This window comes from Melospiza georgiana, chromosome 3 (assembly GCF_028018845.1).
Source record: "Melospiza georgiana isolate bMelGeo1 chromosome 3, bMelGeo1.pri, whole genome shotgun sequence".
In the NCBI taxonomy this organism is placed as follows: Eukaryota; Metazoa; Chordata; class Aves; order Passeriformes; family Passerellidae; genus Melospiza; species Melospiza georgiana.
This window is the reverse complement of record NC_080432.1, coordinates 86595802-86739980: the sequence shown is the minus strand read 5'-3', so window position 1 is coordinate 86739980 and position 144179 is coordinate 86595802. Positions and strand designations below refer to the sequence as shown.

General features: G+C 42.2%; 2 protein-coding genes across 10 annotated transcripts; both read right to left on the bottom strand.

Moving 5' to 3' along the window:
* Window positions 1-33722: 33722 nt before the first annotated feature.
* SDC1 (syndecan 1) lies at window positions 33723-59700 on the bottom strand. The gene is made up of 5 exons (XM_058020492.1): window positions 59534-59700; window positions 38402-38483; window positions 36862-37355; window positions 36554-36683; window positions 33723-36028 (listed from the first exon to the last, which is right to left on the bottom strand). Exons 1-5 carry the CDS (start codon window positions 59588-59590, stop codon window positions 35862-35864), a joined length of 930 nt encoding a protein of 309 aa, XP_057876475.1. The 5' UTR covers window positions 59591-59700; the 3' UTR covers window positions 33723-35861.
* A 10649-nt stretch (window positions 59701-70349) lies between these two features.
* PUM2 (pumilio RNA binding family member 2) lies at window positions 70350-139174 on the bottom strand. Of its 9 annotated transcripts, none has more exons than XM_058019486.1 (21): window positions 139119-139174; window positions 116708-116776; window positions 110964-111069; window positions 110496-110683; window positions 109702-109874; window positions 106421-106691; window positions 106030-106123; window positions 104058-104183; window positions 102722-102861; window positions 100900-101038; window positions 93860-94003; window positions 92560-92841; window positions 87636-87872; window positions 81133-81400; window positions 80454-80583; window positions 78759-78893; window positions 78359-78496; window positions 76565-76690; window positions 75903-76024; window positions 74001-74193; window positions 70350-73271 (listed from the first exon to the last, which is right to left on the bottom strand). In XM_058019486.1, the coding sequence occupies exons 2-21, from the start codon at window positions 116756-116758 to the stop codon at window positions 73140-73142; spliced, it is 3195 nt and encodes a 1064-aa protein (XP_057875469.1). In that variant the 5' UTR covers window positions 116759-116776; window positions 139119-139174; the 3' UTR covers window positions 70350-73139. The 9 variants fall into 9 exon arrangements, with proteins under 9 accessions (XP_057875469.1, XP_057875473.1, XP_057875471.1 ...); XM_058019490.1 differs by having other exon boundaries at window positions 78765-78893; XM_058019488.1 differs by having other exon boundaries at window positions 104058-104180.
* Between the last annotated feature and the right edge of the window lie 5005 nt (window positions 139175-144179).

Here is a 144179-nt window from a genome sequence, read left to right as displayed (position 1 = left end):
GGTGATGTGCTCCAGGACATGCCTGTTCCCCTGGCAGCCAGGAAAAGCTTTACCTGGACTATGAATATGGTTCCCTGCACGGGTCCTTTCTCATCATCAAACACTTCTCACACTTCTCCTGGTTTCCCTCCTCTTGCCCTCCTATCAAGCCACACTCTCCTTAAGGGGGTGGTCATTGTCCTGCCCCTCCAAAAATGCCAGGGAGGTCCAGAAAGCCACAGGGGCTTCCTCAACACCTGAGTGCATGCAGAAACACCACAGCTTTGGGAGCATCCCCAGCAAAGGGTAACCAGTCCAGGTCTGGCCTTGTCCTCACCATGGCAGGTGGAAACTCATGTCCTTCCCTTGCCAGGACCATTTTGTGTCATTGCAGCATTAGGCAAAACATAAAGTTGGACCAAGAGAGGGGAGGGTTGAGCCCCAGTCTTTTGGCTTGTTGCAGCCAAGGAAAACTCCTCTCAGTCCTGTTTCACCAGCACCTACATTCTAAACAGCATTATCCCTGTTCTGTTACTCATCCCTGCCCAGGGAATTGCCCTCCTCTGAAACCTGGATGCACAAAGGTTTTGAAGGCCAAATCTCAATATCTTCCACTATCCCAACTCTATGTTGGTTTGGGATAGGGCTAAAGAAGTCTGAATTATGCAGTTTTGAGCTCCCCGAAAACAATCTTGATCTCTTCCAGCACCTGCAGGTGTTTGACTCTCACTGCCAAATCAATTTGACTGTGACACTGCTGCCATACCCTGCTGGACTGGCACAGGATATAATGAATGCTTACCAAAAGTACAAAGAGGATTTGATGGAGGGCATTTGTGAAGTATAAAGTGATATGTAACCTGCAAAACAAGTTTAATGAAATATTTTTAATTGCTGCAAGTTATGTAACCACATTAAAACAGTGGCATCAACACCAAAACATGAAGATAAGCTATGATTTTTCAAGCTGGGAGAGTCAAAAAGTGCTAAAAATTTGACTTACATTACTGCATATGCAGACAACAAATCAATTGCTGATTTTTAGGGTAAAACAGTCACTACAGTTTGATAATTACTCTGTGTGTTGTTATTTAGAACATAATTCTCCACTTTTTCTGCATTACAGAGAGGAAGAGGATGGAATAAAATACTGTTCCTTGTTCCACCAAGCTGCCTGAGCCAGAGCTCTCCCTCTTGCCATAAATGAGGGACTGCATGACCCCCTATTGTATTGACTCTAAACACCCATGCCAGATGACCTGCACTTCCCCCTTTTAAGGAATCCTCACATCTAGACAAGTCTTTTTGCAATCTGTTCATCTCAGTGGTAAAATTTTTCCATATTTGGGTTAGATTGATTTGCATTGATGAGATATGAGATGATGAGGGGTTTAAAATTTCTTTTGGGGAAGTAACTTTTTCACATAGACCAAATTTTGGTCTCATTGTCTAAATCCACATTCTTTAGTCTGTTCAAAGCTTAACACTCTTAGTTATGTGAAATCTTCTAACAAAGGCTGCTGATCTTCATTATTCCTACCAAGAGGTAATGGCCACATGAAATCACTTTGACTTTGCCATCCAGTGAGGTCTGGAAGGAGTCCTCATGTGCTGAAGCTGTGGTTAGAGATGAGCCCTCTCTGCCCTGTGACAGACTAATTTAAGAGCAGGAAATTCCTCAGAATAACCAGCTCCTAGTCCCAGCTGAGGGCTGGCTGATAAAAGCCCTGTGAAATGTTTAACTGTGCATAGTAGCAGAAGATTAGGAACAGATGTGATCTAGAAAATCAGCTACACCTACAGCAAACACAAACCCCTGCCCAGCATCCCTGGCACACTGTGCCTGGCTGGCAAGGGCTCTGCCTGGCACCTCTGCACCTTGTCCTGCTGCTGCCCTCTCCCTGCTGGCACTTGGCAAGAGCTGATTTTTCCCCTTTTCTCAGGAAGAGGGAGAGCGCTGGCTCAGGCAGGGCTCAGCTGCCTTTCTATTTGAATCACATACCCATAGAATGTTTTGCGTTGGAAGGGACCTGAGAGGTCCTGCATGGGCAGGGACAGCTTCCACTGTCCTGGATCTGCCTGGGATAAAACCACCCCCAGCCAAATCCTGGTGCCTGAGCTCCCAGAGGTCACAGTGCTGCTGTCCTCACCCAGGGACACAGGGAGAGCTCGTGTTGCAGGGAGTGGTAATGCATGTTCTTAGGCACTGAGAGGGCTGGAAAAAGCAGACAGACAGTGCAGTCCCAGACCCCCATTGCTACACATCTCAAGGACCTTCTGAGACCAAAATTTGCCTTCCTTCATCAGGAGTTGGACTCAATCACCCTTCCAACTCAGCATATTATGTGGTTCTATTATTAAAGGGCGTTATATGAAAGGCAGTGAGCACAGAGTGGCTCAGCTGACAGGTACAGTGTGGCATTTGCAAAGTGGCCAGGGCATGTTTGGGCTCCAGACTTTGCTTGGGTATTTGCTGCCCACAGCTGAGCACTTGGATTACCCTTCTCTCCCTGTGACCTACAGCACTGTGAAGCAAAGGAGTTTTTATTGGGCCCATTTTGGTGCTAACTGGAGCTGTTGGGAGACTTGCAGGAATGTATTTGAGGTGTGCAGTGGTGACCTGGGCTGCTGCATCCCAGGATGGCTCTGAGCCGTGGGGGTGAGCTGGGGTAGGGGACAGCCAGCCCTCTGGGCCAGACCATGGCTGGCTGCAGGACATGGGTGTCTGATCCACTGCACACCAGCCTTGGTTGGATGTCAATATGAGCTGCCTCAAAACAGGGAAGTGTTTGGAATTGAAACATCATTTTAGGATTGTTACAGGAGCAGGGCAGAGTGTGGATGCAGAAACTCACATTTCAGTTTCTCAAAAGACATGACTCTACTTCCCAAGAGGCCAATTATCAGAGTTTTCCAGGTACTGACAACTCAGAGCTTTCAGTGACTCCATTTGCAACATTTCTGACAGTATAATTTACTTTTTTTCTGGATGCCTTGTAAAGGGGTTCAGGAATGTGAATTTTGGTCCAGGGCTTTGAAGCTTCATCCAGTCACAATAATTCTCTGCTCCCTGGCTCTAATTCCATGGCCCTGTGCTTTGGATTTACATTACTTACCTTCTTTACATTTCATTATCTTTTTGGTCTTACCCAGCAGATATTTTCATTAGAATTTATTTACTTGTAACTGTTTTCACAATAAATTCAAGGGGAAAGAGTGAGAGTAATTCCTTTGCACAGAGACTACAGTCACTCAGGCAATTCTTTCCCTCCTTAGGACCAGGGGAGTGGGAATGGGATGTTTTTGGTTGCCATCCAGAGGTGGCTGGCTGGCTCTGACTCACTGCATGCAGCTTTATCTGCAGCCACTGAAACACTGAGTCACCAGGAGAGGCAGGGCAGCTGACAGTGAGAGGCAATCACACAAAGGATATTACAGCCATGGAGGCACTTCAGGCACTGCTCCTGGTGGACAGCAGCAGCGGGCCACAAATACATCTAGGCAGTTCTTAATTAACTACAAAAAGTGCCTGGGTCCCTTTTCCCCCCTCTCTCTCTTATTTCCCAGACCATAAACCAAATCTTCAGCAGGTATAAACTGGCACAGGCTTTCTGACTTCAAAGGAGCTGCGTCGGTTTGAACCAACAAAGATTCTGGTGCCATATGGCCCTAATTATGTTAGTGTGAGGCCCAAAGGATGCAGTGCAATAATAAAAAGGAAATACTGCGTGATCCATCATCACTTTGGCACTCAAGGCAGGACTTTCAAAGGTAGTTAGGCACCAAAAGAAGCAGACAGGTGCGTAGAAGATTTTCTGTGTTCCATTTCCCCACGATAAAAATTTATTTCCTTTCTATCCCAAACCAGGCTTGAGAGCCCCCGAAAAGAGGGTAGAAACATTTTATTTTTATCACCATGGAAATAAGAGGGGTCTCTCCAAAGTGGACCTCTAACTGCTTTGTTTCTAGACCTCTCTGAGTGCTTGGCAGGTCCCGGTGCTGGCAGGGCCCCCAGACACCCCAAGGGTCCAGGTGAGGCGGCTGCCGGGCGTCGCTGGAGCAGAACTTTGGCACCAGGTGAGGATGTCCCCAAGAGGAACAATTCCAGCCAGGCTCACTCGCCCCCAGGGAGTGGCCAAGCCACACTGCCCCATCAGCACAGCTCCTTGCAGTATTATCCCAGCATATGGAGAGGACAAGTGTCTGTCCTCAGCAGATGGAAGCCTGCTGCACCCTGAGCTCCCATCGGTGTGGAAACCCTCAACAGCACAGAAACCGCCTTTGATTTAAATCCAAACAACTAACCACTGTTATTCTTGGACAGTTATATTACATTTTCCTCATATTTTCCATCTCATGGATGATTAAAAACAAATTACTGCATTAAGGTGTTTGAAGTTAGGATGCTTCGTGCAGCATTTGTTTGTTTCTAAGTCCTTGACAAGAATTTCCTGTTGATCTGGTTTTACGTTGCCTTTACCTAAAACAAATCTTCTCCAGGGACTGAGCTAGTCCCTAAATAGTTTTTAAAGGGTTCTTCCATCTCAGGCTCTTTTCTAACAGCCTTGTAATCTTTCTCCTGCCAGGGAATGAAGCAAGATTGCTGAAAGCATATTCAGGTTGCCCTAAAGGAGTGGGAAACAGATTGCTTAATAAGGCAAGAGCTACATCCCACATAATAATTGTCACAGTCATCTTTCATTGTTCCAATGCCTTTATCCTGGTGCTGTCTGCAGTGTGCTTGGGAGTGATGCAATGCTGATGCTGTAATAACCTGGTAAGCAGTTGCATAGATTTCCTTTAGAAAACAAAAGGTCACCATTTCACACAGTTCCCAGCATGAAAATGTGTTTATTGATGACTTGCATTTTGTATAATTTTGTTCTTCAGCTACTTTACTGTTCAGTTTACTCAGTCCCAGGGCACAGGGACTGAGTGATGCTGCTGCCTTCTAAAGAGCTGGCAGAAGTCGATGCTTTGGCTGTAATTCCCAGCATTGGCTGTAATTCCCAGCATGTACTAATGTGTCAGGAGTGCACATCACCCTCGGGACTGGCCAGGAAATGCAGAAAGTGAAGAGTAAGGTAAACCAAACACTAGGCTGCCTGTGTGTGCGAGCAAGGTTTGTCTCTACTCTGCCCAAGCCAAACCAATTAATAGATATAAGGCTCCTGAAAGCTCCTTGATGCTTCTCTGCTCTGTTAGTCTGCAATGGGCCTCTCTAAATTTAATGAGAATTTTTTATTTTCCTTTTTTTTACTCTTAAAAGCAACTCTCAAAGTGGGTTTGATCAAATGCAACATATTTCTGAAAAAAAACTCTGGATTTTGCATTTTGACATTTCCTGGTGAAAAGACTTTTGCTGCTGAGATCCCAGATGAGTTCTGGGCAGCTGCAGTGGAACTCGAGGGACACTGAGTCAGGAGGGTGATCCCAAACTCCTGCATGTAGAAGGTACAAACAGTCCTGTCACCTGGTTGGAATAGAGCCACTCCAAGAATAAACCAATAAATGATGGATGACGTCCTACGAGATAAAATATTTAAAAAAAAATGTCAAAAATCTATGCTGCCTAAAATAACATGGCCTTTTATGATTTTAATTTCAGCAAATGAAGGTTTACAAGATGAAACCCCAGTCCTGCACAATTTTGTGATTGTAACTAATGTCACACATGTAAGCAATGTTTCCCCTTTAACTCAAGTTATTTATTGGCATAAATATTTGTGAGATCAGAACATTAACACCTAACTAACATGTTTTAGCATAAAATAGCAACAACTCGTGCAAGTCTTGATAGTTTCTGTATTTTTCTATAAATACCTGGAGTTCGTGTATACTGTGCAGCAGGGAGCAACACAAATCTGCCTTTAAAAGTTTACAGGACTTCTTGATTCATACGCAACTGAGAAAAAATGGGGAAAAAATATTTATTGCAAATTCCTCAAATATTTACCAGGTGAAACATCTATAGCAAGACCTTAAATAGACTCTTAATTCCACAGTGAGGTGTTAAAACAGTGTTCTGAATTTCAAACATGCTGGGAAACAGCACTGCTTATTGACACCTTTTCTGAAGGCCAAAGAACAGACTTTCCCTTGCTATAGAAGAAAAACCTGGATTTAGGCATTCATCTGCAACATTTTCATTGCTACTGCTCTTATGTGACATTTCATCCTTGTGGTTGGGTAAAGGATGTTCATCTAATCAGTACAAATGCTTTGCAGCACCCAGGTATTGTGTTCTCATTAACTCACAAGCCTTCTTGTGTTTATAAAATGCTCTGAATGTTTACTGGGGACCAGGACAATGCTGGTTCATTGTTACAGAGCATAAGAGTATGCAAAAGCCTCTTTCTTGTTTCCCATATTTTGCAACCATTTTCTTTTCCTCTTCTTAAGTCATAAGCTCTGCAGAGAGCTCTGTGATGAAATCCCGAGTACAATTAGGCTAAAGGATTTATTATGATTCATCCAGAACAGGGGTAACTGTGTGAACTTCAGCTAAAACATGAAAGCTTTTCCCCAGCATATACTTTTGTCTAAAATCTGATGCCGCTTTTTCACTTTCCTCAGAGCTCCTGAGATTTTTAAACCATGTGGGCCAAATTCCAGGTATCTCTAATATCAGATCCAGGTATATCTAATATCAAACCCAGTAAGAAACTGGGTTTGAATCCAGACAAAACACTGGAGTTTCACTTTTGGCCCTGCTCCTGGAAAAACAAGGGATTTGATCTTTAATTTGATATAATATGTATCAGACCTTCAAAGCAGACACTTGGAAATGGCTGTGACTGAAGTGAGAAGGAAAAGGCTGGAAGGAGTCTAAAAGGTGAGGAGGCTCCACTGTAGCCACCACATTATGCAATTTCCCTTACAAATATATTTATTGTCATGTAAAATCAGCTGAAATTTTTGTCCCTGCAGCCTTACTGCTCACTACAAGAGAGCACAGGGATGGCTGTACACAACCAGGTGGGATCAGACATCTACCCAGCCCAGGGTCCCATCCCTGTCCCTGTCCCTGTCCCATCTGGTGCAGGCAGACCATGGGAATGGGGCAAACATGTCCAGCCTACCCACAGTGGTGTCCCAGCCTCTCTCAGCCAAAGCACAGGGACTTCTGCACCAGAGGGAGGGACTTTGCATTTCATACCCACATGGGCTTTTGTCTGGTATGAATTTGTTCAGCTGCTTGTTTGAAATCATGTGAAGGCTTAACATTCATAGAGTCACATGGAAATGGTGGGGCCTTTTTGGCTTAAAGGCACCTTGTTCAAATACCTGCTGAGTGGTCCCTTCCACTTCTACAGCATTCTTGGAAAAAAATGGCAAAGTTCCTCTTTGTAGATACCAAACGTGACCTTTTAAAGCATCAAGACGTGATTTTCACATTTACAAGCCCAAAGGAAAAAGTAAAAATAACCCAAACAGTATTGAAGGGATGCTTCAGAGCCCTGTGAGGAGCCCACTGGATGCCATCACATGGAACTGCCAGGAGCCCATGGAAGGTCAGGCACTGCTTGGGTCACTGTTTGGCCAGACTTTGGGTCAGTGTTTGGGTCACTGTTTGGCCAGACTTTGGGTCACTCTTTCTCCAGGTGATCTGGCATGGGCAGAGGTGCAGCCCCAGCCCAAATAGCTGCACAGAGGGAGGTGAGACCTGCTGGGGGGACAGCAGCAGCAAAGCTCTTCCAACAGAGCAAATCAAAGGCCTGGAGAAGTCAGGAGGAGTTATTTATGTGGAGGGGTAGTGGTAGGGCTGCTCCTAAAGCCCTGCTTTCAGGCTGACCTCTCCTGGCTCATCTGGAGCTCTCTGCTGCTTCATTAGTTACTGTCAGGATTTGTAGCCTGCAGCCACGGGCCAAGGCAGCGTGGGGGAGAAATAAAACACGGCAAGAGGCAGGGATGGGAGGGCTCTGCTGGGAGAGTCTGCTGCAGCCAGGCCTCTGCCGAGCCATGGCTCATCCCTGTGCAGAGCAGCGCCACTGCAGCCTGAGTGTGGCTGTGCACAGAGCTGAGGTGGAGGGGTTAAGGTGATGCAGGCTCACCAAGTGTAAACTGAGGTGGTGGAGGTAGTTTAGGAGAGTAAATGGCAGTTTTGGAGAGCTCAGAGGACTCAGAGCTGTGGGAGGAGCAGCTGGGACCTTTCTGTGGTTGTTTCTTCTGCGGCAGAGGTTTGGCCCTGGTACCCTGCTGGGGCCATCTCGGGACCAGTTGTCTGTGTCTGCCCCGAGGTGTGTGAGATGGTTCTGAGCAGCCCGAGCTTTGAAGGATGAGACTGAACTCTTCAGTTTGCAATCTTCAGGTTGTTTATTATTTCTTATCTACAAAGTTTTTCTTTGCACCAGACTCTCCCATATCCACCCCCAAAGGTCTCCACCATGAAACACACAGTGATGTGTGATGGAAACCCAGCCTTGCCCCAATGTCCTTGGACAGGCTGTGGTGGTAAGGACGGGGTGACACCTCCATAATGGCAGCAAAGGAGGTGCAAAAGCAGCGGTGCTCCAGTGGTGTCAAGTGCTAGATGGACACAGAAAACCCCTGTGATCAATGAAAGGTGATAAGAATGTCTCAGCATGCTCCTTCATTGCCAGCTGGAGAGGGAATTGGATTTGCCTCTGGATGGGAGAGAGAAATGTAGTGAAATCCCCAAGGAGAACTCTCTTCCCATTATTTCTGCAAGTCACCTAAAAAACCCAGAGTGTCTTTAATGCAAACTGCAAGCAATGCCATTATAAATACAGTGGCACTAGTTCTGCACTGTATTGCTTCTGCATGCAACTTAGATGCTCTTTAACACTTTCCCAAAGTGTTTCCCGTATCTCTTAAGCAAAACAGACTCTCCAATTTCCAAATGCATCTGCCTACAGCTAAAGCAGTTGCAGTTTAATTGGGGCATGTAAGCATGTGTGTGCTTCTGTGCATGTATATATGACCCTCTAATATTTATTTTTAAATCTTCTTATATAAAAAAATATTTTGTGCCTGGATAAGGGGGAAAAAAAGAAGAATTTATTTACTGAACTTGTAAAGCTGCAGTTCCCAGGGACAGGAACACAGAGTCTTCAGAAGCTTCCCAAATCAAATTGTTAAGCTTTTTAAATTTTTTATGCCTGCTAATTGCTCTGTGCAGCTGGTTTTATTTAAGAGGTTAGTATTTTGAAGTTGAAATGAGGACATATTGCAAACTTCACCCCACAGTTCACTGTGCTATGTACCCTGCACAGCAGCTCAGACTGTTAATCATAGGTGAGGGTTAACAAAGCCACACTGATGCAACTGCAGGGAGAAGTGGGATACAGGCAGACAGAGCAGCTCAGAGCCATAAACAAAGACACTGTCCCAGTGAAGGACGTGCCTGTTGCAAAATATGTTAGTTCAGGGCATCCCTTGGCACTGCAGTGTGAGGAACACGTGCACAGGTCCTGTGGCAGGAAAGGAACCCTCCAGTGCCCCCAGGACCACGAGCCTGACTGATCTGCTCTGTCTGGGGCAGATCTGGGCAGGCTCTTCAGGCAGGGCCAGGGGGTCTCCACTCAGGGCTCTGCTGTGGTGCTGCAGGGGTGTGAGCAGGGCAGACACTGAGCACACAGCCCTCGACCTTCTCCCTTCTGGAGGCTGTTCCCAGGCACTGATGCTGCCCCCAGGCCATGCCCTGCACCTGCAGGTGCTGCCTGCACCTCAGAGGGGTCTGAACTGGTTGGTGTCAGTGAGAGCTGGTCTGTGCTTCCCAGGTGAGATATATGTATCATATTATCCAAATGTCAAATACAAGTTGAATACATACACCCCTGTGACAGAAAACTAGGGAAGCACCTTCCCAGCTTCACCTTATGCATCACATGGCACCAAATGTCAGATATTTTGGCTTTTGATTTCATCTGACTCCTGTAATTTCTGGTGTGAGAAATAGCTACTCACATTTCATAGTTTAGGAAGGTTTATTAAACTTTATCCAAAATACAACAGAAGACTGAATAAAGAAAAAAGGAGCAAAAGATTTTCCCCGCCATGTGCTCAGCCCCCTCACAATGGAATTTTTTCCCTTTTTAACCCTTTAACTCTTCCCAAAGTTCTGTTCATCAACCTCTTCTTCACTGTCCAGTGGTGGAAATCTCTTCCTCAAATCCTGATTGGAGGTCAGATGTTGCCATAGTGACAAGCCAGCCCTCCCAGGTGTCCCAACTCCCGCTGTCCCTTGATAACCATGAGAGGGGGTAAAACATAACTATAAATCTATAAACTTTTCTTAACCTATATACATGATATTTGTCCATTAATTGTGAGAGTCAATCATTGCATAACTCGTCTATCACACTGGTAAATAGATTCAACAAACAACTCAGTCAGCAGCAGCAAAGTTCAGACACAGCTTTCCCTTCATACATTCCCTCCTTCCCACCCACTGCTTGAAATTGTGCAAATACTTAAACCAATTACAGGGTTAAAACAAAAATAAACCATTTGTCCTTCATCAAGACAGTTCATATTGCACATGACCTAGGTGTGGCATAATGAGGCTGCTGCAAGGCAACCAAAACCCAAAACCATTTCAGCAGCCCAGCCAGTTGTGCTTGCTCAGGTTGAAGGTGGCAGTGCCACTTCCAACAGGCTGCTTCCCCTTGGGAAAATGTCAGACTGGGAGGACCAAGGGTGTAGAGCAGCATTCCCAGCTCTGTTTAGCATTGTCCAAGGAATGGGTAATGTAAAAGGAATGAAAGGAATTGTGTCTTCTGGTAGAATTAATCCCTTGAGGATTTGCAGTCTGTCAGCAAGGTCTGGCTGGGCCATATAGAAGGCATTTGCCAAAAGAAAGCATTTCGCTGGGAGAACTGAAACTTTTCATTAAAAAAGGAAATAATGAAGACATTCTTTTTTTTCATTCTGTTTTCTTGCAAACAGGAGAAAATCAAAGAAGAAAAAACTAACCCCAAAACCAAAGGTTACTTTGGAAATTTAGAAGAGGAAACAGCTATCAATTAAAGTATGCCATTTTTTCCAAGCCTCAAAGGATTGAAAGACTAAGTATTTTCAGTATCTAGACTCCTTTCACTAAATACATTTCCTACTGTTTTCAGGGCAAATGCAATGTAATCAAATTCTGTGTTTAAAAAAACAACCCAAGAATAATTGAGTTGAAAATCCAAATGTCTACCTGAGGGAAGTGTTTTCAAGGGTAGTTTGCTGCTATTGAACTTGCTAGTAAATTACATTGCCCGTTGTCAAAAAAGGTTGTTAGCACCCACTGGGTAGGTGGGTTACATATCTTTAGTATCTGGCATGTAAAATATTTTGTTATCAAAAAAGCTGATATTTTCCTCTCCTGCCCAAAGCTGCAGGGAGAGAGGAGCTCATGGTTGCTGTTCCCCACAGCAGGGATGTGGAAAAAGGGACCTGGAAAGGCTCTTGCTGCCCTCTCAGCAGGGAGATGAGCTTCTCAATTCTGAGGCAGGTTAAGGGACAGCCAAGGAAGAGCTGCTGCCTCTTAACCTTTTCTTGTATTGGAAATATATTTTTGACTTAACACCGTTATCATCTTCCACTGGTGGCCACTTGACACATGCTTTTGGAGAAAAAGGTGGCTTCTGCTAACAGCTTCTGCCCTGTGGAGAGAATCAGAACATGATTGAACCTTGCATCCAGACCTTCTTCAATTTTCCCATTGTGCTTCCTGCCTTGCTGACCCCAACAATCCCAGCAGAGACAATCCTGTGCCACCTGTTGGGATGGCAGTGCCAGCCCACCTTCACAAGGTGATGGTGTGAGAAAAAACTCTGGTTTTTGTTTGTCCCAGTGTGACAGAGGTGATGTCTGAGAGGCTGGAGGGAGCTGGCAGAGAGAGCTGGGGCAATGCTATTACTAATTCCCCCTGGGCCATGTGCAGAACTTGGAGGGGATTTCTGCTCCACCCTTCACTTACTTTCCTTGAACACTCACTAATCTCTCATTAGCCTGCCTCTGTACACTGGCTTGCTATGGGGATTTTCCCCCTCTGGATATCCATAAAGACCATTAATAAAGTGTCATATCTGGGTGGCTTGCTCCAGACTGCAGTACACTGGCTCAATGTGATTTATGCTCATGACCAGTGAAAGGGAAAAAAAGCCATCATAGGCATTACATTTTTTTTTCAATAACATATTTGGGAGGGTAAGAAGTGTTAGATCAGCAGCAGGATTGTTCTCTTCCTCCAGTGAAAACTCTTCTAGTAAAACATTAATTTGAGAAATCAAAAGAGAGGGTTCAAACAGAGCCTGCTTCCTGGTTCAAAGCCTGGTTCAGACCTTGATCTATAAACCTAAATTTCAGACCTAAATTTCTCAGTTATGCCTGGATGTTGCAGTAAAGAAAATGTTAGTGGAACATTTTAAATAAATATTGAGCATTTCCAGGAAGTTAAAGTGTTTGTTGCTAAAATGCAATGTATCTCTCTAACATACACCAGAAAATTTTCTAATCAAAATACAACCTTGAGCAAGTAAAATACTGCTTCTTTCTAATATATAATTTATCTTGGTGAAGATTAAAAAAACCGAACAGATCTGCTATAGAATATGACTGGCAAGGGTTAAATTCTCCTCTCAGATATATCAGTGCAAATCTGATTATAATACCACTGCTAGTAACATTACTCCAAATTTGGACTGATGTCTTGAAGTAAACATGTCCCTGTGATTTCAAATACCCTTTACTACTCACTGAGGTATGCAAACTACCATCAGCAGAACACTGACATGCTTCTTTGGAATGAGAAAAGGCCTATTACATGCAAATAATAAAAGCAAGATATAGTGAAAAGCAATTTAGTTGGAGGGCAGGTATAAGTTCTTAGTGTTCCCCCCAATCAGCAGATATAAATGTCTTCCTGTACCTCAGACTTCATATACTCCAAGCTTTCTTCTGAGAAGCAAGGAGAGTTTTCTGTCGTTATACCCATTAGCAGCTGTCTCAAAAACAGCTTCCATCTTTTTTTAGATGAAAAACATAAGCCATGAGTTGTAATATGCAATTTCTATCATTCAATCTCCATTAATAGCCTGTCTAATCAAGTACTTGGTTATTTAGTAAACAAGTGCTTTGAATGGTGATGACTTTATGGTTTATACAGATGCTTAGCAGAAAAAGGCGTGAATACTATAAATATTAATATAATACAATATAATTAATATAATGTAATATAATATAATATAATATAATATAATATAATGTAATATAATATAATATAATATAATATAATATAATATAATATAATATAATATAATATAATATAATATAATATAATATAATATAATATAATATAATATAATATAATATAATATAATATAATATAATATAATTAATATAGAAAATGCACAAGAGAAAGGTCTGTCCACACCTTGGTGTCAGTAATGGAAATGAAGGGGTTCTGCAGAAGGGTCAGTGTTTCTGGGGTTTATGGGAAGAAGGCATTTTAAGCTGGCTGTAAAAGGGGATGATGCGTCAGATAAATAAACTAACTGATTAGCTTTTTGAAAAAAAAACTAAGCAGAAAGAGCAAAGTCTCTGCCCTTACCCTGGTGTAAGATGCAAACTTGGCCAGTCGGTACTTTAGAGCAACAGTGGAGTTCTTTGTCTGGCCTAGCTGAGTCACACAATTATCTCAATAACAGTAAGTACCTAGCAACAGCCTCAATAAACACCCATTTATTTGATTAATCAGCCACTTTGAAACAGGTTTGGTAAACATTACCCTTTCACTTTTGGCTTACATTATTAAAAAGCTGCCCACTGAAGCTGCATCCCACGCTATGAATAACCACGCACAACCACCGCTGTCCTGCCCAGCTCAGGCAGGTGGGCTGAGCTTAACCTGACACTTCTTGCCCATGTCAAAACACAGAAGGGATCAGTGTAGGATTTATCACAGGATTTCTAGCCATGGGCTCAAAATAAAACTGCTGATGTTAATGAGCGCTAGCTAAAACCGCACAAGAATTCGGTCATTGCGAGACCAAGATAGGAAGAAAGAAAAAGCAGAAACTTGAGTTTCCATAAATGTAAACATTTGCATATTTGAGGATAACTTGCAGTGGTTGGAATGTACTTTAAGCACCAAAATGTACTTTAAGTACCAAAAAGGCTTGGAGTACTCAGAGATTGTGAGAAGTGTTTGCAGCGGATTGGCATCTGGGAACAAATGGAATTTTTTGTTATCATGGAAGATATCAAGATTATTTCCAACCCTTAGTGGACTCCTCTGAAAGGGAGACTGTGAAGTCTGGTTACAGAGCATACAAATATGTATGCAAATAGATATTTCTATTTATATATATATATGTATGTATATATGGATTAGAGGTGCACTCTTCATGGGAATGCTGAGGTGGCAGCACTTTACTGTTTTTCCCAAGATCTCCAAAGAGTGCTGTGCCTGCCTCTTGTGCAGTGATGAGGGAAGTTTTCCTCTTCAAGGAACAGGGGAACTTATTTCATAGGCTTTGTTCAGCTGCACCCCTATTCTCTTCCCCTCAGGTGAATGCACCATCAGCCTGTTTGGCTGGAATGACCTTCCCTTAACCTTTCTGGCTGAAACTATTCTCTTGACCATGGAATAATTAAGTGTAGATATCTGCTTGCATTGCTACGATAAATAATTATAAATCTGCATTCCCATCCAGCTTTCCTTTTCTTAATGCTGCCATAATGTCATTTACTTTTGGATTGTTTTTCACTAATATACCAGTATTATCCCCAGTATTAAATTATCATCTAGCAGCAGAGGTTATTCCCTTTCCTGCTGATTTTTAACACACAAAGAAATTAACCCTTTTTATAATTGTGCTGAGAACCCAGTGTCATTAAAGCCATACAGAGCCTGCACTTAGGTAAGATCTAAATCTAACCTTGCTCAGCAGAGAGGAAAGGAAGAAGAAACAGAGATCTCTCCTGCAAATCATCACCCATCTGCTGGGTGGGGGTGAAGTTCACAGGTGCCCCTGTTCTCCCAGCTTATCTCAACCACACATCACACCTCTTCTTGTTTTTTCATGCATTTACCTTTATGAGCACCAACAGATTGTAATTCAACACATTTCTGTTAAAAAATAGACATTATGGCAGAGATAATGTGCAGTACACATGGGAGTTAATTAATTACATATTTTTCCAAATATCACTCTGGGGTAATCTCAGGATTTTTTTGTTTTCAGAACTTAAAGCCTGGGTAATGTGAAGGTTCTGTGGAGCCTGTATCCTTAGAGACTTTTGAAAATCTGTCTGGAAAAATCCTGTAGGCAATCTTGTCTAGCTCTGAAGCTGGCCCTGCTCTTTGCAGGGTTCAGGCTGAAATCTCCAGTGCTTGTTACCAAGTGCTTTTTGCAATAATTCTCTGGAACTCTGATTCAAAAATTGACATCTGAAGACAAAAGTCATGCCTCCATATAAAGTATGCTCTGTTATATCACAAAGACCCTGGAATACCTTTGATTGGTTTATTTCCCCAAAAAGGGGAGGAAAGACCCTTGGAATGTGAATTGTGGCCTTTGCATCTGTATTCTTGTAAAGCCCATTATAACACATGAGGAAGGACAAACAGTAGCATTTTACCAGATGTGATTACACAGACAACTTTATTATTTGCAGTTAACTGTACAGGAAGGTTAAATGTAATTATTCATCCATTAGGAGGTTTCTTTTGCTTTTTATATTTTCTTGCACATAATGACTGGCAAGTTGTAAGTAGCACCAATTTTCCAACCTCTTCCATGCTTCCAAGTTAAGATTCTTCACCCCGGCATTCACAGAGGGTTCAAGTCACTCAAGACTGACTTCAACAGAAAGGGAGAATAACTGCAGCAGCTTTCACAGGTGCACACAGATAATCCAAGTGTCATTTTCCCCTGAAGAGTCAAAACTTTTCCCTGGGAAGGGTGTTTCTGTGGATGACATATCACTCCCTGAATAAACACACAGAGCATCACAGAACATGCAGGAAAATAAATGTGGTGGATTTACTCTGGATGGGAGAAACCTCTGACCAAAAGTGACCATGGTGCAGGAATCAACTGGTTTCTTTTGTTCCCTCCCTACAGAAGATGTTTGTTATCAGGCAGTCTGGGGATGTATGGAAATAAAATGACAGGGAATGGGTATGTGAGCTGTTTTCCTAAAAGCAGCCAAAGTAATTTATTATATGAAATTTAAAGATAAAAAAAGACAGTCAGAAGAAGCCAGAGTTTTTTAAACAGCAATTGAAAATCTTTTCTTTCGTTCCCCACATGTCTCAGTAGAGAACAGAGCACATTTTAACAGCTCCCTCATTAAGAATGGTTGTTCAATGCAGAGGGAAGGTTATACAAGTCAGGGCAGATGTGAAGCGCCGTGCAGCTCTGAGAAGGAATACTTTGGAGCTACACTTTCATTGTGTGATTTCTTCATGAAAAAAACCCAAAAGCAAAACTTCAGAACACTGAAATAAAACATCTGATCTTGTTCTACCTGAAGAATAGAGGGTCAAAATTTAAATTAAATAATCCCAGGGAACTTGGAAATAAAGCATCAAAATTGCAAGGTGAAAAGTTTCTAAGCCACAGGAGCTAGCCAGAACTTGTTGCGTTCCTGAGTGATAAACACAAAGTTCAGCTGATCTTTCATGGAAAAAATATAGTAAATTTCCCTTCTGGGGGTTATATTTACCCAGCCTTTTCAGGCTGCATTATCACCCACTGTAATCTATTTAACTTCCATTCATGAGTCACTCTGACATTACACTGCTTTGCAGCTCTGTAAACAATACAAAAACTGAGCTCCTAGCTACAAATAAGGAAGGAATTTTGAACATAATGTTTTTTATCAATGAAACATATTGACACATGACTATACTGTTGTCAGTCATACTTCCATTTAAGTTAAAAGGAATAAGAGCAAACCAATATTTGATAATTATTTCACAAATGTACTGCATAATCTCTGAAGACTAAGTCCTAACAGATATTAAACAAAGTGATTCTACATAGTGATTCTATGATTTGCAGCACCTTTAATAATTTGCCACGATAAAACTTCCAATGAAAAAATGTGTATACTAACATAATAAAACTTCCAATGAAAAAGATTTATACTAACATAATAAAACACACTTTAAAGGTAAGCATAGTGTATATAGTATATGAGAATGTAATATATACTTTATTAAAATTTTTTTGCCATTACTTAAAGTTAGAAATAAAAGAGTCATGTAACATCCATTCATGTTACAGATTCAGTATTATTATAAGCAATAAATATATTATTAAAGTTAAGGCAACAAGGAAGAACAACACTCTAAACTGAGAATTAAATGGAGGCACATTTATGTACTATAAAGTTGGAATGTGCATTTGAGAGTGGCAAGCTCCCATCATTGAGCTCCTACCCCTGTAGGCAGTGAAGTCTTTTGAAAAGATGTAGTCCAGATCCCCAGTCCTGGGGTGTGAGACTTCCCACGTGGCTCCTTCCACACCTGGGCTCTGCACTGCTCTTCTTGGTGCACAAGTCCTGGGAAAATACCTGCTTGATTTCAGCAAAACTTACCCAAGTAACCCTGGCTTTGCAGAATGCTCAGGCATATTTGGCTGGTAATGGTTTTTCTGTGTCAGTAACAAAGTGACAAATCATTACAGTGCATTGTTTTGCCAAAGGGAAATGTTTAGGAAAAAAACATGAAAATTTTGCCCAGGTGCTGTGTCTATAGGAGCACCCAAGGCTATTTTTTGCACCAAGAGAATGCATTTGAACTTCCTTCCTAGTGCCCAGATGGGTCCTTGCACGCAACCTGCTGGGTTCCTCCTGCAGTTCTAGGTAGGCAAGTTATTTATTACTTCCTCTCCTGAACTGCTGGGAGCCTGATTATACACTGCTGATGTTTGCTTTCTCAGTTCAGCACTTGGCTGCACTTCCAAAAGAGGTCCTGTTTGTTAATGGTCAAAATGATCTCTGTGTCAGTCTCTATTCACAGCTAGAAACAATGCAGCAGTGGGGTAGAGATCTCTTGATGTGAAATGTGACAGTGACCTTGGAAGTCCTGCCTCAATCCCGCCTTCACATGTACCATAAAATGCAGTATCCTTCATGTCTTTACACAATATATAAAATAAAGCAGTCTAGACACTGTCAGAGCACTATTAATGATACACCTTGCACCTTTACTCTCTGCAAACCTGTGCTGACTGAATGTCACTGACCAAGCCCATCAGCAGCTGATTATCCCACTAACCCAGACAAACAGCAGATTAGCAATAAATAACAGACTGTTATTTGCAGATGTCATTTCTAGAGCAGCTCACCCCTCACCATGCTCAGTGTGTTAGATGAAAGGAGGAAGAGGAGAAGGACAAAGAGCTCCCAGCTCTGCTTCCAGTGCTGAGGCAAGGAGACCTCCTGGGAACTGTGAGGCTTCTCCAGGCTGCAGGAAGGTCTGGACCATATCATAACAGCTCATAGGCCATGAAATTTTACACAGAGGGTGTGTGTGATTCACTCCTGGGTATTGCCATACCCTCAGTGCAATCTCACCAGAGACTGCAAAAGGAGAAGGCTCAGGGATGGAGATGAGAACTTCATAAAATCCCATGGGTGACAACACTCATGGATCAGTTCCAGAAGGCTTTGAAGGAAGCACTTGGGCTGCCTGGAGCCTGGTACTTGCCTGTCTTCCCAGGCAGGTTTTGCAACTTCATGGGAGCCAAGTTCTGCCAAGGCTGGATTGTTCCTGACATCCACTCTGGGAGCCCTTTGGGCTGTGTTTTTGCAAACTGGCCTGGCTGCAGCACAGGCACCCCAGGGGCCTGAACCCCACTGGGATTAGACAAAGATTCATGATTTGGCACAGGAAATAGCATAAAATGTGATCTCAGGTTTGCCATCTCCCTCCTTTCTTCTGCATGGTGGATTGGAAGCCCAGGCTGGAGCCATCTCCTGTGTATTTATCCCCTTCTGTCCCAAATCCCACAGCTGCTCATGCAGAGCCCACAGGGCCCCTTGCCTGCCCAAACCTTCCTGTTGCTCACTCCTTGCATCACAGAAACTCTGCTGGGGAACCAGCTCCTGCCCTGGGGCACCACCCATCCTCATGGCTGAGATCCCAGCATGAGCAGGGGTGGAGCAGTGGTCCCAGAAAACTCTGCCTCACTGGGATGTGCCTCAAGCTGGTGCTGCAGAGATGGAATTAGACTCATAGAATAATCTGAGCTGATAAGGAGCCACAAGGATTATCTAGTCCACCTCCTGGCCCTGCACAGGGCCAACACAAGAGTCACACCATGGCCTGAGAGAGTTGTCCAAACTCTTATTGAACTCTGGAAGTTCAAATCCCTCTGAGTTGTTGGAAGGATGGAAGTACATGAAAAAATAAATTTATTTCCTCTTTGCTGCCTTACTAAAAGTGTCTGGGCAAACATTTCACCCCTCAGGCTTGTTGTCACTCTTTTCTGAGCCTTCCCACCTGCTGAACACTCATCTATCTGCTGGCACACCACAAATTGAAGGCACATCTTTTTCTGCTTGCACATATTGAGGGGGAAAATTCCATTTGTTGAAAGATGCTTATTGAAAGATGTTTAACTGAGTTTTGTGAAAGAAAAACCTCTTCCAAATAATGCTGCTGGAAAGGTGAGCCTTGCATTTATTACGGAAGATACGAGAGCAGATAAGCAAGCCCAGCATGTGTTTAGCAATCTGGCTGCTAAAGCAAAGTACAAATAAAAAGTCCCTCAACAGCCACCACAGAAGCCAGTGGGCTGCCTTTTTTAAAAAAGAAAATCTATCTTTGCTTTAAAAATTCCCTCAATGCTTCCTTGATCACTCTGGCTTCAGGTGGCTGGCAACGCTCCTGAGCTCCTGGGCCAGGATGGATGTGTCCTGGCTCCCAGGGGAAGGAGGGGCAGAGGGGACTCCAGGGCAGCCTGTGCCACCCCCCAGCTGCTGCCCCACCATCACAGCAAGGGACAGGGCACTGCAGTGCTCCCTGACCTGCTCTAGCACGGACTCAGCTTTCATGAATCCAGGCACTGAATGAAAGGATGGCTCGGGGGTTTTATGTTCTCAGCATTTATCCCTGGTGTGCTGGTCCTCTGCCAAGGCATGGAACAAGTGTGCTCACCCCAGTTTCTTCATCATGTCTGTAGGCTGGAAATAATTTACACTTAATATTTTTTAAAATCCTCAGTTTCACACTGTCCTAGTTTTGGCCAAGCCATGAGGAGGGTGGAGCCTGGAGCTGTGTGGGCACCTCTGGGTTGTTATTCTGCACCACTCCCATCACTGAAGGGGGTAGAACTATGGAATTCTCACTTGGAATTCCCACTTCCAACGAGAAGGGGGGATGGCTTGCAGTCAGGAAGGAAAAGGTACAGGCAGAGGGTCTGGGGGACAATTTTTTTCTTGTCTCAGGAGTTATTTGGCACAGGCTTGGGTCAGTGAGTCAGTGAGAATATTTTCTGTATGCAAATTTCTCTCTTTTTGTATACTTTTGTTATTAATATTGTTGTTGCTGCTGTCACTGTTTGTTTTCTTATCCCATTGCTGTTTCTAGTGAATTGTCCTCAGCTCAGCTCAGAATTTCTACCTTTTGTCTGTCTCTGTCTCGGGATGGGGGAAGGGAGCAGCTCCATGGGACTCAATTTCCAGCTTAAACCATGATGCACATTTACAAGTTACTTCAATTTTAAAATCACTTAACAGAGTGTACCCAGGTTTTGCCTCTCTCTTCAATCTCCATTAATAAATAAAATCAGCCAGGGACCATTTGCTTGCTTTGGGGCAGAGCAGCCCAGTGCAGCTCCCATGCACATGGCTGAGCTCTGTTCCTGTCCCCTCCACTCTGGCTGAGGCAGAACCAACAACAGGGGAAAATCATCGTCCTGTGGTGTTCCCTGGCTGGCTCAGGGTGCTGTTGGAACAGTGCTAGGCAGTACAAGCCAGCAGTGATGGGCTCCATGCTAACAGCTGGACATGCTTGTCATGTGTGCCTGTGGCTGAACCCCCACTCCAGCCTCATTTTATGGACCAGTATAGATGTACCTGGGGAGAATTCATTCATTCATCCCAGTTTTGTTCTCTAAATCCTGATGCCTTCTGTAGCATATGCTCCTAAATAGCATGGATGGGAAAAAAGAGTTGACAATTTAATTTAATTTATGTTATGATTTATCTCATTAATTTTCAACTCTTGGAACTTCATGGCTGTGGCCAAGCAGGGTGTCAAGCTGTGCAAACGTGGCCTGTAAAAGCTTAAGAACTGCATCTGCAAAGATGAGAAAGGCAGAAGAAATACACAGGCAGATGGCTCCGGGGACAGAGCACACTCAGAGTACAAGGTTGAGGAAAACCTGACAAAAGAAAAATAATCCTGAAATGTAACAACCACACAGCCACTCATGCTTTCACCATAGAGAATCTTAGACAATTTTTTTTTTAATTTTCCTAAGTGATCCTGTCAACATCCTGGAGAATGAGAAAGTTAATCTACATCCTCCCATGGTCAAGGACCACAGGGGTTTCTTCAACAGGACTAGATAAACGTGATACATTTTCAGGAAGAAATAAAGCCTCCAAAGACCATCACTTTGCTATTTATTCTTCACTAAACACCTTCATGTCTTGGGTAGCTTCAGCCACGGTGTGAATGGGAGTGTGGGTTTTCCAGGCAACCCCTGCACAGCCAAAGCCCAAGGGCAGGTTCCTATGGTGATTGAGCACTGTAAAGCTTTTTGCCTGGCTCTTAGGAAGTGCTTTGCAAAGGAGGAATGAAACACTACTCTGCTTAAAACCTTTTCCACAGGATTTATTCACCTGTGGCCTGGAAAGCGATTAACCAGCTGCATTGCTCCTGGGGCAAGTGATAGGCACTTGCAGCCTTGAGTGTGTCTCTATCAGTTCTTAGGTGTAACCATTTTTACGACTCAGGAATTGCTAGAGCTGAAACCTTGGAGATGTCTTGTCTGTCATTATCTGCATAATTCTTTTCCACAAAAAAGATGGCCTTATTGAACTTACACAGTGATATTATGGATGACATCTCTCATGGCAAATACATTGTACACTGGTGGCAAAGCAGGTATTAATGTAGTTTATTTAATTTTCTAGCAAAAACAATGAAGAGTCAGGTTACACTTCACATAATTCACAATGTATGCCATTGAATTCTGAGCTCTATGAAAAAAATTACCATTTCTAACCTGGTCATACTAGTTTGAACTGCAGGATGTCAGTATTTTAGCCTCAGAATTCAACATTAAACTTTTCATTTATCAGCTAAAATGAGGGTTACCACATCTGCCAGAGGAGGTGAGAGATGAGTTTCCCCTGTGGGTTCCCCAGGAATCGCACTCCCTGTCAAACTCCTGCTTTCCAGGAGGATGCTCAGGAGCCATCTGGAGACTGCAGGAGCCCCGTGTGCTGCCGTAAGCTGCCACAAGCACATCACTCCTGGTCACTGCTGTCACAGGCCGTGTCACCTCCGGGTGCCAAACACTGCAGGACCCACCTGGGGCCGGCACTGCCCCTCTGCCCGCAGCTGCTGCTGCTGCTGCTGCTGCACACAAACGTGCCCGCAGGTTCTCGCTGACCTTTGCAAATCGCTCCTGTCACTCCCTGTTAGGAGTCTTCTGAGCACTGGCAGGAAAAACAAGTCACCCTGTGAGCAGCGGGACTAATTGGTCGTTTCCTGTGCTCGGAGCGTTCCTCACAAAGCTCTTTCTCTCTTCGTTCAGTTCCCTAACACGGGCTGAACTCGGCAGCCTCTCCCTCAGTCAGGCACTAATGGACTCTGCCTTCTTTTCCTATTTCTGTGAAACCCGTGGAAAATAAAGACCTTTGCAACAGCTTCCTCCTGAGCTAACAGTCCTGTGAATGAAGGGTTTGTGTAGGTGTTGTACCTGACTCAGCTTATCAACAGCGGCTTATCACAAATGTCAGGGTCTCTTCCCTAGGAAGGGAATATTGCTTAATCATGTTCATTTGATCCATTTTACCATTCTTCTGATCTTGGTCAGTGTAGGAGGACCTCTCAAAGGGCTCCTGTACCTAACAAGCACACACAGTATTCTTCTGATGTCAGCAGCCAGGAGTGCATGGAAGAGCTGCTAAATGTACTAGAATCCTTAAATGGTTACAGATGTCCTGCAAATTATTGCTGCTGAAATTTGATTGTGTGTAAATCTATTTTGCACACAGAATCACAGAATGGTTTGTGTTGGAAGGGGCTTTAAAGATGTCTAGTTACATACAGATACTCTCCTGTCATGGGCAGGGACACCTTCCACTATCTTCCACTACCCCAGGTTGCTCAAAGCCCCATCCAGCCTGGCCTTGAATGCTGCTATGGATGGGGCATCCACAGCTTCTCTGCACAACACGTTCCAGTGTTTCACCATCCTCACAGGAAAGAATTTCTTCTTAACACCTAACCTAAACCTACTCTCTCTCAGTGTAAAGCTATTCCCCCTTGTCCAATCACTCCACACCCTTGTAAAAGGTCCCTCTTCAGCTCTCTTGAAGCCCTTTTTGGCACTGGAAGGTGCTCTAAGATCTCCCCAGGGCCTTCTCCTTGCTGATTATTTTGACATGCTTACAGTCCAGCTGGCTCTTCCCCCTGGACTAACTTTCCATCAGGAAGGCAGGAACACATGAAGCTCCATCAGCCAGCTTTTGCCTCCTGAGTTCTGTTCTCTGGGAAGCAAAGAAAAGCCCAGGCTTCAGCAATTCAGACATTCAGAGCTGGTGTTGAATTTCACCGTGATTCTTGCTCCTGAAGGATTTTGGGCAGCCCTTTGGCCTCCCTCCCTGGCATAAGCAGGACCATGCAAGAACAACAGGAACGTGAGAACCTGCACAGGACAGGCTCCTTCAGCCTGAGCTCTGCGGACTTCAAAAGCCACACGGTGACATTGACCACAGGACAGACAGACAGACAGGAAATTCCACCAACCACAGTGGCTGCTGGCATGAGGTCCTGCTCCTGCCCCCTCAGCAGATTCCTTCCTGCCTGTTGCTGATTCACCACCAGCTGCTCACATCTTCATGCACTCTCCTGCCTGGTGGCCCTGGGAAGCTGCTCCAGAGGAGGAGCTCCATCCTGAACTTCAGTTATTGTTTTTTCTTTTTCCTTTAGTCACATACACTTTGTTTTGCAAACGTTATTGTAAAACTACTTCACTTTTTAGCAACACAATCGTCAAGTACTGGCAGATGCTGGTGGTATGTGATGTTTCCCAACAAGTGAGCATCAGCTATGTCTGAATGGGGTCAGACCTCACACCACAGGTGATGCTCCCTGGGGACATGAAACAGCACAAGGCTTCAACCAAAGAAGCCAAAGGAAAAGCACTGCAAGCAGAGTATGACTGATCTCTCAGAAAGAGAGATTCATTTCTTTCTCTCTTTCTCTCTGAGAAAGAGAGATTTCTTTCTCAGAAAGAAATGTTGCATTTCTTTCTCTTGGTTCTGGCCTATCACAATTGATATTTGGTAATTTCTTAAGAAAAGAAAATTACATTTGGTTCAGGTTTAGTAAGTTCCATGAAACTTTTGTCCTGGTGTATATACCTCCATCTGTGTATTTATAAGATCCTCCTTGTTATCTATGTGTCTCATGTAAGCACCAGTCAGGGTTTAGCTGTACTTCTTTGTAAACATAAATATGATTTTCAAGCCCCTCACAAACTTTCATTCTCTGAGGTCACACAGGATGGGGCACCTGAGAGATGCCTCATTCTGGATAAAGCCACCCATCCCTAGGGATGACCAAGCACCTCAGTAGTATTGCAGGCAGGAGGCAGAGCAGGAAGATAACTCCACCAAAACCCAGCTGCTGGTTTCACCCTGACCACAGATGTGGGACTGATAATGGAAGAATAATCCTTATAGAAATAGGCACTCATGGCCTTTTTTGCTTCAGAAAAAAAGGATTTAGGATTGAGCACAGATTTAGGATTATATTTAGGATTGAGCACAGATTCTATCAAACAAATTTATTTTATCAATTATGTGCATCTATACAGACTTTTGCTGTAGGATTGTAAAAATTTTCCAGCCTTCTCTCTACCAACTTTTCAATCACTACTGTAAAGTAACATTTTTTTCCCTTAATAGAGAAAGATAATAAAACGCAATTGATGACCTTGGTGGAGAACAGCATTACCCCATACAAGATCCAAAGTGGATTAGTTGTGTGTCAGAGAATCACAGAATATCGGGTTGGGAGGGACCTCAAGGTTCATCTGGTCCAACCTTTCTTGGCAAAAGCCTGGTCTAGGCAAGATGTCCCTCTACCCTGTTGAGCCAAACCTCAGAAGTGTCCAGAGCTGAGGAACTCACTCCTTCCCTGGGGAGATTATTCCCACGGCTTGTCTAGACTGTAACACATCAGCTTCTCTAGGAGGAGGCTGTGGGAAACTGTATCAAAAGCCTCTGAGAAATCTAGGTAAACAATGTCCACTGCTCTCCCCACATCAACCAGGCAGGTTACTTTATTGTAGAAGGCAATCAGGTTTGTCAAGCACGATTTGCCTGTGGTGAATCTGTGCTGGCTTTGTCCAATCATGTTTCATCTGACTTGTGATAGCCCCCAGGAGGATTCGCTCCATGACTTTCCCAGGGACTGAAGTAAGACTGAAGGGCCTCTAATTTCCTGGGTCCTTCTTTAAGCCTTTCTTGACGATGAGGGTGACCTTAACCTTCTCCCAGTCTTTTGGGATGTCCTTCAATCTTCATGACTTCTCAAAGATCACAGTCACCTCAACGCTGACATCAGCCAGGTCTCTGGACACCCTCAGGTGGATGTTGCCAGAGTCCATCCATGTGCAGGGGCCAAGCTCCTGTAATTGTTCACAGACCAGCTCCTCCTTCACCAACTGTGGGTCTGTGCTTGCCTCAGCCTGGATTTTTGTCCTGAAGGCCTGAGGGTCCAGCAGTGCTGGTAAAAGACAGGAGTGAAGAAAGTGTTGAGAACCTCTGTCTTTCCAGTGTTATTGGTGACTCCTGTTATTGGACAGCAGGCCAACATTTTCTTTCTATTTCCTCTTTTTGTTTCCATACATGGAGAACCCTTTCTTGTAGGTTTTGACAGCAGCTTCTCTTGTCCATGGGCAGTCTGTCCCCATGCTGCTAGTTGGAAGTGCAAAGAGCAGCCCAGCCCTCAGAATGTGACTGTGCTCTTCCTCTTGCAGGGACAAGAGGCACACGGGATTTAGAGACCCTCAGCTCTGCCACCATCTCCAGACTGCAGGGACCAGCCTTCAGTTGCCTTTCTTTACTGTGTAGTGCAAGAACTTCTGAAAACATGTATTTGTTCTCTGCAATAAACAAGAGAATATTTGGGTCCAATATTGTCATTAGGATTCAAGTAGTGAGGGGAGGCAGGGGGACAGGAAAAAGTTTAAACACTTATTCCTGAAACTTCAGCATGCTTTTCAGCCCCCCCTGAGTCCTTGTGTACCTGAAGAAGAACCACAGCACAGAAGGCTGTATAGCTCTGGAGGGGAAATGCCAGCAGTGCTGTGTGAAGATTGCACCATGTTGTTTCTCACTGCTCATACCTCATTTAACGTGGATGAATGTAAGGGAAAGGAGCTGGAGGACTGATGGGAAGACAAGCAAACTTCTCAAGAGGCAGTGCTGAGATAACATGCAAAGTGCCCTGACTGGCCAAAGGATTGTGTAGTGCAGGATTTATTTTCCCATTTATGAAACTGGGGATCAGTGTAGGAACCCTCTGCATGGAATAATTCCAGATCTTTTTTTCTGTAAGGTGTTTCCTAGATCAATATTAATGCCTCCATGCTCAAGGAGAAGTTGGAGTTTATGCTGCCTCATGCAGAGAAAATGTGAGGAGCCCCAGGTAACTTTCTATTCCTGCAGATAGAGAAGGGGAGGCAAGGTCTGAAATGTGTTACTGGGGCAGCAGGAACACAAGCTGGAGCAGGCACTAGAGGCAGTAGGGCTTGGTAAGGAGGGAAATGAGCTCAATGCATAGAAAACACACCCTTTCCCAGAATAATACAACTTCTCACAGTATGGTATTATGTAAGTTCCTACCCCAGCCTAAATTCCCTTTCCAGGCAGGAGCCAGGGTGAGGACATGGTTTCAGAAATCCTAATGGAATCACAGAAATTGGCTGAGGATTCCCAGCTTCAGTTCCCCAACAAAGGGACATCACTTTCAGAAACACCAGGGAGCTGTACTGCCTTGTTCCCAGTGCCCAGTTCCTATTGATATATTCAACAGGAATCTAAAGGACCTCACTTCCTTATGTGAAAGGGACTTTGTTGGTTGCTGACTTGCAATGGGACATGTGACACAGGCCTGAAGCAAATCAGTAAACACAGAAATTTTCTCTTGAGAAGTCAAGGGTGGGGCAGAGGACATGGTAATTATATGTTCTCCATGAGTGCTGCTTTTCTGTGTTTGCTCAAAGCAGCTTTGGAGAAAGCATTCCTAATTGTGTATTTCTCATTTGCACTGCCTTTTTGTTCCCCTCAAAAAAACAAATAATCCCTTTAAGAAGGTTTGTCATCCTTTGCATGGACTCCAACAGCAGTGGGGGGACAACAGAATAAATGGCTGGTGGTGATGATCTGGGATGCTGTCCTGGAAACCTTGACTTGTGTCAATCCCAGCAATATTCAGAGGCCAAAGCTCAATGCAGAGTGGCTCTAACAAGTCACATGTTCCTAGGAGTATGCTGCTGTCCTTTTTCTCCTTCTTCTCTAAGCTCTCCAGATTTACTACCTCTGAGAAGGTGTGAAGAGCAGGGCTTGGAAATTGAATGCAGGATCTATACTTTGCTGAGAACTATGCAGAATGGGAAATGTTGAGAGAAGGACAACAATGATGAATGGGGACATCCTGTTGAGCAAAAAGCAAGGCAACTTGCCACAGTGTTTAGTTCTCATCTTGGCAATGAGCAAGGGTGCCCTTGTTCCTCCCAGACCAAAACCTTCTAGCCCTAAGTCATCTTTTGACATCATCTGCTTAGCCTCAGGTAGCACTGGAATCCTTTGGCTTATCACTGAAACACTGTGAGTACCCCTCCCCCTGCCTGGGCCTGCTGGTTTGGAGACAATGGCCGACTTGGCTCTACTTGCCAAGACCTCTGTCCAGCATGGCCCATGGAAGTGGAGAAGGTAGGGGAGTGCCAGAGGAAATGTACCTCAACGGCAAAATGAACGTGCCCATGAGCAGTCTGTTGCACAATGCTGGAGCACAATGGAACAGAAACCCAGCTCTTTGGAAAGGAGCAGCAGCCTCAAAGGGCTCAGTGTTTGGCTGTGATTTTCCCATAGATGTGTTTTTACAGCTGTGGTTAATGTGTGACTAATCCTCACTGTGCAGTAACCACACGACCACTCCTTGGAGTGGCGCGAGCGCACGGCGGCTTCGGGTCGGAAGTAGAGATGGTAACATCTGAAAAGAATCCTTAAAGCTGACAACACTGCTGAGCAGGGCTCTAATCATTTATGTCATGCCTGAGAAACTTGCAGCCAGGCTCCAGTGTGTGTATATATATATATATATATATATATATATATATATATATATATATATGTATGAAAAAAGACAAACCATCTCCCAAGAACAATAAACAGTTCAAAGGCTTGTGTTCTCAGGCAGCTGCTATCAAACATTAACTGCACTGTTTGAGCAGGAAGAGCAGACTCAAACAGCATTTGCAAGCTCACTTTTCCTCCAGTAGTAGTCTAATAGCAATAATAATAATCAAGCCACATTTTCAGTCTGAACAAAAGGTAGGTAATATTGCTCTGAAACAGCCATATTCATATTTTTCTCTGTGCCACCCTGAGAACAATAAAATTCCTAAAAGTTCTTGAACCATTGCTCTGTGTTATGAAGACTGAACACTCAATTGTTTCATCAAATTATTCATAAAGGCAGCTTGAGGCCTGCATGTTCTGAATGAGGAATGACATCAGGGCTGTGTGCTGCATGTGGCTGCACATACAGTCCCAGTCTCTATGTGCCAGTCCCTGAAGGGCTGGCCACGCCTAGGTGTCCATTCAGGTGGGCTTTGAAGGCCTCTGACCATGACTGACATGACTTTTGATTGCCAGTAAAGTCAGCTTTTCAGATCTTCTCCAGGTATGGACAGATAAGCAACTAGGTGGGCCATTTGCTCCCTTGTTTAGATATATGCCAACTCTTTCTTCTTCTTCTTTTTTTTTTTTTTTTTTTTTTTTTTTTTTTTTTGAGGGATTCTAGTCTGGTTGGGGGGGGTTGTTAAAATACAGCAATGTTCTTTAATGGCCTTTTGAAATTATTTCAGCCTCAACCTCTGATTGGTTTGATTTTGCTCTGCACAGACCTCCTAAGCGTCAACACTTTTAAGCTTTCCTCAGCTAAGATTTTGTGTAAGGCAGTATGTGTGTGTGTGTCTGTTAGAATAACAAACTCTGTGATTCCTTGTGGTCACACAGTGTCCCACACTGGCACCCAGCACATCCCTAAGCACAGCAGCAGGCCCATGAACAGCATGTGCTCATGCTAAGGGGGCATCCAGAGGAGCAGCCCCTTGCTCTCAGCATGTACTACTTCCAAATCTGATGGGAGTCAGGTGCCAGAAGGGAGAGGAATCTTATGCACAACCTGCATTTCTCAGCTCCTGCTGAGCTTCTGCTGGCACCCAAACCCTGTCCATTCAGGAGGAGATGCAACCTGGTTTGCCACATGAAGGAACAGCTGTCTAGTCTCCTAAGGCACAGGTTCTCAGGCTTTGTTTAGAGAGAGAAATGCACTGGTGGCATCAGGATAAGTTTCTTCTAGGCTGTCCCACTCCTTTCCTCAATGTCCCTGCCCTCACCTCAGTCACCTCAGCAGCCCCAGCTCTGTGTACAGGAGGAATCCAGCTGGCTCCTGCCTATGGCTTCCAGAGGTAAGGCAGGTGAGATAGGTTTTGGTGGTGGATTTTTCGAGGCTTGGAGGTTTGTGATTGTTTTTCTCTGCATGCTATTTTCAAATGCATTGCATATCAGAGGGGTACCACATTTTGGGGACCCCTGGCCTTGTGGCACATTTTAAGCATACCACTCTCTCCCACACAGGTTCTCAGGGGCCAGGAATGCTTTGATGGTTGGCTCAGACAAGTAGAGGTTTATGCTGAGGACATTTTTATACAACAGTGTTACGTGGCTTTGGTTAAACTGGAACAGCTGTGCTCTGGGGTCTAGGATCTGTCCAAATCCTAATATTTATTTTTAAATCACACCTATTTATCCTTTGCTCTATGCCATTTTAAAGTAGCATTTTTTACTTTTAAAAGCACCTAATATTTTCTGACTTTTTGAAGTTTAGTGATTCAGTGATTCCCCTTGCCTTGTTCCTATTTTAATTTCTCATTAGCACATAGCTGTGTGTCCATGCAGATGCATAATCACATGTACATGTGTACATGTGTGTGTGCACAAAGCAGAGTAGATTGGTACAAATCACCTTCTGTTATCATCTCAAAGAATGCTCCAGAAGGCTGTCCATCTGCTTTTCCATGCTGAAGGAGGAGAGTAATAAACTAAATTTAAAAACCAAACCAAACCAACCAAACAACTAAAAAAAAAAAAAAAAAACCCCAAAAAAACCACCCAAAAAACAACTGGGTAAGAAAGAGGAAGGGTTTTTAACTGGTCCCTGTGCTCTTTGCACAGACTATTGGCTGAAAGACATCCCACTGGCTCAGGAACATTTTATACTGTAATTTTCCTGAGCATCCAGCTGTACATTTGGATCTTTCCCCTTCACCATTAATGGAATGATTCTCCAAGTATTAAATTTTTTTAATGTTTGTACTTGCAAATTTATTTTTTCTTTTCTTCTTGTTCCCGTATTATTCTTTTGCCTAAATTGTTCATCGCCATCCCTGGTACTGACCTTTACCACAACAAGCATGCAGACAGCAACTGTACAACCTGTCAGTCTGTGTTTTCCTGAGCTGGACAAACAAAATACCATTAGTTTACTGTGGGAAAAGACTCTGTTCTCCCACATAATCTTAATGCTTTTCCTTGTTCCTTCCCAACATGAGTTAACCCCAGACCATGTAGGTGATGGTAAGCAAAGGGCTTGCCAGTTCTTTGTATAATGATACCCATGATGCCAAAAATTCCCTTGGCTTGCTGGAAGTATTTACTGGCTACTACATCCTGTATTATTTTTTCCTTTCTTACAGCTACATAATTACACATAATTATTCTAAGATTGACTAATTCACCTAGCCTTTTCTTCCCCTTTTATTCCAAGGTAAGAGCAGAAATTCCTTTTGTTTTACCCTTGTCATGTTGAAGTTGACCCTAAATGTTACTTGTCAGAATATTAGTGTATCCTTCATACTCTAAACTGTCTAGGCTGCTCAAATTCCCAACAGCAAATGTAATTCTGTGTATTTCCTTCTATGTCAGACAGTATTTAGAAAGATGTCCCCAAAATGAGGTCTTTTCTTCCTACTAACTCTCTGCCTTGCATAGTCTGCTGCTCCTTAGCTGACTTCTCACCACTTTACAATTCTTCCACTAATCCCTAGCTTCCTCCTTTTGATTATTCATTTTCTGTGTGGCACTGATAACTTGCTTTAGTGAAGTTCAATTAGAAAAGATTGCCTTTGACTGAAAAAAACCTGCAATCAAAAAGCAAGATATCAGATTAGTCAGGCACAATCTACTTTTGGTGAATCTATTTTGTGCTGTATGTGATCATCCTACCTTTTAATTTCTCTGTCCATCAGATCCTTTTGTAAGACCTTGCATACTGCTGAGGCTGCACCTCTTCCTTTCCTCTTTCCTTAGTGAAGACACTGCGTTTCATTTTCTGCAGTAAAATTGCTGTCCTCTAACTTGACAAACTTATTAAAAATTCTGTCCATCAGGCTTGCAGTTTTATGACCTAAACACTGCCCCAGAATGTTAAGTAACTATTTGGTTTTGAGCCTCTACCTTACCTCTTGCATATTTAAAAGCTTGGGGTTTTTTTTTTGTTTTGCAGCTCTCAAATGGAGCGAATTTCACCCTGCACCTTCATTCCACTACTCATTTTCATCAACATACACACTAGTCCTGATGAAGACTCAGATAAGGCATTTATGAAATGCCTGACATAGTTTTTCTTCTCAGCACCCCTGTAGAGTGGCCCTCTTTTTTCTCCTGTTCTCTATTTCAATTACAAGATTACACAGCCTTTTAGATTTGCTTTAGCTTCCTTTGTATGCTCTAATACAACCTGACAAAGTGAGAATTGTGAAAAGTCCTCCTTCTCTCATAGTTTGCCTTCTTTGACATTCAGTGCATTTACACCCTCCAGCTCATTTTTCCAGAACAAAGAAGGGGTCAAATTTTTCTGCCAGCCACATTCTTTGCATCTCACTTGTGAACAAGAGCAAATGTGATAATTGCTCCAGCATGGATGAAGAAGAAAGTCAGGAAGCACAGTGAACAGAAACGTGAGTCAGGAAAACCCAGGCCAACCTGTGCCAAAGCAGGAGGCAGAGCAGCCCTCCTGTAAATAATTCTCTCTTGGTACAACAAAATTTCTCTGAAGTGCACACTGAGGATCAGACAAGTGTTGCACTTGCAAGGATTTTCACACAGGAATTTCTCACTTCCCTTAGCACTTCATTTTATTCCCTCCCTGCTGCTTTAACTTCAGATATTATCACTGACTAGAAAAGGGGAAGCAAAAGTCTTGGTGGCCCCTAAGGAAGTGAATTCACAGCTGGTAAGGCCCTGCAATGCAAACCAGCCAACTCTGATCTTACACAAGTCTAGCCAGTTTCAGGACTGGCAAAGTTGGCATGAAGTTAAAAAGCACTTTTCAGCTGTATTTAACGATGGAAACATGTCTTCCAAATTCAACCCTTCAATCCTTTTGCCTGGATTCAAAACTTGCTGATTTCCAAGATTCCTCCAAATGTTTAGGTTTTTTCTGTAAACATAGCCCCCCATGGTTCCAGTGGAAGTGCACTAAAAATACAGTGGCCAGTTTATAGAACAAAAAATAAGTTTCTTGCAGTTCAAAACATTTACAAAAGTAAATAATTGCAAAGCTGCAGTAAGACCCACCCAGACAGACAGCAGCTCCTGATTTCCCTGTTTTGTGAGGGGAATAATTTTCCTCTACTCCTGTGATGCTCCATCTCCTCCCACACAAGCCATGGCACCCCAGAGTAATTGATGTTGCACAGCAGAATGCTGAGGACAGGCCTGCTCTGTTCTCCTTCCTTGGGGGTACAATCTCCAATTCATCTTGGAAAGCAGGTTTTAGGGGTTTTAGGGAAGGCTTGGGGCTGCCCTCCTACAGTCCTCTCTGCTCTCAAACTCCTGAGGGCAGAAGATGAGGAGGTGGAGGAAGCCCTGTGGAAGATTTGAAACTTTTATCACCTTCTGGGGATGGTGATATTCTGCACAAGGAGAGGTCCCAAAATCAGCATGAAATGTTGCAGGGCTCTAACAAAGCCATTTCATTCTGCTCTCCACTGGAGCCCATTTGTATCCCACACCAGTGCCTCCAGCCAGAGCAGCTCACTGCAACCAGGACACTCAGGGCAGGGTGGGAGAGAAGGCAGGCCACATTCTGACCCTTCAAGTGCTGAACTGAATCTCAGTGTTTCTAGCCCCAAAATTCACAGTTCTGTAACCCAAATTCCTTAAAGGCCTAGGCAGTCTTAAAAACAACATCTACTTTTTGATGTATTATACACAACAATGTTCACAGACGGACTGTGTCAGACACATTCTTGCCAAAATGCCATTTATTGCAGTATACCTTTACATGGCATAGAGATAACCCAATGTTGCATCTTCTGTCAGAACTCATATTTCATTTGTACCACTTAAATAACACAGAATGTCATGTTTGTTTCACAAACTGTCAGTTAAGACTACCAAAATATACAGGTTTTTCCTTTCCCCCTAACAAGGTTGTGAGGTACAACTGATTTTTTCTACTTTATCTTCCTGTGCTTTACAAGAATCTTTTCATAGATAGACCTATCAAACATTTCTACATTCCTATACAAAGCAAAGAATTACAGCTGAAATTAACACCATCTGGTCATTGCATTAACCTATAAAAATTCATTCAGTAAAAAAAAAAAAAAAAACCCAAAATAAAAAAAACAACTGAAAACAGAACAACCCTAACAAAAAACCATAATGGTTGTTGCAGTTTTACTTAAAAAACCAGCCAGCTACACATATGCACAAGTTTTCCATGTGCATAAAGAAGAGTTTGGAACCATTTTGGGGTTTTTTTCTTGTGTTTGCAGCGAAGGCACCAATTTTAGCTGCATGGCAGCTCAGGAGTGTTTTATACTTCATTTAAATTACACAGGTTTTTAAGTTTGTCTGTTAACGTGCAACATTTGTACCAACTGTTGCAATATTGTCCAATGTACTCTGATCATTCCCTCTGGCTCGACAGTACAAATATTTACATCAGTTGTAAACACTCCTCCACCCACCCCATACCTTCTGCACTGAGTGACAAGGAACTGAAGTGGCAAGAAGCTACCCAAAGGCAGAGCAGAAGTAAGGCTTGTACAGAACACCACACTTGTGTTCGCACGGTTTGAGATGCTCCGGAGGACTCCAGACCCCCAGTGAGGCCCCAGTGCCTGACATCTAACAGCACACTGACCACACACAGCTTCAGGCATCCAGACTGTGCTCAGGGAGTGCTTTTCTGCCCTTACTAGACTGACATCCCTGGAGGGGCTTCTCTCCAAGGAACAGCTCCCAAGAAGCCGCTCCGGAGTAGCGAGAGTCAAGCACACCAACTGTTGCATCTGTTTAAGGCCACCTACACTCAGCCTTCCCCAGGCTCATTTCAGATGCTTTCTCTACTCCTCAGCTGCAGCCATGAGGTGCTGCTTCCCACCTCCCAGCCCTGTGTGCCACGGCACCCTGTGGCACAGAGGGCAGAGCGCGTTCCGAGACAGCCGCAGTGACCGGCTACAACACAGCCCTGGTCACCTGCGACTGCCCGGGGTGAGATCAGACAGCAGGACAGCCACCCTCCACTCAGCACCAAGGAAAGGGAATGTCTGAGATGAGACTGCTTGGAAAAATCTACTTCTTACCTAAGCCTTGAGAGAGAGAGAGAGAGGGTAGTGGGACAGCCCAACACTATTGGCAAAATTAGCTCTCTGCTTAGTTTTGGGGTTCTTGGGGTTTGTTTTTTGCTAGTGTACGTACCAGCTGCTTAGGAGCTGGCTCTGAGTATGGGATAATGCTTCCAAAACATAAGTTATTTTAAACCACCTGACAGTCAATTGTTTACCCTGCCCCTCACACCTCCTTTTGGCAGAGATCAAGTTCAGCTTGATGTTTCATAGGCATTAAGTGCTCCAAATACAGCTGTCAGAAAGAGCTAAAGGATAGCAGTGTACCAAATGTCTGCCCAGCACAGCCACTTGTTACACTCAAAACACATCTATGAGTTAAATAGGAAGGACCCCTGCTATACAGAATGTGAGCACTGGTAATTGGTTATTCTTGCTAGCCCTTTCCCTAAATATCAAGAGTTTTATACATACAGTGCTCCCTTATCTTCTCCCCACCGCCTGTCCCAGCAGTCTTTAGATAAACCAAGGTGAGTTTAGGAACTTGCAGTTCCAATTCTGTTTAAAAAAAAAAAAAAAAAAACAAAAAAAATAATAACCCAAGTTGTGCAAGAAAGCAGGGAATGTTCAATGAATCCAGATCTACTTTGTAGTTTAAAAATTTCCAATGGCAAAGTGGTAAGGGCAAATAACCCAATGATCATATGGCTTAAGTTTAATGCAAAGCACACTAGGAGGTCCACGTGCAGGGAGAGAAGAGTCCAAGAAAGATGGAATAAGAAGTGTTCTGAAGATCAGTGTTTATGCATAGAATTCCTCTTGTTTGTGTGGTTTTTGGTATCCTCCATTAGACTGTTTTGGTTCATCCAGTGAATAGCTGCCTTCATCTTTTTTCTTCATTCTGTACAGCATAAATGCAACTAGAAACACTGCAAACACCAAGCCTACAAGTCCTCCAGCAATAACACCTGGAAGGGGAGAAAAAGACATAGATTACTCTAGATGCCATACCAGACAGTGCTACTATGACTTTAAGTTCCAGATTGTTCCCTACCTGTCCCTGGCCTAATGACTTAAATTAATGTGCCCTTCTATCCCCTCCCAAACCAAGCACCTGCCCAAATACAGCAGCCAGTCCTAGGGACATGGATCTCCCACTGGGCCATGCTGCACAGCACACAAGGCTATGGCGCTTAACCCTGGTAATTTGACTGAGGCAGCAACAGAGAAATTTTACTGTAACTTTTCAGAGGGGTGAAGGAAGAGGTTTAAACAAAGTAGCAGATAAAGCAGCCACTGCTAGCTGCTATTAGCAGACTAATACTTGCCCCTGTTAGGGTTTTGACATCACAGAATCATCGCCCTCATTTCAGAGGTCTAATGTAAAAGGTTGGCATCCTTGCTCAGAGATGTATTTGCGCAACCACAGCTTCTGCTGCCAGGAGACTCCAGGAATCTGCTTTTACCAACTAGAAACCCAAAATATTTGGTACCTCCAAGAACTTCTTTTCTGTCCATAATCCCTGAGGCTCCTGCTGCTTTGGCATTCCTTTCAGAGTCAGCCAGTACTTCTGAGTTCTGGGTGGGGAGAAATTCCTCGTCTTTAGTCAAGATGAAGTCTCCCTGTTGGGACATACAGGGCAGGTTATTCATGTTTCTCATCATGTCTGTCCACCAACATAACCCATTAAACCAATCACTGGTTTTGACTAATTAACACCCATTCCCACCAAACCAACTTAGTACATGCTACTAAAGACTACATCTCCCTGCAAAGGGTGTCAGAACTGTTAGTCCTCACCGGGTCTCCAGAGCCAACTTCAGAAACCTCCTCATGTGTAGGAGCGACATCCCCCGGAGCTGTGGCTGCGGCGGTGGCAGCCACCTCGCCCTCACCATGGACAGTAGAGTGGGGCTCAGGGACATCCTTGGTGTCTGGCACATCAGAGCTGGGGATTTGAGGCTCAAGCTCATGGACCACAGCAGGGGCTTCTGAAGGAGTCACATGAACCACGGAAGGAAAGTGAGCAGTGGGACTTCTCACTGTTGTTGTGACTACATGGCTTGTTGGTTTCCCATCAGGTGAGCCCAGGATGGATAATTCGTCCCTCACAGCTACAACTGGTTTCTCTGTCACTGGATTACTGGTTGCAGAAGGAGATATTGCTTCCTTTTCAGTTCTGCTCTCAATCCCATGAAATGGCTGTTCACTGAAATCCACTGGTGCTGCCACTATTGAGGAATTAGTTGATTCTCCTGGGATTTTCCAGGTGCGAGACTGATCAGTCAGGGGACCTGCAAAACAAGCAACCAAAAAAAATATTATCCTTGGCCAGTTTAGAGGCCTATTAATAGTATCTTCAGGACACTGGTCTAAGGAGGATGCTTAACCTTCATAGTCAATTTTCATAATAACCAAAGTTCAGTTTGTAATTCTTCATCCTTTTCAGTGGAATAAGGAAGGGACAGACCAATGTGGTACTCAGCAATACTTTGTTAGTCATCTGCTTCTTCCCAGGGCAAAAGTGCCTGCTTGTGGTGACGTTGACAAGGGAAATCTGCTTTCAGTACATTGGCTCCTCAGGGTAGATATCTGAGTCTTTTTCCATAAACACTTTTATTTGATTTAGAGCAGTCACACCTTCAATCTCAACTGCATTTGGAACTGATTTCAGGGTCTTGATTTCTGCAGAGTATAATCTAAAATACAAACTTGTGGCTGGAAGGAAGCAGAGGCATAGCATGCTTCAGCTTTCAATAGCCTAATCTTTTCTCACTAGCATCCCCTCAACTTCAGTACTGAACACCAAGGGTCTCTCTCATGCAGTTTAACAATCATTTTTGTAGACTTTCCCCCCTACCCTAAATCCCCCTTATCACTTATAAAAACCTATGGCCCATGGGAACATGCACATCTGACAGATAAAGTTTGTACTTGATACATGTTGGTAGGCTAGGGTTTACACACCTTCAAACATTATCTCCTACCTGCTCATAAAGGGCTTTGTTATGATCTCTCTTCCCCATGTGTGAAGAATCACTCCAGTTTCATAACATTCTTCACACATGTCACATTAGCAGTCACAAGGAGTCTACCTCCACTTCTGCTCCCTCTCAAGTCTTCTACAGCTCATTTTCTACTAATTGTTAGAATCTCAAGGAATACAAGACTAATAGGTTAGGCCCTTTCTCTGTTCCCAGCTCTCATATTCTGGGGTGTGTGTGCGTGTGTGTCTGTGTGTGGATTCCTCTCTCCCCCCTTCCCTTAGGTGCTTACTGAGATCTCAAGTGCCACATTCTAGAAGGATCAAGCACTACCAGCACAAGTGCTAATAACTCACCTGCACCTGAACCTGAGAACGCATCTTCCTCATCCCCAGATGAATCAAGGTCTTCAGGGGGAAGGTTCAGATTTGTAGTTTGCTTTAAAGAGAAGAGCAAAAACATGTGTCAGTGATGAGATTGAAGTGATCAGGTTGCTTGCACAATCTTCTAGGGGTTCCTAGAGGTCACACAAATTTTTTTTGTTCAGACTGCATTTTTTCTTCTTCCCTCACTCCAGCTCCCCTCCCCAAAAGAGTAGCTCTGGTATTGGAAAGGTCAGTCTTGCTGTCTCCTTTCTCTGCACTGCTTCCAGGCTGCAGTTGCTTTGGGAAAGAAGAAAGCAAGGAATCCATTCAGTGTTGCATCCTGGGAGCAGGCAATGCCCACCAGCCTGTTCCAGGTGCTGACTGTGCCTTCCCTATCTACCAACTCACTCCATCACTCCATGTATTAATCCTAAGGAGCAGAAGGGAAGGCAAAATAGTTTGTCTTCTTTCCCTTTATGACTCAAATACTGTTCACATATCTGAAACCAAAGGACCTAGCTTTGGTCTGAGCTAGTTAGAAGGAGAATCCAAGTCCCTTTTTACTATGTGTGGGCACTCAAAATAAGTCCAGAGATAGAAGCCAGCCTTCACTGTTGGAGAATAAGCCCTGAGCTTTCTCCAGTTACACTCCAAGGAGTGCACTACCCAGCACTGAAATTCAGTTGCTGAAACAAGAGGCCAAACCCCTGTTCTATGGCACTTGTTTGTCAGAGCATTCAACATTCAAAGCTATTCAGGATCTCCAAAGAAGACAACACTCTTTCAGTGTTTACTAGTTTACTAATTACAGAATGATTATTTCATGCATCTCATTGGCCTGTGCTGTACACACTTACTGTTCCTATCACTACAACATGCCTGACTCTCAGCTCATGACAGCCTCAGGTTTATTTCTGCAGGGCTACCATTACCTAACCAGCCATCTTTCCTTCTCAGATTTCAAACCAAAACCCTCTAAGTCACTTCCAAATTTCATCTTTTTGACACCCAACTACATTCCCCATTTCCACAAATTTTGACTTCTATCTCATCCTCAAGTCACTTTTGTCACACCTTTCCAGCACTGCCATCTGCAAGTTTAGATGTAACATTGACTCATCCAAGCTGTGGGATCCCTATGATCCCAAGAAGTGCAGAGTCTCATTTTATTATGTAAAAAAAGGACATATATTCTTGCCACCAGGCCCACTGTATCTCTCTAGCTTGCATTAACACAATGTCACTTTAAAATGAATATGACATTCATCCTCATCCCAGGGAGAAGTTAGCCAGCACCATTATGTACTGTCAAAACAATCCAGCTCTGTAGTTTTCACTTTATTACCCACAATGGATGTGTTTATTGGTCCTATCTCCTTGTTATTCTTAAGATACCAGGTTTATATAGCTTTCTCTTCCATCCTTAATACTTTATCCATTCCCCACATTTCCACAGAACTAGTTTCCAAGGTGGTTAACTAGCCCATTAGATTCTACCTCTCTGAAGACGAGTAACCAAGGTGCCATCAATTTTTTTAGCTCTTTTCTTCCCTACTGAAAATAAATCCCCAAAGCACTATTTCTTAAGCTTCTGCAAGCATATTTCTAGAGTGAATTGCCCTTCGATCTCTTGTTTAACAGCAAGTCATGAGGTAATTTTGACTTTTAGATTTGTCCCTGCTTGTTTGCACTGAGCTTTTGCACCCTTCCACAGAAAGTAGGCCAGATAAGTACTTCCCATGTATTTTCCTTCTAGTGTCCAAGGGTGGTGACTCACACAGGCTGATCTCACTTCACTTCAAATATTAAAGAGTACGAACTGCTGGTGCATAAAGAATAAAGAAAGAACCGCCAGGCTGCCCAACTCAGCTCCCTCATGTGCCCTTCCCAGTACCTTCAGAAGATAAGTGAGGCCTTAGAAATGGCACTGCTTTTGTTGATGGGGGGTTGGAGACCATTTTTCTCTCTCACTTCTCACACCAGCAATGGCAAGCACAACCCTTTGTTCTTTCACTCAGCCTGGCTGAGTGCAAAAGGGGAATGTGCTGCTAAAGGTGGGGGTTGCATTCTCCTCCCAGTGGGAAAACTTCCTGGAAGCTGCTAGAAAGCAAACTCTCCAGCTTTTTATTGAAGTAAGGCACTGTCAATACAGTTTAAGATTGTATCACCATACACATTCAGCTAGGATCAAGGCTGCCTTCACCCTCAAATCTGAATATTCAGGGTAGCTCACAGAGATTTCCAACACCACCTGGACAGACTGATCGCCTGCAGACCTCAACAATCCTCCTGAAAGGATCACAGACTGCCAAGAAATAAAATGGCAACTCTAGATCTTGACTATTGACCCTGCACCCCTTTGCCTTGAGGGGTTTAATAGGTGTGGCTTGTTCAGTTGTGTCACATTTCCTTTGCTCTTAAGGAATGTGTCCAGCCAGCCTACCCTTAACACCTCCCCTCACACCTGAGCTCTGAGCCTCTTCCCAGGCTGCTGCAAGCTCTGCTTCTCCACAGCCTTTGTAATGTACCAATCTGAGTCCTAGTTTGATTCCTGTATCAGAGCAGGGATAGTGAGGTCCTCCTCAGAGGAGAGAAGCCCAGGGCAGCTCAGTCTAAACCAAGGGATACCCAAGGGTGTTGCAGGGCAGAGCTGTCCAGCAGCTGCTCAGCACCCATTCTCCAAACACGACCCACCAACCCCTGAGGCTGGCTGCTGCACGTAAGAGTAACAGAAAACATGAATCAGGATCAGTAAAGCCTGCTTTCCACAGATTTATATGAGAACTTAGTGAAGTTACATGTCCCCAAGGGTCTTGTCCCCTTGTCCCAGCTGCTACTCTGGGCATTGTGGCACCTTCCTTTAACCAGGCAGCTTGAGGCTTAGGATCTGTAGGGGGACTTTCTTTGGCCCAAATACTCAAGGGAAGTACAGGATTATGCACATGTGGATAGCAGTCAGAATATCCACAAAGTGCTATAATTTTGTGACATCATCCAATTTCATGACACACAAGCATTAAGGAACATTTGCCGAATTTATGTAACTGTATGGTTATATAAGGACTACATTTCTTGCTCCATAAATTACAGCTTCAGTGAGCTTTTAAGATGGTAACCTCCCCACAAAACACAAGTACTGCAGAAAGGCCATGCTTCTATGACGATCTGCTGCTGAAGGATTTCAGACACAGCAAGGTTAGAAAACACTGACTCAGGACAGCATTGGAAGGGACTGAACTAATCTGGGTGTGCATCAGGAAGACAGACTGCGCTGTTCAAAGAACAAACACCTCATGGTCAAGGTTTTTCAATGACCTTTTATTGAAGCTGACTTACACCAATGGGAAAGGTTTTGATTAGCTAAGAGGATTAGGGGCACAGAACACTGGGTTATGCTATCATACAAAAGAGCTGAAAATAATTCCAGCCTAAAACAAGCTTACTTTACCTTTCAGAGAGTGGATCTCTGATGGTACCTCATGTAGTCTAGTCAAAAAATCTTTACATTCTTATCGAGCACCTACATCATGTTGCTTTTTACCATTTTACAAGCTTGTATGGTTTTGTTAGCAGTTCAGACAAGTGGTTGGAAATACTTGTCCAGTCCTTTTGATTTGCTGCCACTGAATTCAGTTGCATGTGAGAGCTAAAATTTTTAACAGTATTTTTGATATGCTTTAACCAGTTCTCATTAACCAGTAGAAGACCCTCTTCCACAAGGATCAAAGCAGCCTGTTTAGGGGAAACCCTGGGGTGACTGTTAGCTTCTGCTCTTGCTGAGCGCTGCATTGTTGCAGAACAATAGTTATTCAGTTCTGCTGGGACAACCAGAAAGCTGCTTAGTGGCATCTTCAGTTTAATCAACAATGGGCCAGGCTTTCACAACTCATTAGCAATATTATTGGATCCAGAAGGCTGACATAGTCCAGAATTTTTTTCTTTTTTTAAAGTATCATTTTTAGCTATTCTTCAGTCTTCATCTTGGTCAGAGTCTCAAAGCATGGGTTCTTCTGGGCTTATCCCATCAGCTGCTACAGAGCTCCCTCCTGCTACAGCAGAGATCTGAAGCACTCTCATGATGAGGGGGAGATTTGTAGTTGATTAGTTGATCTAACCCTGCCCCAACTGAGAACCACATTTATTTAATTTGATACATGCAAAAGGAAAGAGCTTTTCTCAAATTGCTCTTTGAGGTAAGCAAAACCACTGGCTTTGCCACAAGCTGCTACAAGCCCTTAACTAGATTAAGAATGATTTGTATCCAACTCTTCTTAATCCAGTTAGTGATCTGCAGTGTCAAAAACACTTGAAATCCTCCATTATCTGAATAAAGCTGTTAAATTTGCAATTTTATTTCCCCTAATAAATCCTTCTTACTCAGCTGAAAAAGAATGAACTGTAGTGAGCTCTCCCACCTCAAACAGCTCCCTAACCATCCTGTGAGAGAATTGCAACTGCGTGGGAAGGAAAACCAATAGTCTGCTCTTGTTTAAGAGATATACAAGAGCAAGACAAACATTTGCCCTGTAAATTGGCTACAATAGAGCATCTAGAAGAATACTTCCAAAGGATTTGAACAATTAATTCTTAAATAAACTCAAACAGAAAGGTTTGTCTTTCACTTTTTCCTATACACTGAAGAGCAGAAATGCTATGTGAGGCAGAGCAGCACGAAGAGCTTCTAACCTCAATGTAATATTGGTATTAGTGTGGGGGAAAGACAAAACCACCTGCTGAAGGAAACTTTAGCTTTGTTAAACCTTGATATTCTGCAGTTAATAGTCCATGCACAATTAACTCCTATCCCAGATGTTCATGGTCAGAAGACAGCTTCAATGGTTAAGGTGGAAAAAAAATTAAGAAGAAAACCAGCCAACAACCAAAAAACCCCACAACCAACTATATAAAACCCACCAGCAGCATCCTCACCTATCCCCCTTCTTTTACAGACATACAGGCTCTGGAATTAAGTTGGCCATTCAGACCTTTAATAGTCAGTCATAAATTCTGGAATAGCAGAAAAAGAGCTGATGCTTTTATATGGCAAGTCAAGAGTGAAGCTTGCACGCAAGCCTGTTACACCAGAACTCAGCAGCAGTGTGGCACCACCTCACCTAAATTCTCTTGCAGTTGTTTCTCCTGCTACGCCACTGCTCAAAATAAACCCTGGTGCTCCCTGGTGATTGCGTAGGTTAATGAAGTATTTCTCTTCCTAGAGTAGCCAAAGATGCAGACTAACAGCACAGGCCAAAGACAGCTACCAGCCACCCCACACACAGTTCAAAGGCTGGACAGCCTAGATTTAAGCAGTATCTTATCCCTGGCTCATGTTCCAATCAAGGACTGCTGTGACAACAGGAGTGTTGGAACTTCATGGTCCCTTCCAACCCAAACCCTTCCATGATTCTACAAACCAAGTCACTAGCACTTCTCACTTCCTAGTGCTCTCCCTGTTTCAGATGGTGGTGTTCTCCTGAGCCCTCAACAACCTTTTGATGTGTATCAACAAGCTTCAGCATCCCCATCCTTCCATCCATCAATCTGTGCCACCTGCAGCAAGGCTGGAGAGTGGCTCAGAGGGTGCTCCTTCCAAAGAGAAGCAAGTGGAAAGCAAAGGGGGCTCTTTTGCTCAGCAAGGCAAGCACCATTTTAGCAGAAAGAGGTAAGCAAGCCAGTTAATCCGGCTGCTTGTCTATCAGACCATTATTAGTGTAAAGAAATATGGAAAATCTTGGTCAATTGCATTCTTACTGGCGTCCTCTTCTATTTTTGCCGGGTGATTTGAGAGAGGAACTATCTTTGAGGGAGTGTGTTTGAACTCCCTGATCACACAGTAGTTTCCTCTTGGCACTCAGCTCTCAAAGGCAGCAAAACACCTTCCAGTAGCTGCTCAAAACAGGATGAGAGTTCTTAGGATCTATTCCACCATGGGGAGAAAAAAACCAGACTGCAGAGTGCCCACTGTTCACAAGGCTGTGATCCTCCTTTTCTTCCAGCTGTAGGAGCATACCCTGATCCCCTGCACAAGATGCAGTGGCCAAGGAAGAGCATCCAGCTGCTCCACAGGCAGAGCAGCCAGTGTCCCAATGCTTCCAGAGGCTCCACACTATTGCCCAATCAGCTTTACATTTTCTCCTTAGAGTGACAGGGCAACTTTTTTAATTAAGTAGGGCAGAAACACAGTAATCAACATGCCAAGAGCAAAAATGAACCAGCCTGTCGCCACCAGGTTAAGTTTCACACTGCACAGCAGGGCCCTTTTAACTCCCACCTCCCACAAGAGCATGTCACTTCATGCTTCCTGGACCATCCCCTGCACGTCTGTTTGTGCCCTTTCATGGTGAACCAGATCAGGGAACTGCTCTTGTTAAACTAAACAAAAGGAAAAAGAAAAAGCAAAGAAAAAAAAAAACCAAAACCAAACCTCACCCCTTCCCCCCCCCCAAAAAAAACCACCAACAAATCCAAACCAAAAAAAAAAAAGTAAGAAGAGGATAAAATATCATGCAAAGAATTTTCCAGCAGGACCAGTTTCCCAATCCTACTCAGTGCATGAATGCACAAGTGTTTGTGTTGGCACAGGGCAGAGCGTGGCAGCCAGGGCTGCTTAAGCATTCACACAGGCTCACAGCCTGCACTCTGGGATGCTGACACTCATTCCCCAGCCCGCCATGCATTATGGAAATGCACATCACCAGACTGCAGGCAACACACAAATCAGAGCCTGACTCAGAGGGCCACACAGGTTCATTCAAAAATGAGCAGGGACAGGGCTGTAGGGAGGGTTCTGCAGTGTCTGCTCATGGATCATGTTCGTTCCAAGGTCTGACAGCAGTGCTTCTGAGTTCTCCCAGTCCTGGGAGCAGGAATACACAGTAGCAAAGGCTACACAGGTATGCTGCTCAAACCAGAGCAGTTCTGTTTTCATCCTGAGCCACCTGAACTTTACAGGAGGCCCAGTGCACTTGCCATTTATTCCTGGACAAAGAGTACACTGAACATCCTTCATCACAGAGGGCTGAGCAAAGCTGGAGTAGCTGCAGTCCCAGAGGGCTATGGATTCCTCAGCAGGGGAAGCTCATGGCCATGCCCATGGCAGCAGGGACAGCACAGCAGCTGTGCATGGGAGCCCTCTGTGCCAGCAGTGCATAGAGCCCTGTGCCAGCTCTGATGCAGAAGAGCTCACCTGCCTCTCAAGTCCCTCTCAGCCAGCCCCACCAGAAGCCTGCTCAGTCCCTCAGCAATAGAGAAGTGAGTTACAGCCTGTGCTCCTGCTTTTTCACCCGGACTATGTATCGGACAAGGAAGTTACTACACACACTGCTTTCACCCACACCAATCTGCTCCTTCCAGTCAAGCAATGCAGCCCAGGCCAAAGACTGAATTTCACCACAGAACACATGCACAGACGTGGCCACAATAGGCACACAGCTTAACTCTGTATCACTGACAGGCTGTCACAATATGGCCAAAAGTGGGGTCCCTTTTGTCTCCCACATTCAGGGCAGCCAGTGCTTTGAAGATGCAGTCTAATGAGAAAGCTCATTTCCCTGCAGCTAATCTCATGAGAAGCAGCCAGTTCAGTTTTATGTTATAAACCACTTTTCTTTAAAGATCCTTCCCTGCAGCTCTTTAACATACTTGATAGTTCAGGCATTTGTTTCTTGAGCTAGCAAAAGAAAGCCACAGCCAATATATAAGCTCAAAGGGTTGTGCAAAGTAGGTGCAGCTCACTGAGGCCATCCATCCTGGGAAATTAATTTCAATCTACTTAAACTGGCTTGAGAGATGAGCACTGAGCTGCCTAAGTCAAGACTAGGCAAACCTAGATTGTCTTAAAACCCTCTGATTGAAAGTCCCAGCACTTCCTACTTCTTAGTGTAGCAAAACCAGCAGGGAAAAGTCACTCTTACAGCAAAAGCCACTTCATCTGCTTGCTTAGAAAGGAACAGACCAGGAATTGCTTGGTTTCAGCAGAGGCTAGACGTGGGCTGCCCATTCCTGAAACCTGTCAAAGTAAGGCTAAAGAGAGGAGCATGCTGGCAAGCAGAAAATCTTTATGAAATGGAAACCTGTCCAGCAGAGGACTCCAGCAGCCCAAACCCACACATTACCCACACCTACTGGTAACTACAGCACAGATAAATGCAACCCTCTTGCCAGCAGAAGAAACTAGAAGTGACAGGATCTAAACACCTGCTGCCTCTTCCTCCTGCACACATGCAGCCTCTGCTGTGGAGTTCAGGTGAGAAAGAGCAACTCACCTCACACAAGGCAGCAGCCACAGCCACTTCAAATAAGAGACTGGACTTTGCAGTGCTGCCTCCTGCACATATAAACACACAGATTATGTCTTCAGCATTCTTCGCCAATTATGCCCAACCAGCTGACCTGTGGTGGAGGCAAATTCCTCTCTTTGCCCCATCTCTTGACAGCACTCACCCTGTTCAGCGATCAGCACTGAGGACTGTCACTGCAGTTAAACTTGCTGCAGAACCAGAGCTCCTGACAAGCGCAACAGTGGGCTTCGGACTGCCTGGCTGCTCCTTGGCAGCAGTGTGGGCTGGGGAAGCCAGGCTCCTTTCTCCACACACCTCAGAAACCACCTAGCTCCCAGCGAAGCAGCCATTGGCATCACAGCCCTGAGGCTGCTGAATGGAGCCCGGGGCTGGGTTTGAGGCAAGAGCTGCAGGTGGTGAGTGCCCCCATTTGTTCCTTTTGGGACTGGCTTGTCCCAGCAGCCCTGTGTGCTCCAAATGCTCAGTGAGGGGCTGTAGGCCACGTGCCAGGACACCGAGGGGCTCAGCTCTGCATGAGAGGCCTGGCCCGGACCCACACCCGGGGGCTCGGCCCTGCATGAGGGATCTGGCTCCACACCCGCGGGCACAGCCCTGCATGAGGGACCTGGCCCTGCATGAGGGATCCGGCCCCACAGCCCGGGGGAGGACCTGGCCCTGCATGAGGGATCCAGCCGTGCATGAGGGGCCTGGCCTGGCCCCACACCCGGGGGCTCAGCCCTGCATGAGGGACCCAGCCCCTCACGCTCCTCCTCGCCAGGCCGTGGCTGCAGGACAGAGCACAAGCCTGCAGCACACCAGTGTGGGGACATGGCAGAGGCAGCTCAGGGATTTTGGTCCCACGGGAGCACAGCTTGCTGTTGTCATCTTCAGCCAGTCAGCTCAGGAAGTCCCAGCTCAGAAATCAGAGGTGTGGCTATAGCAAAGCAAGATGTGGTCTGTGCCATCTCAAGTCCTCAAATTAGAGTGGTGGCACCCTGTGCATCACTGATGCCTCTCAGCAGCACCAGAGCACCTAGGGAAGCCTGTTTCCCGGAGACAAATGCTGTGCAATTTGGTGGAACTATCACCCATTTCAAATGAGCTCCATGGCAGCTTTAATGCGATCAGCAAACTACCGCAAGCAGTGCTACAGCTGCACAAGTGCTCTGACCTGAGCAGACGTGGTCCCAGAAGTCAAAAACCACCTCATCACAATGCTACATGGTATTCTGAAGGGGAAAGACACTTCTGCTTCACCTGAACAAGAGAAGCCAACACGCAGCCAGGAACAATTGTCAGACAAGAGAAAATGCAACTGCCTTCAGTGTCCAGACACAAGTATAGGAAAAGACTCAGGTTCTTATTTCAAGAGTTTCCTTCTTCTCCACCCTGAAGTCCAGCAATTACCTAATGTGAGATATGCCAAGGAGCCAGGAAACCAAGCTCTAAGATTTCTTGAAGGATCACAGAAACATTTTCAGTCTACTGCTGATATGTACAAGTTTCTAATTTGAGCAAATTGCTTGCAGTGCTACATTAAATTAGTGAAATCCAAGTTTCAGATAAAAATCCCTAGTGTACCAAACCAAAAAGCTTGTACTTAGGGCAGGACTTGAGGCTCCTAGCAGGTAGGATGTTGTTTAAACCTCAGCAGAAAAATGAACTTGCAACCCAGTAGTACCAAAGGTCTCAGCTAAAGCCATTGGTAAACTTAAGTAAGACTACTTAAATTTACAAATGCTTGGCCTTACAACAACAAACAAGCTGACCAGGTGTTCCAATTAGTGACAGAGTTACAGTGGAACTGCCCAGATAATGTTTTATAAGAGGATGTATTCTGCAGCAACCGGATATGGACAGGACAACAAAAGTTACCTTCTGTTTGCTCACACCTCAGTGACAGAAACACCTGCCAGCTGCAAGGCCTGCTGCTATCAAACTCTGCTTTATCTTCCCAGCTGATCTGCTCACAGTCTAACTTACACAACTTACATCAGCTCCTTTGATCATGACAACATCCCAAGCCTCAACAACCCAAGACAAAGCCTCTTTGATTGCTTTTGTGAAAATTCCACATTTTCTTCAGAGGGATGCACAGTGAAGTCTCCAAGGCTTGTGAAATTAGTTTTTGCTACTGTCCTGGGGTGACAGGACCTAAGCCAGGACAGCTAACAATCTGTATTTTCCATACATGCATCCCAGACATGTTTTCCCTTGGATTGCTGCATTTCAATATAAATCTAAAACTCAACTTCTCAGTTGCAGCATCACCACCAGCCCTTTTAACCACAGCCCCCACTGAAGAGCTGATGGATCAGGGGACTGGGAGCACCCAGAAGAGGCCGCCTGGCTTGAACAGGCACCAATGCAATCTCTCTCTCCCATGTGCACACCAGGTGGCAGGACCAGGGACATCCCAAAACCTGACTGCTTGGTGCTGTTGCTTGTCAGTCTGGTACAGAAGACCTTGACTATTTGCAAGGGAGCTAGAGAAGCGAAACTTGGGCAGCAAAATGAGTCAAGAGTTGGCATTCCACAGCACCCTTCTGATTTGGTCACAGCTAAGCTGCAACCAGTTCTAAGTGACTCTGTTCTTGCTCAGCAGGGCTCATAGCAGCCAGCACCAGTCTGCTAGGAATGAACTCATGAGTCCCAATGGACAGCCAGTGGCTGGACTCACACAGACCAGGCAGGCAGCTTTACATTTGGGTTTGACCCAATGGAAGGCAGTTCCTGCCTCTTGGCAGGTGTTACACTAGCACACAGGGGATTCAATGATCCTTGTGGAGCTCCAATTCAGTATATTCTATGATTCTTGGTGTTATCTTTATGTTTGTTTCTATGGCTCACCATTGCCAGCTTAGATCTGATGAAATCAAGTCTCTCTACATTATGAGGCATGCTATCACATTGTCTTATCCACAGGATCTGTGTTGACTAAGCCAAGGTTGTTTAGAATGCAGAAGTCATCCCTGTAACAGATGCAGTTACACTGCCATGACTAAGCCATTCACAAGGACTGAAACATCACCTGAAGCAGGAGGCACATCTCAGCTCAGGAATACCCTGTTCCCCTATCCCAAGAGTCTTCTCAAAGAGGCACTTTCACCATTACCCCCTCCTTCCACAACAGCCGTAGCAGCTCCTGAAGAAAAGCACCATGCAAGTGTGGTGGGTGCTGCTGGTCTCCTTGGAACAAACAGCAGCAGCTCAGATGGTCTTTGGGCACAGGCTGGACCACATTCCACTGAGTTATTCTAAGGTGGAACACAGTTCAGACTGCATGCATTCCCTCTGAGAGATTCATGCTCACAAGCACTGGAGGACACACAGCCAGGGATCTACCCACATGAAATGGCACAGACCAAGCTCACAGCACTCCTTCCTAGGACACTAATGGTCTCTGTGCTCAGGTTTACAAAAGCACTGCTAATCCTGCACATGCTACAAAGTTCTGACAGCAGTTGCCCATTCACAGTTAAATTATGCAACACCTCAGTGAGATTATGAGAGCTGACTGGTGTACTTCCATGCTGAGTCACGAGGGTGTTGAAGTATCATTCCAGTGATGAAGCACCAAATGAAATCCTCCCACCAGAAACAGTCTTAAAAAACCCTGCTGCTGCAATGGTGCTCCAGTCACCTACTGCTCCAGTAATCTAATTAATGGACATTAAGCATTTCTTGACCAAACACCTACTGGATTAAACTGACTCTGACCCAGTCACCCAGTTACACTGTTTCACACCACATCTGTACAGCAGAGCCCTGAATGAGGGACTGGTGCAAGGTGAGATAAATCAGAGCTTCCTTTTGATCTCAATTTATATCTTTTGATCTCAAGCCTCATCTCCTGCTGTCGTTTTTGGGTGTACAGCTTGTTCACTGTCTTACCCATGGCTTTCTTTCAGAGCAGCCACCAAATGAGGTGGGCAGGTTAGAGTTTAGTAGATGTTACCATGTTTGTGCACTTGGGATGCTCTCCTGCCTCATATGGACAAGTGTAAGATTGCAAGCTGTGATTTGGACATCCCTGTGTTTTACACATCTATACTGTGAAGAGACAAAAACCACTTCTGTTCCATTAGACCACTAATGCCACTGCTGACAGATTGACAGGCACCATGACAAGTCAATAAAACAGTGCTAAAATTGCAAGGCAAGGTGAATGCTTTACTACCAAGTTATTCCTAGCACAGCATGTCCCCTAGTTCAGACCAGTTTCTGTCAAGAGGTGCCATCAGTATAGCCAAGATGTGACATAACAGATCAGACTTGTAAGACACTGTTCAAACATCACTAAATTGAAGATATTTCATATATATGAATAAATGTCTGGGTCTACTCCGTGACTAACCACTCTAGCCAGCATATTATCCCTCTGAATAAAGCAGAGCACAAAATGCTGAAGGACCACGTTATGGGCCAAGTCTAAAAGCACAGGCTGAACCACTGGCATGTACCAGCACCATCAAAGCAACACTGAATGCTGTCCCAGGTGTGTAGTATTCACCTCACAATCTTCAACTGATGGATTACACAGGACTTCTGACACAACTGTATTTGCTCCGCTCTCTGAATTATCCAAAACAGGTTCAGTTTCCAAGAGAAGAGTTGTGATCCTCTATTGTGAACTTTCATTTTCTTTTACTGGATACTGCAGTTTTCTCAACTTCATAATATTCTGGGCCTGCAGCCAGAGACCCACTGGCTACATCATACTAGTAAATTAAATAATATCAGAGAACATCCCCAGGCACTAAAACACCACCAATACCATCATATTATTAGAATGATTTATGGCATAGTTTTGAGCCTTGCCAAGTAGTATGCCCCCAAATAAGCACAGGAAGGTTCTCAGCAGGCAGTCTGCTGAGGGGGGTGCATTACAGAATAGGCCAGACAATGAGATTTCCTACACAATTGTGGCTCTAGTGTTTAAGTTGGTCACAAGACACCTTGTGTCAAATGTGCTTTACTGTACTGGGTTTGCATGGTAGGATTTTGGTAGCAGGGGAACTAAAGGAGTGGCTTCTCTTACAAGACAAAAACTCCCTCATGCCTGACAGAGCCAGTGCCAGCCAGCCAGGACAGACCCACTGCTGACCAAGGCTGAGACCATCAGTGACAGCAGCAGTGCCTCTGGGATAACACAGTCAAGAAGGGGAAAAAGTTATTACACAGGAGTAATTGCAGCCAGAAAAGAAAGGAATGAGAAGATGTGAGGGTAGCAACCAAGGTCAGTGAAGGAGGAGGGACGGGAGGAGCTCCAGGCCCCAGAGCAGATTCCTCTGCAGCCCCTGCTGCAGCTGTGCTCCTGAAGCCCATGGAGGCCCACAGTGGAGCAGAGATCCACCTGCAGCTCTTGGAGGATCCCACAACAGAGCAGGGGGACACCCAAAGGAGGCTGTGACCCCATGAAAAGCCCATTCTGGAAGAAGCTCCTGGGAGGACCTGTAGCCACCATTGAGAGAGAAGCCCACAGCAGACAAAGTTTGCTGGCAGGATCTGTCACCCTGTGGGGAACCCAAGCTGGAGCAGCCTGTTCCTGAAGAACTGCACCCCATGGAAGGGATCCTGACTGGAGCAGTGATTTAGACCTGCAGCCCATGGGAAGGACTCACACTGGAGAAGTTTGTAGAGACAAACCCTTTGCAAGGGACCCCACCCTGGAGCAGGGGAACACTGCGAGGAGTCCTCCCCCTGAGGAGGAGCAGCAGAGGCAACGTGTGATGAACTAATCACAGCCCCCATTCCCCACCCCCTTGAACTCCTGGGGGGAAAAGATGGAGAATCTGGATTAAAGTTAAGCCAAAAAATGGCAGGGAAAAGGGGGGACAAGGTGTTTTCAAGATGTGGGTTTACTTCTCGTTATCCTACTCTGAGTTGATTGGTAATAAACTAAATTCATTTCCCCAAGCCGAGTCCATTTTGCCGGTGATGGTCACTGGTGAGGGACCTCTCCCTGTCCTTATCTTGACCCACAAGTCTTTTGTTGCATTTTCTCTCCCTGCCCAGCAGAGAAGGGCAGTGACAAGAGCAGCTTCGGTGGGCACCTGGTGCCCTGCCAGGGTCAACTCACCACATTTACTTACAAGCACCAGTGTAGGAACATTTGGTGAATCTTTTTAACTCCTTCTGGCTGCATGCTGGGTGTAGGGGGGAGGGTACACTGAGCATTTAACACTCTTGAGCTACCAGAGTAATAACTTCTTATTATTCATAATCGCATCTTCCAGCTTGTGTAGAAAGAAGCTCACCAGTGTTTCACAGCTCAGTGCAACTACAGATGCAGACTGGGGAACTTTCTGCAGGTTAAACACACTTCAGAGGGAGCCGGTGCTGCTGCAGGATTAAGCCAGCAGCTTTCTTCTGCAGGCCATGAGTCAGTCGATGTGAGAGCACGATAGCACAGCACTCCTTGCCACTGCCCAGACATGCCAGAGTCAGCCTCTTTTGTTCCGTGCTTTGTTCACTGATGGGAAAGTAGTCACGATCTAGATGATTCCTCCGTTAGGACAGAAAGAGATTTAGAAGTCAAAGCTGTCTAGCTGCAGGCTGTTGGGCAAGTTTCGATGCAATCCTCACCACCACTTTCCACTGCATGGAGGTGCCACTCACATGCTGCTAGAGCCAGTGAGGTGGACAAATCTCATTTGTCCATGAAATCTGCTGGTGTGAGTCTCTGTCAGAGTTTCATAAGCAACAGAGCACAGCAAGTGAGTGAAGAATATCACACATATTAGCATCTGTGTTAGATACGAATTCAGGCAAGTTTTGTGGTTCCTCTACTTTGGGCTTTACCCATCAGCCTTCTGACTGAAGAAAGCCTGGACTCTGTCCCTAAAGAAGATCCCTATTAGCTGGTCAATGGGATAACACGTTCTCTCCTCTGCAGATGCTTTTAGCAGAGGCTGATGTTTTGGTAGATCAACAGGCTGCTCTAATCTCCTGTGTTGTGCAGAGCATAGGTATCAAATCTCCCAGATGACCATGCTAGGGCCAGGGCACACAGCCTCCAAACTCAGCTGTCAGCTGGATAACAAGTAGCATGTGACAGCCATAGATGTCTCTCTCTATAAATATATACCTATATTTGTATTTCTCCTCTCTTCTGGTCTCAAAGCATAGCAAAAGACAACATGGGATGGGACAATGGGATCCTGTTCTGGGACAGGAAAGAGCCAGGTAGTCTCTTCCTACAGCACTGTAGCTGCCAGCTCTGATCCCCAGAGAATACACAAAGGCTTCCAAACAGCACAGTCACAGCAGCACCACTGCTATGACATGGAGCTTCACAAGAGCTCTCATCTGGAACTCGTTATATTAATCACCACTTGCTCTCTAGAAAGCAGACTGGCTCCACTCACCCCTGCCCACCTCTGGCTTCAATCTACAGCCCGCTCCTCCAGTAATCCCTGTATGAGCAAGGGGCTGGACTGAAGCTGCTGCCTGCCTCTGACCAGGATGTGTACAGCCACCAGCATTAGGAACTAATTAGCAAGAGCTTTCCTGTGTACAGCACAGGACAATCACGGTCTGCAGTGCCGCCCAGAAAGCATTCAGCACACTCCCCTTCCAAGTGGAACAGAGTTCAAGTTTCCTTACATTTAAAAGAGGCAACTAGCTCCTCATCACATGGCAGAGGCAGACAAAGAGCAAGCCCCAGTCTCCAGCTATGGTTTGTGTGTGCTCAGGTGATGGAGCCAGTGCACTCTGAGGAGTCGTTGTGTGAACTGGCTGTACTCTGCAGGTTGCCTGACAGGAGTGTGTACCTGGGACTGCCCACAGCCAAAAATCAAGACTGTCAGCCTTTGCTTCTATGACTGGCAATCAAGACATTGACATTACTGCACAGGCAGTGTAGAAAAGCTACACAGTGGAGTATGACAACACAGAGCCCTCATGCATGGCAGGATACCCATGAGTAGTTTAAGCTGGGTGGCAGGCAGTTTCCTATGTCATATCAGCAGCCTTGATTTAGTCAGGAGTCATTCTGCAAGAGCAATCCAGAAGACCTTTCAGTTATTAGAAAAGCCTGAACACCAAGACATAAAATGAGTGGACATTAAGGAGAACCATGATGCAAAAACATGGGCTATGGAGAAGATAGTCCAGAGAGCAGAGCAGCAAGACACAGAGGTGAAGCAGCAAGAGTTCTTCAACTGAAAATACCCCAAGGAGTTTCTAACTAGAAGCCTAGCAGGGAAAGCCATGACTTACAACACCTCCATGACTCAGTTGTTACTGCAGCTCCAGTGACTCAACGGGAAGTTCTATTGCCAACTTCATCCAAATCCCACTAACACACTGGTTCCCATCCAGCAGAGCAAGCCTCACTGGTGAGACTGGTCTCAGCAGCAAGATACAAACATTACAGTGGAGCATGGCAAGGAGCCCAAGCTAACAGACTCCATTGGACCCATGCCGGTTCCACAAGACCCAGAATGCCGACTGCAGCCAAGCGCTGCTTGAGAAACAGAGAGCTTGGGAAACCACCACATTAGCAGATGTTGCCCCACAAGAGTTGCTTGTAGGAGGTCCAAATGTTATCTCACCTTGAGGTGAGGCTTCACAGAGCAGGAACTTTTCCATGAGCATCCCCACAGCAGAAAGGGCATTGTCCCAAGTTTCTAGGCAGGCCAGATAAGGCTCATGGCTGTGGTACACCAGTAGCCAGCAGAGCAGCAGCTCAAGTGAAGCACACTTGTCAGCCCTAACTTAGAGACCTGTTAGCAAAGCTGACACTCAGCACTCCAAAGGAGGCACCACATGCCTTCTGCATTTAAGAATATCTTCTCAGCTCAGAAATGAGCCTGTAAGAAACATCAGAAGTCCTTGCACTCTTGGTCAAAACAACTTCCCCACTCTAAGTTCACTGCCTATATCAAAGTCTACAGAGTAACAAAAGCTCCTCTCATCTAATCCACAAATAAACTGTGTCTTTAAATATTACAATGCTCTGATGCTTACCCAACAGCTCACAACCATCCCCCCCCAAATACAACCACTTATGTTTCTGCTCATATATATTCTGCTCACTTCAGAGTGCTGAGATGGGACCCAGCTATAATCCCTAATTTCTTCCACATTCTTCAGCAGAGCAAAACTACAGTTACACTAGAACAGAAGGGAGCTGCTGTTCTAGCCAGCAGCTGATGCTTCCCACTGCTTTCTTAGTTCTGTCCAGTCTGTTTGTTTATGGAGAGAATTACGATTAATTTCCACAGATAAAAAGTCCATCACTTTGAGCTAAATCGCTCTAGATAAAGGCACCAGAGTAAAGGTGCTGTGCTCCTCTCATAGGCAACTTGAGATCTAGCCAATAAAGCCTTGACAAAGCAACTCACCTTGGAGCAGACGTGCAGGGGCTGGTCAGATAATCGCCCTCTTTGGCTCCACTGATTACATCGCCTTGACTCTAATGAGGGCTTAAGCACCCAGCACACACAGACACCTACATTTAGGTGCTTCAGCAGCAGCTGAACGCTGTCCTGACGGACTAGTGCCATTTGAACATAGCAAGCCCATCAATCTTCAGCTGTCAAGGAGTGCTGTATTAGACGTCTTCTACTCTTTATTATCTCAAAGCTATTAGGATGAAAACACTAACGCTGCAACGCTCAAGCACTGCAATTTTATAATTGGCAGCACCTACTCAGGAAAAGGCCCTATCTTCTCTCTCCCAAGAAGCTCCCTCCTCCCTGTAAGGAGAGCCTAAAACCCTCGCTCCTCAGATGCCAGAAGCAAGTGTGGAATGTCTCTCTCACGGGTATTAGTATGGTTCTTGGACACAGGAATCCCTTCAAACAAGGTTAGGACAGAGTGCTGATATACAGGCCACCTGGAGACATCTCAGTACAGGCAATGCAAAACACATACTTAAAATGGACCGATTTTGCTGCTAAAACAGCACCCTACATTTCAGGTTTGTGCACTAACTTAATTTTAGAAGGCTTACAGATTTCTTGCACTTGCTGTAACTTGTCTCAGGTTGTTAGAGAGGGTTGTTTGTTTCCAGAAATTTCAGAGTGCTGCCATTAAAACGTTAGCTCTTCTCACCACTTGAAACTGAGAGAAACCTGAAACAAAGATTACAAAACTGCACTAGAGCCCCTTTATACCATACAAACCCCAGCTCATTTGCTGCTGCTCTGCTCAGAGCTGACCAGATACAGCAGTCACCATTTCACCGGGAGGTGGCCACCAGCAAGTCAACGTTCAGATGGAGAAGCTCTGTTTACAGTGCTAGATGAATATTGTGACACTGTTCTGTGCATACTGTAGAAAAGAAGTGTTTCCTCCTTATCCATTGCCTGCATGTTTAACAAGCAAGCTGGACTACCCAATTTCTTCTAACTAGTTTATGTTCAGATACGACATCACCCTTGGAAAAAGGTTTGGCCAGCTCTGGGTAAGCTTCTGTCAACCACCAGCATGCACCTACACCAGACAAAACAATCAGAACCCTCCTCCTCTCACCATGGGGGCTGGATTGCCCACTGCCCTCCTGCAGCAGGATCAGTTGGCTTCTGGGCAGTGTTATACCTTGTAAAAGTTTCTATTTTAGAGAATAACAAGGTTAAACTCTTAAAGTGGTAAGATGTATCATCCTTCTCATTTCAAGGAAGTCCATGTCTCCATCATAATAACAGAGCACAATTACTCTCATAAAGAGTGTTTTAAGCAATAAAGTGCCACCTTGAAGGAGACCAGGAACCTCCCCAGTCATTCCTGCAGGTAAGAGTATTCAGGAAGAAAACAACTATTGTTTGGCCAGTTTCTTGCTCCTGTTTATTATTCCAATGACAATATGCATAGATGAGCCAAGTCACACAGCAAGAGCCAAGGGCCAAGCCATGTGCCAGCAGCAGTGGCATCCATCCCAACAATCAGACCACCAAGAACCCAACACAACCATGGCAATGCCCACAGCACTGCAGTCTGGCAGATTCAAAGTACTGTGCAAGGCCACTCTGCTTCAACACAAGAGGTTTTCAGACACCCAATCCAAAACAGTAATTATTTTGCATTGAGTGGGTGGGAAAGGCAGATTAGTCCCTGTCACTGACATTCTGACATGGGGGAAAAAAGCCATGTGATCACCAGAAGGGAAACAGCCTCAGTGCTGAGTCACCCTGGAGAGCCCCAGGACCTCTGCTCCTCCATGTGCTCACCCTTGAAACCCCTTGAAAGGCCAGCCAGGCCTGAGCATCTCACAGGCACAGGAGAACTCCAGACAAGCATTTACTTCATGTCCTTCTCATTTCTAGTAAGGAATATTTATCACAGGGGAATTTTATCCAAATAGAGTAGAGAGGCTGCAAATTAACTGCAGTTTCCCCACTTCATTAAGCAGAAGCTTACTCAGAAGTTGAGAGCAGAGCCTTCCTTCCATGGAACAGTGCTGCCTACACTCACATGTTTGTAATTTTTAGCCATCTCATAACGACTCACTGCCATGTGGGCCAGGATGGTCCACGCTCAGAACTACAAGCAAAGTTCACAGACACAATGGTACAGCAAAACCAGAGGCATTTTGAGCAGCTCAGATCCCACAGTGCACTTTGTTCTGCCACTCCTTATCCGACGGGTACTGCAGTTTACCCCCAAGCAAGTTTTAAATCAATCATTTCAGAAAGAAGAAACCCCACTAGTTTTACTTTGATGGCCATGTCTGCTCAAACTATCTCATGCTCCACTTTTTTCTCCTAACTCATCCAAAGGGAAAGACTTCACAACCGGGGCACACTCTGGTCTGGGAAGCAAAGATGGGAAGCAAAGAAGCATGTCCCACATCTCAGAAGAAAGGGACGGGACTGGGGCTTTGTGGCCCTCGAGGCGCGGCCACAAGATCTCCTGCCCCGCACCCTCCGACCGCACACGGGGCTCGACACCGCCCAGGCTGCGAGCACAGACCTGAAGCAGCGAGCACAGCACTTCACGGGGCTGGGTTTCCGCGGAAAGGCTCTCGCAGGCGGGGCGGGAGCAGCAGCAGGAGCAGAGCCATGCCCTGTCCGCGGATGACACCTGGCGGCTGCTGCTGCTGCGGGAGCAGGGCGCCCCACGGCTGCGGGCTGCCCCGAGAGCTGCTCCGGGACACGGCAGCCGGGACGGGCCTCGCTGCCGCGGGGTCACCGCGCCCCGGGGAGCGCCGGCACCGGCGCGGCCGTGCGCCCAGCCGGGCAGCACCGGCACCTTTGCTTCAGCGGCAGACAGCAGAGTCCGGGCTACCCTGCCCTGGGCCGGGGCTCTCGGGCACAAAGGCGGCGGGGAGCCACCGACCCGCGCTCCCCGGGGCTGCGCCGGGGCACGGCAGGAGCGCCCCAGCTCCAGGAGCCCCCCGTGACTTGGCCACAGCCGAACCACAAAGGGCCACATGCCAGCGCTCCCCGGACCCGCCGCTCACCGCCGCCGGGGCGCGACACGCCGGAGGGGCGGCGGCAGCATCCGAACCCCCCCCGGCCCTCCCGGGGGCACCGAGGGGTCCCGCGGCCGGGGGGGTGCGGGCAGCGCCGCCCGCCCGCCCCGCGGCGCCCCGGGGCGGAGCTGCCGGCAGGTCGGGAGCCGCCGCGGCGGGTCTGGTTTGAATTAAGGCTGCCGGGGCAGCCGTGCTGGGGCCCGCCGCCAGCACAAAGGCCACCGCAGCCCTCCGCCCCGGCACGGCTGGGCACCGCTGCGATCCCCTGCGGGAGCCCGTCGAAGCGGGGAGCCGGGCGGTCCCCCCAGCCCGGCCCGGCCCGGCCCACCCTGCCCCGCCGCCCTGGCCCCGCACCCGGCCCCGCTCCGCACCCGGGCCCCGCCGCCCCACGTGCGCCGCGCCCGCCCCGCTCCCTCGGCTCACCGGGACAGCAGCCTGGAAGCAAAGGGCCACCAGCCACAGGAGCACCACGTTTATCATCCTTCCTCCTCGCCGGGCCTCGGGAGCGCGCAGCCTGCCCCTGCTTCCCGCCGTCTCCAACGCCGCTCTTGCTCCGCTCCTCTTAGAATTGTTTTAAGTAGCTGCGGGTTTGCTCCCTTTTCTCGTTTCTTTTTTTTGTTTTGTTTTGTTTTATTTCCCCTCTTTTCTCCCTTCGCACACAGCCGAACCAGCCTCCCAGCAGCACTCTGCGATGGCGAGGAGTTGAACTCTGTCTTTTAATGAACCCACTGCAACAACCTTCACCTTACGGCCACCCCCCGGCCGGCCCCGCCTCCGCTCCCCTCCCCTCGGCTCAGCCCGGCTCCCCAGCCCAGCCCAGCCCGGCCCGGCCGGCACGCCCTGCCCGCCGCCCGCCCCCGCTTCCTGCCGCGCTACCTGCGCCGGTGCCCCCTCCCCGGCCGCGCTGCCCCGCTCCCCGGCCGCTCCCCCGGCAGCCGCCGCTTCCCTTCCCCTGCATTCCCAGATTTCCTCTCTGGCAGAGGCATTGCTCTCGCCGAGCTTCCTTCCCTCTCTCTAAAAATAATAATTCAAAATAATAATAATAATAATAATGATGCTGTTACAAGCCCTCCCTTCCCGTTTCACTGTGGGAAAAGCCCGGCGGCGCTCGGCTGTCTCCCCCCGGCGCCGCTCCGGAGAGAGGGGCGGGAGCGCTCCCCGATGGCCCCACACCCAGGGCAACCTTCCTGGCTGCCGGTCACCTCCAGCGGGGGCTTCTCCCCGAGAAAATTCGTGTTTGGGGAAGAGAGGTGTCTTCCCTCCTGCTGGCGGGTCCCCGGGGCCGGCCCCATAGCCTCTGCCCGTGCCTTCGTGAACACGTTTTTCTGCTGCTCGGAACGGGATTTCTGGCAGCGTAAAATGCTGCGAGAGGTTTGCGGCATAAAATGCCGCTTTGAAAGAAGCGCCCTCCTGCAACTCGCCTTTTTTTTTCTGGAGTTAAAAGCGACTTCAATGCTGCTGCGGCTTGGTCTTCGCACGTCCCACCGAGGATGGCAAAAATGAGGCAACAACCATCCAGCAAAAACACACCGCAGGACGAATTGTATCACCCTTCCACGGGGTCAGGGCTGGAGTTCCTGTTCCAGTCCATTCATTTGTCTTGTTTCATTTTCTCTGCTTGTGCCAGCACATGTTGAAATGTTTGCTATAAACAATGCAGCTGAATGTGTGTGCAAATATTATTTAGAAGAAAAAAAGAAAGCAGTTTGTAGGAACTTTTACAGCTGCTGGGAGCTGTAGCAGCACACACTGGCCACATGGCCAATGGGCACAGCATGGTCGTGGCACAGCTGGATGGATGAGGGATGTGGTTAAGGCTGCAGCCATTGGGCTCTGCTTCCCTGGAGCTGCTGGGGAGAGGGGTAACCAAAAAAGAGCCTTAACTGGTGTTTCTTGGTTGCTCTGGAGGCTCTCAGTGGGTGTTGGTCAATCTGTGCCAGACCCAGGATCCCTTCCCACAGCTGTGCCCCAAAGGCTTTATAGCCCTAATTGGATATTCAATGTGGCTAAAACTGTTGAGATTTTATCACGTCTTATAATTACCTTGCTTTCTTTCCCTCTCTCTTAAATTACTCATGCAGCTCCTACCACCCTGCTTTTCCCTCACGTGAGCCGTGGCCACCAGGTTCTTCTTCCTGCCATGTCTTGGACCTGGTGCCACCAGAACACTGGACATGAGACTTTTGGGACAGGGCTTGGGTCAGAGGTGCTTGGTGCTGGGCCTGCAGAGCACGAGGCTGAAAACATCACCCAGACTTGATGGGTGGGTGGTGACATCCATCTGCATGGTCATTACTGGGAATCAGGAAATGCATGCTGGGCACAGCCAGCCTTCTCAGCAGATTTTGATGGATCAGGGGTCATTTTGGCCAAGGCTGCATCTGGTGGACCCTGGCAGCACAGTGGAGGGAGGGAACACTTTCAGAGCATTCCTGGGAGCAGTGGCAAGCAGTACTGGGGTTGAGTGGCGCTGGGTTTCATGCCAACATGGGCCTGTGTGTGTCCTAAATCAAATAGGACTGTGGTGCTTCTTGTAGGATTGGCCAGAAAAGGTTTAGAGCATGATTGGGATGTTCTGGTCAGGATCTGTGAATGGGGTGAGAGAAGAACAATGCAGCGTTTGGAAGCCAAGTGTTTTCAGTGACATTCCCGTGCCCTCTGCTTGATCATTGAAGCATGTTAAGTATTGTGGTTTCAGTCAAAAGAGCTCCATGCTGAAAAGCCAGATGAGACTTGTATGGAGAGGAGTTTCTTGGCAGCCTGGAGCTCAGGGGATCATAGGAGCTGGTTGCCTCTGCCCAGTACAGTGGAGCTGTGGGGATTTCCCAGAATTGGATCAAGGGCTTCCAGCAGTGTAGCCCAATTGAAGTCAGTTTCCTTGGGGAAAAGGAGCTGGTTTGAGCTGTGTGCTGCCATGGGAAGAGAGGAAACAGCCATGGGAGGAATCCTGCTCACTGCTTCTGCTACCACCAGAGGTGAGCTGGGAGCAGGGATGGCAACGGCTGCTGTTGGGCAACCACCACCCTTCTGCACTGGGCTCTGGAGCAGAGGCCATTGTCCCCTGCCCCGATGAATGTGAGTGTCACACAGCAGCAGGAGCTGCCTGCCTGGCTTGCCAGGTGTCAGAGCCACCCACAGTAGTGTGTGAGGATGTGCCCCTGTTACTCTGTGTCCTCACCTCAAGCTGCACGTCAGCAGCAGTGCAGCCTGCAGAGCAGGTGACTGATGGATGACTCCTGAAGCCTGGTGCCATGTGTCCTTAGATGGCTCATTAATGGTCTGTGACCAGGTGGGGTAGGGTTAGAAAAAGGGTTAGATTCTGCTTTGAGTTCCTTAACAAGGGCTGGACTGTACCTGTGGCATCAAGCTGGACAGACTCACACAGATTTCATCAGCTGACAAACTTGTTTAAGTAAGCTACAGCCTGACATCTTGGGATGGAGAAGAGAAATGTATTCCCTAGCACACAGTGGGAGGTTAGAGTTTGTGCAAGTATTGAGATTGCTGTAAGTGTCCAGGCTGCCCACCTGCTGACATGTGCTCACATGTGCTATTTCTGGTTGGCTTCATGTAGCTGGCTTCCGAGGTGATGGTTGCCATTTTCTCTGTTGTTGTTTTTGTGACAGAGAAAGAAGTCTGGTTTTCCCCCTATGTGGTAGCTCAGTTGGCTAAAGGGAATTTGTAAGAACAGGAAACCCGCAGCTCTTGTGTGTGTTTCACTTCTCAGGTATAATATGTAAGTAAAGCTTTAGGTGAAACCCTGAATTTCTGTGGTGATTGCTGAACAGAACAGAGAGGAAAGAGGGTGCCTCTGGACACATGAGGCAGTAACAGGATGTTAAATATATTTAGTTAAATGCATTCAGATTCAGTCCGCCCTAGAAACTTATTGGAGTGAGGTGGGAGATGCACCCAAAAAAAAGGGGATGGTGTCTGGGAAGGGCAAAGTACTGTCACTGACAGTGCCTTTGACATCAGGGTTTCCCGGTGCCCCAGAATCAAGAAGCTTTGATCAGTGAGCTAATACCTGCAGAAGGAAGAGGAAGGATTGTCCTGACAGGAGTAGGTTAGGACAGTGTGGCTGGTGACCTATTTGGAGACTGTTTGGACCAGGAAGATTTGCAAAGTTTCGTTTGCTGCTAGCCTGGAGCTTCTCTTCTTCCTCTTTCAAGTTCCTCAGGCCAGTGCCTCTATTATCCATGGCCCACACCACATCCTTCTCTTTCTAACTCCTTGCAGTAACAAAGGAGCAATCTGCCCAGCCATTAAACCAATATAAGCATTAAGAACGAGTCTGAAGAGGAAGCAAGCTGGATCTTCAGCCTCAGATTACCAAGAGCTTGTCTGCCAGAGTGCAACATTTGTTGTCCAGCCATTGTGCTACTCATCTTCTGGGTCCCCAGACACAGGGGCCACTGCTCACCAGGCCATTTCTCTTTGTTCAGGCTGGTGGCACCAAATACAACTAGCTCTTCCTAACTCCTTGTGTGCCTTGGCAAATCCTGTGCGTTTTGGTTTGGATGTCCTTTTGCATTGATGTAGAAATAATTGATTCTGACCCTTTCACATGCAACTGTGACTTCAGCAGGATCACCTGAACGCACCCAGTTTGCTTGCACAGCGATATCTGATTTTGCCTGTTCTGTCCAGCCACCTTTGCAGTGAGTCAGACACCTCTGAGCAATTCCATCTCCTCCTGGCTTGCACTCCCAGGAAGTGAGAGACTCCCTGTGGCCCACCCTAAGGTGTGGAGTGTGCAGTTAGCCTGAGGCCATGTCTGCTCTGATCTCCTTTCTTCTCCTGGTGCAATGCTCTGATGGAAAGGATGACTTTGCTTACTTGGACAAGAATAAATCTTCTTGTAAAAAATCAGAGGTTGGGGTTTATTTCCACTTAAACAATGCAAAGTGTAATGGTCCAAGTGTTTGGGTAGCTGTAGTGTTGGCTTTATAGTTGCTAATTGAATCAACTTGGCTGCCTCTCCCAAGAGTTTGCTGACCTTTTTCTTTCTCCTCTATCCCTTTTCCCTTTGTTCTGCTAGTGAGAACTTCTGTGTGGACACTGAAAACTATATATAAATATGTCTTTGCCACTAACCAAATAATTCTTGACCTAATTAAGCAGACCTTCCTTTGGCAAAAGCTCAGCTGGCAGTGGCATGCCACTTTTGTGATAGTTTTCATAAACAGCTGTAATAAAAGCAGCTGCATTGCTTTGATGCTGCATGTGAGGGCCTGGTAGGATCCTGCACGCTCATTCCAGAGAGCCTCAGAGCTGGATTTTGGGGGCTGGTGCATGAAAACCTACGGAGGGGTTTCCCATTAGCCTGGAGTTACACGGGTGTTGCCCACAAGAAAAGACTGACTCGCTCTCTCTTAATGAGGCCTTTTCCTGTACTACTGGATGCTGCTTTCACTGTTCAACAATTTTCGCCCACCACTTTCAGAGCTTGTGGACTAGGCAGGTATTTCTGAAAGCACTCACCTGAATAACCACTTTTTTTGTTGTTCTTTCCCTTGCCCAGAGAGATGCTCTGCTGCCTTTCTGTGATGCTCTTACCCGTAGTCAGCTCAGGGCAGCTCACTCATGGTGACTCATGCTGGCTTGCAGTGCATGATCCCTCGACCTCTGTGACCCTAAATAATTTGAGCACAGAATGGGATTTGCCCTGGCATGAAAATGAGCATGTAGAGAAGGGTATCATGACTCCCAGGAACATACAGGCAGGCAGTGCTGGGAGCTTTGGGGCAAGGGCAGGCAGCACAGGGAGGACAGAGCTACCCTGTTTCCACAGCACCCCCTGTTTGGTACCTGCTGCCTTCCCCTGTGGCAGCCACCCTGCTCCAAAGGGGAGCTTTCCATTGATCCTGTGGTCCCCCTGGGGACAGGAGCTTTCTTCATGTGTTCAGTGGGAAAGTGCTGAGAAGAAGTTTTGCAGATTGCCTGAGTTGCACACCCTCTGACCACGAGAGAAGTTGGGCCCTGTACAGCTGCCTGCCACCCTGCAAAATAGGAACTGTGATACTTGGTGCTTTTATAGTACCTCAGTAAGTGACAATAAAATATGTGTATTTTTAATCCTACAGCTGGCTCTGGCAGTGTCACAGAGACCCATTATTTGCCTGGGGGAGATGGGGACTCCAGATCAAATGAGGTATAATCTCTTGTCAAAGGCTTCCTGTATCTTCTCTGTATTCCTTCATTGTCCTGATTTGTGATAGAGGCTTATGCTCTATCTTATGATAGGTTATTCTTGAATAACTTGCACAAAACTTTAATAAAACTTCTCCTTGTGGAATGTCCCTGTTCCTCTCTGACCATACACAATATACAACATACCCTTGAAGTTAGCTATCAGTTTCTGCACAAACTAGAGCAGTACTGCTAGTTAAAAAGTTCCAAATGAAGGAAAAAATGAAAGTGTTTTAGCCAAAATATGGAAGTATTCAGTCCACATGAAACATGTTGACTATAAGTTTCAAGACTGTCACCTTTAAACAGCCAAGTGTCTTGAGTTAGGTGTTTCTGCTGCATGGAGAATTTGAGTGAGCACGTCCAACTTCAGGAATTCTGCCAAAGCAGGTTTAATACTCCTACGTATGCAAAAAAGCTGGTCTTGGGAGAAGCAGATGCTGCAGCAGAGCAGTTGTGAGAGCAGGGCTAGGCTGCATCAGAGGTTTTAGTTCCATTTCAGTAACAGCTGATTAGAACAGATATTTGGAACATTGTAAAAAATACTGGTTTTTTTATGTATTCATCAAGCTGAGGTGATCTGGACCCCGGACTGACTGGAGGTCTTTGAGGAACGATGGCTCTGGGGCCAGCCACAGGTTTTACCATTTCCTCTTGCCACCAGTGGTGACTAAGTGGTGAAATTGATACGACACAACGTACAGGTTTTCTTCCTGATTAACCAAACGGATGCATCTCGCTGCGATTATCACCCTTCATTTAGCATTTCAGGGCCACTTACCCCCTCCCGCAGGCATGGGCAGCCCTGGCTGAGCAATGAGTGCCGTCACTCCTGGCCGGCCCCTCCAGGCGGTGCAAGTGCCTCCCGGCCCTGGCTGTCAGAGCATTGATTCACCACCGACCGCTCCCACCCATCCTGTCTCACCCCTCACCCTGGCCCTTCCCATGCATCCATTGGGAGAGCGCCTTTCCCCAGCTCCCGGGGGTGGATCGGTGCTGCAGGGGTGGTGCAGGTGCAAGGCTGAGGCACAGACCGAGCTGTGCTCCAGTGTCTGCCTGCCAGCACCTTCCTGGGGCTGAGCCACCTCCATGGGAGCATCTGCCCCGCTGGGGACGGGCACAGGAGGAGGGCAGGGGCACAGCAGGGCACATACGTGGGCGAGGAGCTGGAGGGAAGGACGGGAGCAGGGGCTGTAGCCCTGGCTGGGCAGTGTTGGGTCCTGCACTGCTGACTTACATGCCTGTGGGGGGAGAGGAAGCTGTGGGTTTACCAGGGGTTTCAGCTTAGTGTGGAATGTGTGCCTGGTGCCTGCTTGACTCTGACAGCGCTGACTGGGATGAATAATCAAACTCTTAGTTCTTATGAGACACATGATGTTTCAAGGAAACAGGAGACATCATGTGAGTTTTAGAGTACTTAAGATGGTGAGCTTCCATACAAAAAGGCTTTTTAAGAGCCAAATGGCTCTATTGAAAGAGATCAGTGTATAGCTTGGATCTCTGATAGGGCTGAACTCTGCTCCATTCATCCCACCGCTCCATGCAAGGGGTTGGAATGGACTCTGTGATTTGCATTGAGTTTGCCCATCCTCAGCTCCTCAGCCCAGCTTCAGCCCTCTCATTCTTGCTTACTGAGTGATTGCTGTGGTTGTTGTACCAGCCTCTGGATCCAGTTCCCACACTGGTGTGGAGCAAGGAACAGCATCTAGGCAGACCCAGGCGAAGGGGCTGAATCCTTCTCCAAGATCCAGCCTGTATGAACAGATGGCCTCCCAAAACCTCTCCTCCTGAATTGATCCTGTGCAGGGAAGAATGGAAATACTTTCTGATGTTGTATTTTAGCTGTCTCAGAGAAAGGGAGATAAGATTTATACAGGGGAAGAAAGAGAAGTCTTCATTCCCACTGGGGAACCTTTAATGTTTGATCCTCCAGTTTAGACAGGGAATGGGGTGCCTATATTTGGGAGAAGAGAATATAGCTGTGAAATGTACTGTCATCATCTCCCTTGCTAGCCAGTGCTTTCTGCCACCACCTGTGTGTGTTCCCTTGCTGTAACACTTCCCTTCTTAGTTCCCATTAGCCCTCAGTAAACAGTTGTATGTCTTTGGGGATCTTTACTTTGGGACCTGACACCTGCAACTGTTCTGCTTCCCCAGCACTGAGGGAAGCCCTTTGACAGGAGCAGACAGTGGCCTCACAGCCTGAGAAGGCACAGCCAACATCACCTGTAAGGAGAGGGAGCTCAGCAGGCTTGGCCAATGCCCCCCAGTGCCCACGAGTGACACTCCTCTGTGGCACTCAGGAACTGGGGCAGCTCTGCTGGTACGACCTGCAGCCAGTACTCAGAGCGAGTGTTTGTGAAGCTGCAGCAGCGTGTGAACCTGCCCTGTGATCAGCAGACAAGCAGGCAGCCTTCCCCCCACCTCCAGCACCTGAGCACGGCTGTGCTGGGGCAGGGCTGCCTCGCTCCCCGAGGCTGGGCTGGGAAACCATCCAGCAGCCAGGCTGAGGAAGGGCTGCGGTGCTGTGCGGCTGCCAGGAAATCTGAGCCCTCCAGGCAGGTCTGAAGCTCAAACGAAGCTCATTAGGGCTCAGCTATGTGAGGGGTTTCTCCCCGCCCACCCGATGTTCTTGCGCACCAGCTGTGTCACCTGCGATGCGCCCCGGCTCTTGTTTGCAGATCTGGGGAGTTCGGGGTTGGGTAGGCACTGTGCAAGCAGAAGAGCAAGAGACAGAAGGCCTCCTGTGCCCAGAGTACTGATGCTGGTGAGAAGCTGAACGTTTTATTCCAATGTTTGTTCTTAGTAATGAAAGGAAGAGGGTCTTTAGAATAGGTCTTCCTGCATTTCAGCTGCCTTTTATAAAGCCTCTGGAAAGTTTCCAGTCTGATAATGATGGGGGAATGCTGCTCCCGAGATATATTTTGCATTAAGTGAGTCTGGGAGAATCGAGGTGGAGACAAGGATCTCAGGTGCAGAACTTCCAACTCCCACCTGCGTGCTTTAGGAGTCATGCTCCATCTTGTGCTCTTTGTGATGCAATGAATGGTTGGAGCTGGGCTAAAAGCCCAGCCCAAATTCAGGAGTAGAAAGTAAACCCGCCCAGCTCCTTGTGGTTAGGAAAATGCCTGTGAAGTGAGGGAGGTGGGTTCAAAACCCTGAGGCTGGTAATGGAAACTAATTCAAGCATCTCGTTTGCTGGGCAAGTTCCCTAACCACAGAGCGAGCCTGCAGAGGGAGCAGGCTCCGTCCAACGGAGGAAACGCCCGTGCACCTCCTCACTGAGGAGCACCAGCAGCTCAGGTAAATCCCTGAGCTTGGTCTTCCCCACCCCTCCCTGCCTCGGTGCAGGGTGGTCGCTCCCCCACCCCACAGCCTCGGTGTTCTGACACCTAATGTGTGATGTTGGGATCTGGTTCATTCTCCTGGCCAAAGCAGTTACTGCCTTTCCTGCACTAGCTCAGGAAGGCCCATGTTCTGTGTCAGCTCTGGAGCACTATCAACACTGGATGGACAAATATCCTTTCATCCTCTCCACGTGTGACTCTTTCTGTGATGACAGTGCTGGTTTTTAATCCCTTCTGGAGTTGGGGAGGCCTGGGGTGCTCTGCTGCACAGGAGAGCAAACACCCCAGGCTCACTCTGCAGCATCTCAGATTGTCTCTTCTTGGGTGGCAGGATCTGCACTTGTCAAGTTCTCCCACACCTCCCTAGCCCAACATCAGGATCCAAGCAGAGCCCCAAGAGGGATATATCCCTGACAGGAACCAAGCTTCCTCATTCCCAAGCCAAGGGGTGCTTGACTCAGCATCCTTTGGGCACAGATAGTGCCTGTATATCTGACACTGTTTGGGCTGAGTAAAGCACTGCCTGTAGCTCATCACATCAGCGCTGCCCACAGACTAATGAGACTTCAGGTGGTACTGGCAGCGTGGAATGACGTGAACCGCTGTGTTAACAAACCAACAGCCACTCCTGCCCTGCTGTGGGCTGCAACAGCTCAGACCACACAGCTCATGGTGCTCCCCTTTCCTTCCTCAAGCAGCAGAACTGTGTCACCACGGGGGCAGGGTCTGCCACTCTCGGGACACAGGATGCTCAGACACTGCTCCATGCAGAATTCCTCACTGGAGTGCTGCGGCCACCCTGGCTGCAGGGGCAGTGCTGCTCTGTCCTTGGCCCTGAGTTCTTCCCCTAGGTGCATGACTTGCACGCAATCTGCAGCTTCAATGACCAGTCACTAGATGTTAAAATGCTTTTGCATTCTCTCAGCTTCCCCGAATGACATGGTGGGAGTTGTCATCACCCCACTGTTAACCCACTTTCCCAGTTATTGGAATGCTGAGCATCAAACACTCCCATGGAGCCCAGTTTCACTGTTGTGCTGCTGTGCTGTGGTGAGCCATAAGCATCTCTCCAAATGCACGTCCCTTAGAGAAGAGAGAACAGTGACTAAATTGGTTTCTGAATTTGCATCAGCGCTTTAAAACATCTAAACATTATGACCCCAAAACCTCAATTTTCTCCATGCTCTGATGGAAAATCAGGGATGGAGGGATGGGCATTATGACTCTTCTGTCCACAGGGGCCCCTTAGGCGAGTTATTTCCCACCAGGCTCATTTCCTGTGCTGTCAGTCCACTTCACACCTTCAGCTGAAAATGGACTTTTGACAAAATCTCCGGGGCAGTAACAGAAATGAGTGTGGATCCAGGGATGCCACAGAGAGCTAACAATTTCTTCTCTCATTTGAAAGCTAACCCCCTCAAATGCTCCTGAACTCATCCTGAATGCAGGGATGTAAAAAGAAACTGTCACCAGGCTGTAGCCTTCACTAGGCATCAGTAAAGACATTGCATAAAATAGGAAGGTTTAGCTGCTCAAAAATGCCCTCTGCAAATTTAACGATCTAATCCAGGGTTCTTCAATAATTGCCCAGTTCCTATCAGAACAAGTGAGCGAGCACCTTCCCAAAGCTGAGCTCCACAGACACAGGTAAGTCACATGAGAATATGGCTGCTTTCCTACAGGAAAAACACAAGACCAGATATATTTCACACAGTGTTATTCACACATTTTCATTTTGATTTTTACAGTATATACACGTGAACATTACATTATTCAATACGAGCCACCTGGAGTCAAACCTAATCAAACTGGTCCGTAAACAATCTATATCAAAAAGCAATACTTGAGCAAAAAGTCTAGTGGTTCTACCCAAACCCTAAAATAGTTGAAAGGAAATCCAGTAATTTTCATGTTCCTGGATAGAATTTGTGCACAAATGATCTGAGGAGAGCAAGTGGAAGATTATACTCAAGATATTGAAAGCACCAAGGATGACAGTTACAGGACTGTTTAAATTCAACCATGGCATGAGTGCTGCAGGGACAAAGTACAGAGACATTTTCAGTTTCTGCCTGGACATCCCCAAAAGCCTGCTGTACTGTCTTAGGTGTTGAAGGAATGCCGGCTCTGTGGAATTTAACACACGGCACAGGTTCACAGGGTAAAGACAGTCACTGAGAATTGATGTGTCCAAGGGAGTGGCTCAAAGTCATCCTTTGGGTGACTACAGGAAAGCTCTGGCTCCAATGACTGGGCTGGTACCTCTGGGGGGGAATTTTGTGAACTGCCATGCAAAAACTACTTGGCAATTAGAATTGTGCTTACTCAAAATAACGAGGCCTCCTACTTCACTTCATGCAGGCACTGGAAGTAGGCCGGAAGAGACTTTGCCATTTGCCTATTAAGGAGTTCTCACTACCATTAGAAACGCAGTGCCTCAGATGTCTGCTAGATAGCAGTTATGTAACCCTGGTACCAACAGTAACATGACAGAATTCCTCATACAAGTTTGTACCACTACTATTTTCTTTCTCATGATCACACCCCTACCAAAACAGCCTTTTATTTGATCAATGCTCAAGACATTGTTTCCAAACTACCACGTTGATCAAAACTTTAGGTTAAGCCATCCAAATGAACATTTTACACAAAATACTTACTTCAACAACATACAAAGCACTTTCTTTATCTTTCAGAAACTGAATATACAAAGTAAGCTTTTTCCAAAATATTTCCATAGGCAAAGGATTAAAAAGGATTTTAATTATACACATATGGTCACAATTCTGCCTTAAAAAGATCATTGGGAAATGTACATAAGGCCGCTTGTATATGTACATCATCTTTATGTTACTGTTACAATGTCATATGTCCAGAGAAAAAAAATCGACAGTATCATACATATTTGCTTTACGCTGCGAGAAGGCTATTCAAAAATACAGTACTCTTCTGTACAAAAAATTCATGCCACATTTATTAAGATGGAAGAAGCATTGGTTTCTGTAATAACCAAATATTTCAGTCCACTTCTTACTATGCTTATTTATCCTGATTTAAAATTTGAACAGATTGATTTCCCAAAGTGTCCATATGAACAGATTCAACAGCTATGTTATAAACAAAACATAATGTTTCTCACAATAGATAAAAAGAAAGCTGGTTCATATTTTTGAAACCATATAAAGATAGAATTTTAAAAAAATCACTCTTGATTTGCTGAAATAAATTTACATTATACAACACTATATGCTGGGGGAAAGAAGGGAATGAGGATATGAATATACACTAAAATGCAAATTTTTGTCCCAAAAAGGAGTAAAACAAATTACATTTACAGCATGAAGGTTTACAAATGTACATCTGTACAACCAAGGTAAGCATCACTACTAAATTAGCAAGGCTTTGTAATAAACATCGAAACGAGAGATTTGTTTTCAAACTGTAAACTTACACCTATTAACTACACGTATACAATGCATATATTTATAGGAAGCAAAAAGCTATCTGAATATTTAATCAATCATGCTTAAATGTTGAGCTATCAAGTTTACTTTTCAGTGGCCCCTTCTCTTTATCATTACCTATTTTTTGCATCTACAGTGAGAAAGCAAAATAAATGCTCAACACTTTCAAATCCTTACAATTCTATATGCAAAATAAAAAAATACATATCTCTACTCTTCCTGCATTGTAAAACTGACTGTAAAGTTAATACAGGTTCACTCCTTTTCCAACAGAGTACTTTGCTGAATGGAAGTACCACCATCATTTTAATCCCTCTACCTTGTACAACAATTAAATATATAAGTATATACAGCACTTTATTTTTAATACATCGCTAGAGAAAACCTTAGGGCATGATTTAAAAAAACCTGTATCCACAGCAAGTGCCAAAACCTAATCTTTTAAAGTTTCCATCGTTTTGTTCTTCCCTACTTTAATTTGCTGTGCCCTGTTTGTTATTTGGATAGGATGTTGTGAACCACCAAAATACAACTTAACTTTTCAACATGTTAAATGATGTTTATGCAGCTGATCAATTTTAATCTGGTATAAAAGACTTCACACAAAAGGGAAAAATAAGGATTAATTCTATATACAACTCTATAAACCTGTTGTGCTATGATGCTGGGTAGACCTACCAGATTGCAAGCCAGTGTATTAAAAGAATACTGTACTTTTTCCCTTTAAAAACTATTTCAGTGACTTTACAAGGTAAAAATTTACAAAATATGTGACAGCTATTTTGATACAATTACATCATATACAGGCATTCTGTGCTTTGCCAGCCATCCAATCTGATAGGTCTCCGGATCAGGGCTGGAGATTTTTTTTAACAATTCACTCCCCAAAAATATACACAAGAATAAAAATTTTACAAATGGATGAACAAAGTCAATAAATAGATTTAAAAAAATCAGAACATTTAGAGTTAAGTTGTAGGTTTTGATAATTCACAATTTAATTTTTCTTCTGTTTCTCTTTGTCTTTTACAGCATCCCATTTGGTGGTCCACCAATTGGCCCCAGATCAGCACTGTTCTTCAGGTAATACTTCTCCAGCTTGGCCAGAATGTGTTTGCCATAGGTGTATTTACGCAGAGTCGTGATGTGGGGTCGGATCTGTAATAAGAAACACGTTTGGCTTTTTTAACATCCAGACTTTTAAGTAGAGGTGACTACACTTTGAAAAAATTATGCAAAAAGATGTCAGAAGCCTGTATTTCAAAGTGCTGGAAGTTTCTGGAAAGATGTAAAACTGGTGATTTTGACTCATCAAATAACTGATGTTCCTACTGCAGGAAAATGGAGGCAGTACTTTGTGGGAGAGCCCTGTTGGTGACTGGGGGAGGCAGAGCTCCTGCAGGAATATCTTGGGCCCTGTGTTAAATAGCCTCTGGCCATTATGGCAACAGCACACTTCTCCATGTCTGGATATTCTTAAGTAGAAATGTGCCTGTATGCTAGGAAGTGTGGCAATCTCTTTTTGGGGGAACTGCAGAGTGGATTTATAGCCACAACCAGGAAATAAAAAGAGAAAACAGTATTTTTCCTGTTATATTAATAGTGATGACAGATACTACATTTTCCTGTTACAAGTATTTTCACATAAAAGCTGGCATAAAGACAGAAGATGAAATCCGACTACTAAAACTTTCCTTTTTTAGCTCAATGCTCAGAGACCTGAATGTTTTCTCCTTTACCAAGCTCCACTGAATGTCATGGAGCTTGGTGAATGTCACCAAGCTCTAGATTACAGAAGTGTTGAGTTTTACACCTGCAGGGGAAGGTGCTGTGGCAGAACAGCTCCCAGCCGTGTTTCTGAATCCCTGCAAGCATGCACACCCATACCTTGTGCATGATGATCTTCCTCTGGGCGGGCTCGGCCATGTCGATCATCTTCTGCACGACGTAGTTGGCGTACTGGTCCTTCATCATGGTGTATAAGGCACTGTGCGGGCCGTCGTTCTGGCAGCACACCTCGTCGATCAGCAGGGCTCGCTCCGCGCGCGACGCGTGCGTCACGCACTTCTCCACCACGTTGCTGAAAAAGAGGGCAAGTCCACGGTGGGACTGTGTGGCCGCTTTTCTCCTCACAGAGAAAAGCAAGGCACAGCTTCCCAAGGATAAGTTCTGGGAATTGCAGCAAGGAACCTCAGAGAAAGAAAAAAACCAATTCCTATCTCATTTACTGCTCCTGTTTTGGAATATGTGGAATGTTGTGGAAGATTGTCTACCTGAAGGGAATTGGTGATTGAATTCTGGTGCGTTTTGATTCACTGACCTATTGAATCCACGTGTGTGTGTCAGGACTGTCGGCTGACAGCCACAGGATTCTGTTCAGTTGAGCTGAGCACTTGTGCAGATTCAGCTTAGATGTAGTGTAATGTAGTATGGAATAATATAGTATAATAAAGTAATTATTTAGCCTTCTGATATCAATGGAGTCAGATGCATAATTTCCTCCCTTTGTTGGGGTTACCTTGATTTCTGATAGGACTGGAGGTGTAACATTTTTTCAGGTAACTACTATCAATTTCTCTGGAAGTTTATCAGTTCTTCAGGGTTCTTAATGCCAGTGAAGTACATATTACAAATGAATGCATCAATTCCTCATTTCCAAATCTCCAGTCTAATGACTGAGGAAGTTAGTCACCACATCACTACTACTTCATCCATGCGACAGAGTTATTTTCTGATTATCTGGTAGGAGAGACTTTTCCACTGAACCTACATAGGTGTACTGGACTTCAGGCTGCAGATGTGTTCTAGCACATCTATTTTGGTTGTGGGCCCTTTGAAGACCCAACAGAGAATGCCAGGAATGAAGACTCCTGCTTTGTGAATAAAGGCACTTTCCAAGAGCATGCCTACATCAGAGATTCCATCAAATATTCTTCTGTAGAGCAAGCCTCTGACCTTCCAGTTTATTTCAAAAGCAGGAAAGGCCATCAAAGCTTGTAACATAGCAAAATGATCCCATCCTAAATCAGTGCTTTAAAAATTAAGCAAGTTAGGGGATTTTGAAGAGTTCTATTCAGGCCAAAAAAAAAAAAAAAAAATCCAAATAAACTAGTTCGCTAGCGGTTTTAAAAACAAATGCCCCCATAAAGTTACAGTGCATTTCTATGTCATTTTGATGATAAGGTTACTCTCACTAAATCACCTAGAATGAATTCTCAGATGTATTTTTCCTTCACAAAAGGCACATAATCCATATTTCAGCAAAAAGCACAAAAGGAGGAGTTGTAGGTTCCAATTTCAGAATAGTTGAGTCCTCCTACAGCAGTCTTTCAGACTTTCTAATACAGAAAATCCTTGTCAGACTGAACTACCATTTTTTAAAGCTAGCCTTGTTATACTTGCAAATTGCTAGGCAGGATTGAGAGTCAGCAGGTCCCAGCTCATTGTCATCAGCAAATCACTCAAGTTCCAGCAGAGCTTTTCACCTGGCTCTGGGCATCCTTACGTGAAAACCTGGAACACGTTCCCTGCACTTGCACAAAGTGAACAAAAGCCATCTCATAAACCCACAGAACCTCCTTTGTTTTACTACAGAACATTTGTCTCTTCCCTTCCCCAAACCTAGTATAAAAATATCACTACCATTCATCTCTGTAAGAATATGGAATTTCAGGAGGTAAGATAATAAAAAAAAAAATTATTGTATCCCTTTAGTAACACAAGAAATAAATCCAGTATTACAACTTTACAAGGTTAATGAATCTTTAGTATATGAAAGTTATGCAATACCTGGCAAATTTGTGCTGACTCAGAGCTAGAACTTTTCCTCTTATTTCTGAAACGATTTTGCTTTTGTCTTCAGGACGACCATGCTCCAGTACATGTTGAATAACGTAATTTCCATATTGATCCTGAAAATAAGAGAACTTAAATTTTCTCTTGTGTTCACACCAAATAACGAATACTGACAGCTGTTGTACATAAGCATAAAGTATGAAATTACTCTTTGCATGGATATAAGGAAAAAGCAATGTCAAAATTACAGAAGCAAAGTGATCTAAGAAATATTTCATCAAGAATTACTTAATGGACCACAAATTTCACATGAAAAATGTAAATAATTTGTAAAACCAGTGTTTTGCTAGAGCATCTTTTATCCTCTTAAAGAAAGAAGTCCTCAAATTTAAGATCATACTTTCTTAACAGCTGTAATATTCCCCTGAACACCAAGCTACAGTCAAAGGGTAAGAAAAATGCTTTTTATATCTTCTTTGCCTCCCAACTCCCACATTCATTTTCATTAAAACTATAGAAGGAAAGAAAAAAAAAAAAAACCAAAACAATGTCTGCAAAACTAAAAAGAGTCAAATGCATTTAAACTAGGATACAGGAGTAAATGATGATAACAAAAAGCTCTGAAGTGCATTGACAATGAGCCTACATGCACTGACCTGCACCAGCTGCTCTGTGTGTTGATGCAGCTCTTCTAAGATTGGCAGAGTCTGCTCAGCAGTGCAGTGCTCCAGAATACGCTGGATTACTCTACAACCATATGGATGAGTTGAAAGCACAAATACCTTGAAAACAGGATTGCAAACTGAATTAAACCAACTGAAACTCACATCTATTGCAATATTGCTGCATTCAAAATGGAACTGAACACACCAACTACTGCTAAAAAAAAGTTTTGTCTGCTCAGACCAGAATTCCATTTCCAGGGAAAGTCAGGAAAAGATGAAAAAGCAGGTTTTTGTGTGTCAAGGACTCCAGAAAACATACAAGAACCCAAGTACTCAATTACAATGTTTCTAGCCTACATAGCTGCAGAGGAAAACCTGGAAGTATGACCCTTAGGTAACTGCTGTTCGAATTTAAAGCTTTCCTTTTTACTTTCTTATCAAATTTCAAGACTTTGACACTTATAAAAAGGAATTCAGTAACAGTGGCTGCTTTTCACCAATTTCATGTTCCAGTATACACAATAAGCTCCCAGTTACAAAGTTTGTAAGTAACTACTCAAAACATACAGCCAAATCTTGCTTATTCCTTCTGCTTGCTTCTCCTGAAGCTACATTTGTGATTTGGGGGTTAATTACAAAAACTTCATTGTTGGTCAGAACTGAACACAGAATCTTGTATGATTAGGCATCAACTCAAAATGCAGGAGAAAATTACAAGTAATGTCACAAGTGTAACATTTTTCATTTGCCATTTCACATTAGCTACTATTTTCTACATTTAATTACCTGGTGCTTAGGATGGATGTTCAGTACATAAACTCACACTTTAGTCAAGGGGCTCTATTTACAGTTTAAAAAATGCATCTCATGTACCTCATACACACTTTTGGTGTAAAAAGACCAAACCCTAGAAACCTTGGTATGCAATTTAGTACTATGTACAACAATAATTCAGGTATTGCTGTTGTGTAAAATGAGAAAGATATTGTAGATTTTATTAGGAAATACATTTGGCAATCCATTAAAGTAAAATTTAGTTATACAGCCAAGTTAGTAAGATTTTTACTATTCTATTTACAATTCTTCTCAAGACTATAAAAGTACATGCTTGTCTCAGAGGATTAAAATGCTATTTAGCTGCAGCACATTCACTAGCCTGCAGCACAATATCAATCTTACGGTAATAATGCTTTTTGGGAAACAAAACAAAAACCTCAATCTGAAGTAAACAAATACTACACCTCCTTCACACTAGTCCATATGTAGGGAACAGATTAGTGAATTTCATCACTGCAGTTCCTTAAGGACTGACATTCATTGGGAAACACTGAAAGACACGTGTGCAACAGGACAGGAAAATGTAATTTTTAATGAAAAATGTATACTACAGAGCATGTATGTTGTTATTATTGTATAAAAAATGGCCCTGCCAAGAGCTGTGAAGGAAATGTGAAATGGTGCTATCACAACACACAAACACAAAGCCTGGGCATGCAAAGTCCCTTTTATGTCTTTTTATTACATAAATATTTATTATTATTTATAATGCATACAAACATGTCTTTCTAGAGCCTTATGTCCAACAAATTAATTTTTTTACAGCATGTTATCTGCCTCTCCAACAGCTTTTCCATGCCATCATTCCCTTTTTCATTCTATTTAAAATAAGCTGAGTGCAAAGCGGCAAATGCTATCTTGTACATGCAAATGATGGAGAAAAACCTGCAAATCTTCTTCTGTGAAATCTAAGCAACCTGCAAAGAGGAAATGAACAATTGGCACTACCTGTCCTTTGAATGCATCAATGATGAACTGGAGTGACTGGGGCTGAACACACTCAATGCATTTTTGTACGACGTGGTTTCCATTTTGATCCTTCACACATTTCAGAACATGGCCATCCAGCTCTTTCACCATTTCATTCTGGAAAAACAAAGATTATCCTTGTCTTTATGATGGTATTTCTCCCACCCTGTCTTCTTTAAATGGGAAAAAATTTAATTTCATCCTGACTCCAACCTTCATATTCACTGGTGTTAATTGTGTACCTCAGTACTTTCATTTAAACAACTATTTTAGCCCCCCAGCATATTTCATGATGAAGGGCATAATCATCAATTTAATCAAGTAAAAAGAGGGATACAATAAAAATAAATAAAATGAAAAAAGCATTGCTCTAACTTACAATTACCTGCTGGTCAGGTGAGATTGACTCGAGAGCTTTCTGGATGACACGACAGCCATACATCTGCAGGGCCAAGGGCAGGACGTGACCACGGATGCGTGTTGCTAGGGCTAACTTCTGATCCAGGCTTCCAAACTGAAAGCAAATAAATATCCTGTTAACAAATTAAGACATACTGCAGCATGCTGGAATTTACATGTCAGAGTAAGTACTGTCAGGATGTACATGACCGTAACATTTGAATAATTTTTCACTTTGTATTTTAGTGGGGATATTTACCAGAAGCTTTTCTTTTCTAAATGCAACATTTTGTAATATTCCACATCCAGTTCACATACCTGCTATCAAATGCATGACCTTGAAAGACAACAGAAGAAATAATACAGTTTATATTTGCCTGTCTGTAGGAATATTTAAGTGCAATAAACCACTTTTTCAAATAAATTATACTGGCAAACTGATCACAGGTCACTATTATGCATGAATCCAAACCAATTCTCTATCTCAAAACTTGTGTAATGTATCTCGCATCTTGTAAGAGAGGACACAGAAGTGACCAGCTGGACAACCAGCTGATGTCACAGCAATATTCTTGCAGCATTGCTGAGAATGGTCAAACTCCACACCTGTAGTCAGCTCTGAAGAAAGCCTGACCAACAACTTCACCTGCCTACCTATACAGTAAAATGAGGTCCCCTATTACATGTAAGGTCACATGCACTTTTGTTGAGAAGTGTTCTGCAGAATTAAGATGAAAACACTCAGCTACCAATGATTAACTGTGTATTCATCCACCTTAACATTATGGAAAAAATAGCAAATGATGACCCTTAAGCAAAATCAAGATCTTGTATATCATACGTCAGTGACACTTTACAGAAGATATTTTGACTGGCTATTAAAAAAGAAGTAAAAAAAATGAGGACATTATTTTATAGATTATTGAAAAAATTACATTCTTGTTTTTTACAGCAAGTATCTTATTTCTTACTGGACATTTTCCAGCACCACCTTCTTGCCACAAGTCTTTGATATGGCCCTTGATTTAAAGTACAGTATACTAGATACCTTTCCCACATATAACTTTTCCCAGGACAGAGGTATTACTTGTTTCTTCTCTCTGCAAGCCAAATCTTGTAATTCTTTGATTAAGCCTTTTTTTTTTTTTTTTTTACCATATCATTTTTAAGAGAAGACAAATCTGTTTTAAATACTAGTTGTAGTAATATTGGATATATCTTATGATGGATACCTCTTATTCAAAATTCTTCTGCCTTTGTACATTTTATGGGAGTTTCCTCATATACAGCCCTGGATGAAGTTCACACAGCTGGTTGAGCTCAAGTGCATCGTCCAGACCATTCTGTACCATGATGCAGTAACCAATAAAAAGCATTTTTTAAATATTTATGTTCCCTTTCATCTGCTGAAAGTCTCTCTAAGTTCTCCTCAGAGGTTTGTGAAGCCTCAATGTGCACAGCATTCATGCACTACCAGTATAAGGAGAAACTGTGTCCATTATGGCAAAAACCACTGGGTAGAGAACAGAAAACACCCATGCAGAATGACACACTTGAGTTCTGTGGAAGTCATGCAGAATTCTGCTATGGTGTTAAGGAAAGACCAGTTAAATTTAATCAGATTTATAGCACCTCATCTGCATGTCCATCCATACTTACTTAGTGCTATGCTTACCTCAAAGAACTTCTGTATTACATAGTTTCCAAATACATCAGTCATCAACTGATAGGCTGCTTGCAGGATCTCATTAAATACCATCTGGCGCTCAGCTGGAGTAGCTCGCTCCAGCTTTTGCTGTATAAACCTAAGTGCAAATAAAGGTACATTATGCTTTGCATCAACAACAGGAAAACCTCTCAAACACTGTTTCAATGAGACACCTCAACACTCTCAAGAAAGCAGTCAACATTTATAAAATTTATTAAAATGAAAGTAGTGCCTCTGCATATAAAAGGATACATTTTAGTAAAATTAGGACTTGAAAACTTTAATTTGAAAAGCATTAAAGATGAAAAGAATAACAGCAACTAAGTCCCTGATGATGTACTGACAAAAAATAGTTGTACATTCCAGATGCTACATATTTTGTTTTCTTAATCAAGGCCTCTTTGATACCTTAATACTTGAGTTTACAAGTCTAGTTATGAGGCTATTTCTACACTGAGAATTTCTACAGGCAGCTAAATTAATTCTACTTTTACAATGAAATTTCTTAAGAGAAGGTCAGCCTAAGAGTGTGTGCTCCAATTAAGATGCTTTGAGTTAAAATGACAAGCACCTCATTCAAAACTTTCATATTAATAAAACAATATCAAAGCAGTCAAATATTATTAACTATTCTTATAATAATTACCTAGAACCGTGCTGGTCTTGGGAAAATTCAACAATATGCCCAACAAGGTCCCTTAGCTGAAGGTTAGGGAAACGATTGTTCCTGAAATCTTCCAGCAGCCGGCTGCGTCCGGAAGGCATAATGTCAGACCTGCTGTAGCGGAGGCGCGAGGGAGGGAAGAGCTGGCTGCTGGAGCTAAAGAGGCTGGAGGTGCTGGCCGCACTGCGATACTTGGCTTCGGCTCCGGGGGCTGCAGAAATATAGCGACCACTACCATTTGTCAGTCCTCCTACAAGGAAGCAGCTCTGTCAGTCACAGCCATGAGAGGGAAGTAAGCAACAGCAAAACAGCAAGTGAACTAAAACTATCGATACACCCTGGAGCCAAAGAAAACAACAGTGCTGTCTTGTTATTTGTATTTACCTCATTGTGGTCAGAGGAGTTAGATAGCTTTATCTTGCAATAAATAAAACCATTATCCTCCTCATTTTTATGTGAAGGGCACCAGGAAAAGAAATGTCATTAGAAGAATGTATCAAGGTAGGTAAAGTGAGCACCCACTCAGCCTTACAGAAACTTTAGAACTGGGTGGGCCTTAGGCTTAGTGGGCAGATTTCCACTTCACGAGTCATACTGGCTTATACCCTTATTAGTAGTCTTGAAGTTAGCCAATTGTGTCAAAATGGACCATGAAATCTGAACTACCCTTCAGTCCCTACTGAGATACCTTTCCAGCTTACAGCACGTTAAAGGCATTTTTGGGGAGGCACATGTGGTGCCTCTTGCCAGCTGTACCTGTCCTGCAGGTTATTTGATGACTTCAGCATCCTAAGCTTTCAATGTGGTACCTCTCCTCAGCAATAAATATGTCACATTTCCAATCAGGTAACTAAAGATGCTCTACTTAATTATCCAACAACCACAGATATATCAAAGTGAAACTCCTTTTAGAAACATGAAGTCCTTTCCTCACTGCACAAACACTCTCACTTCATCCTTCCTCGCTTTCTAAGAACTGAATTGCCTTCCTGTGTCTATGTCCTGCTCCTGTTTGCTAGTGATTCCACCTACAGCTCCTGTCACTCTACAGTCCTGTGCATGTCTCCTCACACCCTGCTCTCTGATCAGTGTGTGTCACTCTGAACTCCAGCATGCCTCTTCCCTCCACTCTACAAAAGGCAGCAATTATCATAAAACACATCCAAAGCATTTTTCCAACTGCTGTATGAGTTTTCAGGGAAATACTCTTACTATACTACAAGCAGAAATACTCAAAGGCGATTCCCACATAGAAACCTCAATTCTACTACTAAAACCAAACTAAGGAAAGAAAAAACCAAACACTCCCTGAAAGTATTGACTATGAATTGGAAAAGGAAAGCATTGTGTCTCCCTGTCTAGGAAGTAACATTGTAATCAAAGCCCTTTCAAAGTCAACAGAATAAATATCTACATTTGAATTTAAAACAAATTGCAGTACGTGCTGTTTGAATGGTGCTCTAGTATAAACTTAATTTTTAAAAAAGGCAAAATAAAGGAAAAGGAAAAATAGAAAAAATAAAGAAAAACCCAGCTGACTGTGCCCTAGCCAATCCTTCATTTGGTTCCAAGTATTTATAAGGCCAGGCAACAGCAGTGTTACAGTGGACTGGCAATGTATTGATGGTGAAGTTATCTTTCTCAAAAGGTCAAATTCTAGTACCAGAATCTGAAATGTTAGTGCTCTGCAAGACACATCAAGCATAACATTTATTGCACTATATAGTACTATGCCCTAAAACAGAAATAATTAGTACTTATTTTTATAATTAAGTCTTCAAAATTCTGTGATAAACATCAATAAATACTTTATGTCCCAAAGTACCTTTCAAAAATCACTAGGTTTTCTTTTAAATTAAGGCCTCTTAATAATTCTCTACAGCCAGAAAAATAAAATTTTTGTAACTATAGTTTTTAGTTTCCATTGACAACAACAACAAAAAAAAAAAAAAAAAGAAAAAAAAAAGAAAAAAAAGAAAAGAAACACCCAACATTCTGCAGGTGAAGCAGTGTGCAGAGTGATGGTCTGCCATAATTCCTCCTCTAGGAATGGACTTCTACAGAAAAAAAAAGTTATGCAGCTGAAATGATGGTATTTCTCATCTGGACTATGTAAACACTGCACAGCAGTGCAATCCTGGCTCCCCTGTAGGTGCTGTGCAGTAACACTATTTAGTATCACGAGAGGGCACCAGAGCCCATCTGCTGAAAGGAACTTACAGGCTGCTTTCCTGTTGCAGGATCACTATTACTCCACTGCTCACATGCTCAATTGTGTGCCAGAAACTAATAGGGCAGTTTTGATCATATGCTCAGTCAACATACATGGTCACAGAACTGAACATGTGAATCAGGAATTGTTTCAGCTTGTTTTTTTTTTTTTTTAATGAGCCTTCATTTCTTTAAATTAAATGAAACAATTTATCCAGCAACTAAAATAGAAATCTGGCAGCTTTTAACAAATGTGCTATTTATGTGTAATATGCATTTCCTGCTGAGAATTATTAAGCCTTTTTCAGTCTAATTTGGGAACCATCACTTTTTAAGACTAGTAAGATAACTATGCTGCAACTGGGAGGCTCCTGTCTAGCCTGTGAGACTATTTCAGACAATCACATTAAGCAGGACAATAATACAGGAAGGCTGTAATAAGAAAGCACATCCATTGTGCCCAGAAAAACCTGTGGTACTCAGAAAGCAGAACCTTCTAAAACACCGGATACTATTATAAAAAAGAGTAATTTAATTAGTAATTAGCTTTTATTTTCACATAACCTTTAATTACAGCAATGTTAGGGCTCAGTGGCAACTCTGCAGATTTGAAAAACAGTAAAACTCCCAAAATAAAGGCATATTATCTTAGATACTTATTACATGCAGATATAATTGTGAGTACAATGGCCTATTTTCTTCACCAAACTAGGAAAGTAATAGCCTGTATCTTGTCAGTTATATGGGGAACATACCCTACTGAATAAAGCACTGAAAAATTCAAGTACTTACTATACATCAGTATAGGCACACAATTCCAAACTCCTGGGGGAATGAAGTGTGCCGTTCGTTCTTCAGATAATCAATTAGCTACCACTTCTGATCTCATAAAACAAAGATCTCCAAAGCACTGGATAATACTAAGATGGTTTTACAGTTTAATTGAACTTAAACCCCCCATGGCTAATCCATAGGGAGGAAAAGGCAGAGAGATATAAAGGGGATATAGATCATCTAAATCAGAGCCTAGTTTCAAGGACACAAAGCATGTTAAATTATTGACTCCTTAACACATTTAGTGTTAAGGAGAACATGAAAAAACATTAAAAACTAGATCCAGGCACATTTATTTTGACAGCATTAGTCTGTTAGTATTTATCAAAGTATTTTTTCAATTATTTCTAATAAAGACAGAAAATACGTCTACTGCAGAGTAACTTATTTACACATGTCAGCAGTTTTTTCTAGCAACACACATACATGTATGTAAATGCTTTAAACTTAATTTCTACTAAGTATTTGCTCATCTGTAAAAAAGCAGCTTCAGCTAATCCTAAGTTTAAAGTTTCATCTTCATATGGAAAACAGAATTACACAGATCTATGTATATTTCAGGAATCAATGCACGTGTTTATAATGACTGGTTCCCTGCAGCCCTACAGAGGAGGGGCACAGCTGAGGCAATGCAAAGCTCCCCACACTGCCTTGCCAAGGGGCCTTTACTCTTACCCACAATGACCATCTCTGAAGGTGAAACAGCAATCCCAACTGCTAACAAGACTGGCTCCCAACACACAGGAAACAATTACCTCCAAAAGCCCAGATTTTAGAAATCCTACTCTACACCAGAACTCTATTCTCAAAATGCTGCAATGTATCATCAAACAGGGTAAGGACTACAAATCTAAAAGGGTTTTTTATGACAATGGAAAACCACTTCCTCTTGCAGTTCCTTGTACTTGGGAGTGAAAGGGTAGTTCAAATTCATGACCTTACTGCTCCAGCTGATTACAGTAAAGAAGCAGTTACAGACAACTGACAAATCCCTTCAAATACAGGAAAACTGACACTAGGCACAACATTATTAGCACATTCCTATTTTAGGATGTTGGATAAAAGTTGGTGAGAAGAGATAAAAACAGCAAAATATCACAAATTTCTTGTAAAAGGGAAATTGTTCTTTTAAGCTACAAATTGCAGCAGTGTCTGACAAAGGGGTTATAAAACCATGCACCCTTTCCCAGTGTAGTGCTCTAGATTCTGGTGGCTGAAACAGGAGCAACTGAGTTTGATGCCCATTTTAAAACAAGAGTTAAACTTAGCTGAACCTGTTGATACAAGCAGGCAGGACAAGTTTGGAAGGTGGAGGGAGAGCTGCATTTGACAGGCATTATCAGAATACCAATGGAAACTGCATGCAGACATGAACTTACAATGTTGTTCTACTCTGAAAAGTGACTACATGGTAACCATACCCCTTATTAAAGTAGACTCCCTCTTTGATTTCAGGTAGAACTTCTCACTTGGTGAGAAACCTCTGATTTTTTCATTTTTTGTATGTGAGAACAAAACATGCTTCCAAGAGTGGTTGATGAACACACCAAAATAAATATAACAAGACAGACAATTGACTTCAGAAATAACCTTAAACTCTTACATGGTACACTTTGCATGCAACTGTGCAAAAATATGGCACAGGGCAGAAAGGCTAAAAAAGATTACTGTATTTTTCTGCATTTTTTCTGAAAGCAAATATCCAAAAGTCCTCCATTTCCAAATTTCAGGCTGACTTTGTAATATAGCAAAAAGTTTTTATCAGTAATCAAGGTCCACTTCATTTGGATGATGAAGAGGACACACGGAAGCCAACAAGGTTGTGTCAATTTTCAGAGTACAACTGTATATTCTGGCAGTTACACACTGATCTAGTACATGATTTTAACAAGGTATTAGGCTTAGTTGACACTGCCAAACAGTTCAAAATGGGTCAAAGTCAGTATTTAACAATTTCTGCTGACAGAGGCAATCCTCTGTACTGATCACAGCCTATTTTCTCAGAACTGAAAAAAGTCTTTTAACATTTATCAAATGTGAAACAAACAAAACTTTGAAGATTTTAAATTTTAGATAATGCCTTCCAAAATTTGGTTTAAGTATAGTTTTCAGCAATATGAAAACTATGGTGAGAGTACTTTGAAAAGAAAGAAAGAAAAAGATTTCCATGATAACCCCATTGTCAGATGTTCAGAACTTTCTCAAAAGCCTCCATTTGGGCTGAAACTTTCCATGCTTGGTCTCAGCCCAAAGGTGCACTTTGTAGACCTGAAAAAGGAAAAAAGGTAAGTAAAAAAAAATAAAACGTGCTGAAACATCCCCTTGCCCAGTTTTATTTCGGGTATTCAGCACTTAACCTTGAAGGGGATACTGTACTGCAAATGTAATATATTTTAATTATTTACCTTTGTTATACAAATTAGTCATATTTTTTTTCACGATAGGTGTATTATGGTAGGCATTTAAAAATTTTGTTTCCTGTTTTATTTGCACTAAGAGGTATAGGGGATTGTGCTGCCTATTGCAAGCATGGAACTGTGCATTGAACAATTACTGGAGCAACTGACAACTCAATCTTGAATTAAATCCAGTTCCACTGTATGATTTTAGCATCTAAATTAAATGACTGCAAATATTCACAGCAGAAAAGGAAAAACTATACCAGGTAACCTCGGGTTAGAGGCATTATCTTCTAAATATACTGTATACTGTGGTGGGGTTTCTTTAGATCCTTTATTTTTTTAAACTTTTTTTTAAAGAAAGGTTGAGCTCCCATGTTTTCTTACTAGCCAAAAAAAAAAAAAATCAAGAAATTATTTTCAGCATTCCTTAAAAAAATACATCTGATAACAGAGAGCCACCACTAACAATGCCTTTACTACTTCTTTGACAATTTTTTTTTGTCTCCTTCCATTAGTCTGGTGATAAATTAATGTCTTCCTGGCAAAGTAATTGGGCCATGAGGTTAACTGATTCAAAAATCACCTTTCAATACATTTTACATTGAGAGAGAGCACTGCTCACTTTTCTACTTTATCATGGCAAGGGGCATTAATGAAAGTCACTTCACTGTTAAACACATCATCTACAATGTCCTTAAAGCGGCAACACAGTGGAGGAGAAACAAAAATAATGCACCTTGCTTGTCATACTGTGGAAACATAATAGAAAAAGGACCAATAATTCTTACTGGGCTTCTACAAGGGAAGAAAAACCAGTTGTTGGCCCGATACTGCCAAAAGCTGAGTGCCCTCCACTGTCAAATCAATGAGCATCTGAACGTGCTCTTCACCATCAGGAATGGCCCCTCTTCATTACAAAACTGTGTAACAGCAAAGGTAATGTGACATCTCTTATGCAACATATATTTTACACATAGAAATACATACACACATACAAACAAAAAGTGTTTTTTTGGTTTTTGTTTTTGTTTTTTTTACCTAAATGCAAACTGGATGAGGATCCATGTGATGAAAGTGATGGCGGTGGCGTAAGTGAATGTCCTGGCGTTTGGCTTGGCAGAGGCATGCCTATTGGACTTGGAGAGGAGGAAAATCCCAGACTATTGTAAAATGGCTGCCCTATGGGTGCTAGGCTGCTACTAGATCTTTTGTACAAGTCAGAGCTAGTAGATAGAGAATCTCTCCTTGTGGCACTACTACTTGCAGAACTGCCAACTGAAGAAGAAATAAAAAGACCCTAATTACACAGTGTCAACTGAATAAAACCTATCCCCAACTACAGCTGGGCAACAACAGATGCGATCACAATAATTACAGCAATCGTTATGACAAAGACAATCACTGTGATAACCACACATGCTTTTAAGTAAAACTAAGTGGGTATAAACATACCACTGGCAAATAATTTCACCAATGTCCATGTCTTTCAACATTTCACACTAGACTTCTCACAGTAATATTGCAGTACTCTGTTTTAAATGCCTGACTTCAGGCTTTGGGACAAATATGGAATTTATAAGATTAGATTACACTGTCACTTTATTGGATAAATGATTCTAAAAATATTGCCGCTAAATTATTTGATAATTTTTTTTCCACCATAAATTATTAGTCAGACAGTGATGCTCATTTCAGGAAAAAGTCTAGAGGAAATTTGTTGTTGTTTAAGGGTTCACAAAATAATTTATATTGATGTTCAGCTGTTTCTGAACTTCCCTGTTTGTGAACCCCTCACCTGTAAGAAAAAAAATGACTACTTTAAATTCCCTATGAGAATTATGGCTCAAAGAAGTGTTTTGAAAAGATACTATAAAGAAGGAATAGGCCAAGAAAGAAGATGAGAAGCACAGCAGAGACAGGAAAATTAAGTGAGAAATTAAAAACGTGATTTTACTGCTATCAGTGTTTCTGAAAGTCAAATTAGACTAGAGGCTTTGGATAACAGTGTATTAGTGAAGGACTGGTTATCCTGCACAGCAGCGTTCAGCAGGGCGATGAGCAGTCTAGGACAAATTAGGAGAACAATAAAAAGCTTTTAGAAATGTTAAATTCTAGTATCTGCTGCATACTAGTGAAGTATTAAACCAGAGTCCCTGTTTTAAACATTGAACATTATTATAATCATGAATCAAACTAAGATTATGGATATTTTAACAACGAATATCTTTCTTAGCTGAATTTGGAAAATTGATTACTACTATTGACTATTTCAACTTAAAAAGGAAAGGTCACAATTTTTACTTCCATCACCTTTGTCCTTTTCAAGTACTTTCCTACTAAAGCTGGCAGCATGGAACAATATAAAGGTCGCCTGAAACTTTCCATTTTTAAGACACTAATTTGTTTTCTCATAACATGAACAACTTGCCTAATATTTTTCATGGCAGGAACTTGCCTGGATAAATTTTTTAATAGAACTTTTGTCTAAACACTGCCATTTCAGAAATACTGGCAAAGAAAGGTGCTTTATCTTTACCAAAATGATCTAGCTACCTCTTTAAGAAGTTGATGCTTTCATGCACTCAGACCAAATATGCCAGCAACAGGAGACCTTTATTTTCACACTCTTAGACTAGACTAAAAATCTTTGCAAAATCATAGTTCACCCAAGTTCAGCACGGATCTGCTACAGACTCATAGCTGAAAACTTAAACTCCTGACCATACACAGCTCGTCTGAGATGGTTGATTAAGGTTGTGCCTGCAATTGAACTTCAGTGTGTCATGTCAAAAACAGACAGTGAAACTGCTGTCCAAGATTCCACCTTGTGTTGGAAAGGCCCATGAGGCAATGAGGAAAGGAAGTTTTCTATTTCAAGTGGCAGGGAGACAAAAGCCAAACACAAGAAGTAGACTAGGGAGAGGGGAAAGAGAAAAAAGGAAACCAGAAGGAAGCGAGAAAGGTAAGACAAAGGAGCCAACAAAGAGACTGCAAGAAAAAGTGGCAAGCACTTTCAGTGGGACTGAGGATGAGAAGAAAGCAGATCTGAAGAAAAGTTAGGCTGCAGAAGGTGTATGTGACTGTGGGGCAAAAAGACTGAATAGTAAGCTGATGATGGGAACACCACACAGTACAAGTAGAAACAGAAACATACTTAGGAGGGAAGCAGGAGATAAATGTTGCCTGGAAACTGGGAAGGAAGACATACTAGAGGAGAAACCAGAAGGAAAAGATACTGGACTAACTAGGCAAGGAGACTGAGAATAAGAAACCAGAAGAGCAAATTAAGGCAACAGTTGAAAGAAGTCTCAAGCTCTGAGACCAGCTCTACAGGCTCTGGCTCAGTGAACCACATCAATGTTAATACAATACTACATGATGGACTGCCATTTTCCCATCTTTCAGCGTTTCTTATTCGGCTAAATTACTGCAGCTTAACAAGTTACCACAAAGCAGCCGAGCTGCATTTTCACACACAAAACAAGCAAAGCTCACAAAACACAGAAGATAAATTGCATTAGCTTACTCCTCTTCCCCCCTCACTATCTAATCCAATTCCTTTACAGCTGTTACAAGCCAGAAGGCGGCATCTGGAAAGCTGCCACAGTTGATCTAATTCTTGGCTACCTGTTAAGCTGCAGTGACTTATCATCGTGTACCTAAACCTTTAAAATGGAGTATGAATAACTTTATTATAAAAGAACAGAGACTGTGAGTACATACAGTCATTTATAAGGTATGTTTGCTGCTTTCAGCTGTTACTTTGTTCAGTCATTCAAGCTAGAACATGCTCACCTTCACATTTTTTGCAGCTATTTTTGCCCCCTGCAAAAACTGAAAACATAAGGGCAAAATGTGTTCTGCCATCTATCAGTCTTCATGGCTATATTTTAACTGAAATTCAACATTTTCAACACACTGATGGGAGTTACAAAGAAGCTGAAACCATGGCACAGAAAAAAATTAAACTTTTAATTTGCCTCAATATGCATGAATACCACTTGTTTAAGTGCTCATTTGTGAAACTCAATTCATATATACACACAGGCCAGAATTCTAAAAAAAATAAATAAATAATCAGGAAGCATTTTTTAAGTGGCTATTAGGGCAAGTACAATTTATACTTGGCAGAAGGGCACTTTCAATATACTTTTATTCTAATAATATGATGAAAAATATTTCAGGTTTAGATAGCACCTTTCATCAGCACTTCTCAAACTGCAAAAGCATAGGGTTCCTGCTTCCCTGTGCAAACTGCCATGCTAATTAAATCACCCTGGATACTGCTCCAAGATTTCAGCATGTGCTCTCTGTGCTGAGGGCTTTGGATAAAGCTCTGTAACTGACCTTTGCTACAAGAAAAAGGCTTAATCTCCTGTGCCAGAAAAAGCTATGCTGATTTTCTTAAGTAGAGACACAACTGAAATTTGCGTTCTATGGAGGTTCTTCAGATAATTCAGGATAAAAACTTTTATGACTTATATCTATTCTATCTAGAGACCTTAAATAGTTGCATGGTATTAAATATATATATTTATTATGACTATCTACCACTGTAATGAAACTGTCCCTAGAGTGAAACACAGCTGCTAAGGATTCACTGAAACCTTACAAATAGCTCTGGACAAGTTATATTATGTAATATTGGATAGCACAGTTTTGTAAATAAAATTTACTTGCTGTAAATTAAGGAAAAATTAAGAAAACCTACACTACTGAATAGCCTCAATTTATTTTTTTTTTTAATTGAACATGGCATGTTTCCGGTCTCTTCTTTAAAATCAGATACTGGACAGGATCAGTGTAAAAACCTGATTTTGGACTTCCTAACATTAGTTTTGTTAAAGTAAATAATTTTTCTGATTATTTTATGAAAATTAACACTGAGAAAAAAACTGTGTTGGTATGCAACATATTTGATGTCGCTAGTCACACTGTTACCAAACAACTACCATGACTTAACACTGCAGGGTGTGCTTTTCCTTCTGTTTTTTCTCCCCCATATATTAGGCCATTTTGTAATTTTATAAAAGTTGCTTTCTTTAGCACTAGTTTTCCTTAATTTTGCAAAGAATTGTTAGAATGCATAAAATTCCCCCAATTTCTACCCATTTTCAAGATATGCAAGATGAAACATGCTCCCCTGATTTCATTAAAATAATATTAGTAATAAGAAGCAATTCGGTGCTGTGAACTTTGAGATTAATAGCAAAAGGCGATTTCTTAAAAAATGTTTATCTTGCTTTACTAAAACTGAATTTGAAATATAACAAACCTACCTTGCATGTTTAAAAACTGTGAATATGAAATTTCTGCTTAAGAGCAGAAATGTGACAGAATGATTTTTTTAAAATATAAACAGGTTGGTAGTATTTAGGAGTATCTGTTGAAATAATTAAAGGCCCCAAACATGCACAACTGTATCCAAGATTAAACCTGCTAGAGCTAACAAGGACTATTCTTTGGTATTAGGTATTTTTGTTTTATAAATACTTTAAAAAAGTTATGGAAACAAGCACTTTGATATTAGATCAAATTTAGAAAGTCATAGGCTGTAAGAAAATTAGGAATTTTTCTGATAATAATTATTAAAACAAAAGACTGTATATCTACACTATCATCAATTGTTACTTTAACCATAGAATGAAGACCTTCTTGAAAACAAAAGCGGCTTACAGGAACAGTAACAAACTTCTGGGGCACAGTTCAGTGATCAGTATGGAAAAGTATTTTGGAGATTCCTGTGACTACAAGATATTGTTCAAAAATGCATCTTCTATACAGAACCCAAGTAAATCTTAAAAACTTCTTTTATTTCTCCCTCTAGTTTGCTTTAACCTTATATAATCTATTTTTGCATTCTTTTTAGAAATGTATGTATATATATGATGCCTGATACAGATACATTTTTTTGCTTAGCACAAAAGTCTCACAGAATGTCCTCACTATATTAACAACCTACCTGATGAGCCAAATCCACCAAGTGCAGAGCCGATAGCTGCTCCTAAAGAGCTGCTACTTCCAAAGCCAAGAGATGTGCTTCCTGGTTGGCCAGGACCATGTGAAAAAAGGGAACTGCTCTGGGAGTTATTGGTCAAAGAGTTACTGCCATAAAATGAATTGGATTGTAGGCTACTATTTGTTTGCTGTTGCTGTTGCTGTGGCTGGGCACCAAGGGGCCGAAATAGACCGTTCGTGGCTCCCGCGAGATTGTTTGCTGTTCCTCCAGCTGAAGCAGCTGCAGCTGTAAAACACACGTTTTCAATCACAATTACTCTCTTGAACATTTCTGACTGAAAATGGATTATTCAGAACTAAATTGTATTTTATTGAAGCCCTCTTAAAACAAGCAGAAATTCACATATTAAAGGACTAAGAGACTTAATAGTATTACACAATCTTAATTACTCAAAGGGTGAAGACAACACATGTTTTAGGCTAATCAAGGCTGCAGAACTGTTAATGTAATTGAGGGAACTTCCAGTGTAAACATGTAAGACATTATTGTTTACTAAACTTTTTATATCCAAAATTGCAGTGGCAGAATTGCAGCTAAGAGTCATTCAAAGACCTCTTCAGCTACTGTCAGAAGCAAGTTCTGCACAGAGAAAGAAGCCGATAGATTAACTTAAAATCTAATTTTCTGAACAGATTAAGTTAAGTTAATTAATCCAGGATTAATATTCTAGATTTTAATTTAACAAATGCAATAAATGGTTCAGTAAAGTAATACTAGATCTTACAACTGGTAAAAATGAAGGAAACTAGAGAGTTTTGATAAAACTAATTCTTCTCTTTTGCTTTCCATTCTATACATAGCTTTCTCCTTGCCACATTTTTCAGGAGAAAAGAAGTTTCATGAGAAAAGCATAGCAAGGTTCCAGGGCAGTCCATCTTCTGCCAGGCCGAAGCAATGAAATGATGCTACCTAGAGGACACCATTTAGGGGGACTGATGAGAAGTGCATGTTATAATGTATGGGGAGAGGAAGGAGAAAATGTTCCTATCTGACAAGTAACATTTGCAGAAACATGCCTGTGTATGTATGGGAAGAGGACTGTAAATTCCAATTAAAAATGGAAAATCCCATCTGTGAGAAAGAACAGAAGACAGAATAAAAAAGCAAGCATGCACAGTATATCCCTCATAACTAGAAAACTTCACAGATGCACAGAAAAACACGATGTCAAATATTAATCAACATTACTGTTAAGATTCAGTAGAGAAGTGAAAGAAACCTCTGTGCAGGATTAAATATTTACCTGCTTGTGCTGCTGCAGAACTGATGAGCACAGGAGTTGAGGCCACCAATCTGACCGGTGCGCCAAGGCCGGTTCTCGCTCCAGGGCCTACGACTAAGGCACCAGTCTGATCGTAATAGGCAGTGGGAGCCAGCACCTGGTAACCTGCACCACACAGGAGACAAGGATCAGTGCTGCACACAGGCTCACACAGCCAGCATTTCCTCTCTCCTTGAAATATTCTAACCACAAACTACCAACCAGCATTCCTGCCACAGTCTCTGAATATCAACTGGACATCAAAGCAAACGCAATAAAGATCATAAAATACTGGGATAAAATAAGATTTAGAAATGCTTCAAGCTATTTTTTACAACTAAAATAACTGCTAAAATTAGTAGTCTAAAGTTGAACTTACTGTCAAGGTTAAAGTTTCTAACACCATAGTGAGGAGGTACAGGTACAACACAACTGGCAGATTTGGACCATTATCAAATCAATTTCTTTCAGTAGTTTAAAATACTTTTGTACTCCTCTGCACATGGAGAAGCTCTTGAGATGACTACAATTAAAAGGCTAAGCTAAATGCAAGTCTGGCAATTCCACACATTACCTAACCACACTTCAAGTCCATCTGCAAAAAACACATTAGGAAAGGAATGCTGTGTGTGCAGGAGTACCTTGGACCAGCCAGTTTCACAGGAATAAAAAAGACTGTAATCCAAGCCTAACACTTAATTCAGTTGACAGTTAAGAACTGGAATTGATGAAGAAAGGGAGGAGGAGTTGAAAAAGAAGAAAAGCAAGCAGTTCGAAGGAATACAGGATACAATATATGAATGAAGAAAAGCAAAAGATCCAAAAGAAAGCCAAGCAAAAAAACCCCCTTTATTTAGAACTAGAGCAAGAGAATTAATTTTAAAGCTCTTGACACTTTATTGTGAAGTAGATGAATTGGAATAAAAATCCCTCAAAAATGGAAGACAAGCTAAGACAATCTAAGAAAGGGTGCTGATATTTAAAATACAACAATTTCTAGTTGTTAGGTAGAGTATTATTATGAAGCAATGAAATAAAACCCAATGGAATTTCAATATTCCTCCCATGTTCAAATATATACTAACAGTATTAAGAAAAAAGACAAGATTGCAAAAGTCACACATCTATTTTTGTACATGTAAGAACAAAGATTTTGCATTCTATTTTAGGTCAGCTGTTCCCATCAGTTGCCTTGTATGTTCAGAACTAGGTCTAGCAGATTTCTCTCTGAAATACATATGGACCTGAACATAACTGGACCTCTGATTTAAGGTGAGTACCACAATCACCAGCCTTCCAAGTCATATTTTCTCATCCTCAATTTCTAAAACATCTCTGATCTCCTCTGCCTAGATACAATCCAAAAAAAGAGGTGAAAACATCATCTGCCTTCTGGCCTGGTGGTTGCAGTGCTCTGCAGGGAAGATGGATACAAAGGTCCAAATTCTGACACACTAAGATAAGATAATATGAAGATATGAAGGAGACTCAGGCAGCACTGAACAGGACAGGAGCAATGAAAATCCAGATTTTTAGGTTCAATTCACAGTTCTGGAAGTGAATGCATTATACTGGTTATGAAAAATCATCATTGCTCTAATTCTAAACCTGTTTGTTCTCACTGCTCTCTACTCGCTTTGCATTCCAGGCACATCTACCTTCTCTTTCCCACCAACAGCACAAGAAGACAGTTGCCTTCCACATAATTTGTCTGAAAATTTGGCCAGTTAAAACCAACCAAAACACGTTCTTACACTTGAACTAGATGGAAATACTTTGCTAGAGGTGCCACTGCCTCTTCCACCTACAAAAATACGCTCTGCTCTACCCCTTCCACTACTAAGAAAAGTTGCTACATTCCCAAGGTAGGGAAAGGTGACAAAGAAAGGTTTCACTGTAGTTCTGCAGATAACACAAAATATGAGATTAGTGACACAGTACAAAAGCTCATTATAATAACACATGTTCCTGCACACATTAGCCATGTTAATTACTAGTACCTACATAATTTCTGCTTCTACTCATAGCAAGTTGAACTGATAACAACATGTTGGTTCTGCTGTTTGTTCCTGCTGCATCTTATAAAACCACTTTTTCAGAACCCAGAATTGGCTAATGCTCAGCAGTATTTACTCTGCCCACCTACTCTCTTCAAATGCACAAACCTATGGATAATGCTGTAACTGTTGAAGTATAACTGCATAAAACACCCACTGATTTTATGTTTACACCCTTCCACTCATCTGAAGCTAACAGCTTTTTATATGACTTCAAGCCCACAACGTAAACAAGCCTATTTTCCAATGGAAAATACCTGGAGGGGGGGCAGGGGAGATAACTTGCACTTTGCATAAATTAAATTTACTGAAATTAATACTAATGCATTATTATCTAATTAATATTAGATTTTCTAAAATAATTTACTCATATGACTGCTAAATTAAAAAGTTGAAGCAATTTGCCCTTGCTCTTTACATTACAAGATGACCAAGCCCTCTTGATACTTCCCTGACATTATATGAATTTGTGATCCACCCACAGACAGTACATTTAAAATAAGTCATGATAAGCTAGGTCAATAGCATCCAGATACTGCCACAGAAGGTTCAAGATATGAATGAGAACTGATGGGTTCATTTCTGTTTCCAATTTCTGGATTACATTCTGAACCAAAATAGGCCTCAGCTTTCTACTGAAATCTACCACAACAAAGCAACATAGGACTGGCTATTTGTGAAATTGCTAAAACCTTGCTAAGTGAATCTGCAGCCTCAAAGGTATAAAATTTTTTGCTTTGATATCAAAAATAAAATTTCAGAGAGACCATCCAAGATCAAATTAAGTAACTGAAGAAGAGCTCTCACAACAAACTTAAGAGTTTCTCCTTTCCTTTCCACTATTCCACAAATTGTGCCTCATCCCAGAAATCTGAGCACAAATCTAGAAACTTCCCCTGCCTTCTCTCTTATCAGAGATAAGGTGATGACTTGGCAGTTCTCTAATTCCCTCTTCCTGTTTCAGATTTTATTACCTTCCATCACATCATCATCTCTCCCTGTGGATGTGCCATTTCCCCTCAAAATTAACAATTATCAATCTTACTTCAGTGCCTTCATATTCAAGTTCTCTGTGGTGTTCCCATGCAGTGAGAAAACTAAAACATACTGTTTCCTAATCAGTTCCTAATCACACCTTTTATTTTAGAGTTCAACTGCTCTATCTATACTTACTGTCTCTGTATCAGCAGGGAATGTGAAAATAAACAATCTAGTTTAAAACTATGGTGTTTTGCTGAAATGATTTCTAAATGTCTCCAGAAACCAGACTCTGAAAAACTTTTTGATTCTTATCACACAAACCTTGAATATACCTACAGAATGAGAGGAAATGAAATCTGTTCTCTTGGCTCATGCAGCTCATCCTTAGTACTGCCCTTATCCATCCAGCAGTGCAACTTCCCTCAACTTGTCTCTGCACAGTTTAACAGCTGTGACACTCCTTACTGCCAACTCAATTATCTGCTCCTTTTAAAAATGCCATCCTCTACCCTCCCCAATTCTCTTTGTCCAAAACCTGAACCCATATAACCTTTTGCTTGTACTGAGGAAGATATGCTCAGCCTTATCTCTGCACATCCTCTCACAAATCAAATTCCGAACTTACTATCCAGGCAGTAACCCATTTATACTTTCTATAACCACTGTAACTTTGCCTACACTGTATATCTGACACAATGAAATCTGACTTCTATTTCATACTTCCCACTGCAATGTCACACTTCAAATTCCTCTAGGTAATAAAACCAAAAAATGCTATGCCAATGGACAGAAACTGTTGATTTTAATGCTTTTTACTTGGGTGTTTTTTCCCAGACTACTCACTTTACATGTCCACCTGCAAGCCAGATGCACCATGACAGCTTTACTGTGTGAGCTCCATAAAACCAAACTGTATCTGACCTAGCCAGGGCAGTCAGTGGAGCCTCTGGTGGGATTTGGCTGACCTGCTGTCAGACATCTATTTCTGGGTAAGCTGAGCAGCTCTGCAGTCTCTTTACAGCAACTGCACAAGGAAGATCTCCACTGACTCCTTAAGACAGCTGTAGTCTCAAGTAGACTTCTGACTTTGGATGATAAAGCCAAGTCCAGAACTTGCCTGTGATGAGCACTGGTTTTACTCATAAGCAGAATGTATACTAATTGCCCTATGAATTTGGGAATACCCTCTGATACTTTCTGCACACATACATTAAGGCAGAAACACTCTATTTTTTAAGAATCTTTGCTATTGAACGACTCACTCAATTAGGATAGGAAGAATTTAAAAAGGTATTGTATAACTTCAATGCAAAATACATTTCACATTAAGTGATTTTAAAAAAGAACCTTAAGTTTCACCTTTTATCAGCCTTCCAGTACCCAGAGGGGCCTACAGGAAGGCTGGAGACTTTTTCCAAGAGCATGAAGTGATAGAACAGGAGGGAATGGCTTCCAAATGAAAGAGTGCAGTTTTGCATGGGATATTAGAAACAAATTCTTTACTGTGAGGGTGGTGAGGCACTGGAACAGTTGCCCATAGAGGCTGTTGCCATCTCATCCCTGGCAGTGTTCAAAACCAGGGTGGATGGGGCTCTGAGAAACCTCGTCTAGTGGAAAGTTCCCTGTCCATGGCAAAGGGTTAGAACGAGATGATCTATAAGGGCCCTTCCAATCCAAACCATTCTATCCTTCTATGATTTCTGAAAGGAGACCTAACAGTACCATTATGTGAAAAAGTAACCTGGATTTCAGGCCCCTTCTCTATGCACACAGAATGAGATAGGTACCTTAAGTGACACAGGAATACATCTTTCTTAACAGCTAACAAAGAAACACCAGAAACATCAAATTTCAAAATAAGGTCTTCAAATAGTTGGGATAACATGAATTTCATCCAACACAAAGGCTGTGACAAGGAGAAAGCAGCTAAAATAATTTCAAGACAGCAGCATGGACAAGCTGAACAATATATTCTGATTTGCTAGTTCACAGTGAAGCAAACTACAAATATCCTTTCTGTAAAGAGTATTTAAAAGCTTGAAACTCAATTTGGACCTTCATATTCTTGTAAAACATCTTAGTCCATTGAAACATGAATTCCACACAAAATCTTGTTTATTACAGGTGTTGCTCAGTGGCTGCTATCTGGGATTCATTGAATCACATTTTGGTATCTAGGTATTATTTAGTCATCCAGATTCTATTTTACAGTAAGGTAATAGAAAAAGGCATCTCTGGAGCCAAACTCACTTTATCCTAAATCAGGAAACTAAAACAGAGGCAGACAAATCAAGAGTAGAAGTTCCTATTTCTCTTTGCTTATAAATGGAGCCAAAGCATCTCTCTCAAGAAGAGCTGAAGTAACAAGATTCCCACATATTTCATTTCCTCATTTTATATTCTTCTTAACCTAAAAAGAGGAATCACCAGCACTCCTGAGTCACTACAAATCCATCTGATGATGACTGAAAAATTGTCTTTATATTTTCAGCTCTATTCCCTGTAATAGTGTGGTTGGTAAAGCTTAAGTCAGTTGCACACAATTCCTATCATACAACAGTCTGAAATATATTCAGAAGAATAAAGTTCTTCTCTGGCCATCCAGGCTTGAAGCATCAGATGAGACAAAGCAGGAGTCTACAACAGAAACTGAATAAAAAGGCTCCTGCCCTCATGGAAAACCTTTTAGGACTTGTGGAAGAGGAAAAAAGTCTTCAAGTACCTTCAAAGGACAGGCTCTTGCACTACTGAGGTTATGTATCTGACCACTCAGTATTACTTTCAATCATCCATCTGGGCGGGGTTTACGGGTTTTAAGAACTGCTCTTAAAACAGCTACTACTCCAGATCCAAAGAACTAACAAGTAACCATAAAAAAAATGTACACCACACCCCCTCTCAAAACCAAAAGTTTTATAGCTAAGCCTTTGAGGCTTGTGCAAAGATGGCTTATAACATCTCTTACATGCCTTAGTGTTTGTACCCTTATTCACTGCTTCGGTGAGGTGCAGAAGTACCACCTGGCAGGTGGCAGGTACCAGGACTGTACTTTGCTGATTCCTCACTTTTAGGAGAAAGATGCTAAAAGCTGAAGATAACTACTGCATGAGAAGAAATTGCAGTCATAAAAGAAAACAGACAGGAAAAACACCATAGCCAGTCTGCTCTGCAGCTAGAATCAAAAATGTGCTAATGGGAGGCCAAGTGCACGATGCAGCCCCAGAGCACATAGCGAACAACTCTGGCTCCAGGCTGCAGAACATCTCACAGTGGTGTCGACCAAGGAGAGAACTTGCACAGGTCAAAGGAATGGATCAACATGATTTAACTCAACTATGCAAAAACCTTAACTTTCATACTGAGGAATGGCCAAGTATACTGAAACTGCTCTTGCTCAGGTAACTGTACCAAACACTTAGATATTGAACTTCAGCCTAACCACTCCACAACACACGAACCACTTCTCAGGAAGTCAGAAGCCATGAACACTAGAAGAATCTGAGGCTCCAACATTCGGAGTGTTTCCAAGCATTTTGTGATCTTCAGATATGATCAAGTAGTAATTTTTTAAAAATGTCTTAATTTTGGATTCTGAATTTTAGATATTATTATGCCCCCCCAAAAAGTTATTCTAGCAAAACGTAATACTTCCTGTTGCAGAGGAACCAGAGAACAAATGACTTTTAAGACAGCATGTAGTTGCTTCACTATATATGAAATTACCTTGCCAAAATCTTTATTTCTTATGCATACATTTACAACAGCAAACACAGAGAAAATGTTCCAAACAACAAATGCTAGAGGAGCTTCTTGCACTCTAAAACAACTGTGCCAGTATTTTAAACCAACTGAATAACACAAAACTATAAAACTCAATTCTAAGCAGCTTATTGTAAATGGAACAGCACTTTGTCAATCTGTTACCTAATAACACCAATATTCTTACTTTCTGTGAGTCTCTTAATCCACTGATAACATACATACCTGGCATGCCTGTAGCAAGACCCTGACCAAAAGCCAAAGCTGGATTTGCTGCTGCAGCTGCTGCAAGTGACTCTGCCTGCTGCCCTTGCTGCCCCTGGTTGGGAGTGAGCGGGCGCTGAGTTGCTCCAGCTCGCAGGACCTGGAAAAGGCCAACACAACACCCCTTCCTTAAAAGGTAAGGAAGCCAATCTATTATGTGCTAACAAAGGTCTAGAACAGTTGCTTTGAGTATCTGATGCCTCTCAGCCCTGATTTTCACTTTGGGAATCCTGCACCTCGTTGGTTTCCAGAATATACACATACAAAGAATAAAAGGTATACACCACTTTGTTGACCAATGTGACCATAAAATATCTGCCCTGCTTTGGACACCAGGACTCAGGTATGTTCCATCAATGGTAATGAGTTTACAGGAAGGCAGAAAATCTGTAAGAGTGATACATTTTACAACCTACATTATTTATTAACTGAACACCTGACCTTCCTTGATAAACACATTTGTTGACATTACTTCCAGGCAATTGAATGATGTAAATCTGAGTATTTCAGCACTTGTAGTAACTTGTCTAAATAATTAACACTCCACTGCCAACAGTGCTGTAAATAATGCACCCACTAAGTTTTAAACATTCACATAACACTCCATCACCATGCAACACAGGCAGATTTTATTATGTTCTGACAGCAAATCTCCGGGAATCTGACTGAAAAGCAATCTAAATCCTTGCAACTACTCTATTCCTCTTGGTTAAAATCAGCTTTTTCAGGTTCGAAATAAGGGAGAAATGCAACTCACAATATATTCCCACAAAGAACCGTATATGTTATTTGCATAAATCAGTATTAACTTTATAGAGAAAACAAAAAGAAACTGCAGAGACAATATATATTCAGTTACCAATGCAGGTCACTGATAAAAAAAAATCACTAGAAAGAAATATCCACTTGAACATAAAAACAGTGATGAAACCTCTGGAATTAAAGGTATTTCAGACTTCTTAAGTTACATATTTAAGAATTGCATTGAAATTAAACATACTGCTGGTAAAAAATTTGAAAGGCTTGCATTCATTCCAGTGTAAAGTTATTGTAAAATTTGGGGTTTTCCTTTGTCAAAATTGCCATTCATTTATACTGAAAACTCATACAATAGTTTAAAAATGTATCCAGAGTAATAACAGAAACTTAGCATTTTTCAAGAAATACTTAAAGAAACTGAGTTTTCAACAGATTCTTGTAACAATTGCTTAGTCTTGCTTCACCAAGACAAAAACACCATATGGCACATGGTGATGCTGCAATACAATTAATGTCACAGAAAAATAAGCTGGGCAATCCTTCCTTCCTGTGAAGCAACAAAACTACTGGTAACACCTTTATTTCCCTACTTTTCAAAGGGACAGAAAAATGTGTAACATTCAATCTTCCAACTAATTCATGAAAACACAGATCTGTTTTTCCCCAAGCTTAAAAGAAACAATATCCTCCTAGAATTACCAGAATGTATCTTTTCATCCCCTTATGTCAGTTTTCTACATTAAACTTTACATTAATTTACTACACAGGAAGCATCACCTACACACATAACAGCAACTGGAAGAAAGGAACCATTTTAAACGCTTATTGTTTTAAGAAACAAGACTGTAAAATAACTTTAACATGGTGCGAGACAGTGACAATGAATACGGAAATTGAGAGTTTTTAACATTCATTTATTATACAATAAAATGCAACATCTGAATGATGTACAATTTTCCAGCAGCTGACCCTTACACACTGGGATGTTAAGGTAAGGCAGCTCTGCTTTTCATGCTGAACATACCGGTTGCTGTCCCTGCTGTGCCTGGGAAGCTGCTTGCTGATTTGCTGTGGTATTTGCTGCTGCAGCTTGCTGCTGGAATAAATTGGCTGGATACACCCCCCATGGAACACCATAATACTGAGGTGGAACCACAGCAGGACCTAAAACCAGAAAGCATGATTATTCCATCTAGTGCAACTGCTTAAAATACTGTTTGTAGCATCCCTCACTGATCCATCTTCTCAGATACAGAAGAGAAATCAGTATTAAAAAGAAAAAAATCCCACATTAGCTAAAATGACACATGAATACAAATGAGTTAATTTTAAAAATTCACACCAAGCCATATCTTTATGAAAAAATGAATACCCTTGTGAGACTCAGATGACAAAGAAAAACCTTAAAGCATTCAGTCTGTGTACCAAAGAACATTCAAAAACAGTTTTCATGGTTGGAAGAAAAGATCATTTCAGAACATCACAGTATGAACAAAATTTATCCTCCTGATAGTGATGTACTGAGACTTTGATAATCTATGATTCCTCCCTTCTGTATGATGGCCTTGCTTAGAAACACTATTGACTGTGCCTCCCCTGCATATACATGATGCTCTTCAAAGTGGGCACACTTAACTCTTCCAGTCTATTGCTGAGGAACCTGTAGAAGAATAATCTCTCCGTATCATGGGACTGTACATATAAACCATTATGTATACATGTCTTTTAGTTTTTTCTACTGCCTTCCCTGTGAAACACCATGTGGAAACAAAGGAGTGTGTTTTTTTTTTTTTTTTAATGTTATGCACACGTCTGAGCACTAGCTAGGACTTGAATACTCAGTCATGGTGTTTCACAGTGACATCTAGTAACTTAAGAGATCTTCCTATGCTTCTCTGTTGTCTGGGCCTTTTAGCATGCTGGAGACCATCTTTATTCTCATGCCTACTGAGAATGAGAAAAGCTAGAATTAGAAAATTAATGCACTGAGTAAAAATATACAAGGAAAGGCTAGCTGTCACATCTTTTGAAAATAATGGAAAGGCTAGCTGCCACATCTTTTGAAAATAATACATACTGCCAAAGTCAGATTCACCTTATTAAGGATAAACACTTTTAGAACAGAAAAAAAGCCCTAAATTTTGTATATGAAAGTCCGTGGCAAGAGAAATTTGGAATCCATAGAAAGAATTTCAGTTTGTTATATATGTAGTAAGAATTTTCAAAATGGCAGTATTCATTTTTTTACAAGTCTCTCCTTCCCAGAACTACATTTGCAGAGAATAAACAGGACAGATTTCAATTTTTTTTCTCTTTGTTTGGTTGCATTATCAAGACAGACACTTGCAGTGTTCAGTTACCTGCCAGGGTAGCTGCTGCAGCTAATCCAGCTGCGGTGTACGGGTCAGTCCCTGGAGGAGCAGCGCTGATAATGTAGGGGTTTGGCACAAAAGCAGCTGGGGCCAAGCCTGCAGAGAACACGCCTGCTGCAGTAACAAACAGAGCTTCATTACAGCCAACATTCTTAGCAAGCATCATCATATTCACACCACCCAAATCACACAGCCTATCTGTTAAAATCAGAACTGCTTGTACTTTGGAAGCTCTTAAGACCAGGTACGTAAGTACAGAAATCAACACTTCTATGTCTTCTCATCAGTCCTTTCTTACTAATCCCAAAGGCTAACAGCTTTGTTTTGTTTTGTAAGACTCCAAGGAGCTTTACCTCATTTGTGTCTATCCATCCTTACACAGAAGGGATTATTCAAAGTGGAATTTATCTTGCCCAACTTTAACTATCTGAAAGTTAAACTAATCTTGCAAGGAAATCTGTAGCAGACAAGTCATCTAGTGTGTGAAGTGAATCAGCCAGATGAAATAAACCACCTGCTAGAGACAAAAATCTCTCTTCACTGACAATTAGGAAAACATTTAACCAGATAGTTTAAGTCAGATACCTAGCTTTTAAACAGCCAGATATGACATGCTAATCTTACTTCCCAAGAATCCTAATTTGATATAGGAATTGCAATGGAATTCCAACTGCAGAACTGACAGTTGCAGAGACAATTGCAGAAACTCAGCAAACAAAGCATCACTACCCAGAGCTTCCCCAGTCAGTCGGGTTCATGTACTTTATCCAACAGTTGCAGCAAGCAAGGCACATCAAACTATGTCACTCCTTCCAAATTTTTCTTGATAAATTTCTATTAATATGCACATGAGAAGAGGCTGCATTTTAAAGAGAAAAACTTCAGCTGACTACTCAGTCAGCACTTCATACAAAGTAGAGGCTTCTCCAAAGTTTAGAAGCCAAAGACAGGACCTGTAGACTCACACAAACATCTCAATCTGCTATGCTTTCAGCTCTCAGCCTGTATTTGTGAAGAACTGCCACTTTTCAATCCCAGCTATAGGCTGCTGATCCCAGTCTAAGGAGACCTCACAATCTACCTAAACAACAAGCTGGTGGGAAAACTTATTTGCAGGAGAGCATGGACACAAGCCATTGGAGATAGTTCCTACTTCTGCCTGCCCATCTGATCCTGAGAATCCTTTTTTTCTCAGAGGAAAGCCCAGTGGAGAGGGTAGAAATCTTTACACCCCAACTACCTCCCTTCCTTAAACAAGGAATTGCTTCCATGTGTGTTCCAACCTCCCTCCCCTAAACACCAACAGCTTCTCCACAGTGGAACATAAAATTGCTGTCACTGAAATGAAGGCTCCTTGTTGAGTTGCAGCACTTGAAGAACTTGGTGTATTTAACTAACTCACTGAACTAAAGGGACTGAAAAAATGCCTGCTAAAGAATTAGCTCATTAGGGTACCTGCAAGAAGAAAGAGCTGTTTAAATGGTGCCATTAACAAGGAAAAATTAAAACTTAATCAACACAACAATATGATTTCAAAATTCTACTGTGCAATGGTTTTTAACTGGATTACTAAAAATATTAAACTGCAATAGAATCTTAGAATTGCTTACTGGAGTTTAGTATATAAAGCTAGTGTTTCTATTACTGCTTATAGCAGTAAGCATTTTTAACTTTTACTCCCACCAACACTGAACTGTTATGCTACAGAAGCAAATATACAAGTTTTATTTCTTTATATACAACTGTCCAAAGGGGGAGATTTACAACAGAAAACATCCACTAAGGACAGTACAGTCAATAGGCAGTCATTCTGAGCAGTTTTCATGAGAACCATTGCAACGGGCCAAGTGATCAGTATCTATTTGAATGAGAAGTGAGACTGGGTAAATTGAAAGGAGTCTGTCAAAACAACACACCCGCTTTTGCCAGGGACACTTGCTGCATTGTGCAGAAACCTCACCTATGTGTGGCTGCTGAGCTGCAGCCAGTGCATATTGCTGCTGCTGGGCTGCTGTCAACTGCTGAACAGTCAGAGCATTAGTCCTCTGGAAAAGCTATTGGGAAGAAAAAAAAAGAAAAAAATATGCATTTCAGTTGTCCAAAGTCAGGGCTATAATATACTTGGATTTGCTTATGGGAAAAAAAAAAAAAGTCAAACCAAGCTTCCGTAATAGCAAGTTACTAAACTAGAAAATTATGCAATAATATTCTGCTAGACTAATTATGCAGTTATTTGCGCTTTACTAAGTCACAGACAAAATAATATTCAATGCACTGCATGTTGAAATGACGGATTTTCAAGAGGACAATCAACAACTTAGAGGATCAATTTTCCACAGGCCATTACTAACCTGCTGCTGAGAATTGTAGTCAAAAAGTCCTACAGTAGCTCCTGAAGAGTCCATTTGTACCTGATTGCCAGGATAGTCAAACTGTAGAGAATCCAGACCAACTTGTTCCATGGCATCTAGATTCTGATTTTCTGGATTTGAAAATTCTTCTACCAGAGGCTTGTGGGCTGTAGGATTGGGAAGTGGACCTAATCCTTCTGTGGTGCTGGGATTGGGGCCCAGGCGTTCAGCTACTTCTGTTGGGGAGGCTTGTCGACTTCCAGGGGTACGACTGTTCAGAAGGAATTTAAGACAGACTCTTCAGTCTTAAATAAAGCTGTCCATGGACAGAGAACAGTATTTCTACTTTCAAAGCAGCTCTGAACTCAACAGACTTTACAAAGGGAAGTGACAGACTAATTTTATCATTTTCAACCAGCATGCACTGATGGCTCAAGATAAAGGATGCATTTAACTCTAAAGCATAATTTTATTTGGTTTTTTGGTAAGTTTAAGATTGACTACAGAGCTCTTCAAATAATTTGTGAGAAAAATAAACTGATTTGTGAGGCTGTTTTGAGTCAAAGGGAGTGAACTGTGGTCACCTGCGAATTTTGGGATGTCTCTTTATTGTATTTTGGTAGTGATGTGAAAGGTACTGCAGAGAAATTTAAAAAAAAGAAATGGCTAAGGGCATTTCATGCCAAAGAACAGAAAGACACAGCAAAATTTCAACTGGAAAAGACAAACATACAATACAGTAACCATTTTTCACATCTGAAAAGCAAGCAATATATTTTTACCTTGAGTAAAATGAACTAATAATCACTTAATTTAGCATATGACTAAAACATTTCATTTCCTACACAACTCATTTAATAGAGTATACTACAGTGATGACAGGTGGGGGAAAAGGGTTCCTAATATAACCCTGAATAGAATATACAGTATTCTATTCTATCTTGTATCAAAGATACAGTATTATATATAAAAGCTGAATTGCTTTCTCTTCTGACTGGCAGTCTACAGGGGACTTTTTGTACACCTATAAACATCTATAGGCAAACTGATGAGGTGAGATGTCAACAGAGTAACATCCTAAAGAGATTCCCAACACTATTTGGTTAGATTTAGGACACCTTGAGTGGTATCCCACCTTCTGTGGGAGGCCATATTGTTTAGACTATCAATTTTTACAGGCAAAAATCTAAGTTAACTTCTAAGAAAGAGTTGTGTGAGAAAATCTATGATCCACTAACATTATTGTGTTGGCAGAACTTTATGATTATATATTGTTTCTCAGGAATTGCAGAACTTCAAGTTTAGCTGGCTTTACTTGTGAAAACCGGGCTCAAAAACCAAATGCCATCTTGCAGGAAGAACCTATGTTTATTCCAGCAGTACAGTGCCAGACCAGTCTGCTGTACTGCTAATTCTAGGTCAGAGACACAGCCTCAGTACTACCTGTTCTGCTTCCTCTTCAGGGCTCCAGAGCCAAAGTATCTGTTCCTCACTGAAGCCCATGACTAATGCAAAGAAATGTACTAGCACTTATGTAATGGCTGATAACAATACTTAAGTCTGTACAGCTAGAAATCAGCCTTTTAGGGAGTTTATTGCAGCAACATGGTATGATTTCTTACTCTGGACAAAATATGTCAAAGAAAGGAAGAGGTTTTTGACAAGAGGTTTTTTTTAATGTAAAAAGCAACCCCATGAGGATTGCATATAACATGCTGGCTTACCATCTAAGTATCCTAGCAAGCAACCATGTCTTGCTGAAAACTTGAGTTTAAAGCCATTTAATATTCCCTATTTTTCCCAAGTGAAATACAGCATAAACAAAGTGAAGAACAAAAGGAAAAAAGGCAGTTATTTCAGTACATACTTTGTTTAAAAATGCTACAAGTACAATAAAAATACAATGAGGAGGACAGGATGAAGTTTCTTTGTTAATACTTATGGTTAGCTAATACAGGTTGCTCCTTACATTGGTGCTGTTCTGTTGCTATAGTTAAAGTTGTGTCAATACTTCAATTATAAAGCTCAGTTTGGAGGGCTCTATACCACCACTTTATATGGCCCATTTCATTTAGATGGCCTTTTTTTTTTTATTTTTCTGAGAGGTTTACTGGCTTTGGATGCTTTTTTGCATTTGTGTATTTTTCAATAACTTCTCTCTTTAAATAATACAGAAGGTACTTCACAAACGCCTATTTCAAAATTGAAATAGATACTGGTGAAGAAAAGCAGGACAGAAGTTATTCTGCATTTGCTATGGGTAACAATGAAGGTAACTTTGTTTATTGTGTATATTGCAGCACACAACTGAAAGGAGACAATGTGAGCTCTCTGGTATGCTTGGAATTGTATTATTTTCAATGATACATCTTGAAAAACAAACCTCAAGAATCCCTCTTTAGCCTCAGGTAAATGCATTTTTAAAGGGTAGGAAATACTTATGTATGGGATTCAAGCATGCATTTTATTATACTTGCTCAGTAATGAACTAATGAAACCACAACTATCTGGTCATGTTTATCACATTAATATAAATTTATGAGCAGCACTCTAGTTCTCTATCTTTTTAATTCTTCTGTATGACATTTACAAATGCACCACAGTCATTCAAGAAAGAAGGATCAGCCCTTAAAAAGTACTCAATTTAAAATGCAGTTTAGTGTTAGAAAAAAAACCAGACTGGCTGTGCTGTCATGTAAAAGTTGACTGTTCAAAAGCTTGAGCTTAGCCCAATCTATTTTTCCCTAAAAAAACAACGAAACCGCAACACCATTCCATGGGTGACATTTAATTATATGAATAGGAAAATAGATTGCTCCACCTTTGTCAAAGATATGGCTTCTATAAAGACTTATGGGGAAAGGATTAGTTGTGTTAGGCTGTGGTATCCACTAGCAAAATCAGAAGGAAAATTAAAATTCTGTAGGACTTACTCTCTACAACACTCAGATGCAAAAGAGCATTAAAAAGAAGCAGAGAGAGAAAGAAATTTAGTTTGACATTAAAAGGGTTAAAGTTTTCATCCCTCTTTAATGCACCACATTCAGAAGGTACCCATTTACTTTTAATAGTTACTATGTTAAGATGAATTTGTCTCATGAGAAGTGACACACACATTAATGACATCCTAAGAAACATGTGGCACGGTGGGAAAGGGAGGACTTGAGAGGGGAAGAATCAGTCTGCAGCTGGGTAATGTTTAAAGCTGACACACAAACCAGAACTGTAATAATGCCCTTAAGAGACATGCTTGTCTTCTTGAGAAACAGTTAAAAGCTTACTTAAAATCTTTGCAATCGGCATCCATTCCATTTGGCAAACCTCTGCCATTTATTTTAGTAACATCCTCATCATCTCCTTGTTTAAGATCTCTGTTTTTGTCCTCCTCAAATGGAGAAGCCTTGCCTTTCTGATCTCCTTTCTCAGGTCCATCTGTTTCAGCATCTCTAGTGCCCTGAGGAAAAAGAATCTGTTTGATTCTGAATATTGAACAGAACACAATAGGAGCACCACAAGGTGACCTAATTCTACACTACAGTGCACGTAAACAACACAAACAGTTTGTTGTCAATGAAATTGCATTTGGTGGGTCACTTGATCATCAAGTTTCAACCACATGCAATTAATAACTGCCAAAATGTGAAAAGGAATGCCAAGATTTATAATGGAAGAGCTAACTCAACCTTAACTATAGCGGTGCTGTTAAAGCAGTAACACTTTGAATTAGAGAAAAGTTTATATTATACAATTAAAACATCCAGTTACAAAACAAACCCACATGAAAACATAGAAGATCTAGAATAAAGCTCATCACACATCATAAATTAAGCAATTTGCAGTCTTGCCCCTACCTTTAAATAAGGTTTTTAGGAAAGCACTTTAAGACAGCTATTTAGTTAAAATTCCCAAACCACTTCCCTCTTCTGCCCCCTCCAACCAAGGAAGACAGACAGATAGCAACTACTTCCTTCTAAAGAGTTAAAAATTAAAAACAGACAAAGAGAACTGAAAATATAACCATGTAACAAAGACCATAGCAAGTAACCAGGCAAGCTTAACACACTGTATTACTTACAAAAGCTCCTTTCCTAAACCGGGAATCCAATTTATCAGCTGGAGAGGAACTTAACACATATTCTACCATGCTCACTCCAAGGCCACCACTTTCTGATCGTGGAGACAATACAGCATTTACTTCACTGTTTCCATGAAAACCCTGTCCAGGCTTTCTCTGTACCATAATAGGCTGGGACATAGAATGGTCTGTTAAAAACAAACAAATAAATAAAACTATAGTATTTTTTAAAATACAGCTTGTAATGTTTCTGCATTTCATCATAACAGAAATATTAAAACAAAACATTAAAAAAAAATTCCAAATCAAACTTTCAAAAAGTGCTATTGAAATACAATCACCATGCAGTTTACATTTTCACAACTAAAATGAAAGGAAAATAAAATTTAAGATTCAGTTACAAAATTTGTTTTGAATACCATTCAGTAATCATGACTGATTTTCAGTACATGTACAACAATCACTTACGAGGAGTTCCCCATGCAGTCTCTCTCCACTCGTCACCAAGGAATATCCCTTTTTGTCCATCTTTTGCTGAATCATCAGGTTCCCAAAACTTTTTGGCAGGTAAAAGCTGTTAAAAAAGAAGATTATTGTTTTACTGAAATATGCTTATAGATGGGCAAAAATAGCAAGAGGATATTAAGAGGATATGCAAGTAATTAGTTTTACATCGTGGAATCACAGAATGGTTTGGGTTGGGAGGGATCTTAAAGATCATCTAATTCCAACTTCCTTGCCATGGGCAGGATTGCCACTTACTGAAGCAGGTTACTCAGGGCCTCATCTGACCTGGTCTTGAACACTTCCATGGATAGGGCAGCCAGAGCTTCTCTGTGCAGCCTGTTGCAGTGCTTCACCACCCACAAAGTAAAGAATTACTTCCTTATATCTAATCAAAAATCTCTCTTCTTTTAATTTAAAACCACTTTCCCTCATTCTACCCCTATCTGCCCTTGTAAAAATTTGCTCTGCCTCTTTTTTTGTAAAAAAGGAATTGCTAAAGTAACTCCAACAGTATTGAAATTCTGAAGTTATGAGGAAGAAATACAGAATATAGAAGCAGCTGTGAAAAAAGCAAATCAAATTAATCCCTGTGTTAAGTCAAGATAGTCTTCTCAGAAGCTTTAACTAACAGTGCCTTCCTGCCAAAGACTCAGAAGTTTGGCTGTTAATCAATACTGTGATAACCAGAAAGAGCTGCAGTTCATTGTGAAGTTCTCTTCCCTTGGAAATGCATCATGTTCCAAATTTTAGAAAGTGACTAATGCATATGGTAGCAAGTCAGCTCCTTAAGACCATAGGGCTGTTAAAAATCTGTGACATTCATATGTGAAGTTCCACATACCAACACTGTTATTTAGATGTATGGTTTTTTTCATTCCTACTTGTAAAACAGAAAGTGTCATGTTAGATCAGTATCACTTCTTGTACTGTCTTCAACAGCAGAAACACTTAGTGTGACATGACAGAAGCACCACACAAACAAGAATTCCTCAAATACTAGCATCCTTTTTGCTCTGATTTTACTAGTTTATTCCTGTACCTTTTCCCATCAGAAACAGTACAACTGCCAAAACCTACATGTCATATTTTCCTTACGCGTAACTAAAAAACTGTATTCTTAGACAGGATAGGTACTTTACAAGGTACATCAACAGAAAGGAAAGTGAAAACAACTTGCAATATATAGGGAAGAAGAAACCTGCACATTCCATCAGATTCTGCATAATGTAATGCTGCACTCAGAATTTTAAATTTTGTGAAATTAAAAAAAACCAAACGTAATCAGATGAAGCTGTCTGCAATAAATGCGTTCATTCTGGAAATTTGCTTCTTCTGTAACTTAAGTGACTAAAAACTCTTCTGAACTTCACAGCTGGTTAGGTATGAGCCTTGATGAATCTAGTAACAGGAGTCAGTATATAATATAGATATTTCTTAGTATGACACTGAAAGCGCTTGTGAAAACAGCCTCAAAAGGAGGTGGGTAAGATTGCCACTTGCAGCCCCCAGCACTAACAGTGCAGCAGAGGTGACAAGAGCTCCTCTGGACAAATTGAGGATTGCTGGTTTTCTGTGCTGCCCAGAGCTCTCAACAGAAATGAAGGTGTCTGACTGGTTAAACTCAAATCCCTGGGTTCCTTCCAGAAATTCATTAACAGAGAAGGATTCAGGTTGGAAGATGATCAACAGCCAAAGCTCAATAAAACCACAGGAGAATGTTATGCTTGCAGGAAGTGCTGTACCTTTGTGATCTGCCCTGACAGAGATGCCCACTCCCAAATGCATTGGAGAATCACCACCAGGTGTCAACCAAACAATTTGTGAGCAGCAGGATATAAGTTTACCTCAAATGTAAGGGCTGCAGTTAGCCATCTGAAGGCAGAGAAATAGATTAATGGAACCTTACAGCTGTTTTTCAGCTAAAAGCAGAAGATTACAAAATCCAGATCAGCCTATGGAATATACACATCTTTTTTAGCATTCTATTTGTAACAGGCTTGCAATACTGCTTAATTTTCATTTTGTAGGAGAGTGGTAGAACAGGAAGCAAGCATTTAATGTTATCTACAAAATCTTGCTTTTGGGAATCATGTTCTATTTTAAATGCTGTCTAAGCCAATTTCAAATATGTGTCCAGCTGAGAGCTTTGAAACACCTAAGTGAAGGTGTCACCACCTCACACAACCCTGTCCGAATAAAACAGATCTAGTAATATCTCAAGTGCCATAAAATGAGAATTACCTGAACTATGCTCACCCAGAAATTAGTAAATTCTACTATCAGACAGGTATGTTCAGACAACTCAGTGTTAAGAAATAAGCAAATTTAGAGCAGAACACACTGCAATACTGGTTTGATATAAAAACTCACTGATGTGATTTGTATGAGAGGGAAAACTGTCCCCTGGGAGAAAGAAGCAGTAACACTCACTGCAAAAGTACAAGTTGTTGGTGGGGGGGATTTTGCTGCTGTTGTTGTTTGTGTGGGCTTTTTAAGGTTTCTTTTGGGTTTTTTGAGGTTTGCCTTTTTTTTTTAAACTACTTACGCTCAAATTTCAAACAGACAAATTCAACTGCTTTCAGTCGTAGTTTGGTAGACAAAGAATATAAAGTATCTTTAACACAAAACATAATGCATGATCCATACTGAGAGGCTAAATTTAAACTATGAAGATTAAACAGATTTACTGAAATGATTTTCACAAACTTTCTATACAACAAAGTCCCTCAAATATTTAAATAAACGCAATTTTACAAAGTTAACAATACTGCGACTCCCTGAGAGCCACTGATTTACATTTATTATTTATTTTGACAGATGGGTATGACATGCACAATGCTCTTTTTAAGTGAAGGTATTAGCTCTTGAATTGTCAAATAAACAACCCTATCAGTTGTCAATTCTTTTAATTGTGGAAGTCAAATAAAATAAGTACTTTTCAGAAAAATGAAACAGACAGGAAAAACAATGTGTTTGATTAGTTCTACCAAAAAAGACTTCATCTAGAAGTCATCTCAAATCAATACAGATAGTTAAAATCATTGTGCTTTACTCTGCTAGCACGTGTTTTCCTCAACATTTCCTGCATTTAGTGTAATAAAACACAAACTTTACAAAGATACATCCAATTATAAGTAAAAATAATGGAGTAGGTTGTAGTATTTGTTACTACTACTACTCTCCCAAAAGTACACTAAATGTGTCCTTTTCAGTACCAGCACTGATCCCTGTTAGGTGCTTGCCAGACAAAGCCCAACAAAGCCCTTTACTACACACAAATAATAACAAGCAGTTATGCTAACGCTGTCTCTTAACCAGCTCTCTGACATGAAACTGCACAGTGTCCATTACTGACTCTCGAATGATCTTAAAATTATTTTTTAAAATTATCTTTAAGATCTTTATCAATTCCTACAGAGCTCAAAGAACATCTCAGCTGAACTTCTCTAAAAGAAGTTTTGACACTGGAAATGAATACTTTGTTCCTTAAATGAACTCTGTGTGCTTTGATCCTGTAAGTTAAACCAACAGACATTATCAAAAGAAGATTTAGTTTTCTGTGCTGTTTGGCACTAAGTTTAGTGTGACCCACTACAGCCACACAAAAGTCCTGCAGACCATTCTGGCTTGCCCTGATACAGCAAACAGATGCCCAGAGAGAAACAACACCATGTGTTCTTATTTCTTCAGAATATGAAGTGACCTTACAGGTCACCATAGATTTTGGGAGCTGGAGCCAGAAGCATCATCTGTGAATAATAAATGTAACAATTTACCCAAGCTAAAATTGTGAAACACATTTAGAGAAAGATGTCTGCAACAGATTTAACAGCTAGGTATCGATACCCAGTTGCGAAGAAAAGTATCAGTAAGGATTAGAATTATGAAAAAAAAATTAATTTCAGTTCAGAGAAAAATCCTGGCAGACAGAGAAAACAAGGAACATAATTTCCCAATAGCTAGAAACAGTTCACTTGACTTGACCTCTCTCTGACACCTTTCAAAGCATATAGAGGAGAGCATGTAGGAGCCTCCACCAATTCCAGCTTACTTTATAAGGACGTTTCCTTTAATATTCTAGAAGGCTATAATCAAAAGGAAGAATAAAACAGCCATGGAATGTATCCCAGAGCTACTTTACTGTTGTGCAATACATCAAGAAAATTACTGAGTAAGTCAACCTAGCTATGTGAACCTGTATTACCTCAAGATACCTGGAAGACACCATTGAAACAAAAGACAAAATAACCTGGTGAGTGCAGGGTCACAATTTAGTATCAATTTCTGATGCTGCAGTACTGTACCAAAACTCTGACTCTTTGTGTGCAGTTTTTTTAAACATCTTTATAGATCCACTGAATGCCATGAAAACAAACCAACAGAATCCTAATCATGCAGAAATACCTCCCTCCATCTGAGATAACCTAAAATAAAGACTGGCATGAACAGTCATATATATTGTAATTAATTCCCAGGTATTTGTGCCATCCTTCACTCTCACTTTTTACAGCTTTCAATTTTTTTACAGTACTTTGTGGGTGTCAAAAGACCAAATACCACCATGAATTTCACCCATCCACTCTATCACACTGTTGGTACTATCACAGATACTTCACTAACACTTTTACTTTTCAAAAGGAGCTTTAAGAACTGGGAGGGGAGCAGTGTGGCTACTCAGCTTTCTAAAGAACAGGGCTCCATCTATTATTTTTTTCAAATGGGGGATGGTGCAAAGACAACTCTGGATGAAGCAAAAATTGCTGAAAAGCCAAGTGATAGCTTGAATGCTTCATTAAAATAACGAAAATCAAGCAGGAATGCCCATGTGTCAGCTCAGAAACACTTAGCAACTAGAGCACAGCATTTATTTTTCATCAGTAATTATGGCTTCCATAAAGACTCCTACCATCATTTTAAGAAAGTTAGGCTGCGGTATTGTCACTGGTTCAACCATCAATTGAATTAGGTAAATACCCAGCAAGACTAAAGGATCCACACTTGAAATCTTAGTTCAACATGAGTTTCTTTACCAGGTTCCTGTCAGGGCAAATAATTCTAATACTTGTCAATTACCTTCTAAACAGTTCAGAGAACTGCTCTTGAAGGAGCCAAGTCATCCTGCATGTTCTGAAATTCCTTACCCCAAACTTAAAGTACACTGACTTAAAAAAACCCAAACAAATCAAATCAGTCAAAAGAAATATTCCTTCTTCCCTCCAGCTAAATTACATAACAGCACTCTTCAGCCTAGTTAAAATCTTTCAAGAAGTAATTACCAGTGAAAAAATAGTAAATTACCACACATTTCTGCTGGGTATGCCAGTTCATTTTTCTGGAGCCAAATCTATTTTCCAAATCCCAGTTTCCCTGGCTTCTCAGGAGTAGCAAGTTCCACTAGCTTAGATATAGTGAGACTGAAAACATGCCTCCTTTCATAGAATTGTACACTCTTACAAAAACTAACCCTTTCAGTCTTTCAGTTCCCTAGAACTATCACTCATCTAAGAAGAATGACATAGAACAGCAGAACCAGTCAATAACAATCCCAACATTCTTTTAATGTAATTAGTTTCCCTTCACCTAAGACAGAAACGATTAACTTGTTCTTAAGACAAGCTCTTTGCTTCACGTTGTATTATTTAGACTTCTTAAACTGTACCAACAATTCCAAACCACTAACTGGATTTTCAGCCCTCAGTAATTACCTCTCCCATTCCCCGAGATTCTAGGGCAAGAGCTTGAAACTCATGATTCATCTCATCCACAGATCGAACCTGCAGAGGAAAAACCAAAAGAAAAATCCATTAGTCAAATATCTTTACAAAAGTTAAGAGTTTCCAGTATTCCTGAAGATTTCTGCATATTGAAAGCACACAAAAAATGTGATTCCCCATTCAGTCTCTACATAAGTCTGGATTTCATTACCAGATACAGTTAGTGACCAATTTAATGTACCCTGCTAATATAATAACATGCAAGAAATTCCAAGAGACTTAAACAATTTAATCTCCACATATCTGTACAGATATTGCTCACTATAGGAACGGTAGCCAATAGCACCTTTGCAATGAATGTGAAAGAAAGAGGTGAAATTAAAGATCTGGCCATATAAAATCCTTTAGAAAGGAGAGGAACTGTTGCACACTGTTACTGAATACACCTGGCAGCAAACAAAGAAAAGCTCACATGGCAGGTCACAAAACCTACTAGAAATGTGTCGCTTTTAAAATCTAGTAACTGAGTGCATTATCACAATTCCTCATGTTTTCTTCCAGGAAATCACATTTTTCCTTCACCACAGGTTGGTGTTTGCCTTTTTTTTTTTTTTTTTAATTGTTGTAAATACGAAAGGATTTTTACTAAAGTAAGAGTTGCTGCTGCAACAAACCACCTCCTTTTTCCATGGCACAGACACAATGCACTGGGCTCATTCTTTTCTGAGAAAATGGTTTCCATAAGGAATTTTCAAAGCCAGGATAAGTTTAGAAAAACAAATAAAATAAGGAAATTCAGAGTTATTTCTTTCCCTTCTCTTCTCCCCCAATAGTGACATCCAGCAGGCAAAGTTATTCAAGTTCAAAGTAAAATGAATTTCCCTCCCTACACCACTCTCTTGAGGAGTTACTTTCACCAGTAAATCCATCTGTTTACACCAGCCAATAAACCAAACTGATGCTATTCCACACAGCTGATAACACATACCTAACACTTTTCAATAGATGCTCAAATACTAGGCAAAGAAACAATCTGGTGCTTTCAACATTCTGGCACAAACAACTCTTTCTTAGGATTGGAAAAGTGGCCAATAGATACTCCATTCTCAAAAATTTACTCTCAAACTATTGTTATTGCCTCAATCATTCTAAGCCATTAACTTCTGAGACTGTCTCTCTGCTTTTAACAAAGAAATTTAATAGCTCAAATATTCCCTCAAGAAGAACAATATTTTAGTTAAGATGGAGTCTGAAATAACTTTCCAACAATTTCATTGAGATACTGAAGAGCAAATTTAGTTTCAGACTGAATTATGGGGTAGGCACATCAGCACACTGAGTTTATTTCAGTAATGCTGACACTTAATTAGGTTGATTTTAGTTTTTTAAAAACTGAAAGCAGATTTTAACATAGCCTTAAAAAAGCTAAAATTTTTCTTCAAATTAGTGTTTTAAAAAACAGATTCATATTTAATGCAAAACTTTTATTAGCTCTAAGGGATAATCAAATATTTGTGCATGCACACAGAAAATATAGCAGTACAAGAGCAATTACTTCAAAAGAAAAATTAGAAAATCAAACCTTGAACACTTCTGAATTTGAATACTACAGTTTCTGAAAACATAACTTCTTCTAGATTGCTGAGAGAGCTGATTATCTTACCTAGCTGGGCCACTTTTCGTGCTGAGGTCATGCACTTCAGTTTCAATGACAAACCAATATCAATTTAGGTACTTCTGTCTCAATATGTAGTTTTGATCTAATGATCTCTAAACAAATATGCAGGTAAAGCTCCCCAAATTATATTTACCATAAACACTACCCAAATCCCTGTTAGATAACAACCAAGCTTGAAAGAGGCATAATTTTTTTGGTTGTAGTGGTTTTTGGGTGGATTGTTTGGGGTTTGTTGTTTGAGTTTTTTTGTTGGTTTTAACTTTCAGTGGTGGTGGTTTTATTTGTTTGTGTTTTTCTGGTGTTACAAGATCTAATAAGAAATGCTTATTTTTCCCAATTCAGGGAAGTCCAAAACCATGACCACCCCTCCTTCCCCATCTCTGAGAAAAGACAATCCAAGAATCAGGGTAAGAGCACAGCTAACTCCTTTTTTCCTCTAAGCTGTCCCAAGAGCATTATAAGAAACTGAAGTTTTATGAAACTGTAAATATATTTTAGCACAATGAGCATTAATTTTGCTCACTGGCCTCCTTCCTAAAAAACTAAAATTTAAGTTAGCGTTATCTATTGCTAACCAGCAGCAAGAAAAAAATACAGTCCTTTTTTCCACCAGAAACAACAGCCCACAAGATCTTGCCCCATAGCACAAATTTCTGTTTCACAGATCGTTTACAAACTGGAGAAAGCACAGGCAGCACCAGTATCTCCATGCCTTTCTTCAACACTAACCCAGCCCTATCATTACAGCAGCAGAAGAAAACATCCAGAATGCCACCCAGCTGGATCTCCTATGTATAAAGACATGCCCTTTCCCCAAAGGAGAAACTTTGGTTGGGATTACCTGTATTACTAAGGAGTTTTATTTTCTCTAACTCAATACCAGCATTAACTTAACTCATAGGTTCCAGAAATAAACATTTTAATACTTTTTAAAACACAAATTCACAACATTAACCCACCCCCTTTTTCTATTTTTATTCATACCCTGTTAGACAGAATAATTCATAAGTCCAAAAGAGGCCTGGGGAACATACTTCTCAACATTTACAAGGTTTTTTTTCTGGTTCTGTTTGATTACATCAATGCCTCATCCCTGGAACTGCTCAAGGCCAGGCTGGACAGGGATCTCAGCAACCTGGTCTAACAGAAGGTGTCCCTGCCCACGGTTGGACAATGGCTTCAAACTTCCAGAACACAGCAGACCATTCCACAGGGCCCCCAAATTAGCACAAACAGATATTACACACTGAGCTGTTCTTTAGGTAAAAGAGTTCCTCACATACTGCAGCTAAGTAGAATGGCATAAGCATTCATGATTTCTTCTCCCTTAACACACCAACAGAAAATTCTCATCTTCTTCAACAGGCTCTAGATACAACATACCAGCACATTTCAGTCCATTTCTCATTGCAGCATTAGCAATGAGATTTTAACACAAAATTTCTGTTTAAAAACAAAATTATGTCTTAGTAGACTCTTTCTTTCTAAAGTTTACACTTCCTCTCTCTCACTGAAATTTAAATACTTTTTCATAAATCTAGAGGCTGACACAAAACCCGTTCCTTTACTCTGTTGAGACCTTGTAGACGACAGTCCTGCCACCCTTCACCCAAGAATTTTCAGCACTTCCCCTAAATGAACTTGGTAACCATCGAGGTAACTGATTCAGAAGGTTTTTTCACTCCTTTTCCATGCATGAGAATTTCACCAGATCATCCAGAGAAGAGACCACTAGACTAAAACATCACAGGGAAGAGGACATTAGATTTGACAAGAGCAACAAGGAGAAGCTGATGTGGAGTGAGGTGGGACAGGAGCATCTGCTCAGTGCTGCCTACATGGTAACTCAACCAGAAAGGTGAAACTCTGCCCTCCATAACTCCGGGCAGACTTAAGGAGGCAGACTCTTGACAGGAAATCATCTAGGACTACCACAAGAAACACTGCTTCCAGTAATTTCCATTTCTGAAATCCAGACATCCAGATCTTGGGACAGCTACTCTCTCAAATAACCCTGAATCTTGCCAGAAATAAGCTTGTAACCATTTTCTTGCAAAAGCAAAGAACAGCCCCTTCTTTGAAAAAAAGCCTGTGGAAAATAGTAACAAAAAATACAGTATCAAAGAGAAAAATATGACTTTATTCTATAGCTCAAAAGTGGTTAAAGCAGATGACCAGAAAGTAAGAAAACCACTTTTTCTGCATTAAGAAACGCCAAATGCCATCCTTCCCCTCTCAGGTGAATACCCTTACCACTGTGACAAAGAAGAAATATTTTGCAGCTGAAGTTGCATCCTAGGCCAGAAATTCAACACAGAACACTTGGTATTACAGCACTGGGACTGGAAAGAAAGGGAAGCTGTTTACACTGCAAATGCTTCTGCTTTTTTCTTAGTTTTACTGAATGTCTTCAATGCAAAATACCTTTCCAGCAGCTTTCTACAGGGGTAGTTCTTCTGTAGCATTTATCTTATGCAATATATATGCTTATGGCAGAGACTTAACATTATGATCAACTTAAACTACTTTGGATACCCAATACATAGCAAGCAATTCTGCCAATCCTCCATGAAGCTGAACACTGTATTGTAAAGCCAAGTCAGACACGTGACATTTAGAAAGCTCCCAAAAAGACAGCTCAACAAAAACCTTTTAGATAGGTGGCCAACTTGAAATTATGAAATAAAAATAGTATTTTTGATACAAACATTAGACAGAAATCTAGAACAGATTCATAACAAAGGACAAGAAAGAATAACTATACCAGCAGCCTAAACTGCACATCGTCAAACCTGTTATGAGATTTCTACTCTATAATGTTTTTGCCAAAATGACATAAAACATCCTTACTTTGATTAAGAGGCCAACCCACAGTGCACCCAGACAACAAAAGCTGTTGAGTAGCTGAACAGGAAACTACGAGAAGCACAAATGTACTGTTCTGTCCCCTAAGCACCAACGATTTTCTGTAACATTAAAAGAAAACAAGACATTTGTTTGATTAAAGCTGCTTTTGAGTAGATGCATCTTCTCATAACTCCTGGAAGCATCAGAGAACCAGAGGTTCACTTACTACCAAACTGGTTAATGAAAGTTGCTGCTCCCAAGTAATTTAAAGTCAACAGGTGCTGTGTTTTGATAAGAGGCAAGGTTTGCTGAGGGCCACACAGAAGAGTAACACAACCGAAAATTTCACAAAATACTCCAAAATGTCCAGGCTCCTTGAGCAGTCCAAACAAAGAAGGTGTAAGGCACTCAGGCAACCAATGTTAAGTTCTAACATATATTTATATGGCTACAATCTCAACAGTGCATCTTCCTCCAGTGAGCACTTAATTTTCACTGTGTTAAAATAGAGTGCTCTAAAACCAACCAAAACTTCTGCAAGGAAGTGAATTATCCTTCAACTGCGGTATTTTTGGCTTCTTAAGTCATTCTCAGACTGAGCAGTACGACACTTCTGCACTCTATGACTCCTAGTACATCCAAATATTCTAACAAGATCAAACTTCTCCGTTTAGTGGGCTTGGCTCAGCAATCACTCTGGATCTTAAGGCTCTTGTGCTTTTTTCCTTGTGAGCTTTGTATTGTAGTTTGAGAGGCAATCCTAGCAGCACTGACAACGCTGACAAAGACAGAAAAGAGCAGATCTTGAGGCGGAGTTTCTGCAGCACATTAAAGGGGCAGGGGAATACCCTCAGGCAAAGCAGAGTCCAGCCTGCTGAAAAAGCCAACTCACATTCTTTGTCTGTTTGTTTCCAACAGGAATATCAAAAACCTCGAAGCCTGCACAGAGGAGAAATGAATTCTGTAGGTTTTTATCAACAGCATGTATAAAATGCATATATGTGTTATATATATATATCAAAGTATGCTGGATAGTATCTCACAAGTCACCATCAAGTTTGGAAAATACTGATTTATTTAGTAAAGAGTCTTCACTTCGCATAGTCTTCTGCCAACAGATGATACTGAGAAATTATTATTATATCATCACTATCCACAAAGAAAAGCAGATGAAAATTATGGACATCTTGCCCCCTGTTTCAGAACTACACAATGGTTCATTCAAAGCCAGCTAAGGATTCTAAGAAATTGCACTTGCTCCCCCTAAAAATGAACTCTTCCATCACATAAGAAATTTGCCTCTTCTTTGCACAGGCTTTCATGATTCTCTTTCCCACCCAACCAGTTCAAGCTTTGCCCTAAGACTGGCAGAACTGTTTGTACAAGTTTTTCTAAAGTACTGTCAAAAGTCCTGAAGCTCAGGATTTTAATCTGTACAGCCAAATACTGGCAGAGCTACTAGGCTCACAAAAATTAATGTGTTTGTACTGAAACCAGATTTCATAACCATTGCTAACAGTTACACTGTTTGCACCATTTGAAAAGCTGAAGTGATATATTCCTACATTAACAGGGCATATAGTTTAGACTAAATAACCTTAGCAGGTTTCTCAGTTTTCAGTTTTTTAACTGTGTACTTAGTTATCCATTCAGAAGAGTTTCTAAGAAACGTACAGCACAGCAGGGAGGGTAATGGAAGTTTGCAAAATAAAAATCCAGAAATGTGATAAAATGTAACATAATTTTAAAAAATGGAAGAAAAAGCCCATAAAAACTTGTCCAGTGACAGCTTCTGTAAACAGGAAATTATTTTAAAAAATTTAATTAGAACAAGTGATTAAAATAATATTTCCCATACACCTTTTAGATTATTTAAATGAGCTACAAGAGAAAGTAATTCTTCAGAAGGGGCTGACTGGTCCCTTACTGCTCAGAAATCCAACTGAAGAACTATTTTTCACACAAGAATTTTTTTTTCATACAGGTATAATTATCAATATGAAATAGTTTAGGTACAAATTCCATGCAGTTTGGTGAGACTCTTCACCCTCCTTTGCTGCACACATAATTCTGCAACTCTCACTCCAATGATCCTTCATAAGTATATCAGAAACAAAAAAGGAAGACACTAAATATATTCAGAAATATGAAAACAAAGCTGTGAAATGAAATAGGAGTTGCAGTTTCTGTCTAAACATGCTTAATTTAATTGGTGATGATTACTTATATGCATATGCCTAAACTCTTTTTTTCCTTATTTTAAATATCTACTTCTTGTTAAGCTGGTTAGTCAGCATCCCCTTTCTGGTAGCAGTAGCAAGTGCTACAAGTGGTGTAATAGAAGTTTAGAGGAATTTAAGAGTCAAATTTCTAACCATTATTATCATGTTCTACACAGAAAGGCTCCGTCAGTGAGTAATAACAATCCAGCTACTTCTATACAGAAGCGTGACATTAATTTGATGTGCTGCTGTTCTGAGACATCAGCTTTCATTACTTCATCATTTGCTCTCATTCAAAAACTTTATTTAGTAAATTAAAAAGCTTAAAAAAAAAACCTTGAATGCTTTCTAGGCAATATACTATTAAAAAAAGGCTTAAAACTTTGCCTTTTCTGAAGATGAAAACTCTGTATAAACTCTAAAAGATATCTACACACAAGCAGGAACTAGGGACAATTTATCTTGCTGTATTTTGTAATGATTAATGAAACATAGCTTTCATTCTGATAGAGTCAACAAGCTTGTCTTAAATGTGTTAACAAGAACTGGAACTCTGGAATCCATAGGCCTCGAATCAAGTAAAATTTCCATAAATTAATTTTCTACATTTTAATCAATATTCTTTTTGCTGATGTGTTTTCTTTAGAAATCTCAACTATCTTCACTTTTCTGTTTATTATCAAAGAATCTGAAACAGAACATCTCCCGTACACAAATGTCTGAAAAGTTAAAAAACCCCAGACTTTAAATTTCTGTTTGACAAATTACAGGGTTTTAACACTATCTTAATGTGACTCTAAGGAATCCCATAAGGAATAGAACTCTAAGGAATAGAACTCATTTATACATAGTATCATTTATATGAAGAAAATTATTTCATTTGTATGTACATACACATGGACACCACATCTATTAAAAGTGGGGCTGAGGAAATCCCAGAAGTGACTCTAACACAATTTGCAGGAAACAGTTTTATTTTGTGTTACTCTAGAGCTGGTATCACAAACATTCCTCCCACCTCCAACAACTGACAAGTGACAATCCTCTTCTTCAGAGCATTTACTTTCATTTTGTTTCCTCCAGAATATGGAAGACTCATTTGCCACACAGAATATTAATTTCTCAAGGATTTTGTTTTCAGTAACACTACATGGAAAAACTGAAATTCTCCCAGTAATTCTGCTCAGAAGTTTTCAGCATTATGAATTCTTCTCCCTCACGACCCAGTACCATTTGAACTAAATGTTGGCCTTTCAGTTTTGCTTTCTTCTTTCCCCTCCTGAGCAGGCAAGAAGAAACTAGGTAATACCAACACAGTCTGATCTTCTCAAAGTGGGTGCTACAACCAAAGATGAAACTACTTAGTTCTCATGCAATTAATTGAACAGCTCAAAAAAAACCCCCAAACGAACAAAAATCCTGGAGTTTTCAGACTACTCATTCCACTACAAATAACTAGCTTTTGCAAAGAAAGGTGCTGACATGACACACAACTTCTCTGTATCCCCAGCATAAAACAACAGTGAAAAACTCCAAGGTTTTAAGTGTCAGTCTGCTTCAAAATCCACCTTGAACTTTTCTGTGCTTTTAAACTCTGCATAACTTCAAGGAGAGCCAGGGAACAGTAAAACTAACCTCTTTTAGTGTATTTTTTAGTTCCTCCCTTGCTACAGGGAAGTATATGTGTCTTCTCCTTATCTGCCCACAGCAGGTGAACGGACATTTAAAGAAATTGCTGTTATCAATGATTTCAGCTGTTTTCTAAGGATGTTCTCTTTGGGCAACATGCATTTAAACTACCTGTAGATTTCTAAAATTGCCTAAAAGCTGGAAAACCCAGCCAACTCTAAAAAAAACACAACTAGGGACTACTTTTACCTCAGTAAGCATCACTTCTAATTCACTAAGAGTTGCAGCCTAGCTTTGGACATTAATATCTCATTAAGTGCTGGCTAGCATAGTCCTCCAAAGAAATTAAAAGACAGTCTAAAATAACATCAAAGACTTTATACCTTTAATGACAGTAAACAAAATTTAAAAAATAAATCAGGCTTCAAAGACTGCTATTGATACATCTGTGCTTCAATGGATTTAAATCCAAATACTTCAACTTTTTCATTTAAGAAGCTAAATATTTAAGAGCAGTTACATGTAAGTGCCGCTATCGCTATCGATACATGAACAGACACAATATGTAAGGCAGGCAAAAGCAGAAATTGTGAACAGAAACAACCCACATTTGAATTATCATCTAAAAAAAATCAGACGGTGATTTTATGAGCAAAATCTCTGATTAGATGTCTAAATTCCAGATTATTCATCTTCAGACAAAATACAGCATTCCCTGATATCATCTACCCAACTACAGGCTTTCCTTCACTATTTATCCACTTTGCTTTTCTCTTCATCTTTACACTGAAGAGAAAAAAGCTTTCACATAACTCATCACAAAGACACACAAGGGCCTTCTTCACCCTGAGTTTAATGTCATGGTACCAAGTCAAGGTAGTTCAGAAAGCTAAATGCAGCTCCTCTGTGCGATACAGCAGCGTCATATTTTTAAAACCACCAATTTTAAATCACATTTAAAAAAAGGTAAACAGCATTCTAAACCCACAGATAAGAACTTAGATTAGTTAGAACTAACACTAACCCACATTTCTATTTTCTTGACACCATGAATAATGCAAGGAAATGAATAAGAAATTATCAAGAAATTTGCTGGAAATGCAAAAGGCTTAAAAGCCTATATGCAAGCCTTTTTAGCCAGGTTTTCTGGTTCCCACCACCTGGATGTCATGCAAAACTCTCCTAGAATGCCTAAAACAAGTTTTAACTTTAGGACAAAATTCCACAACTACACAGTAACAATTTTTAGAACAAGGCCTCACTCACAATCTCACCTAGAACCTGGAGCACATGGGAATGAATGCCAAAGAATTCCAGCTGGCTCCACACGCCACCAGCTCAGGTCTCTGGTTCCCCTGCAGTGCTCCAAGGCCGCTCCCAGCCCACACCCCTCTGGAAGCAGCACTACAGTTCAGGTTTATGCTGCTGCCAGTAACTCCTCACAGACCTGAATGGACTCTGTGCAGAGCCACTGCTGCACAACCCACACCAAAGTTTATCTATATGTAAATAAGATAATGCACAGTTGACCACATGTCATTTGTTTGCTGTAATATCAAACCAGGCTCTCCCTCTGCTAATTACTGAATAAGCACTAAAGTATGAAGGACTCTGCTTCAAAGAACTGTAAGTGTAAGACATATTACAAAGACTGATACAACAAGAAACCAAATTGGTGAAGTGAGATGAAGCAGTCATTCACATGAAGACGTTTGACAATGCTTGCCGGCTATTTGGAGACATCAAGGCAGGTGGAACTATAAAGGAGTATGCTGGACAGCACAAGGACACTGGTGAAGACATTTAATAAACACACAACTAACACAAAGTCCACGTGCAGGAGGTAGCAGCTCACCACCTGACACCACATGGGACAATCTGCAGTGGGGGGAAAGTAGTCAAGTTACTCACTGGCAGAAACCATCACCTGCAGTTTGAAATGCTGCTGAAAAGGTCAGAAACTGTGCAGACACACAGAACCAGCAAATGTGACTGGAAGGAGTGATTAAGAAAAAGTCTCTAAAGAACAGAAGTCAAACGGAACAAACTTGCTTGCACAGTCAGGTGACTGCAATAACTCTCCTTCTCCTTGCCCTGATGACAGTTCACATTAAGCTGCCTATTCCATGCACTACATGCTGGAAAATACTAAAAATACAACCCAAGTATCTGCAAAATTCAGCACTGTAATTTTCCTCTCTCTATCTAGGGAAGTGCTTTAAAGCATATCACCAAAAATTTCTCAGTGCTTTTCTTTCAGTCCAAGTACATGAAACCACGTGCAATACATCACAAAATATTCCTTCTTCAGCTACTTCAAATCAAAGAGAGGGGAAAGACAGACGTATTTCCTCTTTCCAGCCTTGTCTGCTATCCAAACTGACAGTCACAAGCAAGCAGGCAATAAGGTGATAGCTCACTCATCAAGTTGCAAGACATTTAATATTTTAACAGAAAAAAAAACCTCCAACCTTACAATTCACTCAAAAACCTCAGTATTTGCCCCATCTCATACAACACTACTATGACAGAAAAATCTCTCCAAGAATTTATGGAACAAGGTTTTTTAACAGGGAACAGATTTTCCAAAACAGGAATCAAAGTCCCTCCCCCCTCAGCTCTCCTCTAGGCACAATGGAAAATCCTGCCAGTCTAAGATTTCTTCTCCTAGTTTGTGAGGCTTAGAAAGTTTTAGTTATTTGCAAGTTTGAGAAGCTGCTTAAATCATACATTCAACAACCATAATCTGAGTTTCTAGTTTGGTGGAGCTAAATGCTACTGGAACTAATTGATGACAATGGCAAACTCAAAATTAAACCAAAGCAAACCCAAGCACGCAAAGATAATACTTAAAAAAAGTTGTTAGAGAACTTGTTGCTTGCAGAAACAGAAATAAATGATCTTCCAAACAGCTTCAGAGGGATGTTATGTTTACAGGGAGAACCACCCCATCAATCAGCTAAGATTAAACTTGAGCTATTACAATAAAAAACTAACAAAGTATTTGTGTGTTGTATAGGTAATTAACACTTGAAAAAGTCTTAAAAATCTGTTGATGAAAATTTGTTTGAAATCATTTAAAAATTGTTATATTTCACAACTACACTTTTAAGCTGAAGTAAAAGTTGCAAAAAAAGATTGGAAATTAAATAAAAAAAATGGACTGCAAGCATATTTAGATTTCTAGGGACAGTTTTAAGTAAAATTTATAAAAGGAAGAACTAATGATTGAGGAAATGCAATTCCCACTGTAAGGTCAGGAAACAGATTATGTTGTTTTCAATTTGAATGAAAAGATTATGTTCATTGTTTCAAGGAATGGCTACATGACTGTGAGGTCTCATATGGGAAAATGCTTTCCCAATTTCTATTGCTCAAACATATTAGTCTACCTTATTTGAAAAACAAAATAATCTTATTAAAAAACCAAGGCAGAATTTTTGGTAGGAATTGTCTGTTTCATCCTGTTAAGTACCTGCACATTTTGCTGGTTTAATAGCATCTACACATTTTCTCATGGCTATATTAGTTCTAATAGACCCCCACGGAAGTCAGGATGGATACTTACAAATACTGAAACATACAGCTTCTCCTCCAGACCACAGAATTACCAAAAAGCTCTTGAACTAAGTAAGACTCTTTCCTTTGTTCTCTCCTCTTCCCCTCCAAGGAAGAGTTTTTCTTTGTTACAGCAGCTACTCACAAAACTTCGAGATGTTTGTCAATTCTAACACAAATGAGTTGCAGCAACTGCAGCTCAATTGAAACTTTGGGCAAAGACACAATTTATGTTCTTTTGTTTATAGCACCACTACCCTTTAGACTTTTGGAAAAGGCTGCAATAGCCAAAGCCTTTCTCTGTCAGTCTTGCCTATCACCTCTTGCTTCTTCAAAAGCAAGACACAAAACCACCCAGGTCATGTTAAAATTCACAACCTAAAGTATTCAGATTAAACTAATGAAGTGTTTAACTACCTTTGCCATGAGGGAGGGAAGTAGATGGAGTTGAATAGGAAAAGACAGGACAAGTACCCTGAGCAGTATCACACTGCTGTAGCTGCTTGCTTCAGCATGTGGAAGAACATCTGCAAGTAGTCTGACATCCTAGAAAATACGTCCTGACTTTACAAAAAACTTCTTCTCTGTAAATCCAAATATTACATACTGATTGATAATCACTAAACCTTTCTATCCTAGACAATTCTTCATTCCTGAAATGATGTGAATTTATGACAAACAGATCACTAACCTATTTGCAGCCCCATGGGGATGTGAACAAAAGGATGATGCCACAGCACACAGCAGTCTTCCTCAAATGCTCTGCTACCAGAGACTGAAATGCTTTTTTGATGTTGAGGGAAAGAAAAAAATGTCAAAGACTCAAGTGAAATATCTTTCCTACTCAGCTTGTTATCCTTTATAACTCTTTTCACTATTCAATATTTTAAAGAAAGATTAATGACAATCAGGGATGATTATCTCTAGGTTAAGGAGTTTATACTTAACCTTGTCAGTGACTGGATGGTCACTACTGTTTTAATATGGAAGATGTCAATGGTGGTGTCCCAACTCAAATTAACAGTGCTGGCTTTGACATCTTGTACTGAGGAGTTCTGCATGCACGACTACTCAACTGAGTGTCCAAAGGTTTTTGGCTATTACCTCTCATGCAAAGCATGCTCCTTCAGCCTCTGCTCTCTTCTACGCTGCAAATTATTGTTTAGAGACTTCCCCTCTGCCTGCAAAACAGTTCAAGTCTCTGAAGTGTCGGCCATCAGTAACTGTTGTCTACCGCTTCAATTTTTATTGTGCAGCTGAAGCAGATATAGATAAACATCAGACTGAGAATAATAACAACTGGCATGTTTCTGTGCCTCTTATGCTGAAATGTTCTGTAAGACAATGATGTTAGTTCTGAGCCAGTGGTTGGTTAATCTGGACACCAATGTGTCAAGTGGACACTTGGCAAAAGAATTTTCCATTTCAACCAAGTGTTGAATCCACTTGTGGTGTGTTTGAGTTTCCTCCTCTTCTTTTAAATGTTTGTGCCACCTGGAGTTCTTTCATTAGTCTTGGTAATTTCCAAATTCAGGTACACTAAGCCTCAATACCACCATGGATCTCCAGGAGAACCCATTTCATCTTTCTCTGATCAATCAAAGGCCTACAGTGCTACTGTGAATTGACTCAGAGTATTTCAGCTGGAAGGAATAAACTAATCCAACTACTTGATCACTTCAGAGCTGACCAAAAGTTAAAGCATCTTATTAATGGCATGAACTGCCTTCCAACTATTGACACTTCAGTGATAATTCCCACAGTTCATCCCTCAATAACTCCTTATCAGGGACACTGACAAGTAACTCCTCAGTCTTTAACCACAGTAAAAATTAAATGTCCTAGTAGACAAGTAATTATCTTTACTAAAGACTTGGCTGCCTTATGTTCAGTTCTGAAGTTATTTCAGATGGCTTTCAGAAGACCAACATAATGTTTCAGTAGTCTTCCCAGGAATTCATTTCTTGCAGTTAATGAAGTATATTTATCAACTTCCTATTTTCCTACAGAGATTCTTTGGCATTTTAACTAATTTGAAGACTCTTCACAATCCATTAGTGATTCCAACCAAGTTGGCCTGTTTGTCTAATTGCTTGCAACAACTCTTTCAACTCACTTCTAAGGATCACCGTGTCATTCAGAAAGTATCAGGTATCTTCTAGTATCAAAGTGGATATAAGGTTTTTCCACATTCTCTATTAACTTCAAATTCCCAATTAAGGCCTCAGGCTCATGGGACTTACTTGACAGAAGACTATTCCTGTAGAATCCTCTGAATCCTTCCCCCTCAGGGAAATCCCCCGAGCATTGCCTAGGAGAGACTTACCATAGAGTTTTCCTACCTGGGCAGACAGAAAGGACTCCCCCATGGACTCCTGCTTAACACTGATCCATCCCAGTTTCCTTCCCCAAACTTCCCCTGGTTTCTCTTTTCCCAGTTTCCTCACTGGTTGTGGTAGCCCTGGTGGCCAGCCCAGTCTCCCCTGTAAGCCACTGCCCTTTGCACTGCCCCTGTGTCCCCCCACTTAACCTTGCTGTCTTTGTCCCTGCTCCCTGTGGCGCTGCAGATGCAATAAACCCTGGCTGGAGTACATCACACAAGGATCCTTCCTGGCCCTCTGCTGAGCTACCTGGGCCTATGTGTGTGCAAGGCTTGAAATGGCTGCTCCTGTGGCCTTACTCTGAGCAGCTTCTCAAGGAGACACTTCAAAGAAGGCTGCAGCACTTCTACCACCCTGCAACACATCCCTGAAAAACTGCATGGAGCACAATGCCGGGGAGAAGTTCTTGGGGTTTTGGTGGAGAGCTGGGGTTGGGCAGCCTGGAGGAGAGAAGGTTCTGAGGAGACCTTAGTGTACCTCAGTACCCAGAGGGGTTACAGGAAAGCTGGACCAAGGCATGGAGGGATAGGGCAAGGGTAAATGGCTTTAAACTGGCAGAGGGCAGGTTTACAGCAGGTATTTGGAAGAAATTGTTTACCATGAGGATGGTGAGGCACTGCTGGCATCAGCACCCAGGGAAGCTGTGGATGCCCTATCCTTGGAAGTGTTCAAGGCCAGGCTGGATGGGCCTTTGAGCAACCTGATCTAGGGGGATGTGTTCCTGCCCATGGCAGGGTGGGGGGGTTGGAACTGGATGATCTTTAATGTCCCTTCCAACCCAAACTACCCAGTGATTCTTTGAACATCAGACATTACAAGATATTTATCTACTATATTTTGCTTCTATTAGTTTTCTTTCCTTTTTTCTTTAAATGCACAAAAAATTCTATTTCTAGTATTTTAACCTACACAGTCTGTGTAGTAGACACAGAACATAATCCTAGCTAAACTCCTTCCACTGTTTGCATAAATACAGATTTTAGAAAACCCATTTCTTTGGTACATCTAACTCTATAGTTTTCAAAAACAACCCCCCCCAAAACAACAACAAAAACAACAAACAAACAACCCCCACAAAAAAAAAACAAATCCAGAAAAACCAGAAACACCTCGAACAAAACAGTAACCTTCATCTTAACTAAATCCCAAAGAACACTGGTATACAGAATTCAAAAAATTGAAATGGAGAAGTAGAAGTCCCCTGATCTATCCTTGATTTCTGCTGGTTTATATTGCTACTGAAGAAGGAGAGCAAATGAGGCAAAAAATGGCACAACAGTAAGATGATGACAGTAAGGTGAAAACTACTATTCCCACATGGATAATGCACAGCAAAGAGCAGCTTCCCCTTCACCAAATCTTCATAACACACAGAACCAGTGAAGCACCTCAAAAATTAAGAGTAGCTCCTCTGCATCCCCCATTCAAGTTACCAGAAAACACATATGAGGTTCATGGCAGTCACCTGCAAGAGGCATCCAGAAGTATTTGGATGGACTTAACTGAACTAAAGAAAGTTTCTGATAAAGGCATGGCTCTGATCACCAGGGATGGAAAGCAGATGGCAGAAGGGAGATGCAACTGTTATTCAGCACTTACTTATCTGGGAATAATTTTACCTTACACAACCCATCAGCCTTGAGAAATGCTAGTGAAAATCAGAACCATTACTTGTGCAACTTCCATTAGTGAGGAAAAATTAATCCTTTTCATTCTCACTAAGTGTATCCAAATGGACAAATAAAATATTGTCAAATTTTAGATTTACAAAACAGCTTTATGGCTTCTGCACAAGTAATAAAGAATGGGATACAGCATGAACAAGACATCAGGTAAAAGGTTTTCTATTTTGCTATGTAGGTCAATATAAGAGGAAGAAAGCAGTAAAAGGGAAAGCCAGAAACAAAACACCAAAAGAATCAAAGAATGAGAAAGAACATATGAAGAAGATGATGAAGACTCAACAGGCATTCCTGCTTGTGAGGTCAGCAAATTTTGCTTATTTACATTTGCTCCAGTACTTACTACATTTTTTTATGTACAGTCCCTAGGTACTTGGGAAGGTGTAAGAAGTTCCTTGTGGACCTAAACTGCGCCACGCTACCAGAATCCTGGGGGAGGAAGGAATTCCTACCTTTAAATCCAAACAAAAGTTTTTAAAAGAAACTTGGGAAGCTGTGTCAAACATTTGAGGGCAAAAGACTTAAAACTGGATTTTGTTTTTCTTCTTGGTTACCATATGCAAAAGGAGAGTTACATTTTATTTAATGTACTTAATTCTTATTTCTACTTAATTCTATTTCTACTTCACCTGAAAAAAACATTCTTATCTCTAAGTGTAACAACTAAGACTCAGTACTAAATGCATATTACTTCTCATAAAGCCTACCAGGAGAGAATGCTTTTTCAAACTGAACCAATTGCTTTGCATAAATTCAAAACTAATTATTTTATCATGTTCTGATAAAAAACAGGCACTCAGAGAAATATGATATGCCTATGCAAGTTAAAAAATGGTTCCAACTGAACATTTCAAAATTATTTTTATGCAGTTAAATGTATAACTGCTTTAACAAAATGAATGGTAAGTTTTAGGTTGTATTATTACAGTATTGAAAAATCAGCTTAATTCACACATATTGTTCTTAAAGATGTGGATTTGACACAAAACACAGCAACTGTTTCAATGAAAAACAAATCTACGACCTCCTGGATGACTTATATGAACCCCATCTCCTGTGGGCCAGCAGGGTTTGCCAGGCACAGCTGCCTCCAGCCTGCTGCTGGAAGAAATTCCAACTGTGGCATGGGGAACCTTCACTGAGGGGTACCTGGGCACTGGAAGCAGCTGACACCAGAGTACAGGGATGGTGTGAGGAGTGTTTCCACCTGAACTGGGCCCTGCTGTTACTGCAGCTGCTGCTTCAGGTGGGGCAACCCCTACTCCAGCCCCACTGGCTTCCACACAACGCATCATTCCCCTCATCTCCAGCCAGGACACTTCATCCATGCCTAGCAGGACACAAAAAATGCTCATTCCACATAGGAAGCTAAAAAGAAAAACTTTTAATAACAAAAAAGGCCCTCCTACATATCTTTAAATATATAGCTCTAATAAATTAGGACTGGAAAAAAACAAAAGAAGTCCAAGAAATACAAGAACAATACTTATTGGGAAATATGTTTACTGATTTAAACTTTAAATCTTAAATGCCACTGCCAAATTACGACTCTACAAGAAAAAAAAAAAAGCACCACAGAGGTTTTTACAAAATAGTATATTAAAATGGTACAGCTCCATACATTATAAATGCTAGCCCACGTATTTCCTTGCTAAAAAAATCAAAATACAATTTTCAATCACAAAGGCAGCAGTTTCTTTTACATTATTACTCATGATGTGTAAAACCACTAATTCTGTTATACTGCTATGTCTGATTCTATAATTAGGAGACTATGTATCAAAGTAGCACAGAAAACTAACTTTGCTGTGGGAACTACATCTCACTCTTACAGCACAGTCTCAATTGTTCTTTCAAATGTGTTAAGCCACACAACATTCTAACACAGTAATTGACATTAAAGGTCTCTAACCCACACAACAGTACATGTGGGGGTCTTCACAAAACCAAGACTTCAGACTCAGATTAAAATTAAATTCAACAGCTCACTTGTGAAACATTTAAGACTTGTCTTAAAACAATTATAAATGACAGCAGCAAAACACTCTGGTATTGATAAAACCTTGTCAGGAAAAAGCACCTGTCCCTGCCTGAACACCCACACTTAATGATCTCCACATTCCTAATCTACCAGAACTGATGTATTATCAGCCTCTTGGTATCTGAATGGACATAAATAAAGCACAAAATACCACCTACAACCTCAGATAAGTACTTAAGGGAGAAAAAAAATTCAACTCTTAGAAATGTCTTATTTTTTCATGCTAGAGGAAAATGGCAAGTCCAATTAAAATCTAACATATGTGGATAGATATTCAATCAGACTACAACACTTAGATCCCAAATACAGACAAAATAAACCAGTCCTTTAATCCCTCTACACAGTTCTACCTTACTCATGGAATCTTACAGACTACCAGATGTCACATCTTTAAGGAAAAATACAATATATAGACAGTTATATGGTAGTATTTTTTTTAGTCTTGAGCAATCTTGGTTTTGTGAGTAATGCAAGATATAAACCTACTTTGTCTTATCAGTACTGTTACAGTAGGTATTTGCTTATTGTCAAAATACTGTAGTAACAGAAGTTCTGCAACTTCTTCAGACTATGTGATTAACTCATCATTGTGCCATGCCAGAAGTACAATTTAAGCAATATATATCATAGAGGAGACAAGCAGAAGATACTTGAAATATAGGAGTCAAGCTAGACTTCTTATGTTTAGATCAACTACACAAAGTCATTTCCAGCAAGTCTAGCTTTGTATTTAATCAATACACACATGTGAAGAGTTACAGAATTAATGCAGCTTTTAAAAACTCACTTCCTTTTTGAAGAGATTTATGACCTAATTCTACATAAAACTTCCTATCAGCCATGCAAAATGACTAGATGACTAGTTCAATCCATCACCCAAAATTCTTCCTAAAAAAACATGGATGAAATCTAAGAGCAAAGTTATGAACACATACATCTGACATGACTCCACTTACTTCCACCAGGATTTACATACTGAAAGCATTATATGGAAAGACAGACAACCAGATCTATTACCTGTAACTGAGACTTTTGCCAACACCTCCGTGAAGCAAGAGGCAACCTATCCTGGAGTTGTATGAAAAATTAAATTAAAAATAATCACAATTACAAAATGTAAACCAGACTATTTAGTCCAAGGTACACAAATATTTGGTGTCAAAAAATAAGCCTGCCTAGAAAGGCTGCAGATGTGTTTTTAGCAGAGCCTGCAGAGGACAGATCATATCACCACTCAAGTTTAGTGCAAAGAGATGCATATACAGAGAACTGGCAAAAAAAATCTAGTGTGGCTCATTACTGAGATGCTTTTGCTATGGAGTTAGGCATTTTCCTCTTAACTCCTAAGATGGTTGTCATAACCTCCTCAGATGTATTTCTTCTACATACCCACAACTGCTCTTAAATAACCATGTTTAGAAAAAGCATCTCTTAAGCAATAATGAAATATAATCTTTGGAGAAAAGTAGTCTTTATTTGTAAGCTAAACATTTCACATATCAGCTCTTGCCTACTATTCTAAAAGCCACAGCAGGTACTCTGAGCGAGATCCAAACTAAATCTTGCTGTAAAGTTTCAGCATGCAAGCCATTGTATAAACTGTATATAACTTGTTTGAAATGACACTGAAGCAGCTAGAACTGAATTCTTTACATGTTTTGATGCAATTTGAAATGCTTTTCCACTATATGATGGTAAAGTGCCTCCAACTTCATTATTAGCAACACGACACAATTGGTATTATTTGTTACAGGAGCTTTTAAAGGAAAGAATTCTTTCCTCATTGGTAAGAGGCACTGGCTTATGTGCAATAAGCAAGACAACAGTTATGTTATGGGTGGGGAAATCCCAATTCAATGAGGCAAACATTTTCACTTGAATTACTCGAAGAGAAAGAAGACAGATAACTCTCTTACATGCCTACACTTTTGACACACACAATGAGAAGCACTTACACATCATGTCTACTGTCTTATATTGTCTCCTCTGTAGAGTTTCTATCAAACTTTGTAAAAAGATATTTCAATGTATTAATCCTCATTTTACAGGAGATTCTCAATAATTTAACATTCAAGAGAATTTAGGTTTCTTCTTAGTGCAACAGACAGCTGATTTTCATATAATTCCACATTAAAAAAAAAAAGCAGGAAGACATAAAAGCAGGAATTCAAACCTTCTACTGGCTTACTTGCCTCTGTGTATAAAAACTTGGTCTAATAATTTGGGGATTTTGGAAACCAAGCAAAAGATGAAATTATCAAGGAGAATGCTTCTACACACGCTGATTATTCAGAGCACACTCAAATATCACTAAATGAAGGAGAGGGGGCAATATCTAAAAGGGCAAGAGCTAGAAAGTGCTGCTCAAAAATCAGATCTAGTTCACATTTTCAGCAAGCTGATGTTCTGTCAACACACTTGCCCTAAACATGCACAACATCTGGCCCACCGAGAGCATTGCAGAGGAACACCCAAGGAAAACAGCTACATAGAGCCTTCAGTGTACTCCACAATCCACTGTGAGATTTAATATAAACTGTCATAACAAGAGGCATCTTCTCAAAAAAAGGGAGGCGAGCCCAGCTCTTTCAGCCAACTGCTTGCACCATTAGCTCAATCACGACAGCAGATACAATTACAATTGCCTCAGAGCTGTGCCAACATCCCGAACACAGAAGATTTTTTACTACAGAGTGACACTCCAGGAAAAAAATAAAAACAAACCATTGTTATTAATGCAGAAAAAAGAGTATTCAAATAACATGGACTTTCCTATGCACAACATCCACATAATAAACTGCAGAATGTGCATTATCAAGCAGTTTCTCACATGCATTTGCCTACTAACCATTCTGCTGGGCCAAATTCCAAATTTTCAACTCTGAACACTTCAGAAACTGTCAGGTGATTTGGTGTCATTTCCACCCATATAACCCAAACTACACCACCACTAAATTAGCATTTCCCTTTTAATGTGAGTTTCCTTCTCCCACTTCCCTAGCATATTTATACTCGTGTTGACACAGAGTTGTTGAGCAAATCAGGCAACATTTCCCTCAGCTTCTCAACAAAACTGCGACTGTTGTTAACATCTGGTTCTAAATCTAGACGTCACTAAATATAACACAAAACCATGCTTTATGTGTAAAAACGGTAACATGGCATAGTTATTATATTTCAAATGCATTCATATCCCACATACCTGAAGAGCTACACCACCAGCTCACTGAAACTATGAAGGCCTGACCTCTCGGTGGAGATGCAACAAAGAGAAAGTAAAATAAACCTCAAAGTATTTTGTTAACAGGCAGCATATATAGGGAATATTAGGCGAATTAAGAGTTTTACTGATTCACATTGCTCATACACATCCAATTGCTCAGAAAAAAGCATCCCGAAATCAGGTGATAAGAACCTCTTTATCACATCTCAAACACGCTGCACATTTTGGTATTAAGCCATCTTGCTACAAACTGTAAACGAGAAGAATATAAACCGTCCCAAAATATTGTCTCTCAAAGAAATAAGGATCTGACCTTAGAAAATACACGAAGAAAACAATGCCAAAACAAACCCCAAAAATCTTTGCACAATAACTGCCACGGAGATTAACCCCAAACTGTTCGCTGTACGCACGATCCACTCAGGACAGGAGGCATTTTCCTCAACTTTTTGTTTTTGTGGTCTGCACGGGCAGGTTTGAAGCAGAATCAAACCCTAGCGCTTCATTGTGTGCCACCAGCTACCAAAGGCATTCGGCCTTCTCGCTGCTCTCTCAGGAAGCGGTTATTATCTTTAAGAGCACTAAAAAAATAACACAAGTTTTTCGTACGTTCGAACAAAGCCCGTGTGATCCCAGCCACGCAATGGCCCGTGGGGTCCGAGCGCCGCCCCCGTCTCCGCTCCCCCCCGAGCCGGAGCCCATTGTAGCCCCGGTGCTGCGTCCGCCCCCGTCTGCCCCGGGCCCCCGAGGCTCCCCCGGGCACCACCGCGGCCCCGCACACCCCGCCGGGCCGGGGTCGGCCCCCCCGAGCCCCTCAGAGCGCACAATGCCGCCCCTCCCTCGCCCGCTCCCCCGGCGCCACCGCCCCTCACGGCGCTCGCTGTCCCCACCTCGGCGCCGCTCCCGGGCGGACACAAAGGCGGCGAGGCCGCCGCGCAGGCCCCGCGCCGCCCGGTGACCTGCCACAACATGGCCCCCTCCCTCCTCCTCCCCCTCCTCCTCCTCCTCCCCTCCCTCTCCCCTCCCTCGGCGCGCAGCCGAGCCCGCAGACAAAAGGGGGCTGGAGGAAGGGGGGCCCGCCCGCCCGCTCCGCCCGCCTGCGGCCTTCCCAGCGCGGCGCCGGCCCCCCGGGGGTACTCACGGGCTGGCTGGCGGCGATGGACCCGGAGCGGCCGCTGGGACACGCTTGCCCGCCCGCCGGCCCCTTCCTCCTCCTCCTGCCGCTCCCGCTGGGCGCCGCTCCTTCCTGCCTCCCCTCCCGCCCGCCCGAGGCTCACAACAACATGGCGCGGAGGGACAGGGACAGCGAGAGCGCGGCTGAACCTCCCCGGCCGCTCCCCCCGGCCGCCGCCGCCGCTCGGCCCCGCCGCCCCTGCCCGCCCCGGCCCCGCCGCGCCTGCGCGCCCCGGCCCGGCCCGCGGGGAGGCGGAGGGAGGAGGCGGTGGCCCCCGGCCCCTTCCGCTGCGCATGCGCTGCCTGCCGCCCCTCAGCGCGGGCACCGCGGCAGGGGAATGTCCCCGTCCCTGCCCTTCCCGCCGGCAGACTGCGTTCGTGTCCGGCTCTGTGTGCTTGTGCTCACTCTCACTTACTGTGCCCACCTCTGGGATCCTCAGTGCAAGAAAGACAAGGAACTAATGGAGAGGGTCCAGCGGAGGGCACAAAGATGATGTGGGGTCGGGAGCATCTCCCGTATGTGAAGACACTGTGGGAGCTGGGCCTGTTCAGTCATGAAAGAACAGAGGGGAATCTCATTAATGCATATAAATATGTCAAAGGCAGGTGCTCAGAATCATAGAATTTGCTGAATTTGAAGGCACCCATCAGGATCAAGAAGTCCAACTCCTGGCCCTGCATAGGATGACATTCCAGGAGTCACACCATGTGCCTCAAAATGTTGTCCAAGTGCTTCTTGAACTCTCTTAGGCTTGGTGCTTTGACCACTCTCCCGGGGAGCCTGTTCCAGTGTCCAGCCAACCTCTGGGTGAAAAACCTTTTCCTGATATGTAACCTAAACATCCCCTGACTCAGCTTCGAGCCACTCCCTTGGATCCTGTCCCTGGTCACCAGAGAGGAGACATTGCTGCTTGCCTCTCCACTTCCCCTCATGAGGATGTTGAAGACTGAAATGAAGTCTCGCCTCAGTCTCCTCCAGCCTGAAGTGCCTGGCTGGGGCCAGACTCTAAGGGGTGCCCAGTGACAGGAGCAGTGGCATTGAACTGAAAACACAAGAAGTTCACCTCAACAGGAGGAAGAACTTTACATTGAGAGTGGCAGAGCACTGGAAAAGGCTCCCCAGGGAGGCCATGAAATCTTAATCTCTGGAGACATTCTGTGACCCTGCCTTGGCAGGGCCTGCACTAGATGATCTCCAGAGGTCCCTTACAACCCTAACAGTTCTGTGATCCTGTGATTTAGGCCTTTCAGGAAGTGTGACAGTGGGAGGGCCTGGGAGACAAAGGGGAGGTGAGCCCTGTTTGAGGGGTCCCCAGTGGCCCCTGGTGACTCCTGAGGTCCCCACACCACCCATGGGATGTGTGTTTGCATGTGTGTGTTACACCAAACAAAAATGCATCTCAGCAGTTACTAATTTATTAACTGCTGTGCTAATAGTAATTGTGTGGTGATTTTGGGCAAAGAGCCAATTATTCTCTTCTCATGAGTGTTAAAGATGGCATCACTGGTACAGCAGGGAGGTGCTGTTGGTAAATACAGTTCTGGTGCTGGTAGGCATTGCCAGCACTGCGTGTTCATAACCTCAATCATGATGAGCATAAATTCTGCATATTCAGCAGCCCCTAGAAATCAGAGGGATCTCTGCGTGTCAGTGACATTTTAAAACCTGCATTTCACAAGAAAATCCCCTATTTTGCCTTTTTAGCCATTCTTCAAGAGCCTGGTTACAGAATGCTCCATTGCAGCAAACAGTGACAGATACCATCCCCTGATCAAACCTTCAGACCAAACGTGGCTCTCTCTGGGTGCCGTGGGCACTGCACCGCCGCTGCTGCTGCTGACCCACCCCTGGCTGTGCGGGCAGGGCGGAGCCAGGCCCCGCTGTCGCAGGGACTCCAGGCCCCGAGCGGGGCTGCAGGAATAGCACCTGAACTGGTGCTACTGCTGGCACAGCACTTGTGTGGATGAGATGTCTGTGACTACCAACTGTGTTCTTAAAAATAGAGATGTCTCAAAGGAGAAAATCCTCACTGTTTTCAGTATTTATAGACATGGTTAAGAACATTAAAGTTCCCAGCTCCTGATAAAGATAGAAACATTTCTGCAAGAAATGAAAATGATTTCTTGAGTCTAATACTAGTCAGCTAAATGCTCGGATGTCTGCAGCCTGCTGCCACTCACGTGGCTAATCTCTGTGATCCCCAGTGTCCCATCCCACTGCCACCTGGGGCTGTCTCCAGGGAGGCTGCAGGGCTGGAAAGCCAATTCCTGTGCTTACTGAGGAGAGAAGGCCTCTAAGTCACAGCCTCCAAGCCAGCCCTTCCCTTCATGCAGACCAGCTGGGACTGAAGGAAACCCTGTTATGCTCTTGGCATCTTGAACACTTACAGCAGCTGGTCTACATTATACCAGCTCTCCAGCTCTTACCCTTCTGGGGACCCTGTTTGTCCTCAATAATTATAATCAGTGTTTATGTAACGCATCAAATCTTCACAAAGAACTCAACATGCATTTGAAAAGCATAAGCTTGAATGATTTCCACATCAGTGGGCTTCTCAGTGTGCTTTTTCTCAGAAAAACCCAACCTGATCATGAAACAGAAAAATGTCTAAGTGCAATCAGTTTGGGATTTGATCTGATAAATACAATTATTTGATTATTTTCTAAAGTATCTTTTTTTAAAAAAAGAATAAAACAATTCGACCCCGACACATCTCACAATTTGATAGTGGCACTAAAGTTTTTGACTCATGCTAAAATAGTTCAATAAATGCCTTTCTCTCTTACCTTTGTTCTGAGTGGAAACTTTAAAAATACTTAATGCTTTAGATAGTTTTACTTGATATCAGTCCATTACAAAATGTTTTACGTAGCTATTCCTCTCGCTAAGGATGTATTCACAACTGTCTGGGCTCTGCTTACACTCCAGACGTTTCAGATAAACTCCTCCAACACAGTAATGCTAAGTTTCTGTGAATAAGTATCCTTAATGAAAAATACCAAAAAGGTACATAGTCTACAGTTTAAGACAGTAGCCAAGGATATAGAAAGCCTGGATGCCATTGCCTTCCTCCAGAGTCTTCCTCTGACATCCTGGGTAAGGCACTTAACTGAGGGGCACTCACAGAAACTGAAAGCTGCAGCTCGAACCACCCCTGCTCAGCTAGTGCCTAATCATGAAGAGGTCTACATTCTCTAACTTCAGGACCTAAAACTCTAGACATAAACAGAATTTATCGTGCTGTGCCATGACATTTATGTCCCCCAGCAGTTTTGACAAACGGCGCTGTTGGATCTATCAGAGTAGCAAATATTTAACCTGCATTAATTAAAACAAAGGTATTCTGCCATGAAAATGAAACAACTAGGTGTGGCAGACCCTCTCAAAGCATCTCCACAAAAAATGCAGCTTGCACTCTTTTAAAACAGAGTTTGTGACATCCTTCACTCCCAGGATGGAGGGAGCACCCAGATTTGATTCCTTTGCTCAAGATTTACTGGCATTACTTCCTTGGAAAGAGTCCCCAGATCAGCAGCCTACTTTGGCTGCCCTCTGCTGCAGCTGGTCTGTTCTGCAGGAAAGCAGTCCATATGTTCATCTCAGATCTTCTGCTTGCTGGCCTTGCAGTGAGAGAAGCATCGAGTTGTTTGGGTTGGAAGGGATTTAATGACCCTCTAGTCCAAACCCCAAGTCTAACTATCCCCTGACTAATCCCCAGTCTGGCTGTCATCCTACATCTTAAGAGGAGCAGTCATGGACGTGTGAACCTCTGAGTTCTGTGAAACAGCAGCTGCAGTTAACTACCTACACCTTCCCTGAGGGACAGCCCTGCAGCTCGGGAGCCACTGGAGCTGTGTGTCCAAGTTCCAGAGCAGGGCCTTGGAATGGTGCTTTATATCCTTAGCATGTCCCTTGTGAGCTACATCTTGATAAAGTAGGATGATCTGGATGTATGTTTCATGCATTTGCAGGAGCAGATCCCATCCTGAAGTTAACTTTCCCACATCACTACTGCATACCAAATCTAGGCACCCAATGCATTGGGTTCTGCATTCTATTTTGTCAAGAGACTTAATTAATAAAATCAATGAGTCTGAAATGCTGCAGTCACTAGACATGCTGCTAGATGCATTGCTGTAGGAATTAGTTTGTATTTCATGTTTTAGTCTGGCAGTGACCATAATACATAGGCAGATTTACTGCAGTAAGAACTCTGTCCCAGTGAGCTAAGGCTCCCCCTTGGGTAATCTGTAGCCAGAGCCTCAGAGAAACAGGCTTAGGAGCTGCAGACTCTTTTCACAGTGAGACTTTCCCATTCCTGCATGGTTTTGCCCTACCATTGCTTCACAAGCACAGCCTTTCCCTGCCACAGCCATTTATGTGCTAAGTCAGGGCTGAGCTTCTGTTCTGTTGCTACTGACCACTAACCTGCCCAGCCTCTGCTCAGCCTCAAGTTCTGCAGCTTCTCCTTGTACTGATACTGTTGTCTGAGTTCCCTTATCTTCACAGCCTGTCTCAACCCTCTCTTCGGATATGGAAACATTTGACCCACTTTATGCAATCGCATCCATTGTCTAGTTTTAATGTTTAAAACTACACGTTTTAAGCTTTTAATCCCATATGTGGGAAGAACACTTCTGAGTTACTTATCCTTCAAATTTCCCATTTAACACAAAAACTGGTACAAAAAGGCCTTCCCCTAGTATTATTCCCATAAACTCATTTGACAACAGCCAGCCTCTGAGTATGCTGAAAAGGCCAGTCTGCTCTATTCCTCAAAATTGTGGTATTATTTCCATTTGTTTCCCCCTACCTGTATGCACCACCTGTAAATTTTTTCAAGGAAGGCCACATGATCTGTTTTTTTCTGGACTAGACAGCAACTGACATAACATACTGAGCTAGTGCACATTAGTTTAGCAGCTACAGAAAATTCACAATTTTATTATAGTAAATTTTGTCACAAATCCCATTTTTGAATGACTCATTACTATACTACTGTTCTAAAATGCTGGCTTGCCATTCCAT

Excerpts from the sequence above, each read along its gene's own strand:
- SDC1 (XM_058020492.1), bottom strand. The coding sequence starts at position 59,590 with ATGATAAACGTGGTGCTCCTGTGGCTGGTGGCCCTTTGCTTCCAGGCT. Across the intron at positions 38,484-59,533 it reads GCTTCCAGGCTGCTGTCCCG|CAAACTACAAATCTGAACCT; the intron begins GTGAGCCGAGGG and ends TTCTCTTTAAAG. Across the intron at positions 36,684-36,861 it reads AAGTTGGCTCTGGAGACCCG|GGAGACTTCATCTTGACTAA; the intron begins GTGAGGACTAAC and ends ATGTCCCAACAG.
- PUM2 (XM_058019486.1), bottom strand. The coding sequence starts at position 116,758 with ATGAATCATGAGTTTCAAGCTCTTGCCCTAGAATCTCGGGGAATGGGA. Across the intron at positions 104,184-106,029 it reads AGCTCAGCAGCCACACATAG|CAGGCGTGTTCTCTGCAGGC; the intron begins GTGAGGTTTCTG and ends TTGTTACTGCAG. Across the intron at positions 76,691-78,358 it reads TTGATGCATTCAAAGGACAG|GTATTTGTGCTTTCAACTCA; the intron begins GTAGTGCCAATT and ends CCTGTTTTCAAG.